Consider the following 144,179-nt stretch of genomic DNA (forward strand, 5'->3'; position numbering starts at 1 on the left):
CTTTCCCAACATCAGGGTCTTTTCCAAGGATTCTTCTCTTCTCACGAGGTGGCCAAAGTATTGGAGCCTCAGCTTCACGATCTGTCCTTCCAGGGAGCACTCAGGGCTGATTTCCTTAAGAATGGATAGGTTTGATCTTCTAGCAGTCCATGGGACTCTCAAGAGTCTCCTCCAGAACCATATGAGTTTTGAGTTTATAATAAACAGAAATGACAGAATCTCTTTTTAGATTGGGAAAAAGAGCAATTGTTTCAAATATTCAGATTCCAGGTTTAAATGTACTTAATTTTGAACTCAGCAACTATTTCAATACTAGTAAAGGGTAAAGGTAAAGGGACCCCTGACCATTAGGTCCGGTCGTGGCCGACTCTGGGGTTGCACACTCATCTCGCATTATTGGTCGAGGGTAAAGATACTAAAATTTCCAGAGGCCACCTACGACTTCCAGTGTTGTAATAATAGTTCTTAGTACTGTAGTGCCCATGTCTATGAACATGGTTTAGAAAATGGCAAAACATGTAGCTCAGTAGTGATGTACCTGTCGCCTTATAAAAGTTGGCCTGTAACTCCCATCATCTCTGAAGCTTGGCAATACAGGCTGATGGGAGTCAGAAATTTTTGAGCTATTTTTATGGCAACCGAAATGGGTTGCCATACGTTTGGATTTTCCTGGACGTTTCAGCATTTTCTGCCCGGAGACTGCTTCTGACTGCCGTATTCTGGTTATGTCCAGGAAATTCCGGACATATGGAAACCCTACCCTAGGGTCTCTGACTGCGGTGTAGATGAGTAAAACTTGGTATCTAGAACAAGTGACACTGTTTTATTCACTACTGGAGAAGATAAAAGCTCTTTTGGAGAGACACAATGAGACCGTGAAGAATTAAAGAGACACATTGCACAGAAGGCCGCTGTTTGAAACCCATGTAGGCATGTACAATTAGTCGCGTGGTGCTTGGGATCCCGGCCAGCAAGCCCAATAAATTGCTTACATTCATCACCATCATAACGTCAGCCTGAAGGATTGTTTGTGTAGGTGCCGTCGTCCTCAGTGCAATGAAAGTCATTTTTAAGGCCAGTTTGAGGAGGTTTGCTTCAGTGATGGTTGTTGCATGTGGCAGGAAGTGGCAAAAAAACAACCCTATACCACATGGGGGAAAATATCATGCTATTTTCTATGTACATTGACAACCTATGGATCTATGCATCAATCAAATTACACTTGAGGCTGTGTTAAGTAGCCAGGAGCACAGAGTCATAACTGTGGTGACAGTGAGCTGCTATGGACATGGGTAGCACTGTGGTCTAAACCACTGAGCCTCTTGGGCTTGCCAATCAGAAGGTTGGGGGTTCGAATCCCCATGATGGGGTGAGCTCCCATTGCTCTGTCCCAGCTAGCAGTTCAAAAGCACACCAGTGCAAGTAGAGAAATAGGTACCACTGCAGCGGGAAGGTAAATTGCGTTTCTGTGCACTCTGGCTTCCATCACAGTGTTCTGTTGAGCCAGAAGCAGTTTACGGTAGTCATGCGGGCCACATGACCCGAAAAGCTGTCTGTGGGCAAATGCCGGCTCCTTTGGCTTGAAAAGTGAGATGAGCACTGCAACCCCATAGTCGCCTTTGACTGGACATAACTGTCCAAGGGTTCTTTACCTTTTATGTAGCTTTTGAAATGGTAGCAAGAAACCAGGAAGAGTCTGTTCCATTGACAGAGAACATTAATCTATAGCAGGCATCCCCAAACTTCGGCCCTCCAGATGTTTTGGACTACAATTCCCATCATCCCTGACCACTGGTCCTGTTAACTAGGGATCATGGGAATTGTAGGCCAAAACATCTGGAGGGCCGCGCAGTTTGGGGGTGCCTGATCTATAGGTAAATTAGAACAGAAGAATAGCTTTGCTGGATCAGCTCAAAGGTCCATCTAACCCAGAAGTGTTCTCTGATAGTTTTATGAGGTTATATCCACGTCTTCAGTCCCTCTTCTGCCCCAACTGGGCTAACAGGACGACTGGAGCACCTCCTGCTTCAATAAACAATGGATCTGCGGCAGAGGTTTTTAATCCTCTTTATTACTTCAAGCTATTTACAGAATATATACATAGTTACAAACAGCTCTCACTGCAAACACACAGCATAACAGAAAGCCAGAGTACTTACAACAGCTACATAGCAATATAGCAATACCACGCCTTACTAAATTAGCTGAGTCAGGAAGGCAATTTACTGAAGGAACAGTTCCCGCCCACTTCTCTCTCTGGAGACTTTCTGATTCTCACATTGGGAGGGGTGAAAATGCTAACATACTCCCCCTTTTCAAACCGACCATTGAGAGAACTTTAACACAACTGTAATTTAACACAACTGTAATTTCTTAACATACACATCCAGTTGTTCCTTGTTCACAGCTTTAGTTAAAGCATCGGCAGGAATTTCTTTCCCTGGCATATAAGTAACTTTAACAACTCCTTCTTGAATACATTCTCTGGCGCGGTGCATTTTAATCTGTAAATGTTTTGTTTTCTGCTTGCACCCTTCTGATTGGATCAACGCTATGCAGGCTTTGTTGTCCTGATAAACTGGAATTGGACACGAAACCTTTATTCTCATATCTTGACATAGCTGCAATAACCACTCTACATTCATAAGTGATAGAGTTAGAGCATTGAGTTCTGCTTCACATGAACTCGTGCTCACTGTTGCTTGCTTCTTACAATTCCAATCAAACAAGCACTGATTGTACAGATAACACATGCCTGATGTACTCTTTCCATCCATTAAGTCACTGCCAAAACTGGCGTCTGCATAGATTTCAAGACCTCCTGATTTTTGGCTTGAAAGTCTTAATCGATAATGCATAGTGCCCTTTAAATATCTAACTATGCGTTTTAAAGCTTTCCAGTCAGATACTGTGGGCTGATTAGCATATCTACTGAGCAAATTCACGCCAATGGCGATGTCTGGCCTGGTACACCTTGCTACAAAACTGAGCTTGCCTAACACACTCCGGAACAATGTGTTGTCAGAAAATGCCTCAGCACTTGTGTCATGCTGGAAACCTGTGACCATAGGGGTATCTACAGCATTTGCATCAGTCAGGTTTAACTTTTTCAGCAATTCATTGATTTTGCATGTTTGGTGCAGCAAAACATCACCTTTCTCATTTCTCTCTACTTCCAGAGAGAGATAATTACTGACTTCCCCTAGATCAGGCATGTCAAACCTGCGGCCCTCCAGATGTTTTGGACTACAATTCCCATCTTCCCCGACCACTGGACCTGCTAGCTAGGGATCATGGGAGTTGTAGGCCAAAACATCTGGAGGGCCACAGGTTTGACATGCCTGCCCTAGATCTTTCATGTCAAAATGCTTCTGCAATTTCCCAAGAGTGCTTTTGTAAATATTAATATCTTTCCACAGAAATAAGATATCATCAACGAAGCAAATACAAAATAGCTTTTGTTGATTACACTCTTTCACAAAAACACAAGAATCAGCCTTTCCTTGTTGGAATCCTAAAGAAAACAGCACTTCAGTTAGTTTAGTGTGCCAGCAACGAGCGCTTTGCTTCAAACCATATAGGGTTTTTTTTAACTTGCACACCATTCCCTTTTTGACTTGCACTCCATCTGGTGGCAGCATATAAATATTCTCATCAAGAATTCCGTACAAAAACGCAGTATTTACGTCGTGATGTGATATAGTCATGCCTTCTTCAGCAGCAAGTTTCATTAAGAGTCTAACACTCTCAAATCTGACTGTTGGTGAGTACGTCTCATGGTAATCCTGGTCAGGTATCTGAGAAAAACCACGTGCCACTAACCTGGCTTTATATCTGGCAACTTTACCATGCTGGTCAGTTTTTACTTTGAAAATCCACCTGCTGTCTACAAATTTCATACCTGGTTCTTTTGGAACCAATTCCCATGTCTCATTTTGTTTCAGGGATTTTAACTCAGATTTCATGGCATTAAGCCAAGGTTCAGCATCCTTTGCGGACATGTTTTGAACCTCTTTGTAGCTATCTGGTTCAAACACTGTATCTGAGTCGCTAGTAGTGACAGCTTTTGCAAACTCTTTGGAAAATCGCTTTGGCGGTCTTCCCTTGGTGGCTCTTTCGGACCTGCGCAAAATTCTCAGATCCTCTGGGTCCATTTCCTCCTTGGGAGAATGGTGACCCATTGTAAACAAAGGTTGTACATCTACATCAGTGTCTGATTCATCTGTCTGTTTAACTGAGGCTTTTGCACTCTGATAGTCTGTGTCAGTGTCAGATTCCTCACTAACGCTAGATTCATCAGCAGTAACAGGATCTGCCTCTTTCTTTTCTGGCTTTGTGTTATCATCACCAGAAATGGGGTAGCACTGAAAAATACCAACTTTGTCCCATTTTGGGTTACAATCCATACTTCTGGTCAACCTAATTGTTTTCGTGTCTGTCATTAGCACACGATATGAACCTTTCTCGTACCCTAGAAAGATGCCATGTTGACCACATTTACTCAGTTTGTCATTTTGCAAAGTATGCACCCACACTTCTGAACCAAAAATTTTCAAATGCTTCACAAATGGTTTTTCCCCAAACAGCATTTCATATGGGGTGCAACCAATGGCTGATTGATATCTCCTATTATAAACATACGTAAAGCACGATAAAGCTTCCCCCCAAAAGGGATTGGGTAGGCCTGAATCGTGCAACAGAGTTTTAATACCTTGTTGCAAGGTTTGGTTTACTCTTTCACACAAACCATTCATCCATGGAGATCTGGGTGTGGCAGTCATGTGCTCTATACCCTGTTCAGCAAGAAAGCTCTCAAATTGCTCTGAACAAAATTCTCCACCTTTGTCACTGTAAAAGTGACGCACCTGCTCATTGTGCACATTTTTTAGCCATGCACAAAACTGTTTGAACCTTAAAAAGGCTTCAGACTTTTTCTGCAGTACATAAACCCAAACATATTTGGAATAAGAATCAATCAGAACCATGAAGTAACGTGAGTTGCCTCTAGAGAGCGCTAGAGGTCCAACCAAATCTGCATGCACCATCTCAAAAGGTTTTTTTACTTCCCTCCCAGACTTTCTACCTTTGGGAGCTTGTCTAATCTTATTCTCTGCACAAGAAACACATTTCATGTGGTAAGGACACTTTTGGACTTTCATGCCCTCAACCATATTTTGCATTTTTGCCACTGCTTGGAAATGCAAATGACCAAACAAACGGTGATAATCATGAATACAGTGGTTATGCATTTTCTCATTCTTATCTACTGATATGTTACAGCATGCCTTTTCAGTTTCTCTAGTTGCTTTAGCAGCTGCACCTGTAACAAAAGGCAATACATATAAACCATCAACACACTTGGCATAAAGAATGAGTTTGTTATCTCGAAGAATTTCGCACCGAGAGTTTTCAAACACCACTTTAAATCCTAGAGCATCTAACTGAGAAACACTTAGGAGATTATCCTGCAAATGAGGAGCATACATAACATTGCTAACTGTTGCATTTAGGCTCTGCAAAAACACAGTACCCTGAGCCAAACTCTTAATTGACGACCCATCTGCTTGATGAATGGCTCCTCCCTGTTTCTCCAGATGAACAAAGAGGTCTTTATTATTGGCAACATGCCGGGTTGCTCCTGAGTCGACAATGAAAACAGAACGTTTGAGTTTTTTAGAGCAACGTGAGACCAAAGCTTTTGATGCAGCTGGTCCTTGGGGTTTTCGGCCTCCTCCCCCTCTGCCTTTGAAGTTGTCCTTTTGCTTTAAAGTCTTCCTACATCGATTCCTGTAGTGCCCAAATTCACCACAAGAGTAGCAGCGTTGAGATTTCAGAGCTTTTGCAAAAGTTTCACTTTCTCCTGCCGAAGGCTTGAAAACACTCTCAACAACTTTGCCTCGATTCTCTCTTGCAGTTTGTCTGCGATCCCATTCATTCATGAGCACAGCAGATACATGATCCTCTGTTAAACGATCATTAGGCAATGTGGATAGCTGAGTAGCAACTGCATCATACGACTCATCTAGGCTATTTATCATGAGCATTGCAAAAACAGCCTCTGACAAATTCAAGTCTCGCTGGGCAAGGTCCTGTCTGAGACGTTTTAATTGAGCCAGGTGGCTGGGCAAATCGCCATCTTTCTGCAGCTCCAGCCTACAGAGTTTCTTAAAAAATAACACAGTTGAGCCTGCATTTTGACGTAGATGCATATCTTTAAGTTTATTCCAAACAGCCTTTGCAGTCTCCTCATTCTCTAAATTGACCAACAAATGGTCTGAGACACTCAAAACAATTGTCCCCCTGGCTGTCATGTCTGCCTCATGCCAGGCTGCCCAATCATCATCAGTCTCATCGGGGGCTTCATCCTCTATGGTATGATAAAGCTTTTCTCTTTGTAAAAGTGCCTTCATTTTAACTTGCCAGGTAGGGTACGTTTCTGGCGTCAGGAGAGGAAAAGACAGAGCCATTTGGCCGATATGTGCAGAAGCCATGCCTGTGTTTTAAATTAACAGCAAGACACTTCCCTTCATGCAACACAAATAGCCTTGACTCTCCCAGCAACTTCACTCCCCCTTTCAGCACAATTAATTTAGGCAAACTGGAAAAGCGTCTCTTATCTTTTTGGCAGCTTTAAGCATGCCTCTCTGTAAATCAGCTTGAAATTAAACAGCTTACGACTTGGCAATGTGCAGCATCAGAACTCCATCCAGCCAACAGCAGCAACAGCTCATCCAGGCCTGGAGACGATGTACAGCATCAGAGGAAAACTGGATCAGCAGAACCGTCCTCTCTCTCAGCAGCCAAGCGACACAACAAAGCACGCGTCCACTGCGCAACTCATGCATCCGCACAAACCATCCTCTGCTACCATATGATAGTTTTATGAGGTTATATCCACGTCTTCAGTCCCTCTTCTGCCCCAACTGGGCTAACAGGACGACTGGAGCACCTCCTGCTTCAATAAACAATGGATCTGCGGCAGAGGTTTTTAATCCTCTTTATTACTTCAAGCTATTTACAGAATATATACATAGTTACAAACAGCTCTCACTGCAAACACACAGCATAACAGAAAGCCAGAGTACTTACAACAGCTACATAGCAATATAGCAATACCACGCCTTACTAAATTAGCTGAGTCAGGAAGACAATTTACTGAAGGAACAGTTCCCGCCCACTTCTCTCTCTGGAGACTTTCTGATTCTCACATTGGGAGGGGTGAAAATGCTAACATGTTCTCACACCAGCTATCTAGATACCTACACGAAACTCTTAAGAAAGACATAAGCCCAATAGCTCCCTTCAGCAGTAAATTCCTTGAATCCAGCTTTTTCTTTAGGTCAGGTATGGGGAACATTTGGCCCCACAGATGATTACTGAACTAAAACTCCCATAATCTCTGGTCTGAAGGAGCGTCTCCACCCCCGTCGTTCAGCCTGGACACTGAGATCCAGCTCTGAGGGACTTCTGGTGGTTCCCTCATTGTGAGAGGTGAGGTTACAGGGAACCAGGCAGAGGGCCTTTTTGGTAGTGGTGCCCACCCTGTGGAACACTATTCCAGTAGATGTCAAACAGCTATGTGATTTTCAAAAGACATGTGAAGGCAGCCCTGTTCAGGGAAGTTTTTAGTGTGCGATATTGTATTGGTTTTTTTATTTTCTATTTTTTGTTAGGAGCCATCCACAGTGGCTGAAGCGACCCAATCAGATGGGCGGCATTATAGCCATAGCTGCCAAGTTATCCCTTTTTAAAAGGGATTTTCCATTATGCTGAATAGGCTTCCTCGCAAGAAAAGGGAAAACTTGGCAGCTATGATTATAGCGAAAAGTCACATTTTTTGCAGGGGTCAGGAGGGGGTAACAGATTTGTTGTGCAAGAGCTCCAGATCAACTTCAGTTGCACAACCTGAATGACTGGACATGGCTTGTGTGTCTCTTGTAATGTGAAGGAATGTTCATACATGACACACACACACACACACACACACACACACACACACACACACACCTGTCACCTGAGGTGGTTCAGTCCATTATAACCAGCTCGGGGTTCTAATATCTCATTTTGCTGCATGTATAAACCAGGATTAATGTGCAAGCTCAATTCTTCTCTCATATGCCTATGTAAGGATCTATTCACATAACTCTCCCAGCCCAGCCAGAAGACTCCAGTGTCTGAAAACCAATGAAAAGAATGAGTTCAAAACACTTGTAGGCAAAATAAATATTTTATTGGCATAACAGCCCCTTTTAATATGAAAGCCCTTATGTCCATTCCAAATGCACTTTGACAGACTTTTCTCACACAATATAGTTATGGTTTTACTAGTTTTGATTATGTATTCAACACAATCTTGATTTTATTAGTCGAAGACATATTTAAAAAACAAAAACAAAAAACAAAACCAGAGAAACATAAGGAATCCCAGTGGCAATAATCTAGACATTATTAAAGCATGACTGTCTAGCATCCCATTGACAAAAAAAAACATGTAAAAGAAACCAAAACCACCGCCAACATACAATTTCATCTGTTCTGATACATGCCATTTTCCCTGGGCCGTAGTAAAATTTCAGTAAAAGGGGAACAATTCCTTCCGATTCCCCCATAACAACAGCATTATCCACTTACAAAAACCCTCTAGTGTTTTATAGGCTTGTTTTATTAAAAGGAGAAAAAGGCCGCCTCCTGATACCGTTGAGAAGTTATCAATATATATTAAAGATTTTTAAAACAATACAAAGCACACCCCCAATAAGAAAGATTAAAGAAGCAGACTTTTTTATTTATTTTTAAAAGGTGTCTACTGCTCAAAGATAAGGTTCTCAGTGTAAGCGTTTTTAGTAGTTTTACATAAGTTCATTTAGCTCTCTAAACTTTTTGCAAACAGCTTCTCCCAAGAGTTACAGCATTTTTTAAAAAAACACCACCACCACCACCACCACAGGTTCCTCTCCTCTTTTGACGTGGCACTTGGTAACAGCAGAGAAAATAGTTACTATAATTGTTTCAAGCTCTCAGAGTGAATCAGTTATTGCACAGTTAAATACCTCACAGAGGTCAGTGGTTTTTTATTTTTACATATATATAAAATAACGACGACAATCCTAGGCTATTTATAACTGGGGTAGATCGAGGAAGTCTTCAAGTTTTACGAGGAACACCTCTACACAGAAATAATAATAATAATAATAATAATAATAATAATAATAATAATAATAGCAAGACACTATGCACAAATGAACCGTAGGAATGTACAAATAAATATTAAGGCTTGGAAGATGGTTCATGGGCAGTAGTAAGATGTAGAGGGTCCCAGTCATAGCAGAGGGAGCTGAAGTGGAACATTAAGCAGCACACAACTGCAGACTGTATACAGTAGCCTTCACTTCTGTCCTCCTGAGTGCAGGCAGACACGTCCCATCTAGCCTTCCAAAAGGCGAATTCCACAGTGTCCCTGGATCACATGCCAACCTGTTGTTATTTGGGGGAGGGGGGGGAAGAAGAGTTACTGTATGATTGTCATTTCAAATCAAAAACAAATATATTTATTCGGTGAAAGCAGCAACACGCATCTCAACACCTGGGACTCACAACTTGCAGACTTAACCCATAGAATAAGAGAACAAAAAGAACATATGTTTAAAGAAGATTGGAAAACCTTTATTGAATATATGGGAAATAATTGTGCACAGCTGAAAACGCAGGCAGCATGAAGATAAATTCAACAGTGTAAATAAGTTTTGATTGGTGCAATAATGGAATACTGTAAAATATGCAGAGATTTGTGATACCGTAAAATGAACCATAGAAAGAGAAGATGGGAAGTCATTGGTATTTTAAGGATGTAAAATGAGTATTTGAAATTGTAAAACAGAAAATTTAAGAAAAATTATATATATTATATATAACACAGGCATCTCAACACCCCAGGGCTAATGGTTTGGAATCCAACCATTGTTGCTAGAGTCAACTTTAAGAAAGTGGACGTAGTAGTGCAATTCTGTAATATTTAGCCCCTAATCTTAATAGCATTTTCTTCTGATGTAATTTGCATGGTCTTTCTCCACCTTCCCGCTAGCACTTATTGGCATGCAGCAACACTGAAATATTTACCTGTAGTACCGAATCACGGTTGCGTTTCTTGCTTAGCATTAGCAGATCTGCTAGGGGAAGAGACAGCTGCTAACAGTCCACTCACAATTTCCCGTCTGATTTCACCGACAATAGATTCTTTGATCTGAAAAGAAGACATTCCGGGTTTGCCTACATTTGCCATACTTCCACTATATTTGTAGCTCACTGAAGCCTAAGCACAACTGCATAGGTTGGGACAATCCCATTCATTCTTTCCATGGCGGTTTTCCAGGATCATATCTGCAACACCATACATTTGAAGCATATGGCTTTCCCCCAACTTATCCTGGGAACTGTAGTTTAAGGATGCTGGGTACTGTAGCTCTGTGAGGGGGTAAACTCCAGTTCCCAGGTTTATTAGTGTGGAGCCATGTGATTTATTAAATGTATGGAGTGGAGGTGTCTTAAGTTCTGTACTGTGTTTTTAATCCTACAAGAATATTGTTGGGGGTCAATACTGAAGGAGGGGGGGGTCAATACTGAGAAACAGACCCATGAGTTCATGGTGAATAACAACCTAGGAGCCAAAGATGAGGAATAAATTGGCAGATACCTAAGCCAGGATGACCACTGTTGTCCAAAAACTCAGCCCTAACAGAAATCCTTTTTATAGTTCTTCCTGTCTATGAGGATCCAATGGGCAGCAGGGGTGTGGTTGGAGAATAAGCCAGTCTAGTGCTTATTTAATGCCCAGGAAATTGCTCCAAACTGCAGCCCTGGTGGCTGACTGCAAGGAGCAGTGCTGTGCAGAGAAAACCACTTCCGTGTCTCGCGGAGGTGGCGTTGTGGGCAGGGACCGACCCAACCTTCGCGAGAGGCTGTGTGCTCAGCCCTCTCGCGAGATAGGGTTCCCACCTCCGTCACACCCGGATGGCCAATAGGGCCAGCCGGGAGGCGGAGCCTTGCCCGCGTTTAAATCAGGGCGGAGGCGGGAACCCTGCCTCTCTTTTCCCCGGTAGCCAGAGCAATCGGATCACCCACCCACCCGCCCCTTTAGGTTAGGCAGTCAGGCAGGCTAGGCCGACGCTGCTATGGACTTTGTTGGTCGCCTTGGTTGGCTGGGGGGCCGGGTAGGACTTTTTCCACTTGGATTAGCCAAACTGGTTTTTTCGCCTACCTCATAGCATGTCGTCACAACTTGGTTTGGCGGTTAGGCATTGGAAATTTTGCATAAATAATGTATGGGGGGCAGATCACGTCATCCTCTGCCCGAAATTGGAGATTTAATCCCGTTAAAGGGGTTCCGGGGGCGGTAGCTTTGTCCTGGGCCTACGGAGGTCAGGGCCTTAGAGCACCCCCCAACGGTGGCCACAGGAGGTGTCTCGGTAGATATATATCACCGGGCTCCTTTCTGGTGGTTAATTTCTCCCGGACTGTAACACACGGGTTGCAGTCGGATATAGTCGGTTAGGGTCCAATGCCTAAGCCAATACCGCTCAACATCCTTAACCAATAAAGTTGTGGCCTTTTCACCCACTTTAAACTTAACTTCCGGTGTCTTGTCTCTTATTTCGGGTTGGGGAGGGACATTGCCACACAACCAAGGGTTCTCCATTCCAGTGCTGGTGGGATTGCCACTTAAGGGACGGATGCTATTCACCCAAGAATACAAAGCCTATAAATAAATTTGGTGCATTCCGAAATGAAGTGACAAAGGCTTCCCAAATTAGTGGAGCTAATGGATGAGAAAGCAAGAGAAAGGATCCATCTGTGTGGAAAGGAACAGGCAACTTGTGTTCTATTCCTGGCTTTGCTACAGCCAGGCTTCCTGTGTGACCTTGGGCAGGAAGCTGTCTCCGCATCCAAGTTTCCTCGCTGCAGCGAGGGATGTTTGCAAAGAGCCCAACTTTGCATCTAGAAAGTGGCACACAAGAAAGAATACCAATGGACCTGCAATCGGTCTGATTTATTTTATTTTATTTTTTTAAAAGTTTTACAGCTAAGTGTAAGACCTGCCACTCTTTCTAGAGAAACTTCTTCAAAATAGAGGGTGATGTCCAATGATTTCAATGGGTCTATGCTGAGAATGATTAATGCTGGCTATCACCCAAAGGTGCCTTGAAATGCTCACATTACTTTTCCCTCCCCAAGGCACTATTGTGACTTTGCAAAAGTGCACCGGTGTCTTGCAAAGGTAAAATGGAAAGTATTAAGAAGCCGACTATTCAAATCAAGTATTCCTGAAACAATTTGATTCAAGATACCATTCCCCAATAAGCAGATTTCTTTTAAGTAGAGAACACTAGCTCCATTCTTACTTTATTTTATATTTTTGCATTTTTTATATCCCATAAATAAGAAAGCAATCAGCGTTTTCTTCGAAGCAAGAGAGAACAAAGTTAAGTATCTTGGCATTTTTGGAGTTTTCTTCTGTGGGAGGATAGAGAAAAGGATAGCGGGTTCCTTTTCATTCCAGTTAAAAGATGCAGGTCAAAAGCTCACACACATTACAGTCTATTCTGGCATGCTCTGGAACACTGAATACTGTTTATGCTGTTTTCTCCTACAAGCCAAGATAATTCATGTATACAGAGGGAGAGGAATTGTTCAGAATGCCATGAGTTTAACATTTGTGAAGAAATATCAAGAATGCATATTAATGAATTTCCCTGCAATGGATTCATTCTGCTTTGAGAAGCAAACAATGCAAGGCAGATACTTTTGGTATTTATGAGATGCAAACAGATATACCAAACAATGTGGGTGCCAGCATTAAACAAACCCACTCTGTAACATACACACAATGTGTGATTTGGCAAACTTCTGTGTTTAAGGGACTAGCGACACAATGGGACTTACCCGTACTTCTGAGCAAACATGAGCAGAATAGAATAACCTTCATGGCATTAGTCCTTAGACCATAGCAGCACCAGGCTTTCTCCAAAGCCCAGCACTGAATATGAGACTCTCAGGGAAAGATCACATCCTCTGTATGGAGGTCTCAGTTCAACCCCTGGCATCTCTTTGATAGTGTTGGGAAAGATCTGAACGAAGGCTGGGCCAAAAGAAGAAAGCAAGCTTTCCAGCTAGCCACAAACAGCAACTTGATGGCTTCCCTCAAAGGATCTTGGGAACTATAGTTTGTTAAGGGTGCCAAGAGTTGTTAGGAGATCCCTATTACCCTCACAGAGCTACAATTTCCCATTTCCTGTGAAGAAGGATTGACCATTAAACTAACCTGGGGATTGGAGCTCTCTAAGGTCTATCGGGTCTTCTTAACCACATTAAGAAGAAAACATTGAGATAAAATGCTCCTGTCAAAAAAATTCTAGCCAGCCTGCTGCTCACCTCTCGTATGACTTGCTGCAGTTCATCATTTTCCACACTTCTGTGAATTTCTTCAACCGCAGGCACAAGAGGGATCTTTTCAAGTTTCTGCTCCACCTCCGATCTGGACGTTGTGTGTCCCTCAGAGCTTTCAGGAGGCTGCCCTGTTCCTGCTCTTGCCGGCGGAGAGGGCATCAAGGCCACACACGCCCGGTAGATTTTTTTGCTTTGGGGCTTGGCCTTCCCCATCATCTCAGATGAGTGTGCGCTGTCTTTTCTGCTGGCTTGGCTGGAACATACTGAAGAGGAGTCAGAATGTCCGTGATCAAAGGCACATTCTGAGCCGTCGGCTGGCGGAATCTCCATTCCAAGTTCTCCCAGACCCAACCTTAGCTCAGACTTCAGAAATGACTGCTCTCGAATGAGTTCAGAGACCTACGGAATTACGGGAGGCGGGGAAGGAAGACAAGACAATTGCTTTACTCACTGTCTTGTGAGACAGGCAAAACCCCAAATGTATGCTGGAACAGGAGCACAAAAATTACACCTCATCCTTGGGCTACAAACCATGCCTTCAACCCCATTGGAACACACTGCGTCTCAGAATAGCCAAAGGCCTAGCATGAATTTGACAGCATCCCCAATATCTCATACGTTCTGTACATACATTTATTCCATTCCATTCATGTATCACTGCCAATGAAACATCTCAACATGACTGGAAAATACCACTGCCTTCACCTCCAGCCTTTGAGTTGGTTACTTACCGGCTCCATCACATTCAGTGAAGAAGGGCATGACAAGTTATCAGTACTTCTGCTCCCATACATGCCCTGGAAGAAAAAGGAAACACAGAAATTAGGGGTTGTTGATGTTTTCGGGAGCTCTCAAAACTGCTTCGTGGCCTGTGCCACACAGCCAACTTTCTGAGGAAACAATGACCCAGAGAGCCTTTTATGCTACCTCTGGATTTATGATTCCAGGACATAGTATGGAAGAAAAATCGTTAAAGAGCTGTAAGAGTTTAGAGGTGATGGACACTCTTAGTCAGGACTCAGAGACAACCAAATGAAATAAGTGGACTTAAGTAGCTTAAGTTCATCAATTTCAGTTGATCTATTTGACACAACTTAGTTGGTTCTTAGTCCCCCCCCCCCCAAAAAAAACACCCATGTTTCCTTTCCCTCCTCAGACCCATCCCTGGGTCTTCTAAACCTTTGGAATCTCCAAAGAAAAGCAACCTGAATCTGCAGAGGTCACCATTTGGTTATCGGTAAACCTGTAGTCAATTGCGCTATTCTGTCCAGAACTTCTCAGACTCAAAAATGGGGGGAAAGGGACAGAGTTTGGATATGCTACATGCTCTTTAATTTAGTTTCTTCTGACCCCTCATTCAAACGTAATAGCTGCAGAGGGCCTTCTCGGTAGTGGCACCTGCCCTGTGGAACGCCCTCAAGGCAATAAGCAACTATTTTACTTTTAGAAGACAACTGAAGGCGGCCCTGTTTAGGGAAGTTTTTAATGTTTGATGCTGTACTGTTTTTAATATTCAGTTGGAAGCCGCCTAGAGTGGCTGGGGAAACCCAGCCAGACGGGCGGGGTATAAATAATAAATTATAATTATTCATATGATTAAATTCTTGTTCTCCATTCACATGTAACAGAAAGCTGCAGTCAGCTGTGGCTTCCTGGTTTCTCTCCTTGCTGACACGAAGGGAGGAGTGAAGGAGATGTAACAGCTCAGAAATACCCTAGCTTATTATTAATCCAGGATTGGACGACTGTCAATATAAGCCTCTATCATTTTCTCTCTCAGGTTTGTTCATATGAAGAATGCTGGAGAGATCAAGGGGCTGGAAGGTTGATCTGGATCATTGGTGGATTGTTGAACTGGATCATTAATGACATCTGGGCTACACCACCCTAAAATGCATGGGGAAATGCTTCCAGAGCAAGTTGTGAGCCTAAGGGAGAACACCGGCCATATTTTATGCCTGTTGGTATTGACAGAGCAACACAACCCCCAACCTCCTCTTGGCCTACAAATCCAAGCCCAGTTGCCCGTCTCTTAGTTTTTAACAATAAAGGAGTACAAATACCCACAGGACAGACTCAACCATTCTGCTGAATGTGCATGTCCTCACCATTCTAAGGCTGTAGGCTACAGGCCATCAAACGGGGCTTCCCTCTTGCCAATGACTTGAAAATTTGCTTAGCATGTCTAATATGGAATCCCATTAGCCTCTGGAACATGGATCCACATGAAAAAAACACTCCGCCCCAAAACAAAAACGCTTAGTGTGGCTGTTCTAATGCTTGGTGCATAGCTGCCAAGTCTCCTGTTTTTCACGGGAAACCCCTGGATTTTAATCCGTTTCCCGCTGTTATCCCGAATAGAAAAAAATCCCGGAAATCCTCTGGATTTCCTACCTGCCAGGGAGGCTCCATTTCGGGTGCTGCTCTGCCCATGTCTGGGCACCGGAAATTGGGCAGAGCGGCACCAGAAGTTGCTTCCGGTGCCGCTCTGCCCATACCTGGGCACTGGAAATCGGGCAGCGCCGGCACTGGAAGTTGCTTCTACACATGTCCAGACATGCATAGAAGCGACATCCGTTGCCGTGCCGCTGCTGATCCCACATTTTTCAGTGGGAGACTTGGCAGCTATGGCTTGGTGGCATAACCAAGTTCTGGGTGTTGGGGGAGTAACTCACCCCATATCTACCCAGTGCTTCTACATCCCTTGCAGAGCTATATATCTGCACAGACGGACTGTGACAAAAGACATACCATGAGTGTTTGTTGCCTGTAAGGTGAAGACACATGAATATTCCTAAGCTGCTCTTCAAGAGCAAGAAGGCGCTCTTCTAACTGCATTTCTAATTCCTGAAGTTCCATGCGGACAGATTTCCTCAGGGTCTGGAGCTGATCAGCTTCGTATCTAAATCAGAAGCAAACAAAATGGAAAGGGGAATATACAATCCTCTTGGCAGAGCACAAATAGGCATATCATCCAAAGCAGCGGAGGGACTGATAACGTATCAGTCCAGTGTTATGCAGATATGTGCACTTTCACATGAAGATATATAGCAACCAAGAAAAGGGAAGAGAGGAAAGAGGGAAAGAAGGAATGTGTACATTCCACAGGAGTACATGGGGCTTTGCTTTTGGTTTTGCAAACTAATGAGGAAAATCCACTGGAGATGAAATTAGTAAAAAAACAACAACTAATCCCTTAGGGCGGGGAACAAGACTTCCAGAGCTTAACTAGTATGTATTTAGCAAATCTGTAAATTAAATGCTATATATAGGCTTGGATGTGGTCCAGGTATTTATTGGGAGCAGCGTATTATATAAGCAAGGGAGAGAGCTGGTCATGCAGATGCCGTAATACATGGATGGGAGAGTGAAGCAACCCTTTCCTTACAGAATCTACAGTGAAAACGAAATGGGATTTCAGTGGAACTAGGCTGGCTTGAAGGGCTACCATGCATGTAGCAGACATCAGACAAGAAACTCATGAGCAGAGCCTTAGGCTAGACCTGGGAAGACACACACTCAAATCTTCACTCACTCATGACTGACCTTGAGCTCAGTCCCTATTTCTCAAGCAAACCTTTACCACAAGCATATTGAAAGACTAAGATGGGGGTGGGGTAAAGGAACACAGGGCACATTTATCTCTTTAGGAGGATGACAGATACATATACATATATAAATGAGTATCTTCAGAAACAAATAGTTCTACGGAACCTCATCACAAGGTGGCTCTAAGAGTGACCGGTATTATCCGGAGGGAAATCCTGAGTATTAGCCAGTGTGGTGAAGTGGTTTGAGTGTTGGACTAAGATAAAAGAAAAGAAAAGGTAAAGGTCTCCTGGACGGTTAAGTCCAATCAAAGGTGACTATGGGGTTGTGGCGCTCATCTCACTTTCAGGCTGAGGGAGCCGGCGTTTGTCTGCAGACAGCTTTCCGAGTCATGTGGCCAGCATGACTGAACCACTTCTGGCACTTCAGGACACTGTGACAGAAGCCAGAGTGCACAGAAACACCATTTACCTTCCCTCCACAGTGGTACCTATTTATCTGCTTGCACTGGCATGCTTTCGAACTGCTAGGTTGGCAAAAGCCGGGAAAGAGCAACGGGAGCTCAGCCCATCATGCGGATTTGAACTGCCGACCTTCTGATCGGCAAGCCCAGGAGGCTCAGAGGTTTAGACCACAGCGCCACCTGCATCCCATAGTGTGGACTAGGACCTGAGAAACCAAGGTCTAAATCCCCACTCAGTCATTAAGTTCACTGGGTGATCTTGGGCCAGCCACAGGGTCGCAGTCTTAACCTATTGTTTCACAGGGTTGTTGCGAGGACAAAAATGGAAGGGTTGAGAAGCATGCCACCTTGAACTCCTTGAGGGGTAAATAAAATGAAAGGCCATCCCTTTCAAAACAGCTAAATGTCCTAAGGAATAGGACCCTTGAAGTTACGGTAATACCCAAACGTCAAAAAGGATCTTACCAAGAGGGCAGAGATCAGAGCAAAAAGGACAGAAGGTTGGTCTTGACAGGCGCACTCTGAAGTGAGAAGTGAGAAGAGGCGGCAGAACAGAAAGACCGGCACGGAGAAAATTGCAGCAGTGTAACTGTGAGTGATGATCAGAAGCAAAGTGGCAGAGTCAGAATGCAAAAGGCCAGCTCTAAATGAGCAGAAGAGGAAGGAGGAGAAGGCGTGTGCATTAGGATTAACTGAAGGCTGCGCACCTAGAAGAAAAACAGTGCTTTTGAGAAAGAAATAGAACAGATGCAAGTGGTTTTAGTAGAAATATAAAAGGAACCTGCATGTGAGCACAGATATAGTAAACAAGTTGCTTAGGTGAGAAGACCCCCACCCCACCCCACTCACCTCTCTTCCTCTGTCATGTGCTGATAAACAGTGGTTTGCTGGCGCAACATGGACAATTCTAAATCCATCATTTGCGTTCTAAACAGGTTTAGGTTCCTTCTCACGGCTTGAAGATCTTGGAATGTATTCTAGACAGATACAGACAAAGAAGTATGTATGTTCAGAACTCTGTGCAAAACAAGAGCTCTGCTAGATCAGACTAAAGGCCCCTCCAATCCGGAATCCTGTCTTCCCAGTAGCCAAGCAGATGGCAACGACAGTGATGATTAACTTGTATACTGCTTATGTCAAAATGCCTTCTATGCAGTTTACAACTAGAGTTCCCCAACTATAAAGACCAATGCATAATTAAAAGAGGCAGAAACCATTCCGCCGGGGCGTTATAACAGCCTCAAAAATTAAAATATGCTATAAAACAAAGGAGACGCCTATGCGAAGTCTACAAACAGGACATGAGCTCTCTTCTCACTTGCAGTTCCCAGAAACTGATATTCAGAGACATACCACCCTCTTGACACTGGAGGGAATACAGAACCACTATGGCTGGTAGCTATGGAATTCCATGACCCCAATCTGCCAATGGATTGTCTTCATAGAGACAAGCAGTCTGAACAATGGAGACACACCATCACAACTAGGAGAGCTTTTGCAGCCCTTTACTTAATCTTTCCGAAGAGCAATGATATTTCTCAGTCCCTTAACATTTTCCTTCTGAGGAAACAGATATTTTCCAGCGAAACGAGTCACTTAGCCGGCACCTCGTCAAGGTTTACTTTATTTAGAGGTTATTTTGAGGTATTTATTTCTTTTCCAAATCAAAGTTTTGTTGGGAACATTTAAATCTATTATTTTTCTTTGAGGAATTATTAGTTGAGTTTTTTTCACCTTACCAATACAGTGGTGCCTAGCTTAACGAATGCCCTGCTTAACGAAATTTCCGCTTAACGAAAGAATTTTCCGAGCGGAGGTTACCTCACTAGACGAATGTGTTTTACGAAAAATTCGTCTAGCGAATCGCGGTTTCCCATAGGAATGCATTGAAATTCAATTAATGCATTCCTATGGGCAAAAAAAAAAATCCAAAAAAATCAATGCATTCCTATGGGATTCGCTAGATGAATTTTTCGCTATAAGAAAAGACCCGTGGAACGAATTAATTTCGTCTAGCGAGGCACCACTGTACCTCGTTTCAGGGATATATCACGGCATAGTTTTGTCATAGCTGCCAAGTTATCCCTTTTTTAAAGGGATTTTCCCTTATGCTGAATAGGCTTCCTCGCGAGAAAAGTGAAAACTTGGCAGCTATGAGTTTTGTTTTACGCTGGTTATATATTTCCGTGATTGTCTTTTTTGCCATATTGGTAAGAGCCAGCCATCTCAGCACCACACCTACAGCATCCCCATGACCTCCCTGTCCTTTGCCCTTGAAAACCACCCAGAGGGAGGGAGGGAGAGGGCTGGCTATGTGGAGTAGAGAACTGCAACATCTATTTCTTCGTCCCTATCTTCTAAAGATGGGAGGGGGAAACCCGGATGAAAGGACATTCCCATTTTAAACGTATATATAGGTGCAATTTTATCTGAAACACAGAACATGGATGAAGAGAGAGAGAAAAAAATGCCATTTACTTCATAGAGAGGTAGAATAGAAGATCTCTGAGTACTGTAAGGGGCTGTCGTGAGGTCAGGACTTCTCATCATAGCGTTCTAGAAAGGGAAGGGAAGAGATCAAAACAAACATGCATTTTAAAAACTTGGTGCATGAAACCAATAAGCAATAACATGTCAGTACAACAGTCATGAACACAATGTAAGAACAAAGGCAAGAGAAAACCTCCATGTTGGACTCAGCATGGCCAACCATGAAACATAATGGGAGCTGCCGTGCAACAACATTCAATGGGCATGTTGGCTATGCCAATATACTGTATTTTTCTGTGTACAGGATGCTGGTTTTTGCTTTAAAAATGTAGTAAAAAATTGGGGGTTCTTACAAATGGAGGTGAATGCAAAGTGTTCAGTCTCAGGCTCTGGGGTAGGGTGGTGGCAGACGGGAGGGGGGAGCTTGCAACCACCAAAAGAAAGGGCTCAGCAACTGTCAGGGGATTGGTGCAGCTACTCTCGAGTAAAGACGCTCCAGTCTGCTCTGTCTTTAAGAGCTTTGTTGTGCATCCTATTTACAGTGCAGAGACATCAGAAAACATGATTGCCTAGTCTGATTCAGAACCCGGCAATGGTGCTTGTCTGTTTTTGCGCCAGCATAATAGTCTGGGAACCCCAAAACGCAGCCCCCTTGCCCTATGTCTGGGTGCATGACCCAACGTAGGTGCCGGAAGGGGCTGCATGCCTTCTCCCGTCCTTTGGCTGGAGCATTGCAGAGGCTCCGACACCTCGCTGTGCTGTCCTTCCTCCTCTGGCCAGCTGGGTCAGTGCCGAGGCTCTGATACGTCTTGGAGCCCCCTCTCCACTCCGTTCCATTCCTCATTCCTTCCCCCTGACCCGCTGCTTGCGCTGTCACTGGGCAAAGTGCTGGTCAGGATGACTGGGGGAGGGTCCCTGTGGGGAGTCCCCCTGACAACAACCTTTCATGCTATTGCACCAAAAAAAGCCCAACAAATTTTGATTTTTACCTCTTGAAATACCGGTATGGCAACCCTAACTCTGGGGGACTTCTGCAAGAGCTCAACAACTTCGGCCAACTCCCCTGACCGCCACTGATGCTTAAATATATGGTACTAAATATACCAGCACTTTGAATATTTAAGAAAATAAGATGTACTGTTTTATGTTTTAAATATTGATTTCTTATTTTGGCGGTTGTCTTATACATGGGGGGCATCTTATACATGGAAAAATACAGTAGGTCGTTTGCATTTGCCCTGTTTGTTTTTCTATAACAACTTCGTGAGTAAATGGGCTGGCACTTCAAGCAAGCCCAAACTTTGGTTCTCATCTTCGACTCTGGGCCCAAGCCCTCACCCCTAAATGACAGCCACAAAATGTGTTACAGCCAATGTTTCTGGCAGTGATACCCCTGCCACCCCTCCACATCACAGATATGGAAACACTGAAGCCCCAAACAATATCTAAAATCTGAGACTGGTCAGATTTATTGCACCTCTTCAATTCTGCTGGGTGTGCATATTCAAACAAGCAAAGCCCCAGAACCCTTGCAAGGTGGTATAGTCCTACAGATGGTGGTATCCTGCGTGCCATCTGAATTAGCTCTGTGCACCTGTGTGAAGAGCAAATTCCAACTAAGAAGAGGAATGGATTTAGATTCAAAAATCCAATTTGGCAGTGAAATTTCTGGGTAAGAAGCCAATTTGTGCAAGGCAAAACTTCCCACCTGCGATTTTTGTCCTTCCCACAAAGGACTAAGAGCAGCCCATAGGAGACCATCTACTCTGTGAAATAGACCGAGACCAAATGCCTTCTTCAAGGCCACTTAGTGAGCTTCACAACTGAGCAGGGATTTGAAACACAGGTCAATGCAGTCTAAGTCCAACGCTGTAGCCCCTGCACAAACTGGCTCATAATATTCCAGTTAAGATACAAGCACCAAATCAAAACTGTGCTATGGTGATAATGATATGTGCTGCACGACAGACAAAGGAGTTTTTTTCTCAGACTTATAGCATCTTAGAAGTCAGTGTGCAAGTAGCAAGGCTTCAGACAGCATTATCCACACAAACCCAAATATGTCAGACACACAGAGGCAATAACGCCAAACTCCTAAAGGATGGGGAAATGTAGCAAGTCCAGTGTAGGTCTAGGAGTTTTATTAACTATGGACATCATGGGAAAGTATGCATTTTACAAAATGGAATGAGTAAAGCTGTGTCAGATCCCTGGGAAACTCCTGACTAGAAAAGCAACTATGTTCATCCAGTACTTTCATATGATAAAATGAGGCTTCCGGTTGTGAAAGCCTCTTCAAAAAAAAAAAGGTGAACTTCCCCCAGCTCCAGAACGGAGTTTATTGCATCTGGCAAGCATTTTAGAACACAACAGGGCTGTTAAGTACCAAGTGGGGGGAAATCTTGGGATTCATTCTAGGAGGAGGTTGCGAAACGGAAGTTGCTTAATGAAAATTTATTGCAGAGCATTAAAATAGTCAGAGCTTCCAAATTAGCTGTTTTGCACATGAAACACGTGGCTGAAAAATTTAAGCCGCCTATCCCATGTCTCTCAAGCTTCATGAAGACTCTGTAGAAATATGTATGCCGTTCAAATCTTGTTGTGTTTTATTCTGATTTGTGTGTGTGAACAGGGCTTTGCTTTTATGCATACTACTCATTTCACACTTGCCTAAACCAGGCTGGCCCTCAATATAAAGACATCTGGGAAATGGGAGACAGCTCAGAGTCACAATCCTGCTCAAGGACTCTTTAGATGAGAGGAGGAGAATGTCTGTGAACCCTCCAGACATTCCTTTGTTATAACTCCCATAAACCCTAGCAAGCATGGCCAATTATCAGGGACAATGGGAGTTGGGATGCAACATTTCCACACAGCTGTACACAGCATGCATTAGACAGTTAGTGGAGAGCAAACTTGGCCTTCTGCAAAGTTTACCTCCCATTACTTATCTTGCCTTTGAGGGGACCCTGTCAAACTCCTGACCTGAGCAATGCCAACATTCCCCAGGGCACAGAATACCAATGGCTTACACTTCATCAGATGCACTGGAGTATAGAACTAACAAAACAGAAATATCTTTTCAAGCCTCAATATAACAACAACAACAACAACATCAACATCAACATCAACAACAACGTCTTTAAAATGTTTGCATATAAACGATCCCGAGTAGGAAGAAATCTACTGTAATTCATGCTTCACAGAACTGAGTTTTTGTACGTCAGCTTTGCCATGACTGTATGAAAGGCAACGTGGCCCAAACTTAGACCTGGGGAGTCAAATCCCAACTTAGTCATGGACTCAATGGAATGTTTGAGCAGCAGCATCCAATGTGGTGCCTTCTAGATGTGGTGGACTACAACTTCTATCAGCATGGTCAGTGGTCATGGATGATGGAAATTGCAATCCATAACACCTAGAGGGCACCCTGTTGGCAAAACCAGTCTTTGACAAGCTTTTCCCTTTGTCAGCAAAATAAATTACATGTGGAAACACTACGTGCCACGGGGAATCCTAAATTTAAATAAACCACCATACAATGGTTGTGCATGCCGTCTTTTTTTAAAGCAACCAAATATGTATCCTCCAAACAGACAGACAGACAAACAAACAAACAAACAAACCAACAGACACACACAGAGAGAGAGAGACAGGGGGGGTATACAGACTGCAACAATGAGCTAGCTTACCTGTGAAAGGTTTTGCAAAGAGTTCCTGATGTCGTGCAAGACTCTCCTCAGCTGCATTTCAACCGTGGAGGGCGAATGCATGGCATGAGCTTGGCGCCGGTGCCCGGCATGCCTCAGCGAGTAAGGGCAGCTGAACGGAGAAGGCAAACCACTGCAAGACGACCCAGGGGTGCTTGGGATGCTGTGCGTACTAAATGTTCTCATATGCGCGCATAAGGGCATGTCTGGATAATCAAACTGAAGAGAATGAAGCGAGCACGACGACTGAGACATATGAGCCGGGAGATGCAAAGGGCAGCTCTGTATTCTGCTCCGACATGGTTCGTCCGCCGCCTTGTTCAATGCAGGCTGGGAAGCTTCTTTCCTAAGGGATGATGGTGCAATGAAAAGCGTGGATTTGCACCTGGGGGGACTGTGGTCTTTCTCCTCAGGGGGTTTCTCTTCCGTGTGCTCCTCCTCCTGTTCAGGGGTGTCATACTTGTAAGTAAAAGATGGGGGGCTACAAAATGTCTGTTTTCCCGGAGTGAGCTGGACATTTACGGAGGAGACGACTTTCACCGGGTTTAGTAGTGCGGATGGGAGAGACTGGGAGCGCCTCAATGGATAGTCCAACTCAGAGATCCGATGCCTCTGCTTGAAAAGAAAGTCTTTCGACTTGAGCAGCGAACGACCGGCTCTGGAATCAGATGATCCACTTATCCTCCTCTGGGCTCTTTGCAAAGCAACGCTCACCCGGTCGGTGGACGAAGGAGATGAACTGCTGCTTTCTATAGAGGACATCGATTTAAGAATGTGGTGCGTTTTATACTGAGGAAATTCGTACTCGCTGCTTTTATCCGCGTCGCTCTCTTCACTGCCTTCCTCCAGCACTTCAGACTCTTCCTCCTGTGCCAGAGAATCTTCATCTTTTCTAATATATCCTCCTTGCCCAAGCTCTGTATCTCCTCCGGTCTCAGCCTGCCCAGTTTCGCATTCTAGAACTTTCCGACTTTCTCTGGCGTCGCTTCCAGAAACCGCCTCCCTCTTCCGCTGCTCCACTTCTGTGCGGAGGAATTTCTCCTCATCAAGCTCATTAAAATAGGACTGCTCATCTATTGGCGTTTTGAGTTCTTCACTGTAAGATGTCACCGTTGTCTCGCTGTCACAGCTGTCAGCGCTGCTTCCCATAGCCTGCAATGACTCGTGTCCCTGTCAGGAACACAATGAGAACAGGGTGGTGAAGAGACAACGAAAATACCAAAACATTTGTACCTTTATGCAAATAACTTTAAAAAAATAAAATAAAAAGCAAAACGAGTCTAGGCCGAGGGCCTTCTCGGTAGTGGCACCCGCCCTGTGGAACGCCCTCCCACCAGATGTCAAAGAGAAAAACAACTACAGTACCAGACTTTTAGAAGACATCTGAAGGCAGCCCTGTTTAGGGAAGCTTTCAATGTTTAACAGACCATTGTATTTTAATATTTTGTTGGAAGCTGCCCAGAGTGGCTGAGGAAACCCAGCCAGATGGGCGGGGTATAAATAATAAATTATTAGTATTATTATTACGTAAGATAGCCGGATTGGAGGAATAAGCGGTCATGAGAAAATAAAGCAAGGCTGGCCAGTAGGTCAGATCTTTAATCCACTGAATTCGCTAATATACAACACAATGAGGTCCAGTGTGGTGTAGTGGTCACAGTGTCAGATAAGGATAGATGAAACCCAGGTTAAAATCTGCACCTAGCTATGAAGCTCCCTGCTGAGTGAGCTTGGGGCCAGCCGGCTTAACCTACCTCAGAAGGTTGTTGTGCAGATTAAAATGGGGAGGGAACTTGTTCAGACTGTGCCAGGAATCTACCCAGCATTCATGGGAAAACGTGGCATGATCTCAAATGAAACTTTAACAGATGGCATGACAAAAGTCTGTAATTTTATCAAGACAAGTTATTTGTTGTTTACTGTTGTGGCAATTGTTTTCTCAAAATTTATCTTCTGTACCATGAAAATAAATAAAAAAGGTATTTTTAAAAAAATGGGGAGGAAAAGAGAATCATGTTTGCTGCCCTGAGCTCACTGGAGAAAAGGCAGGATATAAACATGGATAATAATAATAATAATAATAATAATAATAATAATAATAATAATACAGTGGTGCCTCGCAAGACGAAAGTAATTTGTTCCGTGAGTCGCTTTGTCTTGCGATAATTTCGTCTTGCGAAGCGCGGTTTGCCGTTGGCAAAAACAACCAAACAAACAAAAACCGCCGAAAAACTTCGTCTTGCAAAGCATGGCCATAGAAAACTTCGTCTTGCGAAGCGCCGAAAACATCACAAGGTGCGCGTTGCGCAAGGCATTCGTCTTGCGAGGTACCACTGTAATTTATTATTTATACCCCGCCCATCTGGCTGGGTTTCCCCCGCCACTCTGGGCGGCTTCCAACACACATCAAAATACATTAAAATATCACAGACTAAAAACTTCCCTAAACAGGGCTGCCTTTAGGTATTTTCTAAATGTCAGGTAGTTGTTTATCTCTCTGCCTCTTAAAAAAGAAGGAGGAAAATACCAAACATTATTCTACTCCTTAAAGAAAAATCTGCTTAACAGCAGAGGGCACTAATTTATAATAATTTGAGGTAAGTCGTCTTTGGCAATTCAATCTGGACCCTTTTCCATTTCTTACAGAGAAGCTTGTTGCTCAAGCCAGCAGAAAGGGCTTTTAAAAACTTCATGGCACAAGCAAAGCTTGCTTTGCTCAAGCTAACATTACAAGTTTCCTGCCTTTCAATGCCTTCATTCACACATGCAGAATGTTACTCATGACATTACAGCATTTTATTGCTTGCGAATATAGTCATATATCTACAACATACCATATTTTTGCCCAGATCAACACCAACTACTATTTGGGGGGGGGGGGACTTCTACATCGATGTGATTTTATCCTGCAAGGCAGATGAGCTCTAACACTTATTTTCTAAGCAGTTCAAAGCCTAAAACATGGACTTTTAGTTTATCTTAGGGCTGATTCAATTTCTTGATGCACGCAACAAGGACCAAAATATACCTTTGGAACAAGGACTGAAGTATACATTTGCAGCGATTCATAGAAAGTTTTATGCTCAGTAAAATAAGTACATCTACATATAACCAGTGTAGCATCAGGCTAAAAATAATTTTTAAAATGTAGTCAAAAAGAAACCAATAGATTTGTGTAGGGATTTACACAAAATTGTGTAAATGGTGAAATAGGGTTGCCATGTGCCCTCCTTTTCAGGAGTAAAAATTATGTCTGGGTGGATTTTTTTAATTTGCCAAAATGTCTCTGGCTCTTCTTTTTGGATGAAACATAGACATAACTGGTGGCCGAAGACTGGATTTCCTCTTCTCTTCTCCTGTTCCCCTCAGCAATATATCACAGCTTCTATAGCCTACATATAGTACGGGTATTGAAAATGAGAGTCGTCATAGCGTCTTCTTTTTTGCTCTTCAAAATACGGCAACTGTACAAGCAGCATAGCATTGCTAGCAGTGCTATTTTTCTAGAAAAGGAGGTGCCATAACTCAGCATGAATACCTCCCTTGTTCTCTTTGGAATGGCAATGGCGCCCACCTGAGAGGAGCCGGAACTGAGTTCGGCCGAGTTTCGGCTGAAAGAAAAGCCCTGGTTTGTGGCAATAAAATGAGGAAAGCTTCATGGCTGTAACATTATTGTTACTCAGTCACCAAGAGCCAATAAAAAACTAGGCATGACTTTGTATATCTCACCCCCCAAAAAACATGTACGCATTGGGTTTTTTTGGTAAAAAAATAAGGTTTGTACCTGCAACTGATTCAGCAAGAAGCAGTCTGTGGAAGAATCCTCGGCAAAACCACTGCTGTCAGAATGCTGACTTGCCGACCGTAGGAGCTGGTCTGCGAAAGCGAGAGAAACCAAGAGGTTCAAACAAACTTGTCTACAGCAGATCTTGTGAACCGACACAGACACAAATCTGCATTTAGCTACAAAGAGCAGAACTGCGATGTTTGGCCTGTTCCATCCCAAAGGTTGTGATTTGAAACCGTTTCCCCAAATCACACTGCCAGAACTAGAACCCCCAAAAAGTTGTGAAATTTCTACCGGTAGTATGAGAGGAGCCATCTTTCATGTTAATTCCAGGATAGGGATTGTACAGTTTAGGTAGACACTAATAACCCTCTGGGCTCTCCCCCCCCCCACTTCCTTCCTGGAAAAGCAGTAACTCTCTAGTTATAGCTTGTAGAGACTTAGAAAATTCTGATCCATGCACAGGTCTACACTATTTGTGACCCATGAAACCAACAAAGTCAACCAGTCACATAGGGTCTCCCATCAGCAATTCAACCAATATTTGCTGTCTGGGATGCAGAAGCAGGGACTCCCAAACATTGGGCAGGTGCAATATACGTGGCTGGAGGCTCCTTTCACCTTGGTACCGTACAACCCAAGTGGTGCTGACCTGGTCTAGTAGGAAGAGCTTGCAGATTTCTGTTGATTTATTCCCATTGGCTTCAGTGTGTCTTGCTCTGTTTAAACAGGCCGACTAAAGCCATTTGCAGAGCTCTGTGCCAGGTCAAGTGTTTAGGTAGGCTTTTAATGTTTAATAGATTATTTTATTTCATTTTTCTGTTGGAAGCTGCCCAGAGTGGCTGGGGAAACCCAGCCAGATGGGCGGGGTAGAAATAAATTATTATTATTATTATTATTATTATTGTTATTATTATATTTCAAAACTGGACACATCATGAAATTGAATTCAGCAGACAAATAAATAAAGCAGTCCAAATATACTGCTAAAATGACAAATTAAACTTCCCCACGAGTGACTCCAACCATTAAGAACATTATCTATGCAACCCCTGCTGGGCTCCATGTTCTTAAATCATTCTGGTGTATAATATGATGTTGAGATTGGCTTTTGTATTTAGTTCCTCGTACTTTTCCTCCCAATGGGAGCATGGGACAACTAAACACGATACAAGATATCACAATCATAACAAGCAATAAAATACTGTTTAAAAACACATACATCAAATCCTGCAAAACAAAACAGCAAAAACAGTCAGCAAAACTAGGGTTGCCATATTCCCAAAAGTGAAAATCCCCCAAAAGTAAAAGTTCTGGGGCTTTGGGGGTATTTTCAAAGGTTTTTTTTTTTTAAAAAAAAATCGCCCTACTTGCCATACATCTGAATTTTCCCAGACATTTTGCTGATACAGCAAAAATCCTCCGGGCGCCATTTTTGCCACCCGATTCCCAGATGTGTCCAGGAAAACCCAGACGTATGGCAGCGCTAGCAAAACTACTGGTCTGTAGACAGACAACCCAGACTGAAATTCCTCTTGCAAAACTAAGGAAAACTTTCATTGTTTTCAAAACTGCTGGACTTGTGCCACACACTAAATTCAGTGCAGGCTGCCATGCTCCCAACTATCTCTTAGCTTACATGGAGTTTCAGCCATCAAGGAGGCAGTATGCCGAGTACCAATACCTGCTTAGTGCAGATTGGCATTTAACATGCAAGTGGCCAATTACATCTGGCTGCAGCGGAGCACATCCAGAAATCCAAGGAAGCTCAGCATCCTTCATTGGGAAAGTGCTGTAGCATCTGCTTTGCATGCAAAAAAAAAAAAAGGTTTAACTCCTGGCATCTCCAGGTAAGGCTGGTAAAGACTCCTGCCCAAACCCTGGAGAGCCATTGAGAGTTAGTATAGACCAGGCAGCCCCAAACTGCGGCCCTCCAGATGTTTTGGCCTACAACTCCCATGATCCCTAGCTAACAGGACCAGCAGTTGGGGAAGATGGGAATTGTAGTCCAAAACATCTGGAGGGCCGAAGTTTGGGGATGCCTGGTATAGACCAATGTTTCTCAGACTTGAGTCTCCAGCTGTTGTTGAACTACAACTCCCATCACCCCTAACTAGCAGGGCCAGTGGTCAGGGGTGGTGGGAGTTGTAGTCCAACAACATCCAAGTTTGAGAAACGCTGGTATAGATAACAATGAGCTAGATGGATGGTCTGACTTGATATAGGGAAGCCTCCTATGTTCAGTTGCTGGCAATGGTCACATATAACTGTGTCAATGGATGTCGCTGGATTTAGTAGGTGTCCTGCGCAGGGCAGACCTTTAAACAGTTCACAAAGTTCTGTTATAAATAAAATAAGCCACAAAGAGGCATTTTACAACACAGTTCTCAGGATTTTATGGGAAATTAAAGTGCACAGCTAGAGTAAACATTTTGGCAGGATCCAACTGGAACGCCTCTTTTCCCCTCCCCACCTAAATCGCTTTAAGAAACTGTATAATTTATAAGGAATGGTTGAAAAACGGAGCAATGCAGTTTCTTAAAAGGTTGACGAAAGGTTTTTAAAGGTTTCGCGGAGCTGACAGTCAGTGCATTTCTTACAAAGTTGCACATGAAAGAAATAATAATAATTAATCCATCAGGAGTTTTCAAGAGTCTCACAGAGCAGATTAAGTCAAGAAAGCCTTTTAACATTTGAAGCGGGTTCAGCTTGCTGCTCATGAGTGTTAATAATTTGATGACATCACACAAATGTCATTCAGAGCAGCGGCTACTTTTAGGGGCAAGGTTTCCAACTGAATCGGCTCTCCTGTTAGAAGGTGATTACGCCTGCAAGGTGATTATGTCAGCGACTGAACTTGGGAACTCAACTCACAAAAGATATGCCTTATCGCCGAGCTAAGGCTCCTCCACAATAGGGCAAGGGTGACCAAAGTATTTGGTGGTGTTTATTTTTTATTTTTTAAAATGGTTATTTGCAGATATAACAAAAAGAAAGGGAGGGAGGAGACATTTAAAATATTTTTTCCACCAACCGCAATTTAAACATATAGATTAATATAAGCAGTCTATATGTCTGAATAGGTATCTAAATGAGATTAATTATTATAAGCCCTGTGCTCAAATGTAGAAAGGGCAGTGAAATCGAGTAGTAGATGTTGGCCAAAGTAGTCATTGCAAGTTTTTAATTAGGCTGGCCTTTGTGAACCACCAAATAATTTTTTAAAAAGCATGAAATGAGATTGAATCCTGACAAGACAGAAGTACTGTTTGTGGGGGACAGGAGGCGGGCGGGTGTGGAGGACTCCCTGGTCCTGAATGGGGTAACTGTGCCCCTGAAAGACCAGGTGCACAGCCTGGGAGTCATTTTAGACTCACAGTTGTCCATGGAGGCACAGGTCAACTCTGTGTCCAGGGCAGCTGTTTATCAGCTCCAGCTGGTACGCAGGCTGAGTCCCTACCTGCCCACTGACTGTCTCTCCAGAGTGGTGCATACTCTAGTTACCTCTCGCTTGGACTACTGCAATGCGCTCTATGTGGGGCTACCTTTGAAGGTGACCCAGAAACTACAACTAATCCAGAATGCGGCAGCTAGACTGGTGACTGGGAGCGGCCGCCGAGACCACATAAATCCGGTCCTGAAAGACCTACATTGGCTCCCAGTATGTTTCCGAGCACAATTCAAAGTGTTGGTGTTGACCTTTAAAGCCCTAAACGGCCTCGGTCCGGTATACCTGAAGGAGCGTCTCCACCCCCATCGTTCTGCCCGGACACTGAGGTCCAGCTCCGAGGGCCTTCTGGCGGTTCCCTCGCTACGAGAAGCCAAGTTACAGGGAACCAGGCAGAGGGCCTTCTCGGTAGTGCACCCACCCTGTGGAATGCCCTCCCACTAGAGGTCAAAGAGAACAACAATTACCAGACCTTTAGAAGGCATCTCAAGGCAGCCCTGTTTAGGGAAGCTTTTAATGTCTGATGGATTTCTGTATTTTAGTGTTTTGTTGGAAGCCGCCCAGAGTGGCTGGAGGAACCCGGCCAGATGGGCGGGGTATAAATAATAAATTATTATTATTATTATTATTATTATTATTATTATTATTATTAAGAGTGAGATTTATACCTGCTTTATACCTGAAGGCCCAGTGTGAGCAATGTTCAGAAACAAATAGTCAAAACATTTTCAAAAGAGAGAGAGATGCTCTTATTGCCATTATTAAAGGGCACACGAACTCACTCACTTCAACACACTTCAACTCAATTCAACAAGTTCACATCAGCAAATTCCCCTTTGTAATAGTTCTTATCATACATTCCTATCCACTAAACAAACTGGCTTGAACCTGTTATGCCTTAGACAATTTTACATTCTGTAGACACAGATCTAACCCTGAAACCAGAAAAACAGGAGCGAGTTAACGGCAGAGCAGCATCCTACTTGACCCTTAACTTGGTTAGCGCTGGAGGAGCATTTGCAATTTGTTTCATCCCCCGAGGAAACCCTTGGCCTCCAGGTGTTGATGGAATCCAGAATCCATCATCCCTAATTGCTAGCTGAGGCTGATGGGAGCTGGAGGGCCAGAGGTCCCTCATCTTTGTATGTAAGGCTTTGGGCAAGTTGGCTCTTCCCCACTACTCAACTAAAGAGAGCTATATAACGTTAACAATCATATAGACACTGTCTTCCAAAACACCTCAGGGAAGCAGAGGGGAACAGCTGGTGGACTCAGGAGAAAAGAGTGGTGGGTTGCTACTGCTGCACCCCCAGTATCTGCTGGTTAGCTGGGTCAACTCTGATGGCACCCTAGATATCTTCTAGGCCAGGCATCCCCAAACTGCGGCCCTCCAGATGTTCTGGCCTACAACTCCCATGATCCCTAGCTAACAGGACCAGTGGTCGGAGAAGATGGGAGTTATAGTCCAAAACATCTGGTGGGCCGAAGTCTGGGGATGCCTGTTCTAGGCCTTCTAGGCTGGCCCTGCGTATTGACGTGTTTGTGTACTGAAGTCTGCACACATATCTGTAACTGTTGTATTAACTACCTCCCAAAACGGGAAGCAACTGTGCTAAAAATAAAGAAGCATCACCTCCTGAAAAACTGAAATAATGGTGAAGAAGAAGAAGAAGAAATTGTGGTAATGAATTATTTCACATTTCCAGTGGACGCATGCAAAACTTTGATCTCCTTAGCTGAAAAACTCTTGTAAATCCATCCTGGAAGCTGACTACTGGTATAGTAGAAACTCAATGTAGTGTATGGTTAGGACTTGGGAGACCAGGGTTCATATCCCCATTCAGTCATGAGCTCATTTGGTGACCTTTGACCAGTCCCCAACTCTCAGCCAAATGTACCTCACAGGGTTGTTGTAATAATGAGATGAGGAGGGGAGAACCACGTATACCACAACCTTGAGCAACTTAGTGGCAAGGCAGGATACAAATGTAGAAGGAGTACTAGTAATATCAACGTAAACCTTTTAAATGGATAGATAAAATAGGTGATGCTGGGCAAATGTCTTTATTACAAGATGGCTAGATTCAGTATAAGGCAAGCTCATATGACTGTATTTGACTTCTGAGCTTTCAAGACACTTGGGTGTTCAACTTCTCTCTCAATCTGCCAGAGACTTGAGAACTGGGGTTCCAAAAAGAACAAACCAACTGTTACTATGGGTTTGTTAAACCCACCCTCTTCTTCAATGTCGTGCTCATGGTTGCCCCCATCCATTTTTTCCTACGACAACTCTGTGAGGTAGGTTAGGCTGAAATGCAGGAACACTGGCCCATGGTCACCTAGTGAGCTTCGTGGCCAAGAGGGGATTTAAACCTTGATCTCCGAAGCCTTCCTCCAGTGATGGCCAAACTTGCCCTTTCAGCTGTTTTGGGGACTACAATTCCCATCATCCCTGACCACTGGTCCTGTTAGCTAGGGATGATGGGAGTTGTAGTCCCAAAACAGCTGGAGGGCCAAGTTTGGCCATCACTGCCTTACTCCAACACTAGCATACTAGCCCCCCCTAATACTCATGTTGCTCCAAGGTGAAGCCATCACAGAAGAAAGGGGTGAGGGGCAGGAAAGTGGTGCCTTCTCTGAAATGAGCTTCCTCCAATTAACTAGCATTGCACATGCTGGACATTTCAGCAGCACTTTCATTTTTATAGTGCAGAGCAAGAGTATCTTTTTGTTCCAGTCATAGGAAAGAAACCCAGAAAGCAAAGCATATCTCCATTCGGGTTACATAATAACAAATGGCCCAGTGCTGAACACACCAGATAAACTCATTTGGGTAAAAGGCATTACCTAAAAAGCACATCATATCAAGGAAGATTGTTCTGCAATATTGTTTTTTCAAACAACAAAGATTATGAAAAGTGATTACATTAACCTTTTTTTTCTTTTTAAGCACAATTCATAAAGTGTGCAGTGACAGTTTTTAAAAAGCTTGCATTTGTGCATGGCACAGCAGTTGCAATATGCAGCAGTGTTTAACATAAAAATCCCAAGAATGGGTTGCCCCCATGCTTGTAAAAAAAAGATAAAGATTATAAAAAACAATCAGATATTGTACGTTTTACTGCGTGCCTGCTAAACATGTTTTTCAGACGGCAGCAAGTTACAAAAAGCAACAGTGACCTTCTCTTTGGAGGCACAATGCCACCAAAAATGCATTACAAGTGCATAACATTCTGTGCTGAAAAGCACAACACTGGTATGGGTATCAAAGCAGCTGTTTAAGAGTCACAAGCTACATCGGGACCCCTCTTTTGTTATTAACAGGCTTTGGAAACAGGCAGTAGAAAACAGGTTGATGGAAATGAGATAACTTCTTGCAATGCAAGGCTACGGCTTTCATGTGAGCCTGAACCAAGGTTGAAGGATAAGGACTCAGAGAATTAATAAACAAAACCTGGGTCTGATAATAAGCTTATTGATTACTAAATAGGAAGCATAGGGCTCTCAACTCAAAGTGCACACACTCACATGTATGTACCTAAATTCTATTGTCAGCTGCACATGCACATGGCATCAGTTTTCCCCCTAAAAAACTTTTGAGATCAGTGGCAAAACGTTTTCCGGATTGAAACTGAAAGCATAATTCACTCTACAGTGGTACCTCGGTTTGCGACCACGCTTCTGTGCGTGCGCGAAGCACCAATAGAGCGCTTCTGCGCATGCGCAAGCTGCGCAGATCGCGTCTGTGCATCTGACGCCGCGGAACCCAGATGTAAACACTTCCGGGTCCACGGAGGCCGCTCATCGAAGCGGTCACTCGCCGAGGTAGGCGTAAACCGAGGTTTGACTGTATAGGTCTATTTTCTTTATATTGAATAACAACTTCTAAAGTACATTCAAAAGTTACATGCATGCAATGAACAATGTATATTCTTGATCAACTCCCTGAATGGTGGGCAGATATCTTTGCTACTGGGCAATAACCCAGTTAATTTGGTCTCCCAGGATCCCACCCCTTTTCTTTGCGCAGATAGGGCTCAGGAATAAAATGGTGCTTTCCTGTGATGCATTCTGGGATTCTTTCATGTCCATCAGCTGTATAGTGCAGGCTGGGAATCCTACACTGCCCTTGCTTTCATCCTTTGGGCAATACCATTGCCCATATATTGGCAGGGAAAGAGGGGAATAAAAGTCTTACTAGGGAAGAATCCCCCTTGGACACAGTGGAACTTCAAATGTGTACAGGACTGCACTGGAAGACAATCTGTGTGGTCAAAAGTACGAGGCTTCTGTACAGTCAGCAGTCTGAAGGGCAGTCAAATGCTGCATGTATCACACAATTCAGGTTTGAAGAGTGTGTAATTTTAAGGTTTAAAATTGTCATTTCAAATGACAGGGCTCAGTTATAAAAAAAACAACACAAAGCAAAACACAACCTTTCAGTTTCTTCAACCCATCACCCACAGCACAGAGAAGCAGAACCATTCATTGAGGTTAGAAATGTGATTCATCCTGTCTCATTTGAAGTGCCACTTCACAAGGGGAGCACTATGATTTGAAAGCCAGCAGAGAAGCAGACAAGGATCTTTTGGGTGGGCTGCAATTTAAGAAGCTCCCAAGTACTTGCATCAACATGTCAATAGGCACCTTCAGAAACAAATGGACTGTGCCAGAGCCTTCCAGACAGGGCCAAAAAGAAAGAGGAGAGAAACCTACTCACCTTTTTTGGTTTTGGCTAAAGCCAGCTGGCTCATGTTAAGAGCATGTGGAATCTCTCCTTCTGTACTTTGAATCTGCAGCAGGAACAAAATCAAAGCATTTTTTGAGTCATGCCAAACAGACAGTTATGCCCACTGATCAACATAACTAGCTACTTAGCTGATTAACAATCCAACGCAATCAAATTTGGCAATCCAAAGTAAACATTCATTGCTGTTTATCACTGGAATATCCCTTTCAGACTTCCTGCAGCAGAAAATAAGTACATAAAGTGGAACATGCAAAACATGATATATGTGGAATAAAAAAACACCATATCAGTATTCCAGGGGCAATTAAGGTTTTGGGGGTTTATTTTAAGAGAAATGTTGTATAGCAAATACAATCATCTCCAAAAGAGCTTTTCATTTTTAGGCAAGAACGTGTTGTTGTTGTTGTTTAAGACAGGTAGCTATGCTGGTTTATTGAGGCAGTAACACAAGACCATTATTTAGACCAAACAAAAATCATAAAGTTAATGACAGCTAGCTTGTGAATTTCACTAAAGCCTTCCCCAAACTCTGTGTTTAAAAGGATGGAGGGAGACATTGTCCGTAAAGGGAATTGTAGAGGCCCCAGCTGCAAATCTTCTGATCTTAAATCCTCTAACATGTTGCAGAGGTTTCTACCATACCTCTAAGTCTGCAAGCTACCTCCTTCTCTCTCTCCCCCAGTCCAAACCACGTTAATATTGATCCTCAGAACAGTTCTGTGGAAGCTGAAAACTATCCCATTGCTTTAGGATTTTAGCAGATCCTAACTAATCTCCCCTTGATAAAATTCCATATGTAGACTTTTAAAAATTTTGTACAGGTTTATAGATGAATAATTGAGTATTCACACATAGCTCAGTGGGTTAGAGCATAGTGCTGACCATGCCATGTCTGCAAGTTCGATCCCCGTATGGGACAACTGCATATTCCTGCATTGCAGGGGGTTGGACTAGATCAGTCCAAACGCGGGTCTCCAGCTGTTTTTGGAATACAGTTCCCATCAGTGTTCAAAACTGCCATTGTTCTAGGTGCATTTTGCAAAAGGGAATTTCATTAGCGCGAGCAGTTTCTGAACTCTGGGCAAAGTACTGTGCCTAAAATTTCAGATAAAAACTGCAGAGTGGAAGGAAAGGAGGACCTTTTTTCTGCCTCCCCACTTCCAGCTACTCTCTGAAGACTGGGGAAGAGACCCTCTTAAGAATATTAGGGGGGTGGGCAGGGGAAGGACTAGGCCATGTGAAAAATGAGCATAATAATTTAGCTGCAGTTCATTCATTTTCAGCTTTGTATTTTTGTTATTTAAAAAACGCACCTAGACATTCCGTTGTTGCGCCCATAACCCAAGTTTGAGGTGCCATTTAGCTCCCAGCTTTTATATCTCAGTTTCTAATACTGATTCCTGACTACTAGTCCTGCTAACTAGGGATGATGGGAGTTGTAGTCCAAAAACAGCAGGAGACCCAAGTTTGGGAAAGACTGGATTAGATGATCCTGAGGGTCCCTTCCAGCTCTATGATTTTATGATTCTATAACACCAGATGGTAGGTTTATTACCAAAGTAATTAACACCACAGACAAGGCCTGACATCACCTCAAAACACCATCCTGTGTCAGCTGTCAAATTATGACTAATCTGGCCAGTAGATTCAACCCAAAACATTTAAATAGGCAGCACTACAGGTTTCCCAGCTCATACGGTATTTCCCTCTATAAAGTTCTATTTAGTGTCAGAGACTATGTAGCAAGGCAGGCTGGCCTGCTAGCAGGAATGGGGAGATGTAGCACAAAGCAGCTCCTTTGTTTAAACAGCAAGAAAGCTGCTCTAAATTAATTGCTACATAAGCAGTTCTCATGCAACTTCCCACCACCCAGCAACATAGAGAAACTTACGACAGGAAAGGTTTTGTTCAAGGGGGGAAATGTCTTTTTTCTTGTTGCACAAAGCAACATCGATAAAATTATACTGTATATAAAATTCTCTCTGATGTAAGAATCAAATTAAAATTTCAGAATTAAGTAAAAAAAGAAACCACACCACCAGTTACACTCAATCTAAAAAATGGATGTGACTTTTATTTATTAGCATTCAACAGGTTTTGCAGGTGAAGTTAGCTTTGCCCCAAAGGATGATGAGGTCTGCAGTCACCTCTGTTTAAATTCCCCTACCCTAGTTCTGGTGCGTTATTGCTATTGTTTGGAGAAAGCCTTGTAACCAGCTCCAACACAGCTGCCAACTTTTTGGTGTGGCAACCGAGGGAATAATTATGCCTGCAAGCAAACACATCCTCCCCAACCCCAAACAAGGGAGGAAGACATCCCACAAACTAATCTAATCACCCCACACAAAGTGGCAATTGCCTCAATTGCGATAAGATTAATGCGCTCAACTGATTGGGAGATGCATATCATCACCTATGTGGTATACATGACAATTCTTGGTTAATTCATGTAAGAAGAGGATATTCAAGAGTGTGACTAGGACCTACACACTGAGTGTCAGCCTCATTCCACCTAGAGCAGGCATAGGCAACCGTGGCTCTCCAGATGTTTTGGAACTACAACTCCCATGATCCCTGACCACTGGCCCTGTTAGCTAGGGATCATGGGAGTTGTAGTTCCAAAACATCTGGAGAGCCAAGGTTGCCTATGCCTGATCTAGAGTGTCAAACTAAAAGCACCCAATCCAAAGCAATGCAAAATGGAGATTAGTGGCAACACTTTACCAAGGATAGCCAAATGTTTACTTTTCAGGGGCCATGTTCTCTCAGTGTTACTTTGTCAGGGGCCACATACTGATAGGTCAGTGGAGCCATGGTCAAAAGTAGCTGGGCTTTTCTCTCTCTTTAACCCTCCCCTTTCCCTCTGTTTCTCCCTCTCTTTGCCACCCACAAGAAAATTGCCTGCTCTGGTCTACAAAAGCTGAGGCTGCTGAAGAGGCCAGAGACCATCTTGGCTGTGAGCCCAGGAAGACCTGCTGCCTGCCTTGTGGGCCTTTTCCACTTTGCCTGGGAAGGACGGACTCCAACTACAAAAGCTGAGGCTGCTGAAGAGGCCAGAGACCATCTTGGCTGTGAGCCCAGGAAGACCTGCTCCCTGCCTTGGGGCCTTTTCCACTTTGCCTGGGAAGGACAGACTCCAACTACAAAAGCTGAGGCTGATGAACAGACTCTTGGGCTGGGGTGCTGTTGTGGGGAGGCGTTTTGCATTTTTATTTTGCATCTTATTGTGATTTATGTGGAAATTGTTTGGTTTGGTTGTGTATTTTTAATTTTTTTATTGTTTGGTTGTGTATTTGTAATGTTTGACTGTACTAGAAGTAGCAGGTGCCAAATAGCTGATGTAAAATTAAATGAGAGTCCTGATCCAAACAATTAGCCTCCATGCCAGAACCATCTGCTATGCCCAAGTTTGCATATGCATTGTTCAAGCTAGCAATTTTCTCTGAACTACTCAAGCCTAGACTCTTGGGAGGGAGGGGGCACCACCAAAACAAACTTTTTTTTTTAAAAAAAGGCTATCACACCCCCTCAGTCGAAATCTGCTCATCGCTTGCCAGAAAAACTGTATAGTCTAGTTTCGTCTAGACCAATTTTGATGGCAAAGGTTACGCTATGCATGTGTTTGCAAGAAAACTACGTATCTGAGTGGCCTGCAAAGGCGCCTTAAGAGTCTAATCTTATCCGTGTCTGCTCAAGAAATAAGCACTACTTAATTCAGCCGTACTTGCTCCCATTTAAGCACATATAAGATTGCAGCTTAGCAACAGCGCTACCTAAACACAATAACATCTCTTTCATTGTTAAAAAAGAACTCTGAAATCCAGGACACAGCAAACTATAAATAGCCATTCCTTAAATTACAGAGATTATAGGCAAACTGTAGACAAGCTACGAATACAAAACTTTCTTTTGTTACATTTCATCTAAAGGTGGCAAACCCTGAACACTGTAACACGTTTAGTCTGTGAGAGAAGAACCTTCATATTTTGGAACATAGCTTTGCTAATCTTCACATGAAAAGGTTTAATACCAATTACTATTATCTGGCAGAAGATTCTGGATTTTTCCAGAAGTGGGTGGATTCCCCACAACTTCCAAATCTCCAAATTTGAGTTTATGGTCAACATGGGTTTGGGTAGCCTGTATAACTTGTTGTCACTAACAAACTTGTTATTTAAACATATCTGAATCAGCGCTTCAAGCTGCAACATCATTTTATTCACCAGCCATCATTTTATGTAATATGTGGTCATTCAGAGTGGCATTTCTTGCTCCTTACTACTTCCCTCAAGTAAGCAGGGCAATAAAGTAACTGTGTCCATTGCAATAACCTCTGTGTCACACAATCGTCTCCAGTCACGTCCCCCAAAGTGATGCTGCCTTTAAAACAAAGTGTGATCTTTAAGTTTACAGGTAGGTAGCCGTGTTGGTCTGGGTCGAAGTAAAATAAAAAAATTCCTTCAGTAGCACCTTAAAGACCAACTAAGTTTTTATTTTGGTATGAGCTTTCGTGTGCATGCACACTTCTTCAGATACAGTGAAATAGGAGTCCCCAGGCACTTATGTAGAGAAGGGGTGGGGAGGGGGTGGGGAGGGGGATGGGGAGGGGAGGGGGGATCACTCAGAAGGGTGGTGGAAGTGGGTGATTGACTGACTGATAGCTGTTGATGACCAAAAACGACTGCAAATGGTTTTGCATGAAAAAGCAAGGGTTGAGATGGCTGAAGATTGCTTATCATGTATAATGAGATAAGAATCTTTAAATTACTAAGGCTGGTATTAAGAACTGCAAATATTTATGCCAACTTGTTTAATATTTAATAATAATTTAATATTTATGCCAACTTGTTTAAGAATCCATCTAAGTGAAGGCAGCAAGACTCATTCTTTCCCTTTTCAAGTGGCCAGTCTCCATATTTCACAACTGACCAATTTACAGACATTTCCTCAATTCCAAGATGTTCTTTGGTGATAAAACTGCTTGCTTTCTCTTTTCTCACACAACAAACTCTTGACTTAATACTGGTTTATTAAAATAGAAACATCCAATATCAAAGGACTTCCTCTTAGGAAACCAGCATATTTTCAAAATATCAAGCTGAGGCATTGTGTCCCTGTTATCGCAGCTAAAAAAGAATGGATTAAATGCTATTGAAATAAAACTGTTTGAGCTTTGTCCAAAGAAACAAAATGGGGGTTTTATTGTATGCATTTTGTCATAATGTCATTCCCTCTCCCCACCCAACACCCCTGGAAGGCTATAGGGCAGGAAATCTTGAATCTTAAAGCACTGCACCACGTAGGAACAGCACACAAGACAAATTCCAGGTGTGACCCCTCCCCAGCAGTGCCATTTTGTGACCCCACAGTTCTGGTGCAGGCCCCATCAATTTTGTGGGTTTGCCACGGTGGCAGAAGACACCAGTAATGCCACTGAAATCTGTGATGGGCACCTGCCATTTTGACTTTCCACCGTGCCCTGGCAGAACATAGCAGGAGGACCCCAACTCAAATATAGGTGGGTGGGTCTCTTCCAGGGCCCTGAATCCTGACTGGAAGCTGTCTGACCATTCCACATGCTGGCACCAGCCCTGACACAGGGGATTGGGCCCAATTTGCCACGTCTATCTTGAAGGTGAAAAGAAGAAACATGTTCCCAAATGGATTCAGCCTGAAAGCACTTATTTGCGCCCAAGCCACGTGGGAAGATGCTTGAAATGGCAAAGTCCTCAAAGGGTGGCTTTACTGTAACAGTACAGTATGATGTTAAAGTTGGACAACACAGAGGCTGTGATGTCAAGAGATGATGCTGTTATGAGTAGGAGAGCTCTAGTTTTCCAGCAGAGATACGTCCAGATGTTTGAAATGAAATGAAATAAAGATGATCCCAAGTGGATAGCTCAGTTGGTTACAGCATGGTGCACTTCTTGGTAGTGGTTATTATTATTATTATCATCATCATTATTATTATTATTATTTTGTTAATTATTATTATTATTAGCTGCATATTCCTGCATTGCAGGGATTTGGACTAGATCAGGGGTCCCCAGACTTAACCGGCTTTGGGCGGGGGAGAGCGCGCCCGTGCGCATGCGCACACACGCTTACTGGCACGGTGGCGCGCTTCCAGGTTGGAAAAAGCGTCGGAAATCATGTGAGCGCATGTGTATGGGCCTCCCCCGACCCGGAAGTGCACCGGAAATGACCTCTTCTGGGTCAGGAGAGGACCATACGCATGCGCACAAACAATTTTCGGCGCTTTTTTCCGACCTGGAAGAGCGCCGCCACGCTGCACGCCGCAAGAGCGGGCAGCGGCAGCAGGCGGAGGGGGTCGTCGCGGGCCGGATTGGGAGGCCAATTGGGCTGCATCTGGCCTGCGGGCCGTAGTCTGGGGACCCCTGGACTAGATGATCCTCAGGGTCCCAACCAACTGTATGATTCCCCCGTAGTCTGGGGACCATCAGTGGTCTCCAAGACAGTTTAGGGTCTAAAACTACAGTACCACAAGAAACACACACACACACACACACACACACACACGAAAAATAGGAAATGAATGCTACCAAGATGACCACAGTTTAGCTAAAGCCCTAATATTTCTCCCTTGTTCCTTTCTATAATGAGGATAATTGATCCCTTGATTCACAATACCATTTCCCCTATTTTAAGACGAAGTCATAAAATAAGCCATAGCAGAATTTTTAAGCATTCAAGGAATATAAGCCATCCCCCAAAAATAAGACAGTGATAGGCGCAGCAATGCCGGCTGCGGCAGGAGGAGAGAAAAAAATAAGACATCCCCTGAAAATAAGCCATAGTGTTTTTTTTTAAGGAAAAATAAATATAAGACGGTGTCTTATTTTCGGAGAAACACAGCACACATGGATTTCACAGGCATACACACGTACACACACACACACACACACACAAAAACACACACACAATAATTCAGCTTCCTTCTAGAAATCCTAGTATGGCCACTTCTGTTGACAGCCCTTGTCTAATCCTCATCCTAAACAAGATTCTATGCCAGAGGGAACTTTGATGTAGGTGCATCAATAACCTTAGAACGGCTTAACCTGGGATGGGACACCTGTGGTTCTTTTGATGTTGCTGGGCAACATCATCCCTGACCACTAGCCCTGCTAGCTTTGGATGATGGGAACTGTGCTCCAAAAACAGCTGGAGACCCAAGTTGGGGAAAACCCAGACTAGATCGAGCCTCAGAGTCACTGCCAACTCTATGATTCAATGAAAAGAAGATGAGGGAAGAGGATGAGAAGGAGGGATGCTAGCATGCTTGTTTCCCCACTTCTGCGCCTCTCACATGTTTCCTTAATAATAATAATAACAGCAGCATAATAGTAACGTCTGAAGGCTTATGAAAGTGTAATAGTGACCCATGCAAATATTGCTCTGAGCAGAGCTTCATGCAGAGCTGCACCAGGCAGCCTCTTCCTAGCAGTTATTCTGAGGAACTGCACACAGAGGCAGCAGAACTGGATGGCCCTAACAGAGGCTTCCTTGGAACAAGCCACAAACCTCTTCTGGGAATTGGAGATTTGGGCTTGCAACAGCCTTTAATCGTAATCTCACATCGTAACAGGAACTCTCTTGTGGTTATACAGCAGCCTGGATGAGAACAGACTCCATCAACCTGGCAGCCTCCCACCCCCACTCCAAAAAAATGTCTTGAATCATAGCTCCAGTCACCTTCAGCAAGCATGGTCAGGGATGATCAGAGCTATAGTTCAAATCATCTGGAAAACACCAGGCTAGAATAGAACATCAAGACAGACGGACGAGGAATGCAGAAAGAGAAAGCTGCTGCACAAACGAGTCTCAAAATTCTACTCGTCTTCATAACTGACCACCACTTCTTTACCAAGGCACACTGTTGCCATAAGTCCGGGATTTCCCAGACATATCTGGGTTTTGTCCGTCGAAAATACCGTCCGGGTGGAATTTGTGAAAAGCAGTAAAACCCCGGGTGTATGGCAACCCATGTTGGAAGTAAAATATAAAAAAATCCTTCAGTAGCACCTTAAAGACCAACTAAGTTTTTATTTTGGTATGAGCTTTCGTGTAAACTTAGTTGGTCTTTAAGGTGCTACTGAAGGAATTTTTTTATTTTGCTTCAACTCAGACCAACACGGCTACCTACCTGTAACATGTTTGCCCAAAAAAGCTCAACAAATTTTTGTGTCCGGATTTTCACTTTTTGAAATATGCATTGCATTGCAAGCCAATAACCAGATCCAGCCACTCTTTCAACTTCACTGTGATCAGAGGCAAGTTCACAGTATGGCCCTGAGTCCTGCCACCCCATCTAATTACAAACAACAACAGAATTCTATATAAACCCCAGTGTGCAACAGAAGCAGCCATGGTGGATTTAAATCAGTGCGGCCGTGGCTAATGGCAAAATGCTAGAATAGTCGGGAAAGGCGAGGTGCAAATAGAGAGCAGAAAGCTCTTTCCGGACAGGCAAGACCTAGGTGAGTGAATTTAGTTCACCCTCAACAATGGAAGTTCTTCCCCATTCCCAGAGCCTTCCAGTTTCAGCAGCCACCCAAAGCAGTGCCACTTTTTAAAGCCCCTATTTGCAAATAAAATGAAGGTTAGAAAACTCTTTGCAAAAACAAACTCATTCCTGAATTTTCTAAGGAAAGTCACTTGAAGAAGCTCGGCTTCCAAGATTTGCAACCCTGGAAGAAAGCTTCTCCGACTACAGCTGCACTGAAGGTTCCCAGGGATATAATATGCTACATATCATTGTCTAGCACTAGTATCAGAATTTACACTGTTTTAGCGACAGGTTTACTTCAAGGACATTTTAAAAAAAAACCACCACACACACACACACACACACACACACACACAACAGCTTAACACAGTTTCCAACAGAATCAAATACATATTTAAAAAGCTCATCTCACAAGCCTTTCTGCTACAGTCTGGCTTTTCGGAGGCGTTGCCTTGGTCTACTTGCTCCCGGTTGGGTACACTTAAGCTTCTTGTGTTCCCACCTTTCTATTTTTTTCCTGGTGGCGTTTTTGGAGGGGGAAGGACCAGATCATTTGTCATCACCCGCCCTTGCCTGGACCCCAGGATCAAAGCCCCGCCCGCATTTGTACCCTGCGAACTTGCAACCGCCGCCCAATCCACCCCTCTGCGCCTTCTTAGCCAATATCAATATGGGACACAGACTCGAGAGAATCGTGATTGGCCGAGAGGGCAGAGGCCAGGGCTCCCAAGGAAACTATGCCCTGACTCACTCCCACACTGGCTATCTTGACAGCAACAGACTTCCTAAAGGAGCCCCAGGATAGCACGGAAAAACCTGCAGGAATGTAAGCTTGCCATGCAATGCCTGACAAAAACATGCCAAAGCAATGCTTGGGGAGAGGCAGATCAGAAGGGCCCTGGGCACTCCCAGCCCATGCTCATTGTTTCATATGCCTTTTTAGAAACACAAATAATGTTTTTAAAAAAGGAATTGCCTCATTCCTGTTGGGAAAAGCTGGATTTCCCACTCCTGTGGACTTAAACGCCTCTAACCAGAATGCAGATGTTTATTTAGCAAGAATTTGTCATCATTTCAGCACATTTCAGCTGTACTTAAGCTCGCTAGGGCTTCCTAGTAGTCACGATGGCTATATGCTACCTCCAGATCGAAGGAGCATACAAATCTGGGTAAGGCTGGGTGATATCTGGTTTTCAAGATTGTGTAGTATCACCAGCTAAACATTGCAGTACACTGATGTATCACGGTGTCTCAAATAAGGATGGAGCTATGTGGAGGCATTGGCTGGCTTCATGGTTTTTCCCGCATCGTGACTTTTGCCAGCACCTGCTCTTGTAATTCGCTGCCCCCCCCCCCTGCAGGAGGCAGGGGAGAGCTGAGTTGGCAGAGTTAACATGGGCTGCAGGAATCGAGATAAACACTGGCTGGCTTTACGGTTTTCACCACCTTGTGATTTTTGCACAGCGCGCACACACACACGCACACACATTACGATACATTGCCGGGTCAAAAATTACAAAACCAATATCACGATATGGACTTCAATCTGGTTTGGGGTGATATATTGATATTTCACCCAGCCCTAGAGTAGGAGATCAAGGAGGACTTTGCACATAGCCTTTCCACTTACCTCTTCCATCTCAAACGAGTCCTTCTGCTGCAACATGAGATTGGCAATGGATGGGATGGCTATTGAAGCGCAGATGTGTTTATCCAACACGGGAGCAGGAGTTCTTTGCAGTTCGGCGAGCCCAGAACTGGCTGGTGCTAGCGCATCGCTCTCCATACCATTGGATGTCGTAGCAGCAGCTTTTTCATCTGAATGATCGACAGAGTCCTCGTTTTCAGTACCATCTCCCTGCTTTGCATTCATGCCAGAAGAAGTTCCCGAAGCATTGAGACCCTCAGCCGCAGTGGACTGGTTGCTTGGCGTCTCCTCTTTTACTGTAGCCAGCAGAGAAGCTTTGAAGTGTTTTGGAGTTTTGGGCTCATTTTTCGCCTCCGCTTCTTCAGCCCCACTTTCGCCTTTCCCCTTCTCGACAGGTGAGGCGGCAGGGCTACTGCCCCCTTCACCTGCCTGCGGGCTCCCGTATAGATTAAGTTTAGACAAGGTCTTGATGAAACGACTCGCCGTGTTGCTCCGCGTCAGAGGGGGAGGGCTGGACGCCTCTTTGCTGGAAGCGGTCGAATTCATGCTCCCAATTTTCTGCAGCGGAGTGCCAGAGACTTGGGAGTACAAGGAAGAGAATGCATTGGCCACGGTTGTGAGCACTTCAATTTGACGAAAGCGGCCTGGCAAAAGGACAAAAAAGCAAAGAGATGACAAAGAGAACAATGGGAGGCATTGTAAGAGTCAATAATGAAGCTGCTTGGAACTTGCAAAGGTAAAAACAAACACATAGCAGGCGAAGGCCCGCCAGATTGCTAACCCTCAAATGTCTCTGTCAAAAAGTACCCACAACCTTGGGCTTTCCCGAAATTCAATTTTTTAAAAAAGCCATTCATTTTAGTTTATTTTTAAGAACAGTTGTTTGTTACTTTGTACTCCAAACTATTGCATTTCATTTTTAAAATGTCATTTTGACTATAACATGGAAAAGGAAAACAAACACACACAAAATGTTACTGACAATAGGCTAGTCTTTAAATCACTTGTGCCTTTCAAGTTACACAAACTATACATTTTGGTTGCATCTAGCAAAGTTCTGGTGAAATTTTTTCAGGAGGAGAGAGGAGGTCCATGTCGGCCCTTTTCACCACCTTTGCCCAGCCAGGTCCCTGCCCCCTTAATTCACATCCACCCCTCTCAAAGTGGTTTCATCTCCTTTCCTCTGAATTCTCCCCTCATTCCAAGACCATGCACCACCACCACCACAATAATAATAATTTTGTTGTTGTTGTTGTTTAGTCGTGTCAGACTCTTCGTGACCCCAAGGACCATAGCACGCCAGGCACTCCTGTCTTGCACTGCCTCCCGCAGTTTGGTCAAACTCATGTTCGTAGCTTCGAGAACACTGTCCAACCATCTCATCCTCTTTCGTCCCCCTTCTCCTAGTGCCCTCAATCTTTCCCAACATCAGGGTCTTTTCCAGGGAGTCTTCTCTTCTCATGAGGTGGCCAAAGTATTGGAGCCTCAGCTTCACGATCTGTCCTTCCAGTGAGCACTCAGGGCTGATTTCCTGAAGAATGGATAGGTTTGATCTTCTTGCAGTCCATGGGACTCTCAAGAGTCTCCTCCAGCACCATAATTCAAATAGTACCATAATAATAATTTTATTATTTATGTGCCACCCATATTACTGGGTAGCCCCAGCCACTCTGGGTGGTTCCCAACAAAATATTAGAAACACAATAAAATGTCAACCATTAAAAACGTCTCTGAACAGGGCTGCCTTCAGATGTCTTCTAAAAGTCAGATAATTGTTTATTTCCTTGACATCTGATAGGAAGGAGTTCCACAGGGGGGTTGTCACTACCGAGAAGGCCCTCTGCCTGGTTCCCTATAACTTCATGTCTCGCAGTGAGGGAACTGCCAGAAGGCCCTTGGTGCTGGACCTCAGTGTCCAGGTTGGACGATGGGGGTGGAGATACTCCTTCAGGTATACAGGGCTGAGGCTGTTTAGGGCTTTAAAGGTCAATACCAGCACTTTGAATTGTGCTCGGAAACATACTGGAAGCCAGTGTAGATCCTCTGCTCTGTCATCTGTGGTCAATTGCATTCAAGTAGGCACAACGTGTCCCTCTGAAATAGGGGTGGGTGGCCTTTCAGATGTTATTGGGTTTCCCAGCTCTAGAGCATTCAGCATTTTGTTAGGGAAGTCCATTTAGGGTCCATCTTCACTATACATTTAATGTAGCACCACACCACTTTAAATAGGTACAGTTTCTCCCCCCCCCCAAAAAAAACCATCATCATCATGGGAACTGTAGTTCATTAAGGGTGCTGAGAGTTCTTAGACCTCCCAGTTCCCTCACAATGAATGACTGCTAAACCACTAGAAGTTTTTTTGGGGGGGAAGGCTCCAATCAACTCTCTGCAGCCTGAACAAACTACAGCCCCTATTATTTAAAGTGGTGTCATACTGCTTTAAATGTGTACTGTAGATGGGGCCCCAAACACTTGCTCCTGAGGCCGTCAACAAGACATCAGCAATTTTGAAACCGTGCTCTTAATTTAGTATACATACTGGTCAAAGCAAAATTCGGATTTTCCACTTCCATGCGTTGCAGCTGGGCATTCAGAAAAACTTTGATATCTATCCCCCTGGCAAAGGACGACGAATTGAAAAATCTCGATGGAATCTTAGAAGCGATATCTGGTTCATCACGGCCAAATCCAAGATTGTAGAGGACCTCTTCAGGATCTTCCTCGTACAGTTCCAGGAGTTCAGATACACTAGACAAAAACAAAAACACCCCATAATTGCTTTCCACCCTTTCTTTTTCTTGGACGCGATTCCTTCCTTTCTGACAAGTACAGTGGTACCTCGGTTTACAAACTTTAATCTGTTCCAGAAATCCGTTCTTAAACCAAAACCATTCTTAAACTGAGGCGCGCTTTCCCTCATGAGGCCTCCTGCCGCCGGTGCCCTCTCACCGTTTGGACTCCATTCTTAGACTGAGGTAAAGTTCTCAAACCAATTTACTATTTCTGGTTTTGTGGAGTTTGTAAACCAAATCGTTCTTAAACCAGACTGTTCTTAAACCGAGGTACCACTATACAAGCAAGAACTACATCCCTGTTAGGCGGAAGTCCTCCGATTAAAACAGATGCAGGCTACGGTTCTAAACATGTCAATGAGATGAAATTATTTTCTGGGAGTCTGCAAGGTTTACTTCCAAGAACATGTGTTGAGGAATGAGGAACTGGACCTGTTTGAGACCACAACCCTCTTCAGGTGTTTCAATAGTGAGCACAAAAAAAGGAGGAGGTGGCATTGCCCTTTTGCGCTTGTGGAGGCCGCTCACACATTTTGGAGCCCCGATTTTCCTGGGTTCTAAAGTGCACAGGGAGCCTTCACAAGTTGGAAGGTGATGGGAAGAGTGCCTGGGGGAGGGGAAACAGAACTAGCATGCTCATCTGCATTGCCCGCCCGTGTTTTCTGAAGTCTTCATTGAACTGAAGGTGGCATACGATAGCCACCTCTGGCTTGCTGACTTGAGATGACCTTCAAGATAAAAGCAAAACTTGCTTTCAAGGAAATGTGTCTAGGCTCGGTATGCAAATTTAATGCTCCAGTCCCCAGTATACCATTTCAGAGTCTTGAGGGTTTTGAACATGCTTCTGAGGCAAGTTTACCATGCAATCTTGGGCACATCTACTCAAACGTACATCAGATCAATGGAACCAATGCGCAGGGGTAAGGGTTATGTGACTACAGTTTCAACTCCAAACAATTCAATTAACTGGTTTATGCTTTGGACGGCAGCAGTAGCCAAAGTTCATAACATTATCTAGTATCCAGTACAATAGATCTTGTAACTGGTTATGTGGTAGTTCTAGAGTGTGTTATGCTGTTCAAAACAATGCACATCTTTCTCATTGGTCCTTAGAAAAAAAAATCCTATGGAAACACAGAAGTATAGCCAGGCTCACGTGTAGCATCTCATTTAGGTACAAATTGGGAGCTATTTTATCCTGTTAATGGATGTGCAAGTGAAGGGGCCTAATCCATCTTCCTCTCCCCAGGTACTTTGCCTTCACCCCACCTCTGACTGAGAAAACAAAAGTGAGAGTAAGATGTAAAATGGGGAATCAATGAGAGGTTCAACTTTCATCATCTATGGATGTAAAAGTCAAGTCTATTTGAAAAGAGCAGATATATGAACAACAAATATGGCTTCCCCTATCACATTTAGCATGTCCCACAGCTTATAAAACTCCAGGGAGGTGGTAGTTTGTGAATATTCCTCAAAAAAGCGGAAAGCAGGCACTCAGGCCATCAACAGATATCATAGCTTGGTGATTTTTGTCAGCAGAGTAGGGGGGGGGGATTCCATTGACCTATTAAAAGATTGACAGTGCCAGAGCCCAGCTCTGTGGAGACATTATTTCGGGAGCCCAGATGCATTATGGGGGATGTAAAATAGGAATCATAGAATTCTAGAGTTGGAAGGGACCACAAGGGTCATCAAGTCCAACCACCTGCAATACAGGATGTTTTATTTTCATTTTTGCCCAATGTGGGCCTCGAACCCACGACCCTGATATTAAGAGTCTCGTGCTCTACTGACTGAGCCATGGAGGCCACCCAGGCTCCAGTACTGAGAAGTGCAAGGGACCTGGTTGACTATAGACAGCATTTTGGTCAACAGAAAGTAAGACAGTGGACCCAACCTAACGTCAGGCCTGTACCTAACCCCAGTCCCCGGGTTCTCAATACTGCTCACCTTGAAACAGTTGCACTGCTTTTCCCCGAGCCAGTGGAATTCATACTTCTCCCCTTCTGATGAAACTGCAGTCTCTTCTCCTTTGCCAACATGCCGTTACTGACAACACAAAAGAATCAGGCATTGAAAGAACAGCAGAGCTTCCTTCCTCTTTCAAGAACACTCCAAAAATCCAATATTGTACCATTTCTCTTTTCTTAAGAATGCATGCCCTTCACTTAGAGCGGACAGCTGCAACATTCGTACCTCAAGGATCAGAACTCCTCAACAACATCAACAACAACCACAACAACAACACTCACTCTCCTCTCTCAGCTTCTGCTATCTCCATTGTTGGAAGAAGACAAAAACCACACCTAAAGCTTTTTACACAGTTCAGGGACACTGCTAAATTAAACTTCTTTTCGAAAACAACAACAACAAAATTGTATTTTGAAATACAGAACAAAAGGCAGGGTGCATTACACTACAATATCACCCGCTGAAACAAAAAGACAAATGAGTAAATTAACTGTCTTCAGTATATTATGGGTAGGCTGGTGAGACAATAAGCATAACATGACTTGTGGAAAACCTCACCAATTCCTGAAAGAGTCTGGATGTGTAAGTTAAGAAGGGGGGGGATGCTCATCTGTATTTTATGTGATCAAAACTTTCTTTATATTCAATATAGAAGTATTCTATGCTGCACTTATGTCTCCTTCCAGCTACTGAATTCAACTGACTGCTTCACATGATGAACGGAACGCCTCCAGTAAGTAATGTAATCACGGCACAAACCTCATCTTTGAACCAGACCTTAAAGAAACTCTGTGTTTTTATATTTGGCAGCAAGAGCCCTGTGCCTGTAGGGATCTGGGCTACTGCTGGGGTTTTGAATTAAGATCACTGGATTTCAGTTTATTTTGCTTTAAATTCTGATATTTACTTAATTCAGATTCCAAAAACATTTCCCACAATAAAGGACCTCCCTCGGTAACAATCCATTAGAATTTTTTTTTTATGTTTTATACAGATTTCCTGGTAGCTTATCCCCATGCCAGACACGACTCCCAAACCAGAAGTGTGAATATTCACCAGATTTCCACTTGCTCGCTGGTTTGATGCAGTTGATTAGCTAAAGGAGAAAGACGGGGAAAATAAATTGTTGGCACCAGACTATATGCAGTCACCCAAAGAACAATAGTCACTTGATAGGCAGTGAGAAATTATGCTGCAGTTTTTTTCACCATATATGCTATGGACACGTCTTGTGTAACATCTGCAGTAGACTATACAAATCAGGTTAAAATTAGGACCATGGCGGTTGCACACGAGCCTTTTCCAAGACCTATTTATGCTCCAATACCAATGTATAATTCCTGCCAACCTAGCAGTTCGAAAGCACATCAAAAATGCAAGTAGATAAATAGGAACCGCTATAGCGGGAAGGTAAACGGCGTTTCCATGTGCTGCTCTGGTTTGCCAGAAGCGGCTTTGTCATGCTGGCCACATGACCTGGAAGCTGTACACCGGCTCCCTCGGCCAATAATGCGAGATGAGCGCGCAACCCCAGAGTCGGTCACGATTGGACCTAATGGTCAGGGGTCCCTTTACCTTTACCAATGTATAACAAAGAAAGGGAACTGGCAGAGCAAGGACATTTGTTTCATAATGGCTGCTATGAGATAGCAGCCCTTTATGTGTAAGATACAACTGAGCAGGGGTACAAGAGAGCCCATAAACCTAGGAGGTTCCTGGGCACAGTATATTAAGGATGACAGATTGCCTTGAATTCAATTGTCAGTTCCTGCATGGTCTGCATAACTCTCATCCTCCACAATCGCAAAAGCTTCCATGGGTCTGCTTAGCACTTGACACTTACAGGGCCAGTGGATCTTGGGTACAAAATGTTAGCTGTGGGAAGCAGCTTCCATCTCTGCCTATGGTACAGCTATTCTTCTTCCCATCACCCTCCTGTGACAGCACCCAATCAAACATAATTTTGTGTAATCATTTGCACAGGCACACACACAAAATCTGCATAAACAAAACAAAACAAGCAACCAACCCCCAACCCTAGACTTCACCAATGTCAATAATGAGATGAAGATACATATCTGATTTTTGAGTTCAGAGACTGGTCTGTAGGTATACCAACAGACCTTTACAAGGACTTTCCATGTTTTTCCAATCACCCTCTTTCTCTCTATTTGTCAAGCAATGTAGCCCATGTAGTTTGGCTAGGACAGGGATGAAGAACCTATCAACTTGAGATGTCCTTGGACTTCAACTCGAAGCAATCTCAGTGCTTAGATATGAGTGCTGTAGATCAGCAAATCTTGCACTCTAAACACTACACACAGTTTTGCTTTCAACAAACTGCTTGATTTTGATTTAGGGAGCGGGGAACAAGCATGCATTTTAACACCACACCTACCTTCTGCTCCCAAGGATAAATCATCTTCAAAGCTTCCTCCGTTTCTCACCAGCATGCCTGAAAAGATGTCAATTTGACGGGGTCAGCATCTAGCGTTGTGATTTTCCCTTCCAGTTATCCGGATTGCCCTCTTAAAACCAAAGCACCAAATGACAACCTTGCATATAAAATCCTTGTTCTTCAATGCCAAATTTGAGCTTTCCCAGCTCAAATCTTGGGACCAGACCAGTGCTCTGCACTGTCTCAGCCTGCTTCAAGGTGAGATATATTGTTATTTTCAATGCAGAGAGCAGGTCTTACAAAAGACACAAAAGATGTATCAAGGTAACTTCCATAGAGCTCCATGCCCAAGCTAAAGAAAATGGCCATTTCAGAGCCATAAGTACCACACACCTTTGGTTACAGCTGTACTGCATATAACACATAATGCATCTTAAGCAAGCCTGCAGGTCTCTTACCAAGGAGTCTCAAGCCCAGGAAATGTCCTGGATCAAACATTCCCTGTCTCCCTTGCGCATTGAAAGAAAGGAGCTGCAGCTCTTCGGATCTGCCCTGTCGCTACCTGCAGCGTCTTGTTGTACTTTGAACTTTTGCATTCTGGTTTGCGCAAGTGGTAACTTTTCAGGTGTGGCAAGTTCGGTCGGAGCAAGCCAACAGAGATTGTGTTGAAAGGGGTTGACCTACTTCTCAGTGTAATACTTAACAATATTCATCCTCTCTCTCTCTCTCTCTCTCTCTCTCTCTCTCTCTCTCTCACACACACACACACACAGCACAGCTTATCTTTATCGCAAGAGAAATATTGCTTAAGAGTTCCTTCAGTTAAAAAAAAATCACAGATCCATTTGTCTCCTCTGCTATCAGGCTTGCAGAGAAGCCCGCTCAACAACTTCTAACACTGTCAGCTCAAACCTGCACTTGAATTAGGATTTCTTTTTTGTCTTACAAACAAGCAGGAAAACAGAAATGCTCTTAAAAGGCCTGGGATCCTTACCCTTTAGAATTGTGTTGCTCTGCTCATCCAGGGAGGCTCCCAATGGCGTTCTGAAACCACAGAAGAGATTAAAACATGCATGGCTGTCTTTTAAAAGTTGCTTCTTCATGTCCTTCCTTAAAGCCACACTTCTTTCACATCCGTCCCCTCCTCTTCCCGAAAATGTGCACACATGCGTGCGCGCACACACACACAAACTTGCAAAGCAAGCTTTGAGGAAACCAGCCCCTAACCAGGCACTAGTTTGTGAAAAGGCTGTTTAATCAAATTGATACGGCTGCCAACTTAACAGACTGCTCTGATGCAGGAAGTAAGCTCTGTGGGACTTTATTCCCAAATGACTGAGCATAAGATTGTCCGTGCTGCCGTAAGTGTACATGAACATTAACGTGACTAATTAGTCTGTCAAAAGAAAATGGGGGGTAAAAACTTACTTTATTATCATCTTTAGCATTAATGCGTGAGTAAAGGAGACAGACCTACAGCACTATACTTAATTGAAATTCATTCTGCACTTAAAAAAAATCTCATCCATATAGCCAATGCTAAAAGTATGGGCATAATAACCCCCCCCCCCCACAAACATACATACATTTCTGCTTGGCTAAAAGCAGAGTTCGAACTATGATTGTTTCAGACACACTCTTCTTTTTATTCTCTCTCAACCCAATTTAGTCTGCAATCTGAAACCACTTTAGCGCGAGTTTAAAGTCCCACTGATCTTTGTGGGATGGGCTGCCAAGGAAATACAGTATTTCACAGTATCATTATATGCTGTTTGTAGAGCTTCCAGCTGCCTGCCAAAAGGTTATGCCAGGACTTCTTTAAAAACTCAAAAGCAATGCAACCAGCTGTAGGCACGAAGGATCTCACACTCTGCTGCTCCAACAGCTAGGGTTAGAGGACAGGACTTCTGTGCCTTTAATTGCCCTGCTCTCTTTTGAGTCTGGAAACCTTCAAGAGAAACCAGCAGACCCTCTGTTTAATTTCCAAGCAAAGGGTCTGCTGGTTTCTCTTTAAGGTTTCCAGACTCAAAAGAGACCAGGGCAATTAAAGGCACAGAAGTCCTGTCCTCTATTGAGTCTGGAAACTCTACCAACAGCCCTGCTGTAGCACACAATCTTTTTACTTTTGACCCACAAATAGTAGGGCAAGCAAGAAAATGCAACAGCCGCGCCCTCATCCTTTTGCCGTCGGAACTTTTAAAGGGGCAGGTACAATTCCACGGTCGGGTTATTAGCCCCAACCTCTGGCCCTTTGGGGCTTTCACAGCTGGAGTACTGGCCAGCTTCTTTCTCTGCAAAACCCCACCACCACCACCTCTGATAAATCTTGGAACACTTGTATATCAAAGGGTGAAGGTTCAGAGGAAGGAGGAAGACTTTCCTTTGCTAAACATTTTCAAGTGATGGCCTTTCAAAAGCTTGGGTTTAAACAACTGTGCTTATTGTTTACACCAAGGGCTTTTAATGGCCCTTTTAAAATTCCTCTCCTCCGCTTCAGCATCTCGCTGTGCTGTGCTCCTTCCGAGGCTGTTGCCAACGATACACACATCAGCTGGTAGCACAAAGCAGCAAGTGAACAGCAAAGCTGGCGCTGCGAGAGCTAACCCTTCACCTCTATAGCCGATTAACAGCTACCAGTGAAACAGCTTCGTCAAGGCAGCCCCGCCACTTGCATTTTCTACATACAAGACGTCACGGCAATTTAGCCCACCGCAGCGAGAGCCTGGGAGTGGAAGGGAGATGCTTGTGTTTGGATCATAGGGCAACGGATCTGCACAACGTATGAAGCCCTTTGGGATGCAACTGAAGAGCAAACCGAGACAGCTGGAAAGAAATTATTTTGCGGCAGCAAGACCTCTCGAGCCGGCCGAGTCTGTTTGGAAGTGTACGATAATGCTAAACAGGAAGCTTGGGTTCTGGACAGAGGCTGCGGATATCTCGCATGCATTCAAAAGAATCCGTCAGGCAGGCACATGAAAGAAAGAACAGAGAAAAAAACTTCCTTTGCAGTTGGGTTAAGCAAGTGCTCTGGGGTGGCAGCCGTGGGGAGGCAATTGCAAAATGGAAACACAGCTAAAAATGAAAACTAAAATAAGGGGCCAGCACGTCTTCGACACTACAATCCTCAACATCTCCTATGCCAGGCATGTCCAACAGGTGTATCGTGATCTACTGGTAGATCACTGGACATCTGCGGTAGATCACTGGTAGATCATTGGCTCCCCAAAAAGAAGCTGAACAACTGTGGCTCCCCTTAAAAAAAGCTCAATATTTTACCTACTCCCTGAAAAAGCTCAACAACTTTGACCTGAACCCAAAAAAAGGGAGTAGATCACTGCCAGTTTTTCACAGTCTCTTGGGAGTTGGCCATCCCTGTCCTATGCCATATTTATCTGCCCTGCAGGGATCTTTTTTAATGTTTTTTTTGCTGGCAGAGCAGGTGTTATACTGGAGGAGGGGCAGAAGGCAGACCGGGGTCTCCTAGTAGATTTCTAAAAGATTTGCAGTAGATTGTCATGGATTTCTGACTCCTACTGAGCCTAGGGCTTGCCGATCAGAAGGTCTGCGGTTCAAATCCCTGCGACGGGGTGAGCTCCCGTTGTTCGGTCCCAGCTCCTGCCCACCTAGCAGTTCGTAAGCATGTCAAAGTGCAAGTAGATAAATAGGTACCGCTCCCGTGGGAAAGTAAACAGTATTTCCGTGCACTGCTCTGGTTTGCCGGAAGCGGCTTAGTCATTCTGGCCACATGACTCGGAAGCTGTCTGCGGACAAACGCCTGCTCCCTCAGCCCAAAGAGTGAGATGAGCACCGCAACCCCAGAGTCATCCGCGACTGGACTTTACAGTCAGGGGTACCTTTACCTTTTAACAACAATAGCAGCAAAAAGGCAGGCCCCTCCCTATCCTGAATTAGGCTGCTGAAACAAAGGAAGCATTGGCGGGTGGGGAGGGACCCAGAATGGATCTTTATCCTGGACTGTGCTAAGAGGTACCCGGCCTTTAATTCTCAGTGTTTGTCCTCGGTCACTATTCTGCACTGAAGTCTGGTTCCAGTAAAAAAAAAAAAAAGATCCCATAAGCCCAAGGTTTGCCCATCCCTAATACACACTAACTAGCAGACACAGGCAGTAAGAGCAAAACCATGAGACGTTTTTCACTAGCTTTTCAGAGTGCTAGAGGTCTCTCCAGCTACCGGTACCATATCTGCAGAGCTTTGACAATACACAATGTCTAAATGTCACAGTTTCCCATCCATAAAATGGGGACAGCCACAATGCACCGTTTATGTTTCACAAAAACCTTGAAGTCTTTGGCTCATGAGAATAGCTATACAAAATATCGCTTTGTTTTAAACAAAAGCAAACCAACCAAGGTTGCGCGAAAATAAAATCCCTGTCTAGCCAGCTTATCAACTTATTCTAGCCATTTTAGCACCTCTTTGCTTTCCTTGAAGCTCCATCTTCCAAACAGCCTTGCAAACATGCTAGGCCTCAAGGAAACGCATACCAAAGCAGCTCACTTATGGCATATGAACTATGTGGGGGAGAAGATAAAGAGTGAATATGAACCTTGTGGAGGTGGTGTGGAGGACACCCATCTCCATTCCATTCACAATCTTCATTTGCAATCTATAGCTGCCACAGGGGAAGAGGGCAACTACTTGCACAGTGAACACCTGAACAGCTACAAGGCAGGCAAAGGTGACCAAGTCCTCCTTTCATCATCACCACATCTCCACTCCAGGGAGACACGGACATTTCTAGCTGTTGAACAGCTCCAAAAAGGAAAAACGCCACCACGACCACCAGGCTCTTCAAGCACTTCCTCCCATTTCAGAAAGCTCCAGAAAGGGGTGTGCCCCAGTGCGTCTGTTTTTTAAATGAAAGAAAGCATCAAACTCAAGAGGGTCATCACCCAAGGAATGCATCAAAGCAGCACATTTCAAGAAAAGTAACTCATCTACCAGGCTCCAGTTAAGACATCAAATCTATTCTCTCTTCTCAGGCATTTTGCAAACTCCCTATCAATCAAAGCAAAATGTGCTTTCTTCTCCCCCACCTTGTGGTAATGAATATTCTCCTTACAGGGTGATGTTTACCCCAAAGTAGGTATTGCCCTGTTTTTGTGGCCAACCAAAAGTGACGGAGGAAGAGCCAACCCCCGGGATCTGTGGGCGCCTCACACACAAGCAAGGAAATCCTCTGCCCTGAGCTGAAGCTGATTCTTATTGTCCGAACTTGTGTGTGTGTGTGTGTGTGTGTGTGTGTGTGTGTGTGCTGTTTATTTTTAAAAGAATTATTCTTCCCCTGCTGGCTAAATACTGCCGGCTTACATTTCAGGGGTGACATTTTTGCACAACATCCCAAAAAAGAAGTTCCTTGTAAAACCACCAGCCTTTTCCTAATTTTCTGGAAAGATGACTTTTCAAACTGTTGGCTGCCTGCAACAGCAGTACATATTTAGGAAACAAGAACAAAAAAAGGGGGGGACACACATGTGCCCAGCACAGATATCAATACAAGGAAGTACATTGTAAATGTATTTGTTTGTTTGTTTGTTTGTTTGTTTTAAAAAAGGCCCCGTTTTCTCAGATTTCCCACAGAAAACCAGCAGTTTGATTCCCAAACTAACCTCCTTGTGGAAGAAGTGAGGAACCTGGTGCTCCTCTCATCATCACTGACTATTGGCCATGCTGACTAAATTATCTGAATGGCCATGGATTGCTCACACCTGCATTACGGAGTCACTGGCTCCCATTCACTTTTTTTTAGAAAAAGAGGTGCCAGAACTCCCCATGAACACCTCCCATGCACTCTTATACAGTGGTACCTCGGTTTCATAGCTGTCAACTTTCGGATTTGAAAATAAGGGATCAGCAGCAGCCACACCTGTCCCGGGGACAGTCTACGGTATATCTAACAATCCAGAATAGTTCTAGTTACAGGTAGGTAGCCGTGTTGGTCTGAGTCGAAGCAAAATAAGAAAATTCCTTAGTAGCACCTTAAAGACCAACTAAGTTTATATTTTGGTATGAGCTTTCGTGTGCATGCACACGAAAGCTCATACCAAAATATAAACTTAGTTGGTCTTTAAGGTGCTACTAAGGAATTTTCTTATTTTTAATCCAGAATAGCAGCAGGAAATGGCGCTGGAATAGGGGAGTTTCCCGCAAAAAAAGGGAGGGTTGAAAGCTATGCTTGGTTTAAGTACACAATTGGTTCCGGAAGTCTGTACTTAACCTGAAGCAAACTTTCCCATTGAAAATAATGGAAAGTGGATTAATCCGTTCCAGACGGGTCCACGGAGTACTTAAACTGAAAGTACTCAAACCGAAGCGAACTTTCCCATTGAAAGTAATGGAAAGTGGGTTAATCCGTTCCAAACGGATCCGCGGAGTACTCAACCTGAAGCTACTTAATCTGAAGTATGAGTGTAATTGGTTCCGGAAGTCCGTACTTAACCTGAAGCGTACTTAACCTAAAGCGATTTTCCCCATTGAAAGTAATGGAAAGTGGATTAATCCATTCCAGATGGGTCCGCGGAGTACTTAAACTGAAAGTACTCAAACTGAAGCGTACTTAAACCGAGGTATGACTGTAATGGCAATGGCACCCAACTGAGAGGTGCTGAAACCGAGTTCTGGCGGCTGAAAAAAAGGCCCTGACTTCACCAATACCTGTTTGAACAAGAGCACCACAGCTGATGCGATACTGAAAACACACGTTATGGGAAAACAAAGAAACTCATGCAAACTGTAGAACAATTCACAGATTTGTTTGTTTGTTAAGACTCCTACAGGGATAAGGTTTTTTTAAATAAACGAACGCCCCACCATTCTCTTTACCTCAGCAGCCAAAGACAATCAGAGCAAACCCATTAAGACTGTCCATCTTTTGGCCCAGTTGTAGCTTCAAACGCCAAGGATTTAACTAGGATGGGCAGTATTTGGTGGGAAAGGCAAGGTGCAAATTTAAGAAATCAACTGGATAACTTAATGCAATGCTACATTTGTTTACTTGGAAGCATGTCAATGTTAGAAACTCAGATATATAAGCTAGGCGCCAAATGACTCCTTAAATCATCGCTACAGTCGCCAAAGCAGAATGAATGCCTAGTTGCTATTTTGGGGCCAGATGAGTTTTTGGTTCGTGAAATTCATTCTGATTGTGCAGATAAAATATAATGGGTAGAATTCTAAAGGATGTGTTCAGTGGTGAAGCTGCATGCTCCGCTACCGGGGCGTGGCGCGCATACCAGGGGCGTGGAATGCATCCTGGGGGCATGGTACGCTGCCTGCAAGAACGTGGCGCACGTTCTGGGGCTGTGATATGCCGCCTGTGGGGCCGTGGCGCAACACGTGTCCGGGGGGGCGCTGCCGCAATGCCACCCTACCGGAATAGTGGTGTCGAGGGCGGTCCGCTCCCTCCGCACTCCCGTTCCTCCACCAGCGGATGTGTTGCTAGTGTGTTAAGGCAATCAAGATCCAAGGATCCCCAGACATGCACCTCCAGATGGTGGAGACGTCAGGTGCCATTCTGGTGCCCAGGCATCTTCACCTGGGTTGCAAGTGGCCGATAGCCAGGTGCAAAATGCACCTGGTAAATTTTGAATGCTGTGCATGCCCCGCCCCCCGGACTTAAGCCTAAGCAAGTGGACACATGGCAGCCACCGTAACCATGCTTCAAATGCCAAGGGAATAAATGCAATTTAAGAATGCTAAACTTCAGTGGGTTGGACCCCCAACCTTGTAAACACAAGATTGCCTTGATTTAGCTAAACTAACAGCTCAGTCCTATGTAGTCCTATGTATTATACAAGCCAATTGACACCAGGAGGTAGACACATAGCTAACTCTGCACAAGATCGCACCGTACTATTTTTTAGTAGTAGTGACACACCACAGATGGGCTGTTGCAATACTAAAACGCATTAACCACAACTCTGGAGTCCCAGTCCTAAAATGCTCAAAACAGTTATCTCTGGGTTCCTACATCCATCTGAGGATCTTTAACACAAAGTCCTAAAACAGCTAGACGTGACTTTAAAAGTTAAAACTCGTCCAGTCATGATCAACATTTCTCAAGAGGAAAAAGATTTAGACTAGGGAATCCCACCACCACCACAACCCAGAGTCATTCAGACGACTTAAATGTTGAAAAAATTGCACGATGTTAAATATAGAATTGCAAGTTCCACCCCACCATTTGCAGGCCCTTGCTCCACGATAAGCAAAAGTGTGTCAGGCAGTGTTTCCCCCTCCCCTTGGCTCCTTTTGTGCTGAGGAATCTAAACATGTTGAACTTCTACCTGTCATGCAGCTGTTCAAAGAAGCCCACACAACTTGCAGCCCACCCAGTGTGTGTTGTGACTTGCCAAGTGCTCAACAGCCGCCTTTTTTTTTTTGCAGTCCAGCAAGCAGGAAAAGCAGGTTTATCAAACCCCTGGAAGGCCAACACATAGAAGATTACATTGGCCCCGAAAGGTCACGATTTGGGTAGGACGGAAGCCCAGCTCAAAGCACAGGAACAAACAGTGAGGAGTCCTCTTTCAAAATATAAAAGCCAAGAGTGGTTACAGTGACCAGATGCAAAAGAACAAGTCTCGCTGTCCATGTAACAAGTACACAAGAGACATTTCAGGGTCCTTAGTCTCTCTCGCCCCTGCATGGCAGCCTATGCTATCCTAGTCAGCCTACCAACAGGTCTCCCGTAACAGGGCCCACAGGAGGGCAGCCTAATCCTATGAGCGTTTACTCAGAAGTAAGTTCCATTGGGTTCAAAGCAACCAACTGCCAAGCATGGGTGCCCAGGGCAGACACTGCCTAGGCTGTCTCACTACTGTGCAGATCTCTCGTGCCCTTTGCGCAATAAGAGTGCATAGAATCATAGAGTTGAAAGGGACCCCCAAGGGTCATCTAGTCCAACCCCCTGCAATGCAGGAAACTCAGCTAAAGCATCCATGAGCAACTTCTGCTTTAAAACCTCCAAGGAAGGAGAGTCCACCACCTCTCGCGGGGGGCCTGTTCCACTGCTGAACAGCTTTTACTGTCAGAAAGTTTTTCCAAATATTTAGTCAGAATCTCCTTTCTTGCAACTTGAAGCCATTGGTTTGAGTCCTACGTCCAGAACAGGAGAAAACAAGCATGCTCCCTCCTCCATGTGACAGCCCTTAAGATATCTGAAGATGGCTATCATATCTCCTCTCAGTCTCCTCTTTCCCAGGCTAAACAGACCCAACTCCCTCATAAGGCTTAGTTTCTAGTCCCTTGATCTTGGTTGCCTTGCTCTGCACATGTTCCAGCTTGTCTACATCCTTCTTAAATTGTGGTGCCCAGAACTGGACACAGTATTCCAAGTGTGGTCACATGTACTGCTAGCAAGCCAGGTGCCCCCATCCTGCATTTGTGCATCTGGTTATTTCTGCCTAAGTGCAGAACCTTACATTTGTTCCTATTAAAATACATTTTGTTAGCTTGTGCCCAGTTCTCCAACCTGTCATTCCGAATTCTGATTCTGTCTTATGCGGCATTAGCTACCCCTCCCAGTTTGGTGTCATCTGCAAATTAGATGAGCTTCGCCTCAATTCCTTCATCAAAGTAATTTATAAAGACGTTAAACAACAACGGACCCAGGAGAACATGATCACTTCCTCCCAAGTTTCTGAGCACTTCCACTTCATTGATCCATTCCTCCCTGTTGTTGAGGACCAGGTCCAAGATGGTTCTTCCATCTTCTGGGAAATTAAATTGTCAGTGGCGCAATAGAGGAATTTGTCAGACCTTACACTCTTGGCAGAGTCTGAGTCCCAACAGATATCGGGGAAGTTGAAGTCCCCCATGATTACTATTTTTCTCCTTTCTTAATGTTTGGTAATCTGCTCTAGTAAGGCATCATCCAAGTCTTCAGTCTGACTTGGTGGTCTATAGCAGACACCCACAGTAAGTTACAGGTAGGTAGCCGTGTTGGTCTGACGCAGTCAAAACAAAATAAAAAAATTCCTTCCAGCAGCACCTTAAAGACCAACTAAGTTTTTTATTTTTATTTTGGTATGAGCTTTCGTGTGCATGCACACTTCTCCACAGTAAGGTCACTGTTGCTTTTCTCTCCAATTTTTACCCATATATTCTCAATCTGCTTTTCATTCTTTAAATACAATGCTACTCCTCCCCCCTTCCTGTTTGGCCTATTCCTTTTGAACAGGTTATACCCCTAAACTCCTAAATCCCAGTCTCTTCCAGCAAGACAACCAGCTTGCGCTTGCTACAAGTGTACTGTTGCTTGTTCTCTGGCAGAATGACAAACGTGACACGGGTGTTACAGATCACTGCAGCAGCTCCCTCGCCCTCCATGTCTCTGGTCCTATACACACCAAGAGACAGAACTCTGGGCCTCCCGTTTAAACTCCTCAACTAAATGCCCATTTGCGAGGTCTGTTTGCAAGCTCCCAGGACCTGCACTGAGCTAGGTTTGACTGCTGCTGGTTGCTAACTCCTCCCTCAGCCTGGCTTCCTCTCAGCTGTAACTCCTCCCCGTCAGATCCTGTGTTCCCACAGAGCCATCAGCCACACACACCCTCAGGCTCCAAAAGACACAATCTCACTCTCTTCAGTCTCTTCCAGGAATCCTTGCCCACATTTGCAAGCTCTGTTTGCGAGCTCTTCATCACTCATCATAAAGAATGACTTGAGATGAATAGAAATGACCAAATAGCATTCTTGTACAACAAATCTGCTTTCCCAAAAGTTGTAAGCTATAGGATTTGTTACTTAAGGAAAGTGTGGGTGCAAGTGATGTCCCCACACCAGGGAAGGAGGTGCAGGATTGGCTGCTGTCGATGGGACACAGCTTAAAATAATTATTATCGTATGAATTTCTTTGACACACTCAAAGATAATTTTGCTATTTAGTTAGCTATCAAAAAACAAAAACAAAATTACCCATGTGTAATTAACATAATAAAATGAAACCATTATAAGCAACGCATATTAGTTTCATTAATCTTGTGTGAGTTATTTTGATTTTTCGATAACAAACTATGCTGCTATCTGTAAAGGAATGACATTTGTTCAATTATAATGGTTTTAGCTGATTAATGGATACTGCTGATTACTAATAGATCGCCTTGGTGTGGTTTTGTGAAATTGGGATGCTTATTAGAGCCTCAATTTGATTAGATCGAACTAAGTCGCTTCCATAAAACAACAGACAGATATTTGTAACTTTTCCGATTCAATACCAGTTTTAAACATATGCTAACTCTGTTGCATATAAAAATCTCTAATGGAACAGAAGGAGAAGTGGACTCGTTTATTCATTGCTCTGGGCAAGGGTGGTTATCAGCTGCATGAACAGCTGACAAATGTGTAGAACAAACAAACTTGCAGCCCACTCTTATACAGACACTCCCAGGACCCATTTTTTTAAATAATAAAAAAAATCAATAGGGTTAGGCACTCCTAATATCTATGCTGGGCTGTAAAGCAAGAGAGTGAAGCAGAGATCAAGACCAAGAGATGTTCTCACGCAGACTGTTTTCCCCTTAGCATTATGGAGGCTTCACAAATTCCAAATCCTTTAAAATACCTTCTCACACTAAGAGTGCAGATTAAGGGAAAGTGGGGCCCTGCTACTAGCTCCCACCTCCAACGTTACACCCCCCCACTGGCGGATTTGGGGTCTCAAATTTCAGCAGCGCCCTGTGCATTACTAAAATTTTGGGGCTCCCTCACCTCTCACACTCTGTTCTGCATTACTGTTGCAGTGCCCCCTGCAATGCCAGCACCCAGTGCAGCCGAACTGGTCATAATACCCTAAAACCACCTTTGCCTGCCCCACTCCCTGGCATCAGTGTGTTGGAGGGGATCAGATTCAGCCAGGAGAGTCATTATTGGCAAGAGTGGGTGAAGCCACACCTGCTTCCGTCCTTCTGAGCCTTGGACAAGCATGAGCTCAAAGGAAAAATGCTTCTTAATTTTAAAGTGGGCACTGAAAGAGGAAAGGGGACACACATTCCCTTACTAGTGAGAGCAAAGCATTCTGCATATGCTCAGAGGCACCACAATACCAGATGCAATTTCCGCTTAAGAATTCCCTGCCATAGATTTGCTGCTTGTTCTTGGGCTCTGCCACTTACTGTTGTGTGTCAGCTGTAAAACAGAACCAGCATAGTGGACTCTCCTTCACTGGAGGTTTCTAAGCAGAGGTTCGATGGCCATCTCTCATGGATGCTTTGATTGAGATCCATGCATTGCAGGGGGTTGGAATAGATAGTTCTCCTCATGGTCCCTTCCAACCAGTTTATGATTCTAGGAACATCCTCCAAATACTGTACTTTTCCATGTATAAGACGAGGTTTTATTTACTCTAAAATGATGTTCAAAAACTTGACTCGTCTTATCCATGGATAGTGAATGGGGAGGACGGGTGATTGGCTGCAGCTGCAAGCAGGAGCTTGTCACTGACAACTGTTGGCTGTTAGAAGGGCTGCTTTGGATTGGCTGCTGCTTCTCTAATTGGGTGGGTGATTGGCTTCTGCAGCAAACACTGCTGTTGATTGGCTGCCCCTGCCGCGATTGGCGGCTGCTGTTCTGGGACGTGCGCGATTGCCAGCGGACAGCTTTTCTCAGTCGGGTAAGAAATTTTTTGCTGGGGAAGGGTCAGTTTGCAATTGTCTGTTGCTGTGGCAAGTGGGTGATTGTCTGCTGCCTGCGATTGTCAGTGTCAATGCTGCATGTGAAAGATTTTTGGCAACCCCCCCCCCAAAGAAAGCTGTAACACTCTAGGCAATCCTCCACAAAAAAAGCTCAACAACTCTGAGCCATCCCCCCTCCATTTTCTTAAATTTGAGTCCCCCAAAACAGGGGGCGTCTTATAGATGGGGGCGTATTATAGATGGAAAAGTTCGGTAGCATCCGCCCAATGTGTGTCCTTCACATAATTTTAACTTTCCCTGCAGCGTGTGACTTGCCTTGGTGCTTTTCTCATCTAGAGAAATCTTCTTGCATGAGCCTGTAGTTCCCACTTTCTTCTTGTGGTGCATGAGAGTCTGGAATTAACTGACATGGGCATAAAGCCCCAGGCCACTGTTGGTCTGCTGAACTCTGCCCATAGTCTCAAACATCCCCCACCCCACCCCATGCATAGGAGCGTTAATTATTTCCGTTTGTGAAATGTGGTAGGGAACAATTTGATTACCGTATACCCTCGGCAAACAAACAGGCTAGCCACTGGCTGCCATCTGCTTTCCATCTGTCAGAGGGCTAATCAAGGGGATCAGCTGAGCTACTGTGAGGTCATAAAATGTTTGCTAATGTTGTATTTGCTCAAGGGGAAATGGTCTGCAATAGAATGACACACAGCAGCACTCCTCAAGAAAGTGAAAGGTCAGGGTGGCTTGGGAGGGGAGGAAAACCTTCACAAGGCCTAGATAACAGGACCAGTTATGTGGAGACCGACTTCCATTATACAACTGAAAGCCACCATTGGCCATTATTCTCTGTAGACAAGCAACGCCATCACATTAATCTCTTGGCATATCTATGGTGAACGCCCAGGGAGGAAAACCAGTGCAACCTTTTATCAGAAGCGCCCGTAAGAACTGGGTTAAAGTCTGTGGGTGTTGGAAGAGGGCACAGGAAGTGGGACTACTCGAGGGAAGAGGTAGATGGGAGAATGGGTCAGAGAACACTTGACTCAGTAAACTGCAGCCCCCTACAAAACTCAGGCGTCCAACTCAGAAGCAGGAACCTGAGAGAACAACTTACAGAGGGTGCAAAAGCTGGAGGAAAAGATGGACACGGAAGGCATGCAGTGGAGCCTAAAGAACTCGCCTCACGGGAAGAGCAGAAATTATTTGCTATTATCTGGAATTGGAGGGGGGGGGGGAGAGAGAGAGATAGTTTGTATTCTCTAGGGAACTGCTAGCGAAACAAAGTCAGAGAGCCATGAGCGGTGGAGGGGTGACACATTCTCATATGACAGGACATTTTCTAACATATAGTAAGATGAGGCAGCCCTCATGCACACTGCTCAGAGCTCCTTGGAGGAAGGGTGGAACACGACCACAACAAACACATAAGAAATGACTAACCAGCCACATTGTTGGCGGCAGTTTTCGTGGCTTCGGCTTCTGACTCTGCCTATACTCTTTTTTATTTCCTTTTCATTGTTGTTGTTGTTGTTGGCATCTGTACATGTTCCGTACGAGTCTGCCTCATATACAGTGGTGCCTCGCTAGACGAATTTAATTCGTTCCACGGGTCTTTTCTTATAATGAAAAATTCGTCTAGCGAATCCTATAGGAATGCATTGAATTTTTTTTTTGCCCATAGGAACGCATTAATTGAATTTCAATGCATTCCTATGGGAAACCGGGATTCGCTAGACGAATTTTTCATAAAACGAATTCGTCTAGCGAGGCAACCTCCGCTCGAAAAATCCTTTCGTTAAGCGGAAATTTTGTTAAGCAGGGCATTCGTTAAGCGAGGCGCCACTGTATTTAGGTTCTTCCAGTGTAAAAGCTCAGGAGGTAAACTAACTACACGGTGCCATTCTGTGTACAGTTCTGGTTGCGGCACCCCCAGAAAAAGGACGCTGCAGAGCTGGACAAAGGGCAGGAAAAGGGCAAGCTAAATGACTGAGGGGGCTGGAGCCCTGCAAGGGAAGGCTGCAACATTTGGCACTGTATTTTTGCTTTGTTTGGAAAAATAAGACGAATGTCAGACATGACAGAGGTACTTGAGGTTATTCGCAGAGCAAAGAAAACGTACAGATGTTCTTTGTCCCTCTCACACACACATCCAACCAAGTTAAACATCGGAAGATTCAGGGTGAGCAAAAAGGTGGTTATTTATTCAGGCAGGGTATAGTTGAACTGTAGAATTTGCTCCCATGGGATGTGCTGGGGGTTAGGCAAACTAATAGGGTATAAGGCTATCAATGGCCGTGTTGCAGCTCCACTGTCAGAGTTAGTGTGCCTCTGAAGATCAGTTGCTGAAAGAACCCAACAGGGAAAAGAGCTGTTGCAAAGTGTCCTCCTGCCTGTGGGCTTCTCGAGGGCATCTGGCTGGCCACTGTGAGACCACACTGGTCTCCAGCAGGGCTCTTATACAAGTGAGCCCACAGCAAGAATCATAGAGTTGGAAGGGACCATGCGGGTCATCTAGCCCAACCCTTGCAATGCAGGAAACTTTTGCCCAACATGGGATTCAAACCCATGACCCTCAGATTAAGAGTCTCATGCTCTAACCAACTGAACTATCCCAGCTAACAAAGGCTTATGGATTCACTGACAAGTCAAGTGCAACCTTATACATGCCTACTCAGAAGTAGGTCCTCCTGAATTCAGCTGGACCTACTTCGGGGTAAGTGTGGAAGGGACGGCAGCTTAAGGTAGTCAAGGTAAAGGTAAAGGGGCCCCTGACCATCAGGTCCAGTCGTGTCCGACTCTGGGGTTGCGGCGCTCACCTCGCTCTATAGGCCGAGTGAGCCAGCGTTTGTCCGCAGACAGCTTCCGGGTCATGTGGCCAGCATGACAAAGCTGCTTCTGGCGAACCAGAGCAGCACACGGAAACGCCGTTTACCTTCCCGCTTGGAGCGGTCCCTATTTATCTACTTGCACTTTGATGTGCTTTCGAACTGCTAGGTGGGCAGGAGCTGGGACCGAACAACGGGAGCTCACCCCATTGCAGGGATTCGAACCGCCGCCGACCTTCTGATCAGCAAGCCCTAGGCTCTGTGGTTTCACCCACAGCGCCACCTGGGTCCCTTAATTCAGCTGGACCTACTTTGGGGTAAGTGTGGAAGGGACGGCAGCTTAGAGTAGTCAAGGTAAGCCAATGCCAAAACATAAATACTCCACTAAATAGTGTAACAATTTCAAACAAAGAAACCCAAGTCACCTAGCTCAGTTGGTTAGAGCACTGTGCTGATAATGCCAAGGTTGCAAGTTTGATCCCTGAAATGTACTCGGAGTCGAGAGTGAATTTCATGCTCTTTATTCAGCTCATAGTCATCAAGGAGAAGAGGAGAAGAAGAATGGCTCTTTTCCCAAAACCATCTGCTTATATACATTATTTACACAATGGGCCTTGCGTGATTGGCTACTTCAGGGCTACACCTGTGGGCCAATTATATTGTGGATTGACTTCTGCCTGCAGCCTGATTGGCTGCTCCTACAGGCCAATCAGGTAGCAGATTCACTTCTGCCAGCCGCCTGATTGGCTGCTCCAGCAGGCCAATCAGGTTGCGGATTCACTTCCACCTGGAGTTGGATTGGGTAGCTCCCGCTGTTTCTGAATCCTATTGTTCTAGGATTCAGCTCAGTACATAACACCCCTCCCCTCTAAGTTCCAGTCCTGCCCGGGAAGTTGCATTCGTAGTCCCCAAGGTCTGCTGGCCGCCTCCGTGTGCGTTGTGGCCTGGGGTGTTCCTTGGTCAGGGGTTCTGGTTCTGGCTCGTGTTCCGAGGCTGCTGGCTGTGCCGGGGCTGTCTGGTCTGGCGCCACTGAACCACTAGGTTGTGGCTCTGGTTCCGGTGTCCTTCCAGCCTCGGGGCGCCCCTCTGTGCCTACTGCTTCTGCTTCCCCTGCCCACCCCTCTCGCTCTACAGGCCTCACTGCCCTGCTGTCCCCTTGGGACCCCTCTGTCCCGCTCTCCTCCCGGGTTCCTCCTGGGAATCGTCGCCGTAGCTGGTCGCAGTGGCGGCGCCAACATTGCCCCCCTTCCGTTAGTACCTCGTACGACACGGGACCGGTCACCTTGGTGACTGTGGCGGGTACCCATGCTGGGCCTGCCCCAAAATTCTTTGCGTACACTGCGTCCTGGGCCACAAATGTCCGGGGGTTCCTGCCTTTCCCCACCACTACCTCATCCTGAGCTCTGTCGGGGTGAAGTCGGTCCAGTCTAGTTGCAAGGCGCCGGCCCATTAGTAGTTCAGCTGGGCTCCGGCCCGTCGTTGTGCTTGGGGTGCTGTGCTGTGCTAGAAGAAATGCGGCAAGGCGGTATTCCCAGTCCCCTTGTGTCATGCGGCGGAGGCTGTCCTTGGTGGTCCGCACCATGCGCTCCGCTTGGCCATTGGTGGCAGGGTGGAATGGTGCTGAGCGGATGTGGCGAATGGCGTTCTGCGCTGTGAAGGTCTGGAACTCCTCTGACGTGAATGCGGTTCCATTGTCCGAGACGAGGGTGTCAGGGAGCCCGTGGGTTGCAAAAAGCTTACGTAGTACCCGGATGGCTGCCGCCGTAGAAGTGGACGGTACCAGTGCGACCTCCAGCCATTTGGTGTAGGAATCCACCACTATGAAGAATGTTTTTCCCTGGAAGGGGCCAGCGAAGTCCACGTGCAAGCGTGACCATGGATGTCGGGCGGACTCCCAGGGCTGGACTGGGGCCCTTGGGGGATCCGGGCGGGATTCTTGGCAGGTCTGGCAGTGTTGGACCCAGGCCTCTATCTCTCTGTCAATCCCCGGCCACCACACATAACTCCTGGCAAGGGCCTTCATCCTCACTACCCCTGGGTGTGTCTCGTGTAGGGCTGTGAGGACCCTTTTGCGGAGGGGCTGGGGAACAACAACCCTGCTTCCCCATAACAGGCACCCCTTGTGGGCCGACAGTTCATGTTTGCGGTTTGTGTAGCCAGCGAATTCTGGCCCGGGGCTGCTGCTGGGCCATCCTCGCCACACCCAGTCCAGGACCCGGGAGATGACCCTATCTTTTGTGGAATGGTGCGCAACTTCTTGTGCCTGAATGGGTCGGTCGGGAAGCAGCTCCAGGGTCATAACCTCTTGCGCAGGCGCTGGGTCGGGGCCTGTTTCTGGTAGTGGTAGCCTGCTGAGGGCGTCTGCGTGGCCCATCGCCTTCCCAGGGCGGTGGATTAGTGCATACTGGTAGCCGGCAAGGAAAATTGACCACCTGAGGACACGTGGAGACAACACTTGGGGGGTCTGCTTCTCGGGGGCAAACAGGCCAAGCAACGGCTTGTGGTCAGTCACTATGGTAAAGGGCCGCCCGTACAAGAAATCATGGAATTTTTTTTACGCCCTTCACGATTGCCAGACCCTCCTTGTCAATCTGTGAGTAGTTTCGTTCGGCTGCAGCAAGCGTCTGGGAGAAGTATGCCACCGGCACCTCTCTTCCATCCGGGAGTTGGTGTCCCAGGACAGCGCCGATGCCATAGGGGGAGGCGTCGCATGCCAGCACCACTGGCAGCCTCTCGTCGAAGTGTGCCAAGACCGAGTTCGAGACGAGCAAGTCCTTGACTGCCTGGAATGCGGCCCTTTGTCGCTGGCCCCACACCCAAGGGGCCCTTTTATCTAGGAGTCTGTGTAGGGGCTCCGCTACCGCTGCCTTATGCGGAAGAAAGGCATGGTAAAAGTTCAATAGTCCCAAGAATGACTGAAGTTCGGGCTTGCTCTTGGGCGCTGGGGCCTCACAAATGGCCCGTACCTTGTCACCGGTTGGATGGACCCCTTCTGCGTCCACCTTAAATCCCAGAAAGTCCACCTGCGGCACTCCCAGTAAACACTTTTCCCGCTTCACCTTGAGGCCCGCCGTCTGGAAACGGTGCAGGACGGAGCGGAGGCGGTCCTCAAATTCCTCTGGTGTGGGCCCGGCGATCAGTACATCATCGAAGAAGGGGGTGACGCCAGGAATCCCTTTCAGGAGAGAGTCCATTAGATTCTGGAATATGCCTGGTGCCACGCTAACGCCAAATTGCAGCCGCTTTACTCTGAATGCCCCTCTGTGCGTCACAATCGTCTGAGCCTCTGCTGTGGCTTCGTCCACAGGCAACTGTTGATACGCTTGGGCCAAGTCCAGTTTGCCAAAGATTTTTGACCCAGCCAGGGTGGCGAGGACATGGCTGACCACTGGCACTGGGTATGCATGGGCCGTGAGAGCCTTGTTTATGGTGCATTTGTAGTCTGCACAGATGCGGACCGAACCGTTAGGCTTGACGGGTGTGACAATTGGAGTTTCCCAGGGGGCGTTGGGCACCGGCTCCAGCACTCCTTGCTCCACGAGTCGGTCCAATTCCTCGTCTATGCGGGGTTTCAGGGCGAACGGGACCCGGCGGGCCTTGTGCCTGATGGGTCGTACAGCGGGGTCTAGCTGTAGGGCAATGGGGGGTCCTGTATATCGTCCCAATGCCCCATCGAAAACCCCTGGAAACTCTTTGCATATGGCGTCCACGTCCACTTGTAAGCTAGTGCGGTTCACCCCGGTAACGGCTAGCCCCAGAGGTCCAAACCATGCCAGTCCCAGTAAGCTAACGTAGGGGCCCTTAACTACCAGCAAGTCCAATTGTTGCTTTCGCCCTCGATATTGCACCCTGAAGGTCCCCACCCCCATTGTAGGGACCTTACGTTTCTGGAAGTCCCGGAGGGTGAATGGGGCCGGCCTTAGTTTGGGACCCCCATTAGGGCACAGTTCCCTTAATGTTCGGGCCGAGATTATGGATAGAGTTGAACCCGTGTCCAGCTCCATGCGGCATGGGGCTCCCTCTATCTGTACCTCTATATAAATTTTCTCTGTGCTGGGATGGGGCAACTGGAATACCTGGTAGTCCGTGATCTCCGTCGAGTTGCCTTGGTGCATGGTGCCGTGTGACCTGGGGCTCCTGGGTCGGTCATCTGATGCTTGTCGACGGGTGAGTCGAGCCCGACACACCCGGGCGATGTGTCCCAATTTTCTGCACTGCCTGCACTCTGCGTTGCGGAAACGACAGGTCCTCCTCTCGTGGTTCTCCCCGCAGCTTGCACAGTTCCCTCCTTCTCGTCGAGGCTGCTGTGGTGTGTGTGCTGCTTGAGTGCGCCGCTGTACTCGGTGTACTTCCTCCCTGTCAGATTCGGATTCGTCGGTGAGGTCTTCGTGGTAGACCCTCGGTTGGGATGGCGGGGCCGGTCGTGCCTCTTGCGTTGACCTCTCGGCGGCTTCGGTTGCCAGGGCTTCCTCCAGAGCAATCTGGAACGTGAGGTCTTTTTTGGCGTAGAGGCGTCGTTGCAACATCTCGTCCCTCAGGCCACCGACGAGGCGGTCACGAAGCATGTTCTCCAACTCTGAGAAGTTGCATAGCCGGGCGGCTTGGCGGAGGGAGGTCACAAACCCAGTTATGGTTTCCCCCGGGGCTTGCCGCTTTGCGTAGAAGGCATTTCGGCAAGCTACCACCGAGGGCTGTGGTGAGAAGTGCTCCTTCAGCCGTTCCATTATTGTTTTGTAAGAGACGGTAGCGACATCTCTAGGTGCAAGGAGAGCCCGGGCGATTTCAAACGTCTCCTCTCCACAGACGCTGAAGAATGTCGCCCTCTTCATGGCATCGTTGGTGACTTCTTTCGCTTGCAGGAGGAAGTTGAAACGGGCGGCGTACCCTTCCCAGTCTCCTGATGCTGGTTTGAATGGCGAGAAGCTGCTGTCGGTTGCCATTCTGGGTTCCTTGGGTCCTGGAGCTGAAGCCTGGATGCACGGTGCGATGCAGCGGTGCAGCAGGTGGCGGTGCTGCGGTGCAGTGCGTGGTGGCGGTCAGCTCAGCAGGATCCCATCCTCGTCGCCAGTGAAATGTACTCGGAGTCGAGAGTGAATTTCATGCTCTTTATTCAGCTCATAGTCATCAAGGAGAAGAGGAGAAGAAGAATGGCTCTTTTCCCAAAACCATCTGCTTATATACATTATTTACACAATGGGCCTTGCGTGATTGGCTACTTCAGGGCTACACCTGTGGGCCAATTATATTGTGGATTGCCTTCTGCCTGCAGCCTGATTGGCTGCTCCTACAGGCCAATCAGGTAGCAGATTCACTTCTGCCAGCCGCCTGATTGGCTGCTCCAGCAGGCCAATCAGGTTGCGGATTCACTTCCACCTGGAGTTGGATTGGGTAGCTCCCGCTGTTTCTGAATCCTATTGTTCTAGGATTCAGCTCAGTACATAACAATCCCCATGTGGAACAGCTGCATATTCCTGCATTCTTCAATTCTATGAAGACCAGCCGATTTACTGTAGCATAAACTTTTTTTTGACTTAGCTGCAATTATTTCTTACCCTCCGGTCTATTTATACTTACCATAGGGGTGCAGTCCTAAAAACATTTAACTAGGAGTAAATCCCACTGAAGTACATAGGCTAACTTCTGAGTATGCATGTTTAGGATTGAATTGCAAATCTGTTAGGACTTTAGGGTGCCACACGATGGCTTTATTTTTATTGTTTGGGAGTAGCAAACTAATATGGCTATGCTTTCGGAAATGATTGCTAATAGAACAAAACTTTTAAACATGTTAGAGAAGGGCAATTTTTCATTTACATTTTATTTCATTAACTCAAATGTCAGGTGTCGAACTACTGATTACTCCACCGCCTTGGCACTCCCTGAACACTGCAATGGAAGGAAGGCAGAGAAGCAGATTTACCTCTCACTGAGCAACTAGGTGATTTTCCTTCTATAAAAGTCTGTAAAAAAATAATCGGGAGCTTTTTTAAAAAAAAGAAAGCTGAAGAGGCCAGAAATTTCCTTGGAGGAAGTGTGTTTATAAGCCTGCTCTCTGATAAATATAGAAACAGCTGCCCTGAAAATTCTATTCTTTGATGGTGCTATTGGCATTGACTAGGGCTCAATAGGGCTTTACTCTCAGGGTAAAAGGGTATCGAATTGCAGCCTGGATCAGAGGTACCTCTTAGACCATTTACTTTTGAAAGACAGCAAGAAGCCACACTAAAACCCAGGTGTTTCTAAGTACCAATTCAAACAGAGCCCACAAACAGAAGGCAACCAGACTGGACGGAAATCTGCACCTCTTTTCAACAGGGCTTCTGTGTAAACATGCACAATTGGGCTGCAGAAGCGCCATATCCATCTCACAAGTATGAAATTAATCTTTGCAATAACTTGCGGGCACCTCCTTAGCCCCAGGGTGGACCCAGAAGGGTTTCAACGGTATGCTATACAGTACATTGTGTTTTACACTGGACAACAAAGCCTTACACAGCATCAGAGGAGGATTTACAGCCAGGGCAAATTATTTTACATTAGGTACAAACGATAAAATTAGCACAGGTGCGTGACGTAATTTGGCGCTTCTGTGCATGTGCAAAGTGTGATTTAGCGCTTCTGCGCATCTGCAAAGCACGACTTAGTGCTTCTGTGCATGCGCGTGCACCAAACCCGGAAGTAACCCATTCTGGGACTTCTGGGTTTGGCGTGTCCGTATCCTGAAAAGACGCATCCTGAAGCGGACGTAACATGAAGTATGACTGTAGCTGCTTTTAGAATATGTTAACTGTTCTACAATGTTTTGGCTTCCTTTGGTTTTAAATTGTGTTATGTTTGCTTCCCTGGGCTCCTTGAGGAGGAAGGGTGGAGTACAACTCCAATGAATAATAAAATTCAATAAATAACAGCATTCTAAGAGAGTGCTGAAAAACTTTTCTCCAGCCGCCTTTTCCACACCTTACATTACAAGAACAAGGTTGGCCAATTCTGAATATGAAGGAGAAACAATAGTTGAATTTCTAGTTTTGCAAGGCTTCTAGGTTTGACTCTACCTTCCTGGTACCTCCTCAAAGAGTTTCAAATTCCCTCTTCAGACTGGAGATTGCAGTGTTATCAATCCCTTGTTTCGCTTTAGAGAAATGGTTCCAGACTAAACACCACAGAGGGAAACGATGAGCAATTTTCGATGGCATAGCTCAAACCCCAAATCACATCTAGCAAAAAGGATGAGGCAGAACAAAGGGAGAGAGACAGGCTGAGAGAGACATCATTCATTTCCCCGCAGTTTTGGGACAGGGCAAATAGCAGTCCGCATCCACGCCACAGCCCAGAGGAGAATCAAATAATGGCAGTGGCAGGGCCCACCTGCTGATACGGCTAGACCTAAAAATTAAACAGTAAACAAACTGCTCAGAATACCCTAGATCAGAACACTGCTGTAAGGGGGAGGGATTATAGAGAACCGCCCTCCCTCATCAGAAGCAGCCCGTCTCCAAGCAGTCATGAGAGAGAGGAGTCTGAAGGGGTGAGTCAGGAAACAGAGAGGGAGTGCCAGGGCTCTGGCAACACTAAAGAGCCCCTGCTCCATAGGCAGGAAGAGAGGGAGGCGGAAAGAGTGGACAGGAATAGGTCAGACAGAAGACCCGTCCCTCTGACGTCGGAATTGAGAAAGAGGAGGAAAGGGAGGCGCTTCTCAGTTCCGAGGCTTTTATGCTGGTCGCGAACACTGAAGGAATTAGTGCAGGAATCTGACTCGATTTGGTAGACGTGAAATGTGCAATCCGTTACACTGTAAATAATGTGCACCAATAAAAACTTCTGAAAGACAAGCATGTGGACGGTCGTTACTCAAGAGTAGTCACAACAAACCCTGACAACTGCAAACAACCATAACCATAATAACCAGTATCCAAGACATCTGATTCAGCTGGTTCATCCAAAGGCTTCACTCAGTCTTCCCTAGTGAGATTTTAAGAATGGTTTTCATCAAGCAGCAGACCCTCACATTATACTACAATCTGCATTTGAACTTTCCTTCCATTCAAACAGCGTTCGCTATGTTGTACAAGGAGCTGCCATTACAAGCCCGCCCTAAGAATGCAGAACCGTGGTTCTTTGGACCCCTGGCTTATAATAAAAGTAACTTCAGTTCACATAGGTGTTAAAAATGTTTGGAATGCTGATCATGTCCAATAGAGGAGGAGATCCTTAAGGAGAGGGAATGGGATCTATGGGGTGCTATTGAACCCCAGCACCCCAGCTGGCATGGCCAGCGTTCAGGGACGATGGGAAATGTTGTTCAACAACACCTAGAGGGCAGCAGATTCTCCATCCCTGGTTTATGGGGTTACAGTTCCTTTTCAAAAACAACAACAACAAAACAAAAAAAATTATAGGAAAACCCGAACGTTGCTTTTCTATGCTACAGTTTCTGGATCACAACCTCAAACTTGATACACTGTCTATGGGAGGGAGTGTCTATGTCACAGCTCTGCTTTAAGTCTTTATCACAGCAAGCTAACAATTTTAATTTTTATACTCAAATCCTTGTTATATTCTTACTGTCCTGTGTATTTTTGATATGTTTTATGATTTGTGATATTGCGTGTGCTGAAGCTGGTCTGTGACCGTATTAATAAATTCATTCATATGTCACAGCTCTGCTTTAAGTCTTTATCACAGCAAGCCACACAGAAGGAAAATAGGAAAGGCAGAAAATGGATTGTGTGTAATTTGGAAGACCGACTGATCTACACCATCATGCTCAGTAGATCCACTAAAATTAAATAATTTAAGTTATGTAAGTCCATTCATTTCAGTGGTCGATTCGAAGTATGATACAAGTTGGATAGGACCCACAGAGGTAGCAAAAGAATGTTTATGTTACAAATTATGTTACATATTAACTGCCAGCTTCCCCCACCCCCCCCAAAAAAATCATAAATGCCCCACACAAAAGAATTGCTACCCTTCTTGTAGCTTATCCTGATCTGCTATGATCATGTTTTGAAAATCCTCTCAAACTTTCCCAGGGCCCACTTAAGACAGCTGAAAACTCATGAGGCCCACCAAACACAAAATGGTGGGGCAGTGGCAGAGCCCATCACAAAACGGAGGTGGGTGGAGGCAGAGTTTGGCATAACCAGCTTGCAGATACAAGCATCATGTTCTACTGATATCTAATCTATCTTTGGAAATTGCTATATTCTTTGACACAGCAGTTTTCCATGTGGCAAGGCGTTCCACAGCTCAGCTTTCTTCAACTTAAGTTACAGGCATTTGCTCTGGAGAAATTGTGACTTGGCTTCCCTACTTTAGCCAAAATGTTCTGATTAAGAGGCTTCTTCTTTTCTATTCCCCCCCCCCAGTGCCTCTTAGAGTATTTTTACCCGTTTCCTGTCACTTCTTTCCCCAGTTTCCTTTCACATTCCTCTTATACCTTATCCCATACCCTAAATCTGCAAGTTTCTTTTATCCCTCCCCCCTAGTTCTGTTACATTCCTCCAGAGACAGCATTCCTCTCTTATCCCTCTATTTTCTATTCCCATTTTGTTTATTTTGTTGTTGTTGTTACTATTACTATTAAATACTAGTCTTGATCTCACTTTCCAATTCCCTTCATTGCTACCTTTGGCCCTTAGAATCATAAAATTGTAGTGTTGGATGGGACCCCAAGGATCATCTAGTCCAACCCTTTGCAATGCAAGAATCTCAGCTAAAGCAGCCATGGCAAATGACCACCCAACCTCTGCTTAAAAACCTCCAAGCAGAGTCCACAACCTCCCGAGGGAGACGGTTCCACTGTCAAACAGCTCCTACTGTCAGAAAGTTCTTCCTGATGTTGAGTCCGAATCTCCTTTCTTAATACATTCCAAACACACACACACCCAATTTCTCCGAGTCCTCTGGCTACCTTTACTCAACATGCAAGGAGTTGCTCATACTGGCATCAATCCAACCAAAAGCCTGCTAGGGGGCAATGCAAGAGAACAAGGAGAAAGTCACCCATAGCTCACTATGTGAGAAACTCTGATCCAGAAGATGAATTGGTTTCAACACCCGTCTCTAATAAATAATAATAAAATAAAAATAAATAATAAGAATAAGAATAAGACTTCAGGTTAAAGCAGGTTTACAGTTGCAGCAGCAGTGGATTTAAAACTTGTTTACAAACATGGGAGGAAATCCAACCAGTTGCAACGGGACATACTTCCCGGTACATCCTAAATGCATTTAAGATTGCAGCTGAAATCACAAAGGCAAGACAGCATGGAACTTTCCCTTGTTTCTGGTATGCAGTTATATTTTCAGACAACACCCCGGTCTATGCACTGTGGGTTGTGTCTTTACGACAACAGGACCTGCCGTCCCAAAGAACAGCTGCTATTTCCTGAACAATGTAATAAACTTTAGCCCAAACAGCAGTTTTCCATTCATCTCTCTCTCTCTCGCACACAAAATATTCTGGCCACAGCCTATTCCAGCACAAAATAAGAAGGGCTTGAATTTCCTTATAGATCAGTGAGTTTAAGTGAGTTTAAATGGATGCCTAACTTTGTCTAATTCTATGCAAATTTACTCAGAAGGAAGCGCAAGAAAGCATGCAAAGGATTAAAGGATGTGTTGATTATGGTTGAAGCACACATGGGGGGAAATCCATTGCAATCCATGTGATTTACTACTAAGAAACATTTTTTGGGAGGGGGAATGATTTGCAACTGGTATTTCTAAAAAGCCTTAGGGCCAAAGAGGTTCTGGATATCCAAGAATCAGGATGGAGCAGATATATTGAACAACTGCATCACTCTGTACAAGAAGTACTTACCTACAATCTTTAAGCCATATTGCAATTTTTTCATTTGGAATAGAGCCTGCTGAATGGGGAGAGGTGGGAGAGGGCAGAGAGAAACAGAAAAGAGAAACGGGGAGAAGCAAGAAGTTATCATTGATGAATGATAAAAGTAGCCATTTGCCAAGGCATCTTTCCTGCTGGCTTTCAAAAATCCCAGTGAACTAAATGATATGTAAACCAGTTAAGGCACAATATCAACAGTTTCTAGAAGGGAAGCCAACCTCCCAACATTTTCTTTAAAATGTTCAAGGATAAAGCAAAAATATGAACAACAAGGGTAAAATTGGGAATTTTGCAGGCTAATCCTAAAAACTTTTTAAAATTAAATTTACAATCCTACTCAGAAGCAAGTCCTACCAAATTCAGCAGGGCTGACTCCCTGGTAAATGAGATTAGGATTGCTGCCTAAAAATTATAATATTGCATTCAACTCAGCCAGTAAACACGCCTTGAACAGCAATGTGAGCTCATTAGGATTTTCTTTCTAGTGAAAAGAAAGTGTGATGTTGCAGAAGGAAGAAAGAGCTTCAGAGCTCATTATGGCAGTTTAGGATGGCAGCCGTAAAGTTCAGTTCCATCCACCAACAGTTACTTGGTCATCAAAATAAGAATCCTGTAAAACCTGAAAGGGATTTCTCTACCTTGGCATCAGTTTTGGTGGTCGTCATCAGACACCCAAGCAACAGCCTCTAGCCCACAGACCCTGATGCCACAATCAATCGGTTAACCTTTCAGGTGCCACATGACTCTTCGGCGTGTCTCTTGGGTAGCCAGAGAGAGAGAAGAGGCTAATAAGACAAACCTCCTTCGGCACCCAAAGGCAACTTCCCCCCGGCGATCTCCTGCTCCGGCGCCGGCTCAGCTGCCTCTGGAGAGAGCCGCTCCGCCTCCGACGCTTGCCAGGAGTCTCTGCTTTTGGCCCAGGCCTTCCTCCTTTGAGCGACCCCTTGCCACTCGTCGCGCACCGAAGGCACCTCTTCCTCCTCCATCGGGAGCCCTTATTAGCCGCTTCTTTCTCTCGGTGACTCGCTCGCCCGCCCTCACCCGGCTGCTGAAGAACGCCTCCAACCTACAACAAGGAGGAAAGAAAGAAAAAGTCCGGAGGAGAGCTCGTTTTTGCGCGCGATCGAGTCGGGCTGCGGGAAGCAGCAGCAACACCAGCAGGAGCCGTGCGCAATTACGCGCCAAGTCGGTGGCGATGGGCGACTTTTGCAAAAAGTTGCGCAGGAGGAGGAGGCGAAAGAATCGCTGGGCGCCCCCGATCTAGTGCATCCGCTCCTCTGGGAGCCAGTGGAAGCGAGGGGGCCACCCCACAGCTGCCCAGCAGCAGCACATCTGGCCACAGGCACCCAGCAGCAACCCCGTCCCCGGCTGCATGGCCAAGAAGACCCAGCATTTACTCCTCCCCCTCGACTCCCAGGGCTATAAAACAAAAAATCTTGAAAGCGTGCCTCCGCCTCTCCAGTTGCAGCCTAGTAGCAACAAGCAAAGCCGCCGGGGGAGGAGGAGGCAGGAAGAAGGGGAACTGACTCTGCGTTTGGTAGCTCCCGGCCGCCGCGAAATTCTGCAGCCGCCCTTCGCCCGCCAGCGAAGCCTCCCCAAACTTCCCCACGACGCCACCCGAGAGTTGCTGCGCCCGCCGCGCCCGGGACGAGCAAGCAGCCGAGGAATGAAGCGGCATTACCGGCAGAGGCGAAAGCAGGCCCGCCCGAGCCTGATCGGATGCGAAGCGCACGGAAACCGGAGAGTTTATATCATCAATCAGGGTGTTCCTCTCTCTCCTGCTGTCTCTTCTCCCCCACCCCACTTTCCCTGGGGAGGGGACTGCAGGCAGTGTTTGGAGGCAGGATCCGGCTCCTCCTCCTCCTGAGTCGCGGTGGTGACAGGGGGGAAGCGGGCACTTAAGAAGGCGCGGTGTCCTAACCCAGGGGAGGGGACGCCGCTGCTGCCAATGAAGATCCTCTCCCCCGAGCGCCTCCACCGCGATCTGGAGGAAGGAAGGGACCCTGGCTGCCAGATCCCTCCTCACACACCCGCACTCCAAGGACAGCGCGGTACTCACGTCCTCGTCTTCTCCGCCCTCGCTGCTCTCGGAATCAGGAGAACAGCGAGGCGAGCGCGCCTCTCCCCGACTTCCTCATACCGCAGCTGTCGGGAGGAGAGTTTGACTACTGCTCCGGCAGCGGCCCACGTGATGGGGACCCGAGGCGAGAGGCGCGCTCATCTCCTCCTGCTGGCGGTGTCGCTTGAAAAATAAACAAAGCCTTGGGGCTGGGACAGGGGTGCTTGCAGTGGCCGGGGGAATCATAGAATTGCAGCGTTGGAAGGGACCACGAGGGCCACCTAGTCCAAACCGATGCAATTCAGAAATCTTTTTTTTGCCCAACGTGGGGCTCGAACACACGACCCTGTGATTAAGAGTCTCATGCTCTACCAACTGAGCTATCGAATGCCTACCCTGCTGTGCTGTACTTTCCCCTGGGTGATTTGACTCCATCTTCGGCACCCCGGCTTATTCAGTCACCTGATTCAAACAAAACTGGGGTGGGTGTGTTGCTCATGGACTGATTCGAAGTACTTTTCCATGGGAGACTCCAAAAGGGCCGGCCAGAAGATAACATCAAGTAGAAAAACGCGATGGTGACATTGCAACAGTAACCGGGTGACTTGAGTTTCATAGGTGTGACTGGGGTGTAGATGGCTGAAACTTGGCTGTAAAACTTCGGAAGACAACAGTAACTCAGAGTAGACCTGCCGCCATTGAAGCATGAATGGGGAGACCTTCAGCTGGAGACCCAAGCTTGGGAAAATCTGTTTTAAACTATTGTAATTCCACACACCCACTTGATTTTGTCTTTTTGTCTCCCCAACCTTACCCCCACTTACAATCAAGCAGTGTAGAAATACTATGAAATAAATAAACTTGTGGGGGTTGTTTGCTTCAGGATTGCCTCTTTGGGGTGGTGGTGGTGGTTGTTGTTGTTATGTCACCCATGCCATAGTCACTCTGGGCAAATTAAAACATCAAACACAGGTGGACTTTGAGGTGGACTTCTTCCTTGTTTTGCCTGCTTTGTGTGTGGAGGGGGGGGGAGGTCCTGAGGATTGTTAGTTTTTCATCTATGAAATGAGTACTGTATTTTGTGGTGGCTATGGCAGTTTCTTAGATTTCCAAAGGTTTCCAAAATGCGGGCGGGGAGGGCCCCCGAAATGTCTTAAAGCAGAGGTTTTCAACCTTTTCAAGTCCACAGCTCCCTTAACCAACTACATTCTTTCTGAGGCACCCCTGTGGGGCTCAGGAGTCTAGTTATGTCCCCCCTTACCTGCAGAGCTGGCAGCCCCTCACCCTTTTTTGAACACCCTCACTTCTCTCCCCTCTCCTTGGGAGTCCTCCGGGCAGCCGGTGCTACCTCTCGAGTCTCTGAGCTGCCCCCCCTCCATCCCAAAGTGAGGTACCTCCTCACACACCTGGAAAGAGGATGCCTCCAGTCTTAGTGGCCCAACGGAGAATGGTCAAAGGTGAATGTGTGGCCAATACCTTACCTTGGGAGGCAGCAGTGGCAGCAGCGGTTGCTGCCAGGCCTGCATGGTGAAAAGGCTCCCTTTCAGCCCTGGGCACTCAGCTCCCAGGCAGGCCTTTCACACAGCAAGCACAATAAAGGCCAGTGCAATGCCTGCCCAGCCTCCCACTTGTCTGTCCATTCCCAAACCAAGGGCTTGTGGACTGGCTGCCTGGGCTCCCTCGCCTGCTTGCTTGCTTACTCTGAGGCTGCCTCAGCTCCTGGCAACCAGCACCTCCTGACCAGCCCCAGAGGCACCATTCCCCTGGGGAGCTTATAGCCAGGGTTGCTGCAACAAACAGCTGTGCAAGCCTTTGGGAGGCAGAGATGCAAGAGGGCATCAGAGGGAGGGAGGGAAGGAAAGAGGGATGGAGGCCAGTGTTGCCCACGGCATCCCTGACCAGCATTCAAGGCACCCCAGAGTGCCACCACGGCACACTGGTTGAAAACCCCTGCCTTGATGCTGCACTCTATGCAACAACATATCTCAAGCTAGTCTACAGAGCGGTCGACTCCACAAAGAACAAATTGATTTTTTAAAAAAGGGGGAATGAGTGTCTCAGTTTTGCCTGAGTCATTCTGGCTTCTACTGCATGTTCACTGCTAAGGGCAAAAGTTTGATAATCCTCTTCTGGGTTTTATGTCAGCGCTCCGTAAAACTGCTGGCAACTGGAACCTTTTTAGATTCTTATTTGAATTCATTTGCAACACTTTTAATATTTCTAAGACTTGCAGTTAAGCAGATTAAAGTAGCTAGTGCTTTCTGAAAAGCCAGATCTGGGCAGAAATGAGGCTTAAGGCCTATGAACACTTGGTTATAACAACCAAAGGGGGGGGGGGCTTACTTTGCTGGGCTCCACTAATATAGTCGTGGGACAGACCTCTTGTGCCACCACCTGCCTCAGGAAAACGCCTCCTCTCACCTGAGAAGCTTTAGCAGAAACTGCCTGCATTTCTGCAGTTCAGACTGCTCTCCATACGTTAACTGTAGATGGACAACTTCAAGGCTCCCGCTACACCTTCTGTGCTTGCTTTTTATTTAAAAGCTTGGACCAGATAGCCCTTAAAGGACTGCCCTTTGTAAAACAGTACACATGGCCATCCTTAGCATGTGGGAGAGGGGCACTGAAGCTTCTCACATGCCTTACCTCACCATAATTGCTTACTCTAGCTACATTTCCCCCCTTCCTGACTGCGAGCTGGAAATGACGAAAAGTGCCTGGAACATTGAGCTAACAGGAGATAACGTGCAGGAGGGGAGAAGCTTCATCTCCCCTCTCCCACAAGCTCTTTCAACTGTTACAGTGGGACACTCCCCCATGACACCCTATATATTGTTACAAAAGTTGGTTGCCACCCCCACTCTCTGAAAGACTCCAGGCACTCACCCAGGGTCTGTGTTTCCTTTGGAGAATTGAGACATGGCAAAGACTGTTGTAGCTTTGAGAAATATGGTTTATCCACCCATTTATATCTTCAGTCTGCACAGAAGGAGTTCAGATCTTACAGCAAGGTCATTTCAAGAGGTGTTTTCCCCCCACAGCAGTGCAGCCATGGAGTCCAAGGCATCTCTCCCAGCCAGCCTTCCCAGGATGGGCCCCACTCTTTCTTCTTTCTTCTTCTTCCCAGAACACCCAGCTAAAAACTCTCTTCCTGTCACCTCACACCCAGTTACCCTGTTCACATCTCAGGGCAAGGGGGAAGGACAGTTCTCCATTGCCAGGGCTCCCAATGGCTCTGTACTGTTTCTTAATGGCCAGGTCGTTTTTTTGCATAGGCTAGTTCAGGAATTCCTCTGCAGCTTGTATTTCTTCCTTCACATCCCAAACAATCAAAATCCAACCACTTATTAGTTTTTAGGGTTTATGGCATAGCTGTCAACTTTCGGATTTGAAAATAAGGGATCAGCAGCAGCCTCACCTGTACTGGGGGCAGTCTACGGCAGGCATCCCCAAACTGCGGCCCCCCAGATGTTTTGGCCTACAACTCCCATGATCCCTAGCTAACAGGACCAGTGGTCAGGGATGATGGGAATTGTAGTCCAAAACATCTGGAGGGCTGGAGTTTGGGGAAGCCTGGTCTACGGTATATCTAACAATCCAGGATAGCAGCGGGAAACGGCACTGGAATAAGGGAATTTCCAGCAAAAAAAGGGAAGGCCGACAGCTGTGGCTTGGAATAAGGGAGTTTCCCACACAAAAAAAGGGAGGGTTGACAGCTATGGTTTAGGGGTGTGGTTGCCCCCAATCTACAACAATAGAAACAGAGACAATTGAAACAAATGTGAGCTTCATTTCACCTTGAGCATCCAAAGGCCCTTCAGCTGTGAGGACTTGAATTCTTTTTCTCTACTTCACCCACACAATAATAGCCCTCGTTTGTGCGTGTTTGCCTTCCCCTCACTTTCAGAAGATCCCCAGCCATCTTGCTGGCAGCCTTTCCATAGCTGCTCTGTTTGCAAGGGAAATATGAGAACTATTTAGCTGGCAAGCAACGATTGTGTCGCTTCTGTCAGGAAGACAATTGCTTTCATTCAGAGGTGTGGCGAGTGGTGTTTGAGACAACGGACTTCACCAGTCAGCAACCAGAGGATGAAAGGTTTCGCTGAGGGATCTTCGGTCCTGAGATAATAATAGGCAGAATATTCCGCAATTGCTAGCCAAGCACATCCTTAGACAACTGTTACAAACATGCATATGTGCAACCACTGAGGAAAATGAAGCAAGTCCAGAAACCCATTTGCCCAAGCTAGCACCCTCCATGGACTTTGAGGTACATGATCAGATTCCATTGGAGAATAAATGCTTCTTACTTCTGACACCTGGGACTTCCAAATAAACACTACCATCATAATATGGTATCATGATTTCTTATGATAAGTCCCCAAGCTTAATATCTGACAACGTCCACAACAACTTGGCAGCAATGAGGAACTATGTCTAACACATACACTCCACCATAGCAGCTAACCCAGGGGTTCCCAAACTAAGGCCCGGGGGCCGGATGCGGCCCAATTGCCGTCTAAATCCAGCCCGCGGATGGTCCATGAATCAGCATGTTTTTACATGAGTAGAATGTGTCCTTTTATTTAAAATGCATCTCTGGGTTATTTGTGGGCCATAGGAATTCATTCATATATTTTTTTCAAAATAAAGTCCGGCCCCCCACAAGGTCTGAGGGACAGTGGACCGGCCCCCTGCTGAAAACGTTTGCTGACCCCTGAGCTAACCTCTAGGGGCTGAGGTCTCTTCACCCCCCCTAAAATATTTGTGGTGACCGCTCCCCAAAGTTGATGGGCAATGCCATTCGAATGGGATGTGTGTGATTGATTATGTGGGGTGGGGCTTACGTGCCCCCCAATATTTTGTTAAAGTTGGTACCCTTGCACCCCACTGAACCTGGTTGAAGGCCCCATGGCTATTGTTTAGAACAGGCATCCCCAAACTGTGGCCCTCCAGATGTTTTGGCCTACAACTCCCATGATGCCTAGCTAACAGGACCAGTGGTCAGGGATGATGGGAATTGTAGTCCAAAACATCTGGAGGGCCAGAGTCTGGGGATGCCTGATTTAGAAGAAGAAAACGAGACAAATTCAATGCAGTGCAGTCATTCCAAGCCATAGATATTTTAAGAATCTCAAGAGCTGCTGTACAACACGGATGTAGTAATCATCAAGTTCATTCCAGTGGATTAAGAAGGAACCATCAATATCAACACTGTGAGAGAGAATTCTTATGGCTTTGGATGGGAAATGTATAGAAATGGGTGGGTGTTATAGCAAAGTAAAAGTAAAGGTAAAGGTACCCCTGACCGTAAGGTCCAGTCGTGGACAACTCTGGGGTTGTGGCGCTCATCCCACTCTATAGGCCGTGGGAGCCGGCGTTTGTCCGCAGACAGCTTCCAGGTCATGTGGCCAGGATGACTAAGCCTCTTCTGGCGAACCAGAGCAGCATGGAAACACCGTCTACCTTCCCGCCGGAGCGGTACCTATTTATCTACTTGCACTTTGACATGCTTTCGAACTGCTAGGTGGGCAGTTATAGCAAAACACCCCATTAATCCGTGGAGTGTGTCTCCTGCATGTTGTAGTTCTAGCACTTTCAGAGAACAGAGAGATCCCAGGCAGCTAGGGGTAAAAGAGAAAGCTCTGCCTGAGGTGGAGAAGCAATTGGAAACCCCAAGTAGGTACTTAAGACTCTCCACGTTATTTCGGCAACTAAGGAAGAAACTCCCACAATCCCTCCTCCTCCCTGGTAGTAGAAGTACAATAATTATCAATAACTAACAGTGTGTTGCCCTTTCGTGATACCCCAAATCTGCTGCCTGGGGCTGTGACCTCACCCTGCCTAACAGGAGGGTTGGGCCTTGCATTGAGAGGGGACTGTGTACCAGGTCTTCAGCTCGTATATTTAGCCTGAAACCTTCTTAATCCACTGGAATGAACTTGATGATTACTACATCCGTGTTGTACAGCAGCTACCTGGGGTGGCAATACACCCTGCATGGTTTGGTCCTGGCTTTGGGCAACCTATTTAAATAATCCGCTTCAGAATTTGAACGTTTGTTTTTAAATCCTTGGGGATCTGAAAGTTCATTTAGAAATCCTTCACTTAGGAAAGCATGAGACTGGAATGCAACCAAGAACCGTTACAATTTATAAATAAAATCTGTGTTCCATATTCTGTCTATTTAAACAGTTCAAATATTTATTGTTATTACTTAATTCTGTTTACAACACCAATACAAATCATATGGTGCTTACTATTTCCATAATAAACATCTCCTCAATATTCTTTTGATTCCAAACAGTGTCCAAATCTTTTGAAATATCTCAGTTGTTTGACTTCTAGCCTCCCATAATCATCTGTAACTCGTTGTTTTATTCATTACTGTAAAATTCCAGATCCTCTTCGGCCTGTCATCAATTGACAGGGCTGTTGGGCTTTTCTGAGTTTTTTTGCAATCACAATCCAAGCAGCTGCTAACATTTGGAATACTGAAACAATCCCCAACCATTAAATCTAATACTGCACACACTCCCACAAAATCTATTCACCTGTAAGGTGCTGCCAGACTCTTTGTGCTTAGCTTGAATTGGCTGTTTTGAAAACTATCAAATTCTTAAACAAAAGCCATAGATACAGTGGTACCTCGGTTTATGAACACAATTGGTTCTGGAAGTCTGTTCATAAACTGAAGCGTTCATAAACTGAAGCGAACTTTCCTATTGAAAGTAATGGAAAGTGGATTAATCCGTTCCAGACGGGTCCGCGGAGTACTCAACCTAAAGCGTACTTAACCCGAAGCATGGGTGTAATTGGTTCCGGAAGTCTGTTCATAAACTGAAGCGTTCATAAACTGAAGCAAACTTTCCCATTGAAAGTAATGGAAAGTGAATTAATCCGTTCCAGATGGGTCCGCGGCGTTCGTAAACCGAAAACTCATGAACCGAGGTGTTTATAAACCGAGGTTCCACTGTATACTTTATTTGCAGAAAAATATCTTGGCAACAGTAGCAATGTGTGTTGGTAGTTGATGAAGACTCAAGAGATACATCTGTACTGTGCATTTTAAGCAGTATCATAACAATTTAAACATTCATGATGCCTGTAGTTTGTTAAGGGCGCTGAGAGTTTTTAGGAGACCCCTATTCCCCTCACAGAGCTACCATTCCCAGAGTGGTTTAGCAGTCAATGCCTCTTCCCAAGGAACTCCTAACACAGGCACCCCCAAACTGTGGCCCTCCAGATGTTTTGGCCTACAACTCCCATGATCCCTAGCTAACAGTACCAGTGGTCAGGGATGATGGGAATTGTAGCCCAAAACATCTGGAGGGCCGTTGGGCGGTTAAGTCCAGTCAAAGCCGACTATGGGGTTGTGGTGCTTATCTCGCTTTCAGGCCGAGGGAGCTGGCGTTTGTCCACAGACAGCTTTCCAGGTCATGTGGCCAGCATGACTAAACCACTTCTGGCACAACGAAACACCGTGATGGAAACCAGAGCACACAGAAATGCCATTTACCTTCCTGCCACAGTGTTGTCTACTTGCACTGGGATGCTTTTGGACTTCTAGGTTGGCAGGAGCTGGGACAGAGCAACAGGAACTCACCCTGTTGCGGGGATTCGAACCACCGACCTCCTGATCAGCAAGCCCAAGAGGCTCAGCGGTTTAGACCACAGCGCCACCTGCATCCCTAACTCCTAATAACCCTTAGTTCACACCACCCCTAGCAAACTACGGTTACCAGGATTCTTTGGGGGAAGCCAGAACTATTCTAAGTAGTGTGATACTACTTTAAACGTATGGTGAAAATGGGGACAGAAACACACCATGACTAGAAAGACTCTGTTGCTCAGACAAGATCTTGGCTCAGACGGTAAGCCGTTTATAACTTTTCCTGTCTAGGAGTGCCCAATGGCTTGCATGAGTGAATGGGGCCAATTCACATCCTAAAAACACTTTAGTGCCCACAGAAATGTTATAAGCAACAGTTCTGACAGCTCACCACCAGGGATGGATTAATCCAGGCATCCCCAAACTTCGGCCCTCCAGATGTTTTGGACTACAATTCCCATCTTCCCCGACCACTGGTCCTGTTAGCTAGGGAACATGGGAGTTGTAGGCCAAAACATCTGGAGGGCCGCAGTTTGGGGATGCCTGGACTAATCCATGGGTACGCAAACTAAGGCCTGGGGGCCAGATCCGGCCCAATTGCCTTCTCAATCCGGCTCACAGATGGTCCGGGAATCAGTGTGTTTTACATGAGTAGAATGTGTGCTTTTATTTAAAGTGCAAATGTGGGGCACAGGAATTCATCCCCCCCCCCTAAAAATATAGTCTGGCCCCCCCACAAGGTCTGAGGGACAGTGGACCAGCCCCTGAAAAAGTTTGCTGCCCCCTGGACTAATCTGTTACTTTGGGTTTCCTGTTCTTCCAGTCTTCAGCCAGTGAGAGCCAGTGTGGTGTAGTGGTTAAGAGTGGTAGATTCGTAATCTGGGGAACCGGGTTCGATTCCCTGCTCCTCCACATGCAGCCACTGGGTGACCTTGGGCTAGACACACTTTTCTGAAGTCTCATTCTCACTCACCTCACAGAGTGTTTGCTGTGGAGGAGGAAGGGAAAGGAGAATGTTAGCCGGTACAATTTTTATGCAATGCACACACACACACACACACACACACACAGTGTGTGTGCATATATATATATATATATATATATATATATATATATATATAAATAAAATGTGTGTGTGTGTATATATATGTGTGTGTGTGTGTGTGTGTATATATGCAGAAATTTGGTTTACTTCACCTTTTACCCAATTCGTGCTTCCCCAAAGCATATACACACCAAAGCGCTGCAATTATTTTTTTTTGAAATTCTCACTTCAAAGTTTGCAATGCAGTTTTGGGTTGCAGAACTGCATTGAAAAATTTGAAGTGAAGATTTCTCATATATATATATATATATATATATATATATATATATATATATATATATATAATGCAGCGCTTTGGTGCTTGTATGGTTTGGGGGTGCACAAATAAGGTAAAAGGTGAAGTAGATCACATTTCTCTCCTGGTTCTGTGTCAACACACAGAGCAGCCACTTTCAGAACCATAAGATTCCTGACATTGTGTGTATTCTGTTGGGGCTTGTAAAAAGGGGGAATGAATTTAACAAGTGGCATGCAGTATGCAGAAGAAGAGGAGAACCTGTGATTAAAAAGAAGAAGAAATCAAAGTTGAGCACCGAGATCTGAGGTGTCTGCTTCTCTGGACTATGGCCAGTATGGCTAATGAATTCAGTATATTTTACTAATTGAAGTACAAATAATTCCTTTTCAGAAAATCAACAATGAGCTCTCCCAGCGCCAAGCAAACGATAAACCTCTAAATGACTCACAAAAGCATTTCAATATTGCATGTATATAAAAAGAGTGACCTGTCTGGCAAGTGAAATCCTAGAAGGATATCATCTAGTCAGTCCAGCCTAGTAGTGGGTCAATTGAATCTGTCGGGTGGGAAGTATATTGATCCCGCTCTTGTAAATTTTTCAGGCCCTTCTTGTGGTCAGACTCATCAACCTGACCACTGCTAGGGTGTTTATAGAGCTCCTCAAGAACAAGGTGTGGCTTGTGCAACAACTAGTTATTAAATGTTTATTTCCCTTCTTAGGGATACTTCTGGTAATGATTGGCAAGAGGGACATTCTCTGTACTGTAAAGCCAGGGCAAAGTTGGCTCAAGAGGAAGGAGCCAAAGGAATTGCTCCTTAATTGCTCCACAACCACACTCTTTCATGGAGCACCCAACAGAGCCTGAGGCAGCATGAGAGAATTCTCACTTTTCAACCCTTACCTCTTCTAGATTAAGGATCTTGACCAAGGATCTCCAAAATCTGGCAAGGAAGCAGAACTTCCACCCCTAGGTTCATGTCCTCTTTCCTGTGTCATGCCTACAGAACATTTTTGCTGGGATGTCACTGTGGGACTAGTTGCTGGAATTGACCTGAGATATGGAAAACACAGTGGCTGGTTTACAAAGAAATACTGTATCCATTTCTGGCATAGTTGGCATGTAGTTACATTGCTTAAAACCAAAGCCTATTTGTCTGAGAAGCCTGTACTCAAAGAAGTAATGGGTTAATTTGATTCAGTGTGTAAAATTTAGGCCCCTCTCCCTGCTATGTGGCCATTGTTACCTCATTGTGTTACATTGATGGCAAAGCAAAAAGTCTTAAAGGTGAATGATGCTACTTTGTGGTAAGCTAAAGATGTTCTACATAGTTTGACCCATTGTGTGCTTATCATTAATCGAGAGAGAGAGAGAAAGAGAGAGAGAGAGCTATACTTGGGTTTTTTAAATATAAAATACATTAGGGGTGTCAAACTCAAATTCATCGGGGGCCGCATCAGCAGTTTGGTCACCCTCAAAGGGCCGGTAGTATCTGTAGGACTATGTGTCCACTCTTTATTATCATAAATTATTGTCACTGCATTCAATTATTACTGTTTTTTGTAATAATGTAAGTAATAACTAACATAGTCAGAATAATGGCAAGTAGATATTCAAATGTACAATTATTGTACAATTTATCGAAAAATGATTTTTGGTAACTGCACTGGGTGGTGGAGGCTCGCTAGGGTTTCATGCAGGAGCTTTGCAGAGCTACTGGTACCTGGAGATGCTGGGGTCCTTCTGCATGCAGGACAGATGTTCTGCCAGTGAGCCACCACCCTTCACCAAAGGGACTGGCTGAGGTTGACTCACTGGAGCTGCTCTCCTGGTTCCAGGGTTTAAGGGCCAGAAGTATAAAGCAGCATCCTACCGTGTTTTCCCTTTTTTAAGACACCGTCTTATAACTTTGTTTCCTCAAAAAACACAGGGTGGCTTATTTTCGGTGGGTGTCTTTTTATTATTATTACTGCAAGTGGTTCCAGCAGCATGCACAGAGATTCATCTGGACCTGAGTCTTTTTTTCTTCTTTTTGGTACCAGGTGAAAACGTTGTATTACCCCAGACTTTTTAGATGTGGTTTTATGACCATGTTACTTCTGATTTTTTTAAAAAAAATGTGTTCTCCTTTAAAGTTGGTTTGAATAAGGCTCGGGGGTGCTCTGCGTGCGCTGCTGGGTGTCGACCCAAGCCCCTGGGAGCCGGCAGGAGGAGGAGGAGGCTTGCTGGGTCGTCACCCAGCAGCGCGCGCAGAGCGCCCCTAGCCTCCGGCAGCCAGCAGCAGCAATGCTCCCAGAGACTCGGGGCGCTCCGCGCGCGCTGCTGGGTGACGACCCGGCAAGCCTTCTCCTCCTCCTGCCAGCTCCCAGAGGCTTGGGACGGCACCCAGCAGCACGCAGAGAGCGCCCCGAAGCCTCTGGAAGCCGGCAGGAGGAGGAGGAGGAGGCTAGCCGGGTCTTCACCCAGCAGCGCACACAGAGCGCCCCAAAGCCTCTGGAAGCCGGCAGGAGGAGGAGGAGGCTTGCTGGGTCATCACAATGCGCCTAGACTCGGGGCACTCCGCGCGCACTGCTGGGTGACGACCCGGCAAGCCTTCTCCTCCTCCTGCCGGCTCCCAGAGGCTTGGGTCGGCACCCAGCAGCGTGCGCAGAGCGCCCCGAGTCTCTGGGAGCGTTGCTGCTGCTGGCTGCACTTTGAATCCTCCTGCTCCTCCACGCGGCGCTGCTGGGTGCTTTGTCTGTGCTTCAGCAGCAGCAGCAGCAGCCGTTTCCAGGCGCCGAGCCGTGGCAGGAGGAGGAGGATTCAAAGTGCTACAGAGCACTGCTGCGTTGCTGAGGCTCGGGACTCTCCGTGCGGCGCTGCTGGGCGCTGACCTGGCAAGCTGCCTCCTCCTTCTCCTGCTGTGGCTCGGGGTGCTCCACGCAGCGCTGCTCCAGCCGCCTTTCTACCCCCCCCAGGCCTCAGCTGTTTGTCGGCGCTTTGTCGGCGCAGCACTTCAGCAGCAAGGTCCCGCTGCTGGGTCCCGCTGGCTGGGGCGTTCGGCGGGCCACATGAGGAGGTCTGGCGGGCTGGATTTGGCCCCCGGGCCTTGTGTTTGACACCTGTGGATTATTGTTTCATTTTTGTATGTACAATTTCAGCATCCTCAAATTCTGGTGGTTAGAACTGTGTGACCTCTGATGAAGTCATTATCTCATGATTATTACCTGAAAGAAAGTATGAATTAAAAAAAAATCAGGACCAAACATGGGTGTAGCCAGGATTTTTGTTGGGGGGGGGAGCAGGATTTTGTTGCAGGGGGCAGAACTTCAGATTTGTATTTATTTGTATTTATTTTTACTGATTTAGGTGGAGCAGCTGCCCCCCTGGGTCACTCATGGGACCAACCCACCACTGTTTCTTCCTTCTTCCTTCTAATCTTAAAAGTTTATGGATTCACATGCATTCAAAGGCCCTTGATATCTGCTTTTCCTCAAGAGTGTTTTTCTTGCCATGAACTTAATACAGTGCTGACATCCTGCGAACAGGGAAGAAATATCTCCCTTCAGCTCACTCGCTTTCTAATAGGCTAACACAGGCTGCAAAAAAAGCTGTGACTTCTTTCAAGAGATAATAATCAGTTCCTGTGGGAACTGTCCTCATATCACAACTAGAAAATTCTAATCTGCAGTCGCAAAAAGGCTGGGCGAGCCGAATTTATGAGCTCCTAGCTCTGCGGACAAATTGGTTTCACTACGTTACAACTATACCTGAAAGAGCAGTGGCTGGGTTTCTTCAAAAGGCATCTGAACTCACCATGAACACCTCCCTTGTTCTCTTATAATGGCAGTGGCACCCACTTGAGAGGGCCAGAACTGAGTTCCAGTGAGTTCCAGCTGAAAAAATAAAAGCCTTACCCCCCCTTCTGACTCCTTATGGGAGAAAGAAGATGGTGAAGGTCAGAGTCTGCCATCCTGTTAAGACCTTTACATTTGAATCTCATCCCCTCTCCGTGTGTGTCTTCCTGCAGAAAATGAGCACAAGAGAAGCAGGACAGAAGGTAAACGGCGTTTCCGTGCGCTGCTCTGGTTTGCCACATGACTTGGAAGCTGTATGCCGGCTCCCTCGGCCAATAACGCGAGATGAGCACCGCAACCCCAGAGTTGGTCACGACTGAACCTAATGGTCAGGGGTCCCTTTACCCTTTACCTTTACTTCTGCTGCAAAGCAGTCCCTGATTAAGATGCCTGTTTACCAGTGTGTTAAGAATTGTGTCCTAATCTGACATCTACCTCTCATTAAGAAAGAAAAAACAGGTGCTAACAATGTACCTGTATATAGGCAATCGTCAGACTGGCGTTATGAAGCCAATATGCTGCTGTCCTGAAGTATTTCCCCCCTCCTTCCCTTAACTTGCCAGTTATTGTTTGTAGAATAAGTCCTGAAGACCAATGACGCAAGTCTTTTCTTTTCTTTAGCTGAAGTTGGATCTAATCCAACTTCACCTTTTCCCAGCCTCCTGGTCCATTCAGACTGTGTACATCAGCCTATGGAATAAACCTGTTAAAACGTTCCTATGAAGAACACAGCAAACAATATCAATGCAGATTCTCTCTCTCTCTCTCTCCTCTCTCTCCTCTCTCTCTCCTCTCTCTCCTCTCTCTCTCTCTCTCTCTCTCTCTCTCTCTCTCTCTCTCTCTCTCTCTCTCTCTCTCTCTCTCTCTCTCTGATTATCTGAGAGGGTATTATCTGATTGCATGGCTTGTTTAAACAGTTAAGACTCAAAGCTTTCTCTTAGCCATGGGAACGAAGAGTTCCAGAGTTCCAGAGTATGTCATCTCGTTGACTTTTTATTTATCCAGAACACTTTTATGCCACCCATTCATGATATCTCTCCCAGGACAGATTACAACACAAATTTTAAATGATAAAATGTAACAAGGAAAACCTAACAGGAATACAAAAATCTCTACATACAACGACAACATGGCAAATTATATAATAAATCCACAGGTATATAAGAGGTAATTATAAAGCCAGGGAGAACAGAAATGTTTTTTCCCCCACCTCAGTATCAAAAAGATAACAGAGTTCGCAATGGGTATGCTTCAATGGGGGAGGGAATTCCATAACTGTGGCATCACAGCTGAAATATCTTACTCCCTAGTCACCACCTGAATCAGAGGAGCTAAAACATTTTTCCTTATGCAGGGATTCAGAGGTAGCCCTGCCAAGAGGCAAGGTGTGGCAGTTTGCTTCAGGTGGGCTGTTCTAGGTGCCATTAGGGGAGGCAAAGAGGGAGATGGCGAGAGATGACAGACATGGGCCACAAACCATGGGTCCCTTTTCCAGTGGAGGGCAAACCCATCCTGGATTTCCTGCAGCTGGGTTTCCTGCTTTCTATCCCCTGAGTCTGCTTTCCATGCCTTCCTTTTATCTTCCTATCCCACATTAGTCCCCTGCCCAGAATGTGGTGCCAATCCAACCCGGTGTCAGGTTCAGACATTTGGTCACAGGACCAAGGCACTTTCTCTCCCCATCAGCTCTTCTTTCTGACCTTCCTTAATCCATAGAAGTGAATGTATGTGAGCAAAGTTTAGCCCAGGGGTCAGCAAGTTTTTTTCAGCCGTGGGCCGGTCCACTGACCCTCAAACCATGTGGCGGGCTGGACTATATTTTGAGGGGGGAAATGAACGAATTCCTATGCCCCACAAATAACCCAGAGATGCGTTTTAAATAAAAACACACATTCTACTCATGTAAAAGCACGCTGATTCCCAGACCATCCATGGGTCCGGATTGAGAAGGCAATTGGGCCGCATCCGGCCCACAGGCCTTAGGTTGCCTACCCCTGGTTTAGTCATAAGGAGAAAGTGGGCCAAATAAACTCAACTGCCACCTCAAGTAAGTACTAGATTAGGAAAAGGCGAAAAGGGAAACGGAACAAGGAATGAATCACCAGAATGAATGCAAGCCGACATATGGGGAACACCTCTGCACAGCAAGAGCAAAAGGTGTTGAGCACCCAGTTTGGCTTGGAGTTTAGCCATCTCAGTGCAATGTAAAGGAAAGAGCATGTCACTATGCAACAAGCTTCTGGAATCCCGGGACAAAGCCTACACCTCCTCACTGTTTGCAAATAACATGCCTCTATATACACATGAGAACCCAATGTTTGCATAAAACCACTGGCAAGGTGTGCACAGTCTGCTGGTAGCAAATTGTATTGGTGTTGCCAATTTTCTAACAGCCCCTGCATCCACCGACTTCCCACCCATCTGCACCACCAATGTGCTTCTTTCTGCACAAGGCAATCTTTGTGTGAGAAGTTTTAAAAGATGCAGCTCTGACTCATTGTCTACTTAATGAGTCAGCTGTTTCTAACACTTTGCTCTGACTCCAAGGAAATGTACTACTGTGGGCGTGAAGCAATTCCCTTGCCTTTCAAATTTAATTTAATTTATGTTGGTTTTTTTTTTTTTAGCTTAGCAGCCTCAGCCTTCACAGGACTGCACTCAGGGTCGTGCATGTTCCTTCAGCAACCCATAGTGTCTTTTCTACAGCGAAGGGCATTTTATAATTTTGCACCTTGGTATGCTAGTAAACTGTTATAACCAGGGTTGAGGAATCTGTGGGTCGCCAAAGGTTGTTGGACTCCAACTCCCATCATCCCCTACCAGCATGAACAATAGTCGGGAATGATGGGAGTTGTAGTCCAATAATGTAAGGCGGTCCACAGGCTCCCCGTCTCTTTGTTAAATGTTTGCGAGGACTTCTCCCTAGCACCCACAATTTTAATGATAATCTAATTCTGCTCATCTGCCATTTTAACCCTTTTGTTTTAAGTTTATTACTTTGTTATAGCTCTTTATTTGCCGTTTGCATGAGAGGATTGAGGAGGCCCTAATTCTACCTCAAGATGGTGCATGATGAATTCCTTAAAACAAGGAGTTTCATGATGTACAAGATTAAAACCAGAAGTTCCCTGACCCACAGTTACAGTAATTGTGCTGTGTTGTGTTAGAGTTAACTCTCCTTTCTAAATATTCTTTGAACACACTCATGTTTTCCTTTGATCAAAGGAAAACAGATTTCGCCCTAAGGCAACTCCCGTAAGTGCTACTGTAAAGCAAGGGTGGAGACACTGTAGTCTTCCAGATGTTGTGGGGCTGCAGCTCCCATCATCCTTGACCATCAGCTGCTCTGGCAAGGGAAAACGAAGTCCAGCTAACCCTGTTGTAGAAAACTAACAGCAACAACAAAACCCAAACACAACGGCTCTTTCAACAAAAGAGCATTTGATTTTAATAAAAGGTTCGATGGTGAGATTTAGTATTTGGGTACATGAAAGCAGAGGCCACTTGACTCAACATGTCATGGCTAATCACTGCACCAACAGAGTTACAAAACCTGATTAATGATGGTTCAGAGCTCCACCTTTCTGACTTGGCAACACTTTTTGCAGAGGTGTTAGCAAGCACTTACACCATCTTTCAGATGCCAGCGAAAGCACATTGGAGACATTCACTTTTTATTTTCTGTGACGTTGGGGAAAGTTTCAGGAAAATGTGGCTTGTCAAAATAAATGCTGAGATATACTGAAGGATTCCACCTGGGCTTAATTCTCTTCCTAAGCTCCCTGTGTTTGCTATGTATTTATCTCTTTTTTATTGCTCAAAAATATGTTTCTATGGCTGGATCTAGACGCATCAAAAAAGCATTTCAGGAAAACACGTTCTAAACTTCATAAAGGAATATCACGTTGGCAAAAGAAGGGACTCCACAGCACCATCTGGTGTCACAATGTTATAACACATATAAAGCGCTTTTTTAAAAATCGGTGTTGCTGAGTCCTGTGTCGTCATGCAATCAGAAAGATTTAGTAGCATTATCTCATCACCGCATTGTGAAAGTACATATCTAATCAAAAAGCTGAAAATGAATGAAGAGGGAAAAGAGACACAGATCACAAATCAAATCATGAATCCATCTGTTAGAATATTATAGATCTGTTAATAACTGAGAAAAGAAATTATATATATATATATATATATATATATATATATATATATATATGTGTGTGTGTGTGTGTGTGTGTGTGTGTGTGTGTGTGTATATAATATATATATATATATATATATATATATATACATATATATACATATACATATACATATATATACACACACACACAAAGAAGAAAAAGGAGAGAAGTGAGGGAAGGGGGGAAACCATATAAATATATCATTTTTATTATTTTATGAATTTATTTAAATCTATAGATACTTTTGGCCAGCTATGTTGGTGCATTAAGCTTCTGATTTGTGGCCTAATTTGCACTTGTTTTATGAATGGAAAATATCACACTAATGAACAGCATAGAGTCAAGAATAAAATTTATTGATTTCATGCTGTTCACTGGCATGTTCTTCCTAACGTTGGTAGTACAGACATTTTTGCATACATTCATATATATATACCTATGTAAGCAAATGAGAAAAGCTGCTTCTCTGGCCTTTTGCATCATGTAAAAAGCAACAGAGAGAGTTGTGGTTTTTTAAATTATTATTTAAGGGAGAAGAGGCAACTCCTTGGAAAACAGAGGATCAGACTGTCTTCTCAGTTCTCTAAACAGAACTAAAAAAAATAAAATAAAAAGCACTGGAAAAAATAAACATGCCACAGCTCTTGTTCAAACTGCCTTTCCCTTGCTTGACATGTTTACCATTTGAGTCATCAGCTAATTATTTCCTTGGAAGTCATTAAACCATTTTTGTGTGTGGCAACAGCATATCACTGATAGTATATTATTAAAACAGGTGTGTTACAGCTGAAGCATTTAGCTCCAGAAAGTCAACTCCCTGAGATGTACTGGTGGCTCCTCACCATAGATAAAACACTGGACCCATGATTGAAGCCCCATTTTTTCCAATGACTACTCGGACTCTCTGACACTGAGACCGAGACAACCAAAGCAGAAGCACTTTAGCCAAGGCTGTCCTGCATTACGAAGGATGTACTGAGAAAGTAGAATTCCAAGCCCTTTGGTGGAAAGACAATGGTGTTATTTGTCGTGCTGATAAGACATATTGCAAGGAGTTTTGCCATCAGATTCCCATGAATAGAATTGTGAAACCAATCAATCACTCCTAAAAGCAGGAGCAGGCAACCTTCACTGCATATGGGCCTCAGCCTATGGCCCTCAGCCTTGGTCTAATTTTAGGTCAGACCTCTGGGGAAAGGGATCTGCTCCTTCCCTGGCCATTTGCTGGGTAGGGAAGAAAAAGGATGTGAGAAAAGTCAATGTTTGTGCAAATCCCTTTTATTCTCTCCCTCAAACCCCCACCCACCCTCATCAACATTAAAGGTGCCTATCTCGGACCTTCCAAATATCCCTTATTTCCAGGTTTACAGGAGTCATCCCGGTTTCTGATTTGATCCCAGAATGTCCTGCTTTTCCTATTTTCATATACATCCCTATTTTCATTGGGAGAAATGTTGGAGGGTATGGAGTTATGCAACCCCCGAGCCGAGGAGATAAGTAACAATACAACCTTTAGAAGACATCTGAAGGTAGCCTTGTATAGGGAAGTTTTTTAATGCTTAATGTTTTATTGCGTTTTTATACATGTTGGAAGCTGCCCAGAGTGGCTGGGGCAACCCAGTCAGATGGGCGTGTTGTTGTTGTTGTTGTTGTGGAATAGGATGTCCTCATTTTCATCAGAGAAATGCTGGAGAGCAGTACATGTGAAAAGGATCTAGGAGTCCTGGTAGACCACAAACTTGACATGAGTCAACAGTGTGATGCAGCAGCTAAAAAAGCCAATGCAATTCTGGGCTGCATCAATATGAGTATAGCGTCTAGATCAAGGGAAGTAATAGTACCACTGTATTCTGCTCTGGTCAGACCTCACCTGGAATACTGTGTCCAGTTCTGGGCACCACAGTTCAAGAAGGGTACTGACAAGCTGGAACGTGTCCAGAGGAGGGCAACCAAAATGGTCAAAGGCCTGGAAACAATGCCTTATGAGGAACGGCTTAGGGAGCTGGGTATGTTCAGCCTGGAGAAGAGAAGGTTAAGGGGTGATATGATAGCCATGTTCAAATATATATAAAAGGATGTCATATAGAGGAGGGTGAAAGGTTGTTTTCTGCTGCTCCAGAGAAGCGGACACGGAGCAATGGATTCAAACTACAAGAAAGAAGATTCCACCTAAACATTAGGAAGAACTTCCTGACAGTAAGAACTGTTCAACAGTGGAATTTGCTGCCAAGGAGTGTGGTGGAGTCTCCTTCTTTGGAGGTCTTTAAGCAGAGGCTTGACAGCCATATGTCAATAATGCTTTGATGGTGTTTCCTGCTTGGCAGGGGGTTGGACTGGATGGCCCTTGTGGTCTCTTCCAACTCTATGATTCTATATGCGATCTCAAGAATCAAGATGGCAGAGGAAGGGCAGGGAGGCTAAGTGACTTCCCCCAAAGCCACATACTGTAGTGTGTCTGTGTCACTCATGACTAGGACTGGAACCCATTAACTGCCTTTATTTATCCTGTAGGCTATGCTGACTCTGCATGTTACCGCAGCAACCTCTAAAAGTCATCCTGACAGTGACTAATACTAAAACAGCTCACATAGAGCAGATTATAATAGTGTCTGAAAACACTGCACTCAAGGGCAAACATCCCATGCTATGGCTACCTATGCCAAAATCCTGCTACCCAACAGTCTCCCGGTAGGATTAAAGTTCAATTCCATAATCTGTTTGAAGTCCTCTTTTTTTTCTGCTACACAGATATTTTAACACCTACTAGCTTTGTGCCCAACTGCTTTTGACTTCCCAGTTCCTTGAAATATACACCCGGTTATAAGAAGGACCGATTCCAAGCAGCTATTCAGTATAATAATAAGACTGGAATCTACAGATTATTTTAGAATTGGAGTTTCTCCTTTGCAAATTGGATGTCCAATAATCTTCTTTAAAGGAGGCACTTAAAGGATTGGGCATTAGCCTCCTGCTAGCCCACTGTCCTTACCCCTAACCTTTCAAGTACTGGCAAAAGGGAAAGAATGAGGAAAGAAGAACGTAAATAGAAAGCCATTTCCATAAAACAGAAGAACGTATTCTGCCGAAACAATAATCTTGTGTGTTTCTTTCCAGGAGTGATGCAAATTCACGGTAATCATTAACTAGCTGTAATCGACGTCCCTGGGAATGGCCCAACTGGAAAAACATTCTGAGAGACGTTCCTGCTATTAATGGCTTGTAGCCTTCTGAGAAATGAATTATGATACCTGAACCAATATCAAGGTGGCCTTGGTTTTTCTTTCCCTGGAGCTACAAAATGCATCAAAATACCATTACCAAACAGTTTAATACAGTCATACCTCAGGTTAAGTATGCTTCAGGTTGAGTACTTTCAAGTTAAGTACTCCGTGAACCCAGAAGTCTTTACTTCCGGGTTCCGCCACACGCGCATGCGCAGAAGCGATCTGCACACTTTGTGCATGTGCAGAAGCACTCTATCAGTGCTTCGTGCATGTGTGCTATCACCACTCGGGTTAAGTACTTTTCGGGGTGCAAATGGCACCCTGGAACCAATTAAGTACTTAACCTGAGGTACCACTGTATGTCAAATAAAAGCCAGAGTGTTTTTTTAATTTTTTTTAAATTGTAAACAGCAACAACTGAAGCAGTCAGTTACAGCAAAGGATAGGTTTGAAGGAGTGGGAGACTCGGAGTGCAAATGTCATTTAGATGTCTGCACCAAGCAATTCTCCAGCACAGCTCCCATCTGACTGATTAATCATCACACTCAGAATTTATATATGGTTGGAGGCAGTAACGCTTCTCGGTACCAGTTGCTGGAAACTGCAGGAAGGGAGAATGCTCTTATGCTCAGGTCTTGCTTGTAGGTTTCCCCCAGCCATCTGGTTGGTCACTGTGAGAACAGGATGCTGATCTAGGTGGGCCATTGGCCATCATCCAGCAAGCTCTTCTTGTGCTCTTATATAGACTCCGTGCACATGGCAGTTTATTCCATGCTCACAAAGATTTCCATACTACATTTGAGCTTTCACACAATGTGAAAGCCACTTCTGCAACTACAGTGAAAGTCCAGTGCTCATTTCCATGTTATTTCCTTCAAGGGGAAAAAAAATCTGTTTGCAAACAATATGAAAATGAGTGCTAAATTTGCACTAAATTCCACCATAGTTCCAGAAGTGGCTTTTGCATTGCATGCAAGCTCAAATGTAGCACAGAACTTAACCGTTAGGGAAAAGTCATGGAAATGGATTAAAATCCCTTATGGGAATACAGCCATGGACTTTGCATGGACTGTTGAAATTACTGCAGAGGGCATTCCTTTTGAGCTCAAACTATTGTCTTCCTGTAATACTTAAAAACAACCCTCTAAATTAGGTTGTCTCTCAACATTGTAAATGGACAGAAGATAGTCTGAAGGTAAGAGTCATTTGACCAAGCCCAAGGCAGGAGATGTTGGAAGAGGAAAGATTCAACATGGGGAATTTCTGATTCATAGTTCAAGGTCAGACAAAGACGCGATGTGCGAGTTCTGGGTTTGGAAGTCCTGACATATTTATATTTCTTGAGAAATATGGTGGGAGGTTGGGAAGGGAGCACAATTTGGATCATGGTGTGAGGAGGTGAGCTTAATTCTTTGCCCTCCTCCTCATTAACCAAGAATGCGGAACTGGATCCGACTGATGGACCTGATCCAGAACTCTCCATTCTACTACAGCCCATTTGGACAGGAGGGTAAAATTGCACTATGGTTCAGATTAGATTCTGGGATTTTTTAAACTAAAAAACCCCCACCACTGTGAAGCAGAGACTGTTTTATGACTAGCTACTATATACAGAAGTGAAAGCCAGGTCTGATGGTGACTGTTTAACCATGGAAAGGGGTTAAAGGGAATTTGAGGACAGGGTGACTTAAATCAAACAGAGCCTCATAACTAGATCTTAGCATTCTCAACTGAACCTTCACCTCACTGGGATGTAGTAAGAGAAGGACATTGATTATTATTAAAGATCAGAGGCGCCGTCTTGCACCCAATATTAAGGGAGCCCAGTGCCAGGGAAGGGAATAAGAGGTATTCTGCAAATGTTTGAGAACTCATGGAGATGAGTCTAGCTTTGTCCAGGAGGCATTGTAAGCATTCGATGTCTGTGTGCTTTCCTTCATGCTTGCTTCTAGCTAAAAATAGAGCCAGCATTGCAACAGGTGTTTCCTTTCAGAAATGCAGATACTGTATATGTATTTTCAAAGACTGTTCATCGAGTGCAAGGCAATTTTGTTTCATTTGTCAAAGCAGAGGTAATTGGGCTCTTGGAAATGCAGGAGGAGAAACAAGCGAATAGATTCTGTACAGTCCACCTTTCCTGTTTATATTATTTGTGTCCATTAGGGAGAACAGAAATTTCCTTGCAGGCCTGTGTATTTGGAAGTGTGAGTAGAACTTTGACTGGCCATTTAAGCCTCACATGTTTCAGCAGTTCCTTTTTCCTGAAATAACACTCATGCAGAGCTAGAAACATGTTGGCATCTGGGGCAGAAAATCTAGACCGTGCTCTGCTGACAGGAGAGAAAGATTTATTTTAATTTCAAGTGGAATAGGAGGTTGCAGTTGCCTTCTCACTGCCCTTACAATCTGTGTCCTGAGGCACGTTGCCTTAGAGGAGAGTGAGGAAGTTGACAGACACAGGATTATGTGGCACTGGGGGATACAGTGAACTCCCCAGACCCCAATGAGAAGCATTCGAAGATTTATGCCTCATTTTCTCCCTATCCCCTGCCTGAACATCCGCCATCATGGGTGTAGCCAGAAACCCCAGGGGTAGGGATTATTAGGGAGGTATTGTCTTTGCTTGTTACCATGTTATATAGACAGGAGTGCCTGGCGTGCTATAGTCCATGGGGTCACAAAGAGTCGGACACGACTAAATGACTAAACAACATGTTATGTAATTTCGTGTGTTTTTATATTGCAAACCACCCTGTAATCCTTGAAGAAAGGATAGTATACAAAATTAAGTAACATAATGATAATAGGTAGGTAGCCGTGTTGGTCTGGGTCGAAGTAAAATAAAAAAATTCCTTCAGTAGCACCTTAAAGACCAACTAAGTTTTTATTTTGGTATGAGCTTTCGTGTGCATGCGCACTTCTTCAGATACAGTGAAATAGGAGTCCCCAGGCACTTATGTCTACATAAGTGCCTGGGGACTCCTATTTCACTGTATCTGAAGAAGTGTGCATGCACACGAAAGCTCATACCAAAAAATAAAAAAATAAAAATACTTAGTTGGTCTTTAAGGTGCTACTGAAGGAATTTTTTATATAATGATAATATATATCTATATATCTTTATTGCGGTCCATAGACCCACAAAACAGTTTCAAAACAAGATACAGTTAAGCCAACCAAACAACAGGCAAAATATAATAATAATAATAATAATAATAATAATAATAATAATAATAGGGATCAGGGAGAAATGCGATTCAGTTTGCATTTAAAGATGAACCTACCTAATTTGCAGCAGAATGATGCAAATGAATTATGGTTAAAGTATGATTCAGCTGCCAGTCTGGTGGGCTTCTGTATGTGGAATTGGAAGGGGGTGCCATTTTGAGTTTCACGTCATGCAGCAAAATACTCTGGGCCATAGGTGCCAAGTTCCGGATTGAAAAATCCGGGATCAGATCAGTAGAGGCGCGGCACCGGAAGTCACCGGAAGCGACTTCTGATGCCGCTGTGCCCATTTCCAAAATGTCCGTAGCGCCAGAAGTCGCTTCTATGCATGTCCGAAAGTGCGTAGAAGCGATGTCCGGTGCCGGCGCGGCACCAGAAGAACATGGCCGCCGGAAGGAGCTCCGTAATCTGGGGGAATACCGGGTATTTTGCCATTTGGGACACCTGCGGGAAACGGTAAGAAAATACGGGGGTTTCCCGGGGAAAATGGGGTACTTGGCAGCTATGCTCTGGGCTGGTCCTGAATCAGCTTTGGACAGCTTTATAGTCAATATCACTATCTAGGGTGGCTTCCCTACAAGAAAGCCTGCAGTCGTCTCTGCCCAGTTCTGCCTCATGTTGGCGTGTGGATAAATCATTTGTTTGCAGTTGTTAGGCAACCGTGGCACGCAATCCTCACCCATATCCAGGTCAACACAAACCTGTGTTTAAGTAACATACTAGAACAAATCTTTCGGTTTTCATGGCAAGTGCCTGAGGCCTGCTCAGCCTGGAGTGAAGTTGAACATCTTAGATTAAATACGGCGGTGCCATAGCACAGTGCTGAAGAATGTGCTCAATATTTACCCTGCGGGGGGGGGGGGGGAAGAGACCCAATAATCCATATGTTTAAGTTCCCTGGCAAGCACACTTATAAATAAAAATGCTTTCCCAGGACAGCCCCTTTTTCTCTTGTAACATTTAATGGGATCAAAGTAGAATTTTGTACATAAAAGTTATATGATAATATATCATATGCACATTTTCAAAACAGCAAAGTTCTCAAGTTGATAGGAGACAAGAAGGCAGTAAGAAAAATAATGGGGTGAGTGGGGAGAATTGGTTGTGTAGCATTTCCATGGTACAGCCAACACCCATAACTTCTAGCCCCATTTCCTATTTTTCCTCAATACTGCATTTGCTGTCATAGAATTGTAGAGTTGGAAGTGAACACTAGCCCAACCCCATCCAATGCAGAAATCTTTTGCCCACATGGGGCTTGAACCCACGATCCTGAGATGATGATGATGATGATGATGATGATGATGATGATGATAATAATAATAATATATTATTTATACCCCACCTATCTGGCTGGATTTCCCCAGCCACTCTGGGTGGCTTCCAAAAGAATATTAAAATACAGTGATTCATCAAATGTTAAAAACTTCCCTAAACAGGGCTGCTTTCCGATGTATTTCTTTGACATCTGATGGGAGGGCATTCCACAGGGCGGGCGCCACTACCGAGAAGGCCCTCTGCCTGGTTCCCTGTAACTTAGCTTCTCGCAGTGAGGGAACCGCCAGAAGGCCCTTGGCACTGGACCTCAGTGTCCGGGCAGAATGATGGGGGTGGAAACGCTCCTTCAGGTATACTGGGCCGAGGCCGTTTCGGGCTTTAAAGGTCAGCACCAACACTTTGAATCAGCGGCGGAACTTCATGCTCTGCCACCGCGGGCGGAGAGCAGGCACGCTGCCCCCAGTGATGTGGCGTGGGGGCAGGGCATGGTGCACCGCATGCAGGGGCGGGGTGTACCTTTTGGGGGTGGGGTGGGCAGCGGCGATGGTGCCCCTGGGATTGTGTCGCTCGGGGCAATCCACCCCCACCACCCCTGTCTTCCTACGCCCCTGCTTTGAATTGTGCTCGGAAATGTACTGGGAGCCAATGTAGAACTTTCAAGACCAGTGTTATATGGTCTCGGTGACCGCTCCCAGTCACCAGTCTAGCTGCCGCATTCTGGATTAGTTGTAGTTTCCGGGTCACCTTCAAAGGTAGCCCCACGTGGAGCGCGTTGCAGTAGTCCAAGCGAGAGATAACCAGAGCATGCATCACTCTGGCAAGACAGTCCATGGGAAGGATTAAGATTAAAAGTCTTGTACTCTCCTGACTGAGTTCTGAATAAAGGAAACACTGGACTGATCGCTGAGTTCACGAGAGTTCACCAGTTACTTTCCTAGTTCTTTGTTAAGCTGAAAAACGTTAGAGTAAAGCCAGAGCTGCTCCTAACCTTTACTAACCTGGGTATCTGTCATATATCCAATGGCTTTAGGGTGCAATGAGCCTGCATACATACAGCCACGCCGGAGACAAATGGCATGGCAAAGCAACTGCTATTGCTTTTCTCAAATGGAAACGAATTCTGACCCTTGGGGAAGGATCTTGGCTCAGTCGCAAAGCATCTTGCATGTAGGTGGTCCCAGGCCCCTGGCACCTTCAGATAGGGCTGGGAGTTGCAAAGGGTGAATCTATTAAATCCATTTTTCCCGCAGTTACTCTGTTTCCAATCTTAAATTGAATTCTCCACATTTCCATGTCAATTTGCAATTTTAGAAATTGCAAACCAGCATTTTAGTAGTTGCCCCAACCATTCTGGGCAATGCATAATATATATATCATTTTGTATGTTATTTCCCCCAAACGTGCATTTTAAGGCACACTTTACCCCAGTACACTTATTTTTGTACACATTATTTGGCTGGAGAGTTGCATTGCAAAATCGGGAGATGTGTGAATTGGAAAGGATGGCTGTGTTTTGGTTTGCGTGTTGTTCTGGAGTTTGCGTGTTGTTTTCAGTTTAAAGGCGAACTGAATCAAATTTCTTCCCCATCACTAACTGGCAGAACCCTTGGAGTGCTGCTGCCAGTCTGTGTAGACCAGGCACAGGCAACCTTGGCTCTCCAGATGTTTTGGAACTACAACTCCCACGATCCCTAGCTAACGGGGCCAGTGGTCAGGGATCATGGGAGTTGTAGCTCCAAAACATCTGGAGAGCCAAGGTTGCCTATGCCTGGTGTAGACCAGTGCTTCGCAAACTTGGGTCTCCCACTGTTTTTGGACTACAATTCCCATCATCCCTGACCACTGGTCCTAGGGCTGATGGGAGCTGTAGTCCAAAAACAGCTGTAGACACAAGTTTTGGAAACACTGGTGTAGACAATCCCAAGCTAAATGAACCAATGGTCTGAGTGGTCTAAGGCAGTGTTCCTCAACCTTGGGCCTCCAGATGTTTTTGGCCTACAACTCCCATGATCCCTAGCTAGTAGGACCAGTGGTCAGGGATGATGGGAATTGTAGTCTCAAAAACATCTGGAGGCCCAAGGTTGAGGACCACTGGTCTAAGGCAGCTTCCGGTGTTATTACTAAGAAGGTCACTTATGTGTTTAAAGGCTTCCTTTCCCTGCCCTCTTCCCCTTGATCAGTTTGATGTGCCTGAATTCCATTGATGACAAACAAGAGCATTGAAGAAATGAAACACTGAAACCAGCAGGATCTCCAGGAACAATATTTGTTTAAAAAGCCTGCCAAACTCTGGAAGTTATGACAGTATGTGTTAAGTAAGAAAAAGCTGTAACCCAAACAGATAAGATTCTGGATAATTTCACTGGAAGGTGCAGACTGTCCAAAACAGCTGTAAGAAGAAAAGCCACTTCAGTATGGTATTTAAAAAAGGCAGATCTTTTCATTTTAATGTTTTGTTCTCATCAGGCCAGAGGAAGGAAGCAAGCTAGAGTGCCCCTTTCCCATACTATGAAAAATGTTACTATTGCCATATAGGGATGCCAAATTGATTCATCTTTTTTTAAAAAAAAATATATCTTTTTTTTTATTTTTTAAAAGCCACATTCTGCATTCTACATGAAGGGGTTTTTGGAGTGTCTTGGGCACATCTGTTCAGTCTACCTGAGTCCCATAACCAACATGTTGCTGGAACACCTTCCATTTGGATTCACATGCATGTTTATGCAATAGGCGTAGATGGAGTTCAAAAGGTGGCATCCATCCTGCAGTCAGAATAGCTCAGTTGGTAGAGCTTGAGACTCTTAATCTCAGAGTTGCAGGTTTGAGCCCCAAGAATCCTGCATTGCAGGGGGTTGGACCAGATGACCCTCATGGTCCATTCAAACTCTACAATTCTATGATTCAATACTACTTTTTTGTAGTGGCAGAGTATACATGTTTTGAATAAAAACAGAGGTTTTGTTTGGAATACATTCAAATCCATCCATTCCCTATAGGGATGGGTGACAATTTCAATTTCCACTGGCTGCAGTTTCTCATTTTTTCCATTCTTCAGATCAGTTTTCCACACTTCCACATGAAAATTCATTTTAGTGAGATTTTGTCCAATTACACACATTTCTGCATGCAGTTTTGCCACAATATACACATTTTTGCAAAGGAATTTTCCCTAATATGCATTTTCCTCTAATTTATGGGTTTTTTCCTGCACATTTAACCCTGGTATATATGTTTCGGCATAAATTGCTTGCCTGCCAATCTGCATTGCAAAGTTCAGAGAAGTGCAAATTTCAAAATATGTTTCAGTTTGTGCACTGTTTTAGAAAGTGTGAGTTTTGTAGGCTCCCCTTAAATGTGAACTGAGTGGAATCTCTCCCCATCCCTAATTCCCAGTCATGAAAATACTAACAGTGGAATACAAAGCTGATTAGAAAACAAATAGATATGGAATCCAACTGTATCATGCTTTGTTTTACTTGTAATTTTTTTTGGGGGGGGGGGAATAGGAGAGAAATGATGGAGATGGAATTATTTCCTGTAATCATTCATAACATTCCATGCTATGTCCAAACTTACATTGTCCATTACAGGATGGACTGGTTTCAACACAAAAATCAAGCCTAAAAAGAACTAAATTTGCGGGTGGTAAGCTGAATGCAAACCATAACCATTGCTTTTCCTACTCCCGTGTTTCTGCATGCCAGCTGGGTGTGTCCTGTGTGGAATAAGTTATGTCTCAGTTGTTTTAGCAGGGAGGGCTTCCCTCTTTAATACTACCTTCAATAGAATGGCACTCCAAAATGCCGATAGGCTTTTTTTTTATAATCTAAAACTACAAGGCAAGGAAAAATTGTATCATGTCTCCATTCATCCTTTTCTCTGGATGAATGCATCATATCCGTGCAACATTTCCCAGACGAAAATACAGTAATACCTCGGGTTACGAACGCGATCCGTTCCGGATCGCAGTTCGTAACCCGAATAGTTCGTAACCCGAACGCGATGGGTGCCGCCATTTTGCGCATGTGCAGATCGCGCAATCACGCGCGCGCCGCTTCTGCGCATGTGCGGCGAAAACACTTCCGGGTTTGCGCAGTTCGTAACCCGAACTGCTCGCAAACCGAGGTGGTCGTAACCCGAGGTACGACTGTAGAGCGATATAAACTCCCTATTTTCACACTAAGGACCACAGCTCAATGATTCCCTTCCCACATTATTGCCTCTTCCTGTTGTATGTTGCATTCATTTACTCTGCAACAGCCTCCCATTCACTCATTTAAAACCCAGGAAGGTTTTGCCCTTGGGGTTGCAGGTATGCTAGAAAGAAAAATGATTTCTCCACAATCCGCTACCATTAGGGCTGGACCGTAGTGGGCAGCAGCTTGGGGTGAGCACAAACCCATATAGTCAGGATTAAAGAATGTGTCTGAACCAGGAAGCAAAGCTGAGAAGCAAGACAGGAATCAGGACTGGAGGACAAACCAGGAGACAAGTCCAAAAAGTCCCCAGGCTCAGTGATGGGGACCTGCGTCCCTCCAGCTATTGTTGGGTTGCAGTTCCCATCAACCTTGACCATTGGCCATGCTAGCTGGGGCTGATGGGAGTGGAAATCCAACATCCTATGGAGGGCCCCCAATTCCCCAATCCTACATGAGCTTGAGTATACCTTGCTGCTCAAGCAAAGCTCAATTGGAACAGGAAGTCTTCTTCCTATCCAGGAATAATAATAATAATAATAATAATAATAATAATAATAATAATAATAATAATAATAATAATTTATTATTTATACCCTGCCCATCTGGTCGGGTTCCCCCAGCCACTCTGGGCGGCTTCCTACAAAACATTAAAATACAGAAATCAAACATTAAAAGCTTCCCTAAACAGGGCTGCCTTGAGATGCCTTCTAAAGGTCTGGTAGTTGTTGTTCTCTTTGACCTCTGGTGGGAGGGCATTCCACAGGGTGGTGCCACTACCGAGAAGGCCCTCTGCCTGGTTCCCTGTAACTTGGCTTCTCTTAGCAAGGGAACCGCCAGAAGACCCTCAGCGCTGCATCTCAGTGTCCGGGCAGAAGGTCCAATGGCCAGCCTGGGTGGACGGAGTCAGTCTAGAACTAGTGATTCATAGAGTTGGAAGGGACCCTGAGGATCAACCAGTCCAACCCCCTGTAATGCAGGAATATGCCGCTGTCCCATACAAAGATCAAACCTGTAACCTTGGCATTATCAGCACAGCACTCTAACCAACTAAGCTAGCTGCTCCTGGTCCAGCTGCTCTTGGCATAGCTGCCAAGTTATCCCTTTTTAAAGGGATTTTCCCTTATGCTGAATAGGCTTCCTCACGAGAAAAGGGAAAACTTGGCAGCTATGGCTCCTGGTAGTTATCAATAGCTGATACACATACCTGAAAAGCTGTGCAGTGCCTTGGTGTTTTTGTGCATTCCCATGCCTGTGCCTCTGACCCTACCCACAGTTGGCAGGTGGCTCTTAGAAAGTAATCCTAAAGAGAATGTGGCCATCAGGCCGCAAACAGTTTCTGCACCTCCTGTTTAGAGGAATGAAAGTAGATCCATTCTACTTCTGAAAATTCTAAGCCTTCCCCTTAAACCGGGAAAAAAGAAGCTGGTGATGCTGTTTGCCTAACTGCATTTCCATGCTAGAAAGTTTAACTTTAAACACACACACACAAAAACCCAAAATGTTTTAATTCCCCCCATATGTACCCAATACACATTGAATTTTCCAGTGGTTTTAATGAAACAGGAAAGGAAAACAGCGCCAGGCTGAAATAATAATAGATCCTCGCCCATTTGATTTTGCACAATACAGTACAATTAAATACTTGGGGATTTTGCAGAGTTTGGAATATTTTGACTATGATGGCAGTGGTGAGAGGCAACCTGACTTTTAACTATGCCTCCCTGGCCCCTTGACGCAGTAAAAGTGTTTTATTTCTGCTTGCCATAGGGTGGGGGGGGGAATCAATCAATCTCAGGAAACAAAGGACAAGAAGTGTATTCATTTTGCATGGTTATTCATTCATATTTCCATTGAAACCCTAACACATTCCCAATGAAATGCTGACTTGCGTAAGCATGCATGCAATAATGCTAGAGACTATGCTAGGATACAGCAGGCACGTCAGTAGAGAACACGTCCGCTTAAAGAGCATTTGTTGCTCTTTCCAGCCTGCAGTCAGCCTAATCTGGAGCTACACACTTGTAACACTGCGTAAAAGCTTAATGATTATAGGTGGGTTTTTGCTCAACAGCCTTTTAATACATACTTCACATTCTTTCGCTTTGTGGGGTTTTTATATATAATGCTCTTAGAACTCACAATGCTGGAAGGAGAAGGAAGCAATTTTAAATCTCATTTCACCCTCTGCTTGCTTAAGAGCTCTTGTACGAACAATGCTAAGAAGACTTGCTTAGAAGTCAATCCTACTGAGGTCACACTTTGATGCTCAACCTTCAAAGAATATGGAACAGGTAAATGAGGCATGCTCACCTATATTCCATAGGTGATACACTGAGCCAGACCTGGGTAGCCACTGCATTGCACTTAGCCAGAGATTTCAATATGAAAACGCATTTGTGCGTTTCTTGTGCAATTTATACGTTGGCCTGGTAAAAAAGGAAGAGCTATACATATGAGGCTGGTACAGCTTGTCTCACCATGGTAAGGAAGCCATCATTTACCAAAAGTCCATCTGCTATGCGATCTGTAAAAATACTTGAAACCTATCTACTCCTTGGATTTTTTCCACCAAATGCATACATAGTGAAATAGAAGCGGGATATCCTATTGTGGCTTTGCTTTAGGACAGCGTTTCCCAAACTTGGATCTCTAGCTGTTTTTGGACTACAATTCCCATCATTCCTGACCACTGGTCTTGCTAGCTAGAGTTGGAGACCCAAGTTAGGGAAACAATGCTTTAGGAAAAGTCATTTCCATATCCACAAGTTAGAATGCTAAATTTTCACAGATACGCCATCTCCCATATAGTTGTCCACACCATATCCCATATTCCGGAGGCAACTTCAAAACTCTGGAACAGCTGTTGTGGGAGGCAAGGGGATCTGCAGGGGATTGTTAAAAAAACAGGTAGCAGTCATTTCCACAAAGGTAAAGTCACTACTCCGGTGATTTGTCACAGTAAATTGGGCCCAAGGAGGAATATCACATATGACATGCATTATACATAAGTTCCTAGATAGATGAAAATGTATAGTTTATGACAGGCACCCCCAACTCGGCCCTCCAGATGTTTTGGGACTACAACTCCCACCATCCCTAGCTAACATGACCAGTGGTCAGGGATGATGGGAATTGTAGTTCCAAAACATCTGGAGGGCCAAGTTTGGGGATGCCTGGTTAATGAAGTGGGTCCCCCCCCCAATCACACAGTTGCAATTTGACTCATAACCCCACAGTCCATTTCTTAAGCAATTCTAGACCCTCACGTTTGTCCAACCAGTTTGCCCAATAAGAAGGTCTTGTGAGCTCTGAAGATGCATTATGATAAATTGACTATACATTATGCTTATGCTTTTTTTTAAAAAAAAAACCTTATTCAACACCTTGTTTACTTTCACAAAAGAAATTCCTAAAAGATAAAAACAAGTCAGGGCACTCATTTGACACTTACCTCATGCAATAAAGGTGTTTCCGGCTATATGGACTCTGTTCTGAAACCATATGCTATCAGTGCTCCCAGCTACGTACGTGACACCACAGATTTTCTGAGGAAAATACAATCTTTGAACAATCTTCCTAACAATACTATACTAGCCACTATGGATGTGGAATCTCTATATACCAACATCCCACACAATGATGGTTTACAAGCCATAAGGAACACCATTTCAGATAAAACCACAGCGGACTTTGCTACCAAACTCTGCCACTTTGTCCTTACCCACAACCACTTCAAATTTGGTGATGACCTGTTCCTCCAGATCAGCGGCACAGCCATGGGCACCCGCATGGCCCCACAGTATGCCAACATCTTCATGGCAGATTTAGAACAACGTTTCCTTAACTCCTACCCACTCAAACCTCTCCTGTACCTGCGATACATTGACGATATTTTTATTATCTGGACACATGGACAACAGACCCTGGAAACCTTCCACCAGACATTCAATGACTTTCACCCCACCATCAACCTAACAATGAACCAATCTATGCAAGAAATACATTTTTTGGACACTACTATAAAAATACAGGATGGACATATAGACACCACCTTATACAGAAAACCAACTGACCGACAAACATATCTACATGCTTCTAGCTACCATCCCAAACATACCAAACAATCCATCGTATACAGCCAGGCCTTACGTTACAACCGCATCTGTTCCAACTCTACAGACAGAGAATCTCACCTAAGAGATCTACAGCAAACCTTTTTAGAACTAAAATATCCACCTGATGAAGTTAAACAACAGATCAACAGAGCCAGACAGATACCTAGAGAGAACCTGCTGCAAGACAGACCCAAAAAAGAAAATAACAGAACACCACTAGTCATCACATACAGCTCCCAAGTTAAAACAGTACAACGCATCATCAGAGATCTACAGCCTCTCCTGGACAATGACAGCTCCCTTTCTCAAGCTCTGGGAGGAAGACCTTTCATTGCCTACAGACAGCCACCCAATCTTAAACAACTCCTCACCCACAATAATACAACCACCAGACTTAACATGGACACTGGTACCAGAGCCTGCAATAAACCCAGATGCCAACTTTGCTGCCACATACACCCAGACAATACCATTACTGGCCCCAACAACATCCAACATACCATCTCAGGACTATTTAATTGCTCATCCTCTAACATTGTGTATGCCATCAAATGCCAACAGTGCCCTTCAGCTCTCTATATTGGACAAACAGGCCAAACCCTACGCCAAAGGATAAATGGACATAAATCTGACATCAGGAACCAGAAGACAGAAAAACCAGTAGGAGAACACTTCAATCTCCCAGGACATTCTATACAAGATCTCAAAGTAGCCGTCTTACTACAAAATAATTTCAGAAATAGACTGGAAAGAGAAGTTGCTGAATTGCAACTTATCACCAAGCTCAAAACCATGGAGGGACCTGGTTTGAACAGAGATATCGGGTTCTTATCTCATTATACATGATAAGCGATCTTCAGCCATCTCCACCCTTGCTTTTTCATGCAAAACCATTTGCAGTCGTTTCCAGTCATCAACAGCTATCAGTCAGTCAATCACCCATTTCCACCACCCTTCTGAGTGATCCCCCCTCCCCATCCCCACCCCTCCCCACCCCTTCTCTACATAAGTGCCTGGAAACTTCCATTTCACTGTATCTGAAGAAGTGTGCATGCACACGAAAGCTCATACCAAAATAAAAACTTAGTTGGTCTTTAAGGTGCTACTGAAGGAATTTTTTTATTTTTATTTTACTTCGATCCAGACCAACACGGCTACCTACCTGTAACCATTATAATTTAACTGTGATTTGCCCATGAAATGTGCATACACTTGTCATATTTTCCTTGATCTCTTTGCCAGATCTCCTTCTGCATATTTAGAAGCAATGTGACATGCAGCCATGGGCTGATGAACGTTCCCCTTGTGAATAGGGTAGCATACAAATTGGCAGGGGGGGAACCCGCACATCTCCCTGTCCCTTACCCCAAACAGAAGTGATTTGCATATGTTAATTGATATGTATGGGTGCAGGGGAGGCTCTGCTCGTGGTCTCAGCAGCAGGCACAGTCCATGGAGTGGTGGTTTGCGACAGAGTCTTCTCAGTGGTGGCCCCAATTACGGAACTCCTTCCTCAGGGAAGGATGGCTGTTCCCCATACTCCCATTATTTGGATGCCACATGGGGGGGGGGAATCTGTTTGCCTGACCTTTTGGGACATAAACTGGCTCTGGAGCTTTAATAGTTCTGTTTTAATGCTGGTTGTGTAGTTCTGTTTTCAAATGTTGTAATTTTTATATATTTTATTCAGTCATTGTGCATTTTAGGCTTCTTTAGGTAGAAGGGTGGTATATAAATGAAATAATAATAATAATAATAATAATAATAATAATAATAATAATAATAATAATACTTGCATTAGGTAAAGGGGGACCCCTGACCATTAGGTCCAGTCGTGACTGACTCTGGGGTTGCGTGCTCATCTCGCATTATTGGCCGAGGGAGCCGGCGTATAGCTTCCAGGTCATGTGGCCAGCATGACAAAGCCGCTTCTGGCAAACCAGAGCAGCACATGGAAACACTGTTTACCTTCCCGCTATAGCGGTACCTATTTATCTACTTGCATTTTGATGCGCTTTCGAACTGCTAGGTTGACAGGAGCTGGGACCAAGCAACGGGAGCTCACCCCGTCACAGGGATTCGAACCGCCGACCTTCTGATCAGCAAGCCCTAGGCTCAGTGGTTTAGCCCACAGCGCCACCTGGGTCCCAATACTTGCATTATTGACTAAATAACAAAGTAAATTCACAGGATACCACAAACAACAAGCATAGCTATGGGAAATTTTGGCAGGTAGATTCAGCTTCTTGGACTCATAAGTGGCTTATTGTGCTTTGCTAATGAGTTAATCGAAATGGTTCAACCACTGTTGAATAAAATTTATATTCCAGAATTTGTGAAATGGTTTTTAAAAAATTGTAATCTCAGTACTACCATAAATGCTTCCAGCATACTATTTTACCAATATTTTTCTGTGCACCATATGATTGCATTTGATTGCATTCTGTTAATAGTGATAAAGTCTTCGTCTGAAGGAGAGATGTTCTCTCTCCATATTGCAAAGAAAACAAAGGGGAGGGGGAAGGACATCCTGGAGTGAGGAAATCATTAAAATGCTAATGAAATTGGCTGAAGCAAAGGTGTTTAGCCAAACATTCATAAAAAGGAGGGAAGTGTATTTTGAAGACACAATAAAAGGTTGAGCCAAGGTAGCCATAATTATGAGGGGGAAGTGAGCAATATTTTATAATGCGTCAATTAGTTCAGTGAAGGGTTGTTGTGTGTCATGCAATGCCAATTTTTGTTTCAAGGAAGTGCAGGTTTTATTGCAGAGTGAAGGACGTAGACCACATAGCTACTGTTCATTGCCTCTAAAAAAATATGTTGTTTTATGCACCTGGCAACAGAGGCTTCTGAATGCCAGTTTCTGAGGAAGATCAACAGCAGGAGAAGGATTTCGGGGGTTCATGCCCTCCCTTGGGGATCCCCTGAGATATCCAGTTGGTTGGTCACTGTGGGAAATAGGAAGGTAGATAGAGTCCTGGTCCAAAAAGGAGCTTCTCATGAAGGTGAAGTTGCCTTACTTCGGACACAAGAAACAGACAACCTGTCTTCATGACATCACTACAACCCTATACTAATATAAAAAAATCAACAACTAGCAATTGCTGAACATACATCGAAATTTAAGTGAGCATTAAAATCACCAATAGGTCTAGTAAAATAGTAGCTTAATCTCTAAAAGTAGTCCCAAAACCGCATTAGAAATTGGCTGTCTTTCCCCTCCCCACTCAAACTTCTGCTTCAGTCAACTCTTCTTCTGGAAGCATAGGCCTTTGCTTATGAGCTGATGTAAATGGTTCAACCACTGTTCAATAAAATTAAAGCAGCTCAGTTGTGTAGGCTCTTAGGGCTGGAGTGTGAGGTAGAAGCAGGTATACAGCAATGCCCTGATGGCAAACACAGAATTGTCTGGGGAAAGGAGAGTTCAGTGCAACAGCACCTCTAGTGGCAGAAGCAGCTAGCCGGGTGGAATGAAGCCACGTCAATAGCTTCCCAGCAGGAGGGACACTGCTGTTTACCAGGAGAGAGATGGGCAAGGTAGCGGGGAGGTTGAAGGAGTGCAAATACACTGGCAGGAACACTGTACTGGCTCTGCCAGTGGGTTTGCACCACACCAACCTCCCTGCTATCTCCCTGCAAAAATCAGTAAGTGATCTGCCAAGGCCCTCAGCAATTTTCAAGTGGTTCACAGGGGGGAAGTTTAGGAACCATTGGGGTGGACAATAATGAGCTGGGTCTCTCTTGGTATAAGGCTGCTTCCTGTCATCGCATGAGAAGAGGAGATGAGGAATGTGACTGCCATACTTCTCCAAGGCACTTTTGAGGTAAAGTGGCTTTGTGGATTTGCTAGGAAATAAAGGGTGGGGTGCATGAGGAAATCAAACCTGTCCATTCTGAAGGAAATCAGCCCTGAGTGCTCACTGGAAGGACAGGTCCTGAAGCTGGGGCTCCAATACTTTGGCCACCTCATGAGAAGAGAAGACTCCCTGGAAAAGAACCTGATGTTGGGAAAGAGAAGGGGACGACAGAGGACGAGATGGTTGGCCAGTGTTCTCGAAGCCACCAACATGAGTCTGACCAAACTGCGGGAGGCATTGGAAGACAGGAGTGCCTGGCGTGCTCTGGTCCATGGGGTCATGAAGAGTCGGACACGACTAAACAGCGAACAGCAGCATGAGAAAAGTAATCTTGGGACTTCTATCTTTCTCTCTCCCCTCCCACCACACACATGATTGAAACCTGAACATCTTGGCTCTCTGATGAAAAGGTCCTTGGTAATCTGGCAACACTGTTGTCCCTAGACTTTTGGAGTTGGCTGTGCAACTTCGAACCAAAGGAGGTGATAAAGCACAGTTCTCACTGTGAAGAAAAGAGAGGACAGATGGGGCTAATCAGCCAGGATGTAATTTGATCCAAGGTCATGCAGAGATCTTCTCCAAAGGTGGCGAGGTTTGCCTGGACAATAAATTGTTGAGTGGCAGATGGGAAATGCACGGTTGCAGACTGAATCGTGAGACACCAGTATCAGTTTTACGTGGAGGGAGATATTCTTCCTACAGTAATTCAGCTGGAGGTACTAAGTGGTGCTCCCTCACTCATATGAAATCGTCTCCCACTTCTTTTCAGCCATTCTCCACCAATTAATGAAAAAAGAAATCACATTTAAAAATTCATCAAAGCAAAAAGGAAAAATTCAGCAAAATTTTTATGGGTGGGGTGTAGGGTTGGACTTACTTTTGAGGAGTTTTGTCTCGTTCTTTTCAGCTTTTCTTTCATACTGCAAATCTTCTTGCCAGCCTTCCTGGACGCTTTGAGGAACATTCTCAGACCAGGAACTGTGGGCAGCTGGGGAGGCTGCAGAGTGCTGGAGAAATGTTCAATGGAAAAACAAACACCAAGCACCCTTAGCTGCTTTGCAACAATAACCCCATATCCACAGAAGTTCTAATGGATTTCTAAAGGACCCTGACAAGGAAGCAGAAAAGCGAAGGTCTCTTTCATGGGAGAAGAGCGGTTTTTTCACAAAGTGGAGGAGAAGTTGCAGGCCAGCACAACCTTATATAGACTTTTCTAAACACTAAAATCTCAGCAGGGGACTTTTTGATTGCTGGACTACAACTCCCATGACTCTTACAGGACCTTTAAAGCCCTAGATGGCCTCGGTCCAGTATACCTGAAGGAGCGTCTCCACCCCCATCGTTCTGCCCGGACACTGAGGTCCAGTGCCTTCTGGCGGTTCCCTTGTTGCAAGAAGTCAAGTTGCAGAGAAGCAGGCAGAGGGCCTTCTTGGTAGTGGTGCCCGCCCTACCATCAGATGTCAAAGAGGAAAACAGCTACCAGATCTTTAGAAGACATCTGAAGGCAGCCCTGTTTAGAGAGGCTTTTAATCTTTAATCAATTATTTTATTCTTCTGTTGGAAGCCGCCCAGAGTCGCTGGGGAAACCCAGCCAGATGGGCGGGGTATAAATAATATATTATTATTATTATTATTATTATTATTAGCCATGCTGGCTGGGGTGGGTGGGAAATGGCGTCCAATGACATTCTGTTCTAAGCAGAAATTCGTATTTGTTAGTTACAAGAAATCAGTTTCTTCAAGCTATAAACCTGTATGTGTGACGTACAATGCAAAACAAAGCCTGCCTTAAAATACACCAAAATAAAAGTGACATAATAATAAGGAAGCCAACACCAAGAAAAGCATAAATCAGCGCTGGCATATTAAATATTGGCAAATATAACTGACTACTCCTTCAACCTGTTTTTTTCAGCAGCAGACTTGAGAAACAAAATGATATGTGCAACGCTCCTATCTGGCCCTCAGAGCCGTTAAGAAAAACCATTTGGTCCAAACACACAATGCTTTCCAAAGTCCTCCAAGTTCCCTACAACATAAAGGCTGCCTGACTCATAGCTCTGACTCATTAGGAGGAAAGAACAAGGGGTCGGCCTCACTCGGTATCGGTTGTCACATCAAGGGTGGGGGAATGAATGTTGAGGTCAAGTGGAATTATGTGCTGTGTGGCCACTGGGAAGGGCTGAGGGAGTGGGTTGAAGTAGGACATGGATTATGTCAAAAGCGCTTTCCTGAAGGAAAAAAACCAACTTAAATCATGCTATTATTTGGCCCTGGTGGCAATGGAGCTCTGCCTTTTGTTGAAGGGCCGGGGGGGGGGGAAGCACTTCAGGTTAGCCACTTTGTGCAAGAGCCTTGTCTATTTGACTATTCCAGGTTGGAGATGGAATAGTTTTTAAAGGAGTTGAAGGCAGTATGAAAGAGCCCAGTGCCGTCTTAAGCGCCCCTGGCGCCGTGGTGCGCCGGATCCCTCCGGCGCCCTCCCGCCCCGTTTCCCAGCGCGGTGGGTGGGTGCCGCGCGGCTGCAACAGGCGCTGCTGCGTGGCGGGCGGGCTGGCAGGCGCAGCTGCGTGGCGGACCGGCCGGCCAGCGGGTGGGCACAGCTTGCGGCGCCCTCCTGGCGGGCCGGCGCCATGGTGCCCTGCGCCACCCAGCCTGCACGTAGGGCCGGCCCTGAAAGAGCCACTCTGTATTGGAAGGAGCCTCTTCTGGAGATGGGAGAAACATGGCAGGGTTTTAAAGTGCTACTTTTGCTTTTCACTTTCACTGGTGAATTTTCGGTAAACAGTATCACACTTACTAATACTATATGTACTATTTGCTGCTGTTGTTGATGGTGTGGTTGTTGCTGTGGTTGTTGTTGTTCCTATTCAAAGAGGTTTTGCAGGTTTCAGAAGCTCTCCCAACTATGGTCCCATCTGCAGTTTATATTTAAAGCACTATCTATTTAAAGCAGTATCATGAAGTGTTATTTGTTATGGGCTCTGATAATTGCTAGGAGCCCCTATTCCCCACAGAAAGCTACAATCCTCAGAGTTTCCTGGGAAGAGGGATTGACTGTTAAACCACTCTGAGAACTGTGGCTCCGTGAAGGGAATTGCAGTCTCCTAAAAAAAAACCTCTCGGCAGAAACAACAAACCACCATTCCCAGGATTCTTTGGGGAAAACACTTGACTTGGGGAAAGGTGCTATGATATTGCTTTAAATGTATAGCTCAGATATGGCCTATACTGGACCAGAATATATGGGGCGGGGGCAGAATCTAGACCACTACAAGAATGTTGAAATCTACCTTGTACCAAGGTCAGGCTGTTTGTCCACTTCACCAAGTATTGTGTATTCTTGGCGGGTAGCAGCTCTTCCAGTTTCACGCAGGGTCTTTCTTCAATTTTTTTTACATAATTTTTTAATTAAAAGTTTTCATCATAGAAAACAAGTCAAACTAATCTAAAGAGAAGGAAAGAATTATTATTTATTATTTATACCCTGCCCATCTGGCTGGGTTTCCCCCGCCACTCTGGGCGGCTTCCAACAAATACCAAAATACATTAAAATATCACAGATTAAAAACTTCCCTAAACAGGGCTGCCTTTAGGTGTTTTCTAAATGTCAGGTAGTTGTTTATCTCCTTGACCTCCGATGGGAGGACATTCCACAGGGTGGGCGCCACTACCGAGAAGGCCCTCTGCCTGGTTCCCTGTAGCTTTGCTTCTCGCAGTGAGGGAACTGCCAGAAGGCCTTCGGCGCTGGGGGTGGAGACGCTCCTTCAGGTATACTGGACTGAGGCCATTTAGGGCTTTAAAGGTCAGCACCAACACTTTGAATTGTGCTCGAAAACGTACTGGGAGCCAATGTAGGTCTCTTAGGACCGGTGTTATGTGGTCTCGGCGGCCGCTCCCAGTCACCAGTCTAGCTGCCACAATCTGAATAAAGAAAGAGCAACAGAAAGTATTGAATAAAGAAAGAAGGAAGGAAGGAAGGAAGAACAGAAAGAAAAGAAAAAGGGTAAAAGAACTCCCATCTGTCAGCTAAATGCACAATCGTTCTTCAAAATAGTTCAATGTTCAGTCTGAATTAGTATTCAGATGCTAAGTGATTTTGCTGTCTTTGATCTGGGACTCTCATTAATTCTTTCAATGCAAGAACTCCAAGGAAGATTCTCCAAATAATATTACAATAGTTCTCCTCTGGTCCAGCAGCACAACGTTACCTCCAATATTAGGAAACTAGGCAGAGGTTTCCCCCATAATCTTCTGCTACTTGCTCCTTTTAGCTCCAGATGCCAGTGGTTGAACGTAGAACTTCTGTATGCAATGTGTGTGCTCCACCACTGAGCTACAGGATTGATAGGGCGCACTGAGTCAACATGCCTAAGGATGCTTTTCAGACAGCCACAATTAAAATAGGAACTATGTTAATCCCCATGGTGATTGCTGCTAGTTCAAACAAACCAGGTGGTTGAGAACATACAATGCCAACCATACGCCTTTGCTACCTGTTCTGTGAGGTACTTGTTCTCACACGTCCAGTTTAGTGTTGCCATCACTCCCTAGAACTGGGGAAGGTATAGAAATTCAATTCGCTTTGCATCTGAAGATGAATCTACCCAATATGCACTTTCTGAAATGGCAGAGGAACCAGAATGCAGTGATTCTTTGAAATTTGCAATTTTCTGAATTTTGCAGGGTGGTTCTCCAGCCATGTGATGTGGTATGTTGGGCAAATTTTACATACAAAAAGATGTGTATATTGGGAGAAATTCACCCTAAAATGCTAGGGAATATTCACGATGACTTTTTAAAAATATATAAAATCACAAACTGATTTGGAGATAGGGGAAGAACTGACTTTAAGGTTGGAAGAATGAGACAGTGAAATTGAGAGATTTCCCCATCCCTACCGGAAGCACTCTCTGCTCCGCTCTGCCCTCGCCATCCCCACCATGAAGAAACTTTGGCACAGAATTACAACAGGGCCCCATTCCTTCAGAAATACACTGCTCTGGGTTTAATGGGAATTATGGTCTCGTCTCCCCATGTGAAAATTTAGATTGTAAGCCTGTCAAGATAGGGTTATATAGTAATTCTGCCTTGGCAGACTTACGATCGGAATTTACAATCTAAATTTTATTACCCCACTCTGTAAAGTGCCATGAATGCTGATTGTGCTATACAAATAACCACCACCATGATAATAACCATCGGCATAGTTGCTGCACTTAACTGCCCCCCAGGTTACTCTTGGCCACTGACAAGGTCTTAGGAGGAATTTACCAGAGCTCTGTTATGCTGGAGGTCACCATTTGGAGGAGGACTTGTGAGGGAATGGTGGGTGCTGAGGTGGGGGCACCATGCCCTTATATTAGACACCTTTCCCTCACCCCCAGTTCTTCAGAATGGAGTGGCCTGGGAAATCTAAAATGGTAGCTACCAGCCCAACAGAGCTTTGAAGACTTCTGATGATAAGCTTTGCCCAGCACTCCCCAAAGAAAAACTGCCCCTAAAACCCAAAGGGCTTTGAAATGAGTGTTTGTGTTTTATTTTGGCCAGTGCTAGATGAAAGTCAATTTAAAACCATGACTTAATGAGAATTGGGATTTGTGGGACAGAATGTGCCATCACAGAGCTATGCTGTCTGTCACAAGGGGCAGGAGGAGTTTTATGGTGCATGTGTGTTTTTATTTTAAAAGTCTTTATATACCGTCAGCTCACATAAAATATCTAGGCAGTGTGCAACAATACGTCCAAGCACAATAAAAGAAAAGGCATTTAAAAAAACCAATACAAAATGATCATTAAAATGACTGGCGATTCAAAATTCTGTTATTTGCTTACCTTCCAAGTTCCGGACTGCAGAATCCGGGACCGGTAGCCATTTGACACCGGAAGTTGCGTCGATGTAACTTCCGGTGTTGTTTTGCCCTTCTATGGGCACCCAAAATGGCTGCCGCCGGCTTCGAAAGTCGCTTGTACGCATGTCAGGAAGTCCGCCAACGCAACTTCCGGTGTCACTCCGCCCATCTATGGGCACCAAAAATGGCCGCCGCCAACACCAGAAGTCACGTCTATGCACTTCCGGACATGCGTAGATGCGACTTTTGAAGCTGGCGGCGGCCATTTTTAGTGCCCATAGAAGGGCAAATCGGAAAGGAAAAAATGGCCGCCGGCAGGAGAAAATAACGGAGAAAAACGGGAGACGAAGTGATACGGGGGACCACCAGGAAAAGGTAAGTAAAAAAGGGGTTTTCCCGGGAAAAACAGGAGACTTGGCAGCTATGTATTGGATGTGTATTACCTTGGGGATGCTTCTGGATCAAAATACAAGATATAAATCAAATAATTATACTTAACATTGTAGTATGAGGAACACACAGATCTGGTGGAAGGACAGAACCTTTCAGAAGTGTGCATAGGAGTTCCTTGACTGTTGTTTGAACTTAACAGTCTTTCATGCAATCATGCAGAAGTTTAGATTCCTAATTTTCACACGATCGAATTGAGTGTTTCAAGACAATTCACATTTCCCCCCCTTTCCTAATTAAAAGTCTAGTAGCTGCCTATTTTCTTCAGTGTCTCCCTTTGCTGACTCTGTCGTCATGCAACCCAGACAAGCAAAATGAGTGCTTTTCATCAGCGGGGTTTGGTGCTCTATCACTCCCTCCCATCTCCACCTTCAAAACATACAAAATAAGCAGAGCCCAGAGAAGAAGCCCCTTTGTTCCTGCAAAGGCTCCCTATCACAGGAGCGTTCTGTGCAAGTTTGGGGCACCACCTTTCCTAGCCACCCGCAATGCTAACAATCACCACAGCAAAATCAGCAGCGGACAAACAATGGGAGCTGTTATCACAGATCTCTGACTGCAGCCGTTCCCAGCTGTTTTGACAGCAGAGGCTTTCTGCAATCCCACAGAGAAGCCAAGGACTCTGAAAATGTGCTGATGGAGAATACATAACTGGACTTTTTGAGGCATTATCTAGATCTGAACTCTAAACAGCAATTTCTGGTGCACAGTTTTCCCATGCGTGTCAAGAACAAGGACAGGAACCTGAAATGAGAAGGTGGGAGGACTCCAACAGGCTTGGAAGCTACACCTTTTGACTTGGATGCCCAGCCCCCCAGAGATGCATAGGTTCATCAGAGAACTGCTTTCTACCATTACATTTCCCCACACAATAGCCAAAGCAGCAACCACCTGTTCATCTCCTGCTCTTGCCCCACTCTTCTTAAACTGAACATACAAAGCTTGGACCAAGTCTAACTATTAGCCCATCTAACCCAGAGATGGTGCACCATTTTTAGTCTGAAGCCTTAGTCTGAAGCCTTCCTGGCCTTCCAGGGACCACATGCCTGGTTGGAAGTTGATCATCTTCTGTTTTAGTTCTTTTCCATATTTTGTCCTCCATGCCAGCAACTTATTTTACCAGCAACGAACACTCTACTGCTCATCTTGCCTAGGTGAGCCCTGAAAATCTGCTCGAAGGATAGCAAGAGTAGCAACTTTCAGAAGTTTCTCTTGCTTCATTTCCTCATGCAATGCCATAATTGCTGAAGGCTCACATTTTTTGGCTTCCATTTTGAAAGCGCAAAACAACATTGGGGGAATATTAAATACTTCATATCACCACCTCATGAGAAGAGAAGAATCCTTGGAAAAGACCCTGATGTTGGGAAAGATTAAGGCAGTAGGAGAAGGGGACGACAGAGGACGAGATGGTTGGACAGTGTTCTCGAAGCTACGAACATGAGTTTGACCAAACTGCGGGAGGCAGTGCAAGACAGGAGTGCCTGGCGTGCTATGGTCCATGGGGTCACGAAGAATCAGACACAACTAAACGACTAAACAACAACAACATCTAGAGTACCTTTTAGTGTACAAAGGTATGTCCCTCTGGTTAATACTAAATACTAAATTACCACCAAATACTAAATTCTACAGTGTATCACCTGTTTAATATTATCAGGCATCAACTGTTGAATATATCTAGTTACAGGTAGGTAGCCGTGTTGGTCTGAGTTGAAGCAAAATAAAAAAATTCCTTCAGTAGCACCTTAAAGACCAACTAAGTTTATATTTTGGTATGAGCTTTCGTGTGCATGCACACTTCTTCAGATACACTAGAAACAGAAGTGTCAGACCCTATATATATACAGAGGGTGGTGGGGGTGGGTGGGAATGGGTGATGGGCTGATGGGAGTGGTAAACCTGTAGATGGCTGTTAATGGCTGCTGATGGCTGCAATTAGTCCTGGGGGGGGGGAAGCAAGGGCTGAGGTGCTAAAGAAAGCTTGATCATGCATAATGAGATAAGAATCCGATGTCTCTATTCATCCCAGGTGCTTCCATGGTTTTAAGCTTGGTAATGATTTCCAATTCAGCAAATTCTCTTTCCAGTCTGTTCCTAAAATTTCTCTGTAATAAAACAGCTGCTTTGAGATCTTGTATAGAATGTCCTGGGAGATTGAAGTGTTCTCCTACTGGTTTTTCAGTCTTATGGTTCCTGAGCTCATACCAAAATATAAACTTAGTTGGTCTTTAAGGTGCTACTGAAGGATTTTTTTTATTTTGTTGAATATATAATATTGAAATAAAATAATGATTGGATGTCATATTTGGGGCATATTCAGCATATATCTCAATATTCAGAAAATTATCCAATTAATGATTTCGAATTAAAAAATCCTCACAAGAGCATTTTATAGGAGCAAACTCATTTGGGCTTTCAGTAGTGAGTCATCTGTGGTGCCACAAGCTCTTTTTTCCATGTGTGTTCTCTGACTTATACTGAGTCAACTCTAACAAATGCACCACCCTAAAAAAAACAAAAAGGCTTTTCCACAACCACAGGTTCTGGTGTGCACGAGCAATTCTAAAAGGCTCATGGCCTATACGAAACTGTTATCATAGTCACCTCAGAGGATGCCAAATTGTTAGCTCAATACAAGCATTTCTCTGCAACACCATAACTATACACCTTCTCATGCTACATAACTCAGTGGCCTGGGACATTTCCCCCCAAACTGCCAGGACAATGTCAGAATCTTTGGGCCATATAGAAAAATCTAGCACATACCCCTAAACATTTTGTGAACCTAACGGGAGAAGAACCTAATGGGAGAAGAAATTAACTAACATTTAGTTTCTTCTCTAGCACGGTGAATCGTCAGTTCTGTTGCTACGCCCAATGGCGGTCTCATTTCCTGTCACGGTGTTTCCTGAGTCTCCGACAGAAGCAAGGATTTAATGTGTGAAGTAGGAGTTGGAATCCAGCATGGTAATTGGTCAGTTTTGTTGTTACTACCTCTGATGGCGGCTTCATTTCCTTTCCCAGTATAATGCATGTTCTTTGTACTTTTGTCCATTTACTGCAAGCATGTCCAACAGGTAGATTGTGATCTACTGGTAGGTCACTGGACATCTGCGGTAGATCACTGGTAGATCATTGGCTCCCCTCAAAGAAGCTGAACAACTGTGGCTCCCCTTTAAAAAGCTCAACATTTTACCTCCTCCCTGAAAAAACTCAACAACTTTGACCCAAACAACCCCAAAATGGGCCTTCCTCCTTCCTAAAAAAAGCTCAGCAACTTTGACCTGAACCCCAGGGGTAGATCACTGCTAGTTTTTAACTCTGTGAGTAGATCACAGTCTCTTGGGAGTTGGCCACCCCTGATTTACTGTATTTATTTACCCCGATTTGAACTATAAAATGGTGATTTTCTTGAGTCAAAATGAGAATACCCCTAAACATTTTTTTAAGAAAAAAAAGCACTGGGAAAATCCCAGATGGGTTGTCCTTCCCCCACCAACATCACCCAAATTTCCAAAGCAACAGTTTTGGTTCCTTTGGTTTCAGGGAATCGGCAACATGGCGCCCATGTGTGCCATGGTGTCCTTGAGGATTTTCCCTGCTGCACACAAATTTCTGAGGCTCCATCTTCTCATTGCCCTTGTGGTCATAAGATGGTGAGGGTGGTCACCTCGTTTCTCCCTTGAAAGGCGCACAGAGCTGAAGGAGGAAGTTGAAAGAGTGATGCTCTTCCCCACTTCCTCCTCCAGCTCTATGTACTTTTCAAGGCTCAGAATAATTCTGATGGAAGTGGCTGGAAGGTATGGACACCCACAGCCCCAATGAGCCTAGAAAGGTTGATGACTCCTCCTTTAGTTTACACTGCGACCATTTCTGCACACAGGCCCCATTTTTGCTCATTCTGTGTGGTTGAGACTTTGCACAACCACAGTGGTACGCAAAGGAGCAGCATTGCAGCGGCTACTATAACTCCACTGAAACTACCCAGCTTAAGATACAGATGATTGCTATGAATATGCTTTGTGGATAATGCTACTCATATTATACCACCGAGGGTAGGGTTGTTACCTCAACTTCAGCCACGTCTAGCAGCTGTTTATCAAGAGGCAGGGCTGAAAGACTCTCAGTGAAAGGGTGACTCTCAGTGAAGAAGACACACAAGCAAAATGCCATTTGGTATGTTTTTGACTGCCATCACACAGTCATTGGGCGGGAACACTCTGAAACATATTGTCAGAGGGTCGTGGTGGCTACTCTGCTTGAGTCCAGTTCGTCTTTAAAGACGTTTATTGTACAAGCTATTTACAGTGTAGAGACAGCTTAAAACATGACATCTCATCCCGAATCAGAATCCGGCAATGGCGTACGTCTGTTCCTAGGCAAGCAAAGTAGTCAGGGCACCCCAAAACGCCTCCCCCTTGACCCGCGTCGTGGTGCTCTCCTTAACTCTTGCGCCAGAAGGAGCGATGCCCTCTCAGTTTCCTCCCTGAGCGGTCAGTGACAGGGCTCTCCAACATCCCTAAGCTGCTGCCCGCATCTCTCCGCCCCCGAGCTTTCCCATTGTTCCTCACTCTGATTTCTCTCTCCCTCCGAGTCTCTTCCCCCCCTGGCTGCTTCAGACCCACTGCTGCTCTCTGTGCTTGGCGAGGTGGACATCAGGATGATGGGGGCTGGCTCCCTGTAGGGAGTCACCCTTACACATATGGAAAGATTTCCTAAGACTAAGTCCTTGGAATCTTTTTTGCTTTACATTTTGTTTTGTTCGTTCTCTCTCTCTCTCTCTCTCTCTCTCTCTCTCTCTCTCTCTCTCTCTCTCTCTCTTTACTCATTGTGCTGTGGACTCCAAAGAAATGTAACAACAAAAACTCTCATTAATCATAAGCATAATTATTCTTAATTAAAAAATAAGCAGCATCTGAACCAAAACAAAACAAGCCATTCTTATTCCAAAGTGCTTCAGCATTGTTAACAAACAATAGAAGGGAAAATGCTTTCTGGAGAATTTTTAATCACAAAGGTAGAGCTTAAAAATAACCTTCACATCATTTACGCTTTTTTTTTTCAGGGCAGGGGAGGGAGCCCCAGTTATTACCATTTCCTTCCTTATGACTGGTTTCTATCTCAACTTGAGTATTTCCCTGCCTCGGAAAACACAGCAGGGAGAGAGAGAAAATGCTGGGGAAATATCTTGTTTGGGTTTGAAGATGAATCCTGATTCACAAAAGCTGAACGCTCAAACCTGATTAAATGCCAGGAGTCTGACTTAGAACACGCAAAAGAATAATGTCACACCTCTGCACTGCAGAGTATACCCTCGCCTCGCCACTAAGAAGGTGCAGACTGAGCTGTTTCAGACCTAACCCACTAATGTTGTACCAAAGTACATACTGGTACCTAGATTTAATGGAAACGGGTTGACCTAGTGGTCCAAATCCCTTCCTTCCAATCTGCTATGAACACTTGTACCGCTGCTGAGCATAAAAATATTCAAAGGAAAATGGTCCTCTAGCAAAACAGGTACTGACTGTTATTTCTAGTCAAGCTGCAGGGATGGGGGCTCAGCCTTCATAGCTTTGCTTTGCATGGGAAGGGTGTATCAGTTCTCAACAATAGGTTAAGGAAAGGAAAAAAATGACTTCTCCCAAATTAAGTAGGGGGCATTCCCCTTACTCTCCCATTCTTTTTAAGGTGTATTCCTGCGTATAAGACTACTTTTAAACCCAGGAAAATCTTCTCAAAAGTCGGGGGTCGTCTTATACACCGGGTCATATTTCTTATACTCTATATTTTAACTGGAAAAGTTGGGGGTTGTCTTATACGCCCAGTCATCTTATACACCGGAATATACGGGTATCTCTGTTTTTCTTGCTCCCTCCCTCTCTGCCCCCCATTCCCCCAAATTTGCTGTCTTTCCTTCTTTCCCTGTATTTTTTTCTTCCTATCTGCTTCTTTTCTCTGCTCATTCTTACAGTCATACCTTGGTTTAAGTACGCCTCGGTTTGAGTATTTTCAGTTTAAGTACTCCGCAGACCCGTCTGGAACAGATTAATCCACTTTCCATTACTTTCAATGGGAAGGTTCGCTTCAGGTTAAATACGCTTCAGGTTAAGTACAGACTTCCGGAACCAATTGTGTTTGTAAACCAAGGTACCACTGTGTTTTCCTCTTCCCTCTTTTTGTTCTTTCTTTTGGTTACAAAAAGTTGGGGTGGGTGGGCAATGTGCTGGCTGCCTCTGTGGTAAGGGGAAAAGGTCTTAGAATAAACCTTGGCCACCTTAAACCCAGAGGATATATCTGGGCTTAAATCTAAGCTAAAACCCCTAAAGAAGACTCCCGCCCACAAAACACATATACCTACCTGCATTACAGGGAACATTTTTGGGTGTTTCGGGATGCATGTCTAAGTGGGTGGATGCAAGAAATGGCAAGTGTTGAGGCGCATTTGCCAGGACTGGGTGTCATTATTTCTGAAATGAAAATATTTATCAAGGTTTTCCATGAGTCACTCCTGCTTATTATCCTTTTCTTTGATACAGACAACAACGCCTTCCAGTTTACTTGCTGGTGTAGTTGCTTAAAGGGTTGCATGGCTTTGCAACCCTGTTCAAGCAACAGCTTAAGAAGTGCAAAGCCTGGGGTGTCCCCCCCCCCATAAGCAATGAAGAATACTAATCTATGCTTTTAGGAGCTTTGCACATCAAATCAAGACAGTTATGATTAGGTAACAGTAAAACCCTAGAGGGTAGTTCCATACCCTCCAACATTTCCAACATTTCTCCGATGAAAATAGGGACACCCTAAGCAAGAGCAAGACATTCCGGGATCAAATCAGAAACTTGGACAGCTTCTATAAATCTGAGATTTCCCTGGAAAATAGGGACAGTTAGAGGGTCCCCAGTTCATCTACTTTTTTGTCTCCAGATCCCTACAAAATAGCATACATTGCAGAATGGTTTTCACATTTAGAGTCCCTTCAACATTAAGGAGAGCAGTAAGCTCATAACAAAATAAAAACTTAGTTGGTCTTTAAGGTGCTACTGAAGGATTTTTTTTATTTTGTTTCGACTCAGACCAACACAGCTACCTACCTGTAACTAGTAAGTTTTAGGGTTACTTGGTTTTCTTTAGCTATTGGGGGGGGCGGGGGCTGAACTGCGTTTGACAAATGCAGTTCACATTTACAACGTACTTTTATAGCACTATGATTCCACCTTAAACAGTCACAGCTTCCCCCCCCCCCCAATCCTGGGAACCTTAGTTTGTAAAGGCTCTGAGAGTTGTTAAGAGACCCCTATTCCCCTCCCAGAATTACAATTCACAGAGTGGTTTATCAATCAATCACTCTTAATGAGGAACTTTGGGGGGGGGGGTTAACACAATTAAATTATTATTAATAACATGAAAATTATTCTATAACATTTTAAAATGCTATTTGTTATCTCAGTGGTTTTGCTGTTGGAGCAGAAGAGCTCTAAAAGTGTTCTTCTGAAAGTTTTGGGGGTTTTTGCTGGGCAATTAGGGAAAATGCTGACTGTGTTATTTTACCTACAAAATAAAAATAGTAAAATGTAGAAGTATCATAAAATTAAAAGTACAGCACTCTGCTTTCCACAGTCCCCCACTCCCTGTTCAACTAAACCCAAGTAGGATTTATCCATTGGTTTAAAAAATTATGCAAAAATCAGGCCCAGTTCTGATTGGTTGAAGCCTTGGAGATGTACTAATTTGCACGGTACATCTAGAGTACCTTTTAGTGTACAAAGGTATGTCCCTCTGGTTAAAGGAACCAACATTTGACAGCTTGAAGTCCTAAGTCCTCTTCTACAGCTATTTTATGCCTTCTTCTGTAGCTTCACAATAGCCATGTGATGTAGGATGGGCTGGTGGAGACTGACTCAAGTTAGGAAGTGAGCAAAAACAATGAGCAGCAACTTTGAAATATGAAAATGTGAAATACCTGCACATGCTCAGAGCATATTTTTTCCCCTGTTCTACAAAAGCTCAGAGCATTTATTTCTAGTCCACAAAAGTTAATGTAATAATAAATATTTAAGATACTTCAAAATGTATTTTCTCGTACTTTAGTTCATGCTTTCCTTTTTGGGGAAAAGGACAAACATTTTTTGGGAACTGCCCCAGCCCAGCCCAGCGTCAACTTAAGCTAGGTTTGCTTTACACAGGGATGTTGTATTACTGAAAGAACATATGTGACACTCTCTCAAGCACTACATAAATGTCATTAACTTACATAAAACAAACATATGAAAGTCAACTTCTCCCCATCCCCGAAACGAGTTGACATTTATCAGACATCGCAGGATTTCCCATGTCTTCCTCCTCCCTGCGCTGCTTCAGACTGCAGTACCCTAAAATAGAATGGCTTATTAACCACAGATCAGAAGGTTAATAAGAACATCAACAAAACAAATGTAGTAAATTAGAACAATGCATTAACATTCATTAGTAGTTCACCGCCGATTCCTCCAGCATGCTGCTCTTGCTATTGCTTCGGCATCCGGCAATAATTGTCATGTCAAAAGACAAGACCCACATGGCTCAGCTAGAACCCTCTGGGAGACATCCTCATATGAAAGTCAATCAGAAATGGGATTCTGCGAGGAAACACTTTAACCGCCAGGGAGCAGCTGTCACTACCTCCAAATTCATCTTAAGGCTCAGCGGCTTCTTAAAGAAACAGCATCGTACTAGAAAAGGGCAGCTTTGTTTTTAAACGACCCCAATTGTAGCAGAGACCCAAATTCTTTAAGCTATGCACACTGTGATTATGGAGCCATGCTGGTCTTTAGGAATCATCCTTGTTCTAACAGACCAGGACTGAACTGAGAATCCTGTTCTACGCTGCATCAACAAAAGTATAGTGTCCAGATCAAGGCAAGAAATAGTACCGCTCTATTCTGCCTTGGTCAGACCATACCTGGAATGCTGCATCTTGCTCTTGGCGCCACAATTTAAGAAGGTTGTTGACAAGCTAGAACGTGTACAGAGGAGGGTGACCAAGATGATCAATGGTCTAGAAGCTAAGCCTTATGAGGAACGGTTGAAGGAGCTGGGTATGTTTAGCCTGGAAAAGAGGAGACTGAGATAAGATGTGATAGACACCTTCAAATATCTCAAGGGCTGTCACAGCAAAGACAGAGCAAGCTGGTTTTCTCCCGCTCTGGAAGGTAGGACTCGAACCAATGGCTTCAAGCTCCAAGAAATGAGATTCTGGCTAAACATCAGGAAAAACTTTATGACAGTAATTGCTGTTTGACAGTGGAACGGTCTTTCTCAATAGGGGTGGACTTTCCTTCCTTGGGGGTTTTTAAGCAGAGGTTGGGTGGCTGTCTGTCATGGATGCTTTTGCTGAGTTTCCTGCATTCCAGGGGGCTGGAGTGGATGGCCCTTGAGGTCCCTTTCAACTCTACAATTCTATGATTCTATGATCCTAACATAGGCTAGAACAGGAGGCAATAAACTTGGCAGCCTTTAATATACAAAAATTAGCACAATAGTAAGCTCTATATATGTGGCCTGGAGAGTCTTAGGATCCTGAGTAGACTGTGCCAATGTTACACAGAGATTAGTGGGCTATGAGTGCAGGAGAATGAAAGGATGGCACTGTGTATATCCTATTCATTCTCCTCCAGTGGCAATCTCAGTTATTGGGCAGGAAAGCAGGTCTTCCATCCCTTTCTATGCAAACAGGTTTGTAAGAAAACTCTGGACAGCCAGGAACAGCTGTAGCAGCAGCTCAGTAACAGACCATGAATGCACCTCTCCTCTTCAAGTTCCACACATACAAACACACTTCAAAACCATGAAAAAGAGGCTGCATAGGTAGTCCTACATCCTTAGCACAGATTAGACTTGTGATGAAAATGAGCAGGAACAGCATGCCAATACAGTATAATGTTTTGCAACTGCTTCAGGCACCCCCAAACTGCGGCCCTCCAGATGTTTTGGCCTACAACTCCCACGATCCCTAGCTAACAGGACCAGTGGTCGGGGGAGATGGGAATTGTAGTCCAAAACATCTGGAGGGCTGAAGTTTGGGGGTGCCTGGCATATACCATCACAAGTGATATGCTTTTAAAATGAATATGAGGCTGTGTTCTCAGAAGCTTATGAAGAGTGGCAAATGGGGATAGGGCAGAAATGCAGACTTACATCATTTGCACTTTGCAAAACAATATGCAAACTGAAACGCAGCTATCCTTTGAGATTTGTACTTCTCCAAATTTTGCACTCCAACCAAAAAAAGCGTGAACATAAATATTCCTATTGGGGAAAGCATGCACATAAGGAAATTAATAAACTGGTGTAAATAACATGCAAATATGCATTATGTTAAAAGGAATTCCATGCAAGAATATGTATATTGGAAGAGATACGCACTGAAAAGTTGGTGAATTTTTGTGAGGACTTCATTGAAAGCTGATGCAAAGATGTGGCGAACTAAGATGGGAACATTAGAAGCTTATAGAAACCAAAGCTGATAGATTTGTCTATTCCTAAAGGCAAGGCTAGTGCTTAATTTATTTTAAAAGATAGGTGCTCCCTGAATGGGAGCTCTCTTATCTGGCCCAGAAATAAGATCATGCTCCACAAAGCCACAGCCAGTCAGTGTAGACAATGCTACGGCAGACAAACCAATGGTCAGACTTTGTATAAGGTAGGGTTGGCATATTTCAAAAAGTGGAAAACCCCAAAGCACCTAAAAATGTGGCAAAGATCCAGGACAAAATGCTGCCTTTCAGAATCCCCCCCCCCCCCAGACATCAATTCCACCATTGAAATCCCAGTAATTTCAGGGAAAATCCAGACATATGGCAGCCCTATCTAAGGCATTTTCCCATGTTCCTCTCTTTTCTTAGGGATAGGAGCATATTTTGGGTGTACAGCACGTGCTTTACTTTTCTTAAAATATTCCTCTTGGCATCATAAGATTTCTATAGTCAGAGGGGATCAAAAAGGCTGCATCGCAAAAGAACAAGATGGCTGATCCAAGGTGGCTAGTCCATTTACCACTCCACCACCTCATTCTCCCGCAGCTTTAGTCCAGCCTTTGCCCGGAAGCTCATAGATGGCTCAAGGAGCCACATGCTAGAAGGGGTTAACTAAATTTGTTCTTTGGCAGAATTGTAGAGCCTGAGGCTCCGTGAGGCAGGCGCTCACTGTAGTTCAGTGGCAGAGATCATGCTTTGCATGCAAAATGTCTTCAAGTAGGTCTGAGGAAAGATTCCTGTCTGAAAACCTGGAGATCCACTGCTAATCAGTGCCGACGGTACTAAGCTAGATGGACCAATAGTCTGGCTCAGTATAAAGGAGCATCCTAGGTTCCCATAAGGCATTCCCTGGCTCACCCAAATGAACCCACAAACCACAGGCTGCTTCCGTCTCTAGCTGACTCATACCTTGTAGCAGATATACCACGATAATGACATGATTCTGGAAACAAGAGCCCGGATTCTGTTCCTGCTTCTGTATTTCGTGTACCTACCACTATAAAATAAATTCAACTCCCGCTTGTTCACGTCTTGTTGTACAGTTTTGACAAGCTATCTGTTTTATCCTTATATCCTTAATGGGCCTCAACAAGTTTATACTATGCAGTTTCTATGACATGTTTCTATTCAGCAATTGCTGTGGCAGGGGGAGAAAATAATATATATGAGTTAATTAACAGGTGGGGGCCTGGCAGTGGCTTGTGGCCCTAACCCCACCCCAAGATACAGACCCAGAAATATAATAAAGATTCCAAGCTGATGGAATTTTGGGAATTTGTGGCAGCTGAACAGTTCTCACACTTGGGCCTATCCTATCTTGTATGCGGAGGCACCGAGGTCCACGCGACATGGGTGGAAGTTTGCCGTGTGTCGGTGAGGCCCTTCACCACTGTGGGTAGGTCTGATGGGGCCCTCTGCTGCTGTGGGGAGGCCTGGCGGGGTGCAGCCCCTCAAGATTGGGAGGTGTTCAGCCCCACACCCTGCATACTCGGGGGGGGGGGGGCTGAGCTGTCCTCAGACCCTTAGAGTTGGTGCCTATGCTCACATGGATGTTGTGAGGATAAAACAGGGGAGAACTGTATATATGCCACCTTGAAGGAAAGGTGGGGCATAAATGTAATAATAAAATATATAATAATTTTTGAAAAATCTGAGGTCAGACATTTGGGCAGCTGAGGTGAACCTCAAAATGGCACCACCAGGAAATAAGAAGTAAGGGAAGATCTATATCAGGTATAAGGAGGAAGGAAGATCGACACCAGGATCTGCTGCCCAGTGAATCCTGCTGCCTGAAGCAGCTGCCTCACCTTGCCTCATGGGTGGGTCGACCCTGACTGAGGTACCATCAAGAACAGGAGTTGGGAACCTTAGGCGCCAAATGTAGTCCTTCACCCCTTTCTGTCTGGCCCTCTGGACTTCCCCAGGCCATGCCCATCTGCCAGCACTCACTGGACCTGCTCCACAATCTCCCTGAGTGGTTTTGCCTTTGTGTCCTTGATCTGTGGTAGGAATCTAGGTCAGAACATTGGTCCATGTAGCTCAGTACTATCTACAGCAACTGGCTGTAGTTCTCTGAGGTCTCAGGTAGAGGGACAGTCCCTGTCGTAAGTAGAGATGCCAGGGGTTGAAACTTGGACCTTCTGCGTGCAATGCAGATGCTGAATCACTGAGCCACGTCCCTATCATGGTACAAGAAGCGAGAAAGCTTTTTGCTTGTCTACATGGAGAACAGAGAGATTGGGAGTAAGTTTTGCCAAAACCTTGGACTTTTGTGTGGTTGGATTGTAGCCAACTGTACAAAGGTAAGAGTCACCTCCATTGGTTTGCCCACTTTTTTGGCCCCACACATATGCAGAGTGGTGGGTGGAGAAAGAAGAAGGAGGTATATTGAGATTTTCTCCCTTGCCTGCTCCCTGCTCCAGTGGCACTGCCTGGACTAGGGACTTGGCTGGTTCACAGCTCTGCCACTTAACCACCATACTTCACTAATTGCATGTTGAGGTCACCGGATTCCCCCCAATAAATTCACACACACACGTTAATTAAGTTTTAAGGTTTTTAGCATTATTTTGGCCACAACTTTATTAAATTACAATCAAATGTGAGTGGTTGCTTAGGCATTGGTTAACCCATCTGTCCCCCGCCCTGGGACAGATTCTGCACTGACTTCCTCTAGGCATTTTGTGGAAGTCAGTAGGTAAACATTCCAAGAGGGGGGACAGAGCCGGGTACCTCAGGCCCTTCTTTTGTCCTCCCTCAAATGTTCCCTGAGGCTCAATTTGCTCTGTATTAGGCCCAATCCCCTAATGGGGTACTGACGAGAGCACCTTGAGCCCCAGGATTCCTTTAACGGATACCTCTATAATTTAGCAATTTAGCGTAACTTCCCAGCCTTTCCATACTCCTCTTACCAGCCAATTTTAACCAATGCCTAACCACCAACCTCCCCTTCATGGATCAATGCCTTGTCGTGGCGAAGGGGCTTGAATAACTCAGAGAAGCTATGAGCTATGCCATGCAGGGCCACCCAAGATGGACAGGTCATAGTGGAGAGTTTTGACTAAACGTGATCCACCTGGAGAAGGAACTGGCAAGCCACTCCAGTATCCCTGCCAAGAAAACTCCATGGACAAAGACAACAGGCATATAAAAGTTATGACGCTGGAAGATGAGCCCCTCAGGTCGGAAGGCGTCCAACATGCTACTGAGGAAGAGCGGAGGACAAGTACAAGTAGATTCAGAGCTGATGAAGCGGCTGGGCCAAAGCCGAAAGGACGCTCAGTTGCGGATATGCCTGGAAGCGAAAGGAAAGTCCGATGCTGTAAAGAAAAATATTGCATAGGAACCTGGAATGTAAGAACCATGAGTGGAGGTAAGCTGGATGTGGTCAAAAATGAGATGACAAGAATAAATATCGACATCCTGGGCATCAGTGAACTAAAATGGAAGGGAATGGGCGAATTCCGTTCGGGTGACTATCATATCTACTACTGTGGGCAAAAATCCTGTAGTAGAAATGGAGTGGCCCTCATAGTCAACAAAAGAGTGGCAAAAGCTGTAATGGGATGCAATCTCAAAAATGACAGAATGATCTCGATACGAATCCAAGGCAGACCTTTTAACATCACAGTAATCCAAGTTTATGCACCAACTACTGGAGCTGAAGAAAGTGAAATTGACCAATTCTATGAAGACCTACAACACCTTCTAGAAATGACACCAAAGAAGGATGTTCTTCTCATTACAGGGGATTGGAATGCTAAAGTAGGGAATCAAGAGATAAAAGGAACAACTGGCAAGTTTGGCCTTGGAGTTCAAAATGAAGCAGGGCAAAGGCTAATAGAGTTCTGTCAAGAGAACAAGCTGGTCATCACAAACACTCTCTTCCAACAACACAAGAGACGACTCTACACATGGATATCACCAAATGGGCAGCATCGAAATCAGATTGATTATATTCTCTGCAGCCAAAGATGGAGAAGCTCTATACAATCAGCAAAAACAAGACCTGGAGCTGACTGTAACTCAGATCATCAGCTTCTTATAGCAAAATTCCAGCTTAAACTGAAGAAAGTAGGAAAAACCACTGGGCCAGTAAGATACAATCTGAATCAAATCCCTTATGAATACACAGTGGAAGTGAGGAACAGGTTTAAGGATTTAGATTTGGTGGACAGAGTGCCTGAAGAACTATGGATGGAGGCTCGTAACATTATACAGGAGGCAGCAACGAAAACCATCCCAAGGAAAAGGAAATGCAAGAAAGCAAAATGGCTGTCCAACGAGGCCTTACAAATAGCGGAGGAGAGGAGGCAAGCAAAATGCAAGGGAGATAGGGAAAGATACAGGAAACTGAATGCAGATTTCCAAAAAACAGCAAGGAGAGACAAGAGGGTCTTCTTAAATGAGCAATGCAAAGAAATAGAGGAAAACAATAGAATGGGGAAAACCAGAGATCTGTTCAAGAAAATTGGAGATATGAAAGGAACATTTCGTACAAAGATTACCATAATCAAGGACAAAACTGGTAAGGACCTAACAGAAGCAGAAGACATCAAGAAGAGGTGGCAAGAATACACAGAGGAATTATACCAGAAAGACATGGAGGTTTCGTACACCCCAGGTAGTGTGGTTGCTGACCTTGAGCCAGACATCTTGGAGCGTGAAGTCAAATGGGCCTTAGAAAGCACTGCTAATAACAAGGCCAGTGGAAGTGATGATATTCCAGCTGAACTATTTAAAATTTTAAAAGATGATGCTGTTAAGGTGCTACACCCAATATGCCAGCAAGTTTGGAAAACTCAGCAATGGCCAGAGGATTGGAGAAGATCAGTCTACATCCCAATTCCAAAGAAGGGCAGTGCCAAAGAATGCTCCAACTACCGCACTATTGCGCTCATTTCACACGCTAGCAAGGTTATGCTTAAAATTCTACAAGGCAGGCTTAGGCAGTATGTGGACCGAGAACTCCCAGAAGTGCAAGCTGGATTTCGAAAGGGCAGAGGAACCAGAGACCAAATAGCAAACATGCGCTGGATTATGGAGAAAGCTAGAGAGTTCCAGAAAAACATCTACTTCTGCTTCATTGACTATGCAAAAGCCTTTGACTGTGTCGACCACAGCAAACTATGGCAAGTTCTTAAAGAAATGGGAGTGCCTGATCACCTCATCTGTCTCCTGAGAAATCTCTATGTGGGACAAGAAGCTACAGTTAGAACTGGATATGGAACAACTGATTGGTTCAAAATTGGGAAAGGAGTACGACAAGGTTGTATATTGTCTCCCTGCTTATTTAACTTATATGCAGAATTCATCATGCGAAAGGCTGGACTAGATGAATCCCAAGCCGGAATTAAGATTGCCGGAAGAAATATCAACAACCTCAGATATGCAGATGACACAACCTTGATGGCAGAAAGCGAGGAGGAATTAAAGAACCTTTTAATGAGGGTGAAAGAGGAGAGCGCAAAATATGGTCTGAAGCTCAACATCAAAAAAACCAAGATCATGGCCACTGGTCCCATCACCTCCTGGCAAATAGAAGGGGAAGAAATGGAGGCAGTGAGAGATTTTACTTTCTTGGGCTCCTTGATTACTGCAGATGGTGACAGCAGTCACGAAATTAAAAGACGCCTGCTTCTTGGGAGAAAAGCAATGACAAACCTAGACAGCATCTTAAAAAGCAGAGACATCACCTTGCCGACAAAGGTCCGTATAGTTAAAGCTATGGTTTTCCCAGTAGTGATGTATGGAAGTGAGAGCTGGACCATAAAGAAGGCTGATCGCCGAAGAATTGATGCTTTTGAATTATGGTGCTGGAGGAGACTCTTGAGAGTCCCATGGACTGCAAGAAGATCAAACCTATCCATTCTTAAGGAAATCAGCCCTGAGTGCTCCCTGGAAGGACAGATCGTGAAGCTGAGGCTCCAATACTTTGGCCACCTCATGAGAAGAGAAGAATCCTTGGAAAAGACCCTGATGTTGGGAAAGATGGAGGGCACTAGGAGAAGGGGACGTCAGAGGACAAGATGGTTGGACAGTGTTCTCGAAGCTACGAACATGAGTTTGACCAAACTGCGGGAGGCAGTGCAAGACAGGAGTGCCTGGCGTGCTATGGTCCATGGGGTCACGAAGAGTCGGACACGACTAAACGACTAAACAACAAAAACCACCAACCTTACAAGTTGTGACAGTTTGCTATGCAGTAGGCAAAAACCAAATGGCAACAGCCAATCAGCCAGATGGCAAAATTCCTACCGGGCCCCTGTACCAAGGCAGGCGACCCCATGACAGGCACAGCAATGTCAATACGCAAAGCATCCTTAAAAAAGGAGGTGGGCGGGCGGGAAATCCGAAGCGCTTGGCAAGAGTGAAACCAATATAGTCATGCAGTGGGTTTTTATAGGCTAGGGGCCGACCCTTACTCCAACCTGCAGCAAGCTTTTCTGCCCAGTCATCCCGTGGCCATTTTGCCTAATCTGCCTAGCAACCCCAGGGTCATCCTGATTCCCCTCCCGCAACGCATGCTCTCCGTAATTGGAGAACCCGTTTCATGGCGCAGCCATGCTATAAACATTCACACGTTGGCCTCGGAAACAGCAGACGACATGCCCCAAAAACTTTTATTTATTTTTCTCTCTCGAAGTAATCCTGCAACAACAGATGTCTATTTTTGGATCATCGAAAAAGGAAGCAGATGGGGGAAAGGATGCACAGCTGTGCCCGGGTTGGAAAAGGTCATGTCTCGTAAGATAACCGATTAGGAGCTCAGAAATCAGAGCAGGAAATAAGATACAGGCCTAAACCTGATAGATGTTCACAGTGTTACAGACACCACGACCCTCCCTTATGTTTTGTTACACAGAGTCTGCCTCGATGGCGGAAAGATAGGGATCTGCTTTGCTTACCAAATTGTAACATGCGCAGCAGGAGAGCCAAGGGGAGATTATTCTGCGCCACTGCATAGGCACAATGGTGGGAGGCACTGTGACAGCATGGAGTGGCAAGACTAGCGCAAATATTGGAACAGGATGTTTCCCTGTGAGCCACCTTTTCCTCCCATTCTTTGGTGAGGCTGAATGGTCACCGACTGGCACCTTTTGGGCTCTTCAAGTAGAGTGTGTTGTGTGTGTTGTTCGGCACAGCAAATCTGTGCCGTGACTATCAAGACAAGCCACAGAACAACAGCTTTAGAAGAAAAGGCATCACTTTTCAGTGGTGACGGGCTTTCAAAGGCAGGGTAATTATCTATATGGCGTATGAAGGACTGTGTTCTGCAACAAATGTGTGGTTGCCTGGAGATTTTCCCTGGGGGAAACATGAGCCAGAACTGCCAAGAGGCACAGATATGATTATCTCAGTAAAAGCAGGTGGGCCTCAAGGGAGATATTACAAGAGATATTCCCAGAACAGCACTGCCTTATTGATGGTAATGGGGATTTACCAGGTTAATGGAGTAAAGAACAGGCCTACCTGTCTGATAGTCAGGATTGATAGTCAAATTACGTAAGAAGCAGGGTTAAGCTAAAGTTAATATAAATTTTTAGTTGATAACTATATGGGGTGGTCAGTTTAATTGGTGGGGCCGAAGCTGGAAAATGCACTTGTTTGGGGTTTTTTAAAACCATTTTTTAATCTGATGTTACCTTTTTCACTGTAATTTTCCTAATTTATTTCACACTTCCATAACTCACCAAAGCACCACTAGCAGTTGTAATTAGCAATTGCATTTAGCAGAGACTTTTATCACTTGGCAACCTCAGTAAGAACATATATAGTAAGCCAGTGGCCATAAACATTGAAGACATTTTTGTACTGCAGCCTCTAAATCCACAAAATAGTAAGATCAATTTGTAGCTCTTTAGGTCGGATCCAGGTTATGCTCACTGAACTACTAGCTAGGCATGGCTTAACTCACATTAATTTCAGCAGGACCTGTGTGACATGGTCTGGATTTCATTTCTGTCATCTGATGTTCGTAACTAACAGCATAGGACTGTACATGTCTACTCAAAAATACGTCCCACTGAATTCAATGGGAGTTGCTCCCTGAAAACTGAATATTAGAACCTTAGAGCATTAGAACCATGTTTAGGGTTCATTCATCAGTGGAGAAACTCAAGAGAATACTTCCTTTACTTATGCTCTCAAGTAAACATTTATAAAATACACAGAATCAAATCTTTTGCTCAATATGAGTCTTACTCTCAAATTTAGTAGGTAAGGTAAAGGACCCCTGGACAGTTAAGTCCAGTCAAGGGTGACTATGGGGTTGTGGCGCTCATCTTGCTTCAGGCCGACGGAGCCAGTGTTTGTCCACAGACAGCTTTCTGGGTCATGTGGCCAGCATGACTAAACTGCTTCTGGCACAACAGGACATTGTGACAAGTGCCAGGGCACACGGAAACGCCGTTTACTTGCCCACCACAGTGGTACCTATTTATCTACTTGCACTGGTATGCTTTTGAACTGCTAGGTTGGCAGGAGCTGGGACAGAGCAACGGGAGCTCACCCCATTGCACAGATTCGAATCGCCAACCTTCTGATCAGCACACCCAAGAGGCTCGGTGGTTTAGACCACAGCGCCATCTGCGTCAAATTTAGTAAGAGCATATAATTGCATATAGCATTTCAACAGACATTTAATGGGAATTGCACTCACTCACTCAAACCTTCTGTTATTTCCAACTATTAGAGGAACTCTACAGCACAGACATTTTAACGCAAAATAACAACCTCATGCGATGATGCCACCAAAACTACATTTTAAGCTATAGCAGAACAATCCTTTCATAGTTAAGATCTACAATACTGTGTGGCTTTTCAGATGGGAGTTCTTTGTGGTATGAAACACATAAGGTATTTTTTCATAATCCACATAACATTGTTGTCATCAAAATGCCACATGATATTTTCTTCGTCTTCTTTTACATTTAATCCAGATTTCTCCTTACCACAAAAAACCCAAGAAGTGCAAAAGAAGCCATTATGCATCTGTGGTCACTGATGGTGTGGAAACTCATATGCACATGGGAGGAAGGGATGTTGTCACATGTGTGGTGATGTTTTGGTTTGTCCTGTTTTAATTGCTGTGGGGTTTTGTTTTTTTACTCAATGGGATTGCTT

At 44.9% G+C, this 144,179-nt stretch overlaps 1 protein-coding gene and 1 pseudogene across 4 annotated transcripts; both read right to left on the reverse strand.

Annotated features, from left to right (window-relative positions):
• Positions 1 to 7,993: 7,993 nt before the first annotated feature.
• ITPRID2 (ITPR interacting domain containing 2) lies at positions 7,994 to 81,742 on the reverse strand. 4 transcript variants are annotated; one of them, XM_035133656.2, is made up of 19 exons: positions 81,360 to 81,742; positions 80,100 to 80,366; positions 79,271 to 79,319; positions 53,968 to 54,017; positions 52,974 to 53,030; positions 51,632 to 51,671; positions 50,555 to 50,653; positions 48,352 to 48,560; positions 45,795 to 46,456; positions 35,608 to 35,680; positions 27,437 to 27,528; positions 23,635 to 24,822; positions 19,931 to 20,008; positions 18,302 to 18,429; positions 16,192 to 16,342; positions 14,172 to 14,237; positions 13,426 to 13,839; positions 10,117 to 10,240; positions 7,994 to 9,474 (listed from the first exon to the last, which is right to left on the reverse strand). In XM_035133656.2, the coding sequence occupies exons 2-18, from the start codon at positions 80,284 to 80,286 to the stop codon at positions 10,130 to 10,132; spliced, it is 3,654 nt and encodes a 1,217-aa protein (XP_034989547.2). In that variant the 5' UTR covers positions 80,287 to 80,366; positions 81,360 to 81,742; the 3' UTR covers positions 7,994 to 9,474; positions 10,117 to 10,129. The 4 variants fall into 4 exon arrangements, with proteins under 4 accessions (XP_034989547.2, XP_034989557.2, XP_034989565.2 ...); XM_035133666.2 differs by having other exon boundaries at positions 80,982 to 81,742; XM_035133674.2 differs by having other exon boundaries at positions 79,271 to 79,316; positions 80,100 to 81,742.
• On the reverse strand, positions 67,131 to 79,264 carry LOC132592833 (uncharacterized protein K02A2.6-like; annotated as a pseudogene).
• Positions 81,743 to 144,179: the final 62,437 nt, after the last annotated feature.

This window comes from Zootoca vivipara, chromosome 1 (assembly GCF_963506605.1).
Source record: "Zootoca vivipara chromosome 1, rZooViv1.1, whole genome shotgun sequence".
Classification (NCBI taxonomy): domain Eukaryota; kingdom Metazoa; phylum Chordata; class Lepidosauria; order Squamata; family Lacertidae; genus Zootoca; species Zootoca vivipara.

Coding starts and splice junctions, on each gene's coding strand:
- ITPRID2 (XM_035133656.2), bottom strand. CDS start 80,286: ATGGAGGAGGAAGAGGTGCCTTCGGTGCGCGACGAGTGGCAAGGGGTC. Junction 14,238..16,191: donor ACAGGCAACAAACACTCATG/GTATGTCTTTTG, acceptor TTTTTCTTCCAG/GGCATGTATGGGAGCAGAAG. Junction 13,840..14,171: donor CACTGAATGTGATGGAGCCG/GTAAGTAACCAA, acceptor GTAATTCCGTAG/GTCTCTGAACTCATTCGAGA.